The sequence below is a fragment of the Lottia gigantea genome (assembly GCF_000327385.1).
Source record: "Lottia gigantea unplaced genomic scaffold LOTGIsca_187, whole genome shotgun sequence".
NCBI classification, from domain to species: Eukaryota; Metazoa; Mollusca; class Gastropoda; family Lottiidae; genus Lottia; species Lottia gigantea.
Genome location: NW_008708344.1, coordinates 51,631 through 195,809, shown reverse-complemented (window position 1 = coordinate 195,809; position 144,179 = coordinate 51,631). Strand labels below are relative to the sequence as shown.

Here is a 144,179-nt window from a genome sequence, read left to right as displayed (position 1 = left end):
TGGTAAATAAGACAACAGACATTTAAAGTACTAAGAGTTATCTCCCATTTGATAATATTCAAAGGACATATTGAAAGTGAATCCACTCATTGAGAACATCTTATAAAAACATGAGTCAATTTAATTCTAGAAAGACTGTTGTACTATGTAAGAATCTTCATAATGTTAAGAACTGCAATAGACGCCTGTCTTGTATCACAGAATGCAGAAATCAGAATGCTTTGTATGCCAGCAAACATAGCCATACATTATGGCTTTTAGTTTACATAAATTCTGTCATGGGCTCTGATTGGCTGTATTTGCTAACTTACAACCCGATCAATTGCTGCATTTACCAACTTCTGGTTGTATGAGTATGAGATGAAGTTTGTAAGAGTTTGACATTGTGAAGATGAAGTCAGAAGTACTCAATGAAAATGTTAAGAATGTAAACAATTTATATTTGATATAAACTTTATTTCATTTGTTATATTACACCAGCTGTTTTTCAAATTACCTACATTTTAACAGAAAAGTTAATTTGTGCATTCATGATGTACAGTTTGACCCATCAGACCGGCTTTAAAGTTGTAAAAAAAAACCACAGACTTCCTAAGTTTATTGGCCAATATAAATCTATCTCAAACTACACAAAGATTGATCCAAAAATCATAATGTGTCAAAAATTAGCACAACACCTCCTGACCTTGACTCATAGTCAGTCTAGTCCTTGACAAGCTAGTCCTTAACAATAACACAGTCAGTCAAGGACTACACAGTCTGTCAGTCTAGTCCTTAACACGGTCAGTCAGTCTAGTCCTTAACACAGTCAGTCAGACTAATCCTTGGCGGTCAGTCAGACTAGTCCTTGACAAGTCAGATAGTATAGACCTTAACACAGTCAGTCCAATCCTTGAAAAGTTGTTGACGCAACAGACAGTTTATTTCTTCATACACTCAGTCTTCAGTCTTGTCCTTGACACTGTCAGTCAGTGTAGTCCTTCACACTGTCAGTGTAGTCCTTCACAATGTCAGTCTAGTCCTTGACACAACCAATTTAGTCTAATCCTTGAAAGACACAACAGTAAGTCTACTGTCATTCCATAAGGTTTACAAAATCTAAAATACCTGATAGTCTTAGACTGTCTTTGGGTTGAAGAAAATGCCTACCACAGATAATAATTTTATTTCTAAATATGATTTTAAGGAAGGGAACATTCATGTTTTGAATGAAATTTTCATATATGAAGAATTATTCAAGGCCAGATTATAACCAAAAAGTGTATGAAAAAGTAAAAATCTGGCCTAACCAAACTTTGACAAGTTAGTGTGAAACTCCAGTGGTAATGTAAACAACAACTTGTGAGGTCAAAAATATAATATGTTAATTATTGTGTAGTTGGAATTTTTTTATTGACAATCCTATTCTGCTCATATTACTTCATAGTCAATCATAATAGTTCTAAAATTTTGACAGAATTATAGCTGTAGTTGGCCCCAATAGCTACGTAACTACAACACACAACACAACACATAACTCATGTATCTAGATGAAATTTCAAATCTATTTCTAATTTTACATCATGAAAAAAAGGCAAACTTGATAACCATTATCCATTTTGATAACCGTTACCCATTTTGATATTTCCCATTTAATAAACATAACCTATTTCGATAAACATTACCCATAAACATTACTCATATTTTTTATATTACCCATATTTAGATAAACATTACCCATTTTGATATTTTAACCATTATCCATTTTGATAACCATTACCCATTTTGATATTTCCCATTTAATAAACATAACCTATTTCGATAAACATTACCCATAAACATTACCCATATTTTTTATTACTTACCATATTATTTATTATTTTTTAATATTTATTTTTTATTATTATAGCTGTAGTTGGCCCCAATAGCTAGTAACTACAACACAAAACACAACACATAACTCGTGTATCTAGATGAAATTTCAAATCTATTTCTAATTTTACATCATGAAAAAAAGGCAAACTTGATAACCATTATCCATTTTGATAACCGTTACCCATTTTGATATTTCCCATTTAATAAACATAACCTATTTCGATAAACATTACCCATAAACATTACTCATATTTTTTATATTACCCATATTTAGATAAACATTACCCATTTTGATATTTTAACCATTACCCATTTTGATAACCATTACCCATTTTGATATTTCCCATTTAATAAACATAACCTATTTCGATAAACATTACCCATAAACATTACCCATATTTTTTATATTACCCATATTTAGATAAACATTACCCATTTTGATATTTCCAATTAGATAACGATAACCTATTTCAATAAATATTACCTATTTTGATGAACATTACCCATATTTTGATAAACATTACCCATATTTTGATAAACATTACCCATTTTGATATTTCCCATTTAATAAACATAACCTATTTCGATAAACATTACCCTTATTTTTTATATTACCCATATTTAGATAAACATTACCCATTTTGATATTTCCAATTTGATAACCATAACCTATTTCAATACATATTACCCATATTTTGATAAACATTACCCATATTTTGATAAACATTACTCATTTTGATGAACATTACCCATATTTTTGATAAATATTACCCATATTTTGATAAACATTACCCATATTTTGATAAACATTACCCATTTTGATGAACATTACACATATTTTTGATAATACCTATATTTTGATAAACATTACCCATTTTGATATTTCCCATGTTATAAACATAACCTATTTCGATAAACATTACCCATATTGATGAATATTACCCATATTTTTGATGTTACCCATATTTTGATAAACATTACCCAGCATACTAAATGTTAATTAAGCAGTTTGGCTAAAATCCCTTTTACATTACAAAAATTATCTGTTCTCAGAACAGTTCCAATTTGAGACTACCAAGGCGAGGTGGTCTCAGAACAGTTCTCAAAATAAAACAGTTAAAGTTTGGTAGTGTAAACGGTAAAAATTTGGTAATTCATAGTGTTCCAATGTAAACAGGGCTCTAGTTTTGGTGTTATAATGACAATAGTATTTAAGGTGCATTTATACAGAACGCGAACGCGGTTTTTCGTCATGGAATGGTTTCATCATTTTATAGAGGGACCCTTCAAATAGAATGCGAACGCGAACGCCAACAAATATTTGTTCGCGCGGTCGACCGCCGAGATTGCCCCAAGAGCGAATTTTTCAGAAAGTCGCGGCGGATTTCTTGCTATCAACCAATCAGCTTGTACCACCTCCCTTGCATCATTTCCTAAAATAGAAACTTGTGCACATGGCTTTTCCAATTTGCTTGTAGGGTACAAACAATGGATAAAACGGAAGTTTTGATTTTAGAAGTTGAAAAGAATCCAGTTTTGTTTGACAAAGCTGAAAAAACTTACAAAGAGACAGTAAAAAAGAAAGATATTTGGAAGGGAATCGGAGAGATGATTCCAAAATGACCATATGACCAAATTTTAACAACAAAAGAGGCGATCCGCATTGAAAGCCGTTGACGGTTTTCCGCGTTCGTTTTCGCGCTCTATTTGAATGACTGAACTGATGAAAAGTCGCGTTCACGGTCGCATTTGCGCTCTGTATAAACCCACCTTTAGTTGTAAGTAAGAGACACATTTCTCTGTACAATTAGGCATTTATTTTGTTTAAATCTGTACAGCAGTTTCCTTTCACCTTCCATTTCCATGTATAGTTTTCATTAATTTGGTCAAAAAATTGTGCGGCCTACAAAACGAAATGACCCTTTAATCACACACCTACAAGATAAGCTAGTCATTAAATATTTTAATGAATTTCTTGCCACCCCATAGTTTAGTTCTCTTATTTCAATCAAAAATTTAAAAAGATATTGGACTATTGGCCACCATTAAGAGAAGAAAAGAATAATAAATGGTTTGTAATATTATAGGTTCCACTCCATTGGACGTAGTCAATAATCATTTCACAGTTTGTTTCTGAAGAATAAATTGTGTAAATAATGGACTCAGATTTGAGATAGGGTTCAATTTATCACACCAAATTTCAGGTTCGACTAATCAAGTTAAATTTTGATTCAGTAGCCATTGATCTTGCCAATAATGTTTTTTTCTTAATGTTATAGAAACTGCAGAAAGTTTCTTGCTTTGCCAGAATATTCTCATAAAAAATATATAATTTGATTTACAGATTGTTATTATAAATTCTAAATATGAATTTTTATCATAGATAATATTGTATCGCAAAAGTAGTTGTATTGACTCTCAAACCAATTTTTAAATCAGAAACTGAATATATCTGTTTACCTGGACTTAAGGTTATTCCAATTAAAGCCACACAAAATTGTCTGATTGCAGAAGGTTCTACTTCAAGCAGACTTTGGGAAGCACTGAAGGTGATGAAGAATTGTTTCAAATAATTTAATTTGGTCTTGCCCTCACCAACACTGGGTTGACTATCAGAAGCACTGACATTGGCATCTGAATTTTTCTTACCTTGGGAAGGATTTGAACCTAGGAGACAGAGCTAAAGAATTAATTAAAATAATTCTTGAGAAAAAGATAGAGTTTAGTCTCACCTTTCCTACACTGGGTCGACTTTGGAAGCATTGGACGTGGAATCCTAATCTGATCCCAAAGCAATTAGATGCCTAGCCCATGAAGAATTGTTTCAAAATTAAATTGAGTTTGGTCTTACCTTCCACAAATTAAACTAGCACTCTTCCCCATGTAATACTCAAACTCTTTTCAACAATCCTATATAACTGTCCTTTTATAGATCTTTAATTCATTTCCCTGCCCTGTCCAACATTAATTCACTATGTCCATTGATCTTCGAAACGATTCCATTCTTGTTTTATATAGTTTGAAGTTTTAACACCTCTATTTTTAAACTCTATTCAAACATTTAAAAGAATACTTTAACATAAACAATCACCTATGGCAATGTCTTTTAATTTTAATTCAAAAAGTTTGTTTTAAAAAATATGTAGTAAGACATCAGCTTTTGAATACTAATTCACCAAAAGGAACACTTTTCACATAATTCAATTTTCACTATTCAGTTTTTAATAGTATCTCTACAGAACTAGTATCCGAACCAAATTACACTTAATGATTATGAATATCAAAATTAAGGGTCATAAATTTGTTCCTTGGTTACAAGCAAAACAATTACAAGTAGTTAGAATTGAATTTTTCACAAAGGTTTACAATATTCCAATGACATCCAAAATCTCAAATTATACATGTAATATATCTCTTAGATACGAAAACAAAGAATGATGTGCTGCACAAAACACAGTCCTGTCATATTAGACAAAGCACAAGTTATCACAGAAAGTTGATAAAATAGGGGTGGGGTTATATCTACACAATGTATTGTCATGAGTTTTTATCACTTTCTTTCTTCAATGTAATTAGAGGTAGTGAAAATGTCTCAATGACATGAACTGATTTCACTGTAAAATGTAAAAGTTTGAGTGAAACTGGAGTTCAAGTTAATCCTCCCAACCACCTATATCAGACTTAAACTAACTAGATTAGAGTTAAATCATAGATTAATCTATTTTCTACTGGTAGGTAAATCAGGTTAGATCTTTAATCTCTATTTACCTATATCTATTATGCTTTATCAATATGTTTCACCTACCCATTACCCCTTTTCATATTAAATCTTAAGGAAGTATAATAAATTGTTGCTTTGGTTCTGTGCATTTCACAATCAAAGGGTATATTTCTTAACAAGATAAACCTACAGCAACCTCTTACTTAGCTGATGTATTGAAATGAATGTACTTGGCATCCTACTCTTCTGCACCTAATTGGGCTCTAAACATAGGTGGGCAATTCCATGCAGTGTTCAATGAGGGACATTTTGCCAGGACAGAGGTATTAGCCTACTTATTTTCAGTTTCCAACTGTTGAGGTATCTATAATGTGCACAGCTTCGCTTAATTGTCCCATACCTTATTGACCTGCATTGCTGACTTGGGGAAACATGCTGAAGAATCTGAAGGTATCATCTCGACCTAAGCTGGGATTGACCTTGAGGTTAGCGAGCATGCGTCTAACTCATTGAGCCACCGCGGCTCCCTTTTACTTAGCTGACAATAATTCAATTCTATTTTATTGACTGTGCTAGATTGGCTGTAATAAAAACAGAGTTTTTGGTGCCTGTTCGACTTGCCATGTGTCATAACTAAACAAAAGAATCTCTGTTTAATACCATAATTCCAGAAAAAAAAAGTAATTATCCATAAAACTAACACGTTTTTATCGGATTATAGTACATAGATTTTGCTGTATAGTTATGGCACTGAGTAAGTCCACACTTATTGACTAAGTTTGAGAATTTAAATTTTTTGATCATTCTAAGAGGTAGCATTCCTTTAAGATGTTGTTTTGGTGGCAGAAACTGTAAATTATTAAAAAAAAAACCTGGTTAGTTATAAAGTAATATCTCACTTGTTGTATAATTCTAGCAAACCAATTATCATATTGCCTCTTATTGTTAACCATAATTTATGATATAGGTTACTTATAAGCTTAATCTATATCATCTTCACAATATCAAACTATTACCAACTTCATCTTATAATTTCACTTCATTGGGCTTTTTTTCTTTGTATAATATATGCATACACTGTATGATCAAACTTTTGCGATACAAGAAAAGTAACTTGAAATCAAAGTATTAGATGCAGGGTGGGAAATTAAGAATACAATTACATTGGTCAAATAACTCTTGAGCCTTCTCTGTTCCAAACTTGTAATTTATCACATCAAATAGTATAATTTTACACAAGAAATTTCTTTAGACAGACTTAGCCACATAGATGTCTACTATTGGAACCTTTTGAATTACTACCAAGTTTTGTTTTGACCAAAACTAACATTTGGTGCGACTTGATGCAAATTTAAAATGATCAGCCAATGCTGACATTTTGGTGTGACAAGATACTGAATAAAAGTTTCAATGTAAATTGAACCCTGTATGGGTCTATGCTAAATATGTAAGAAGTCAAGCAGTATGTATTTATAAAGGTGTTTGATTTAAATAGTTGGTAGTTAGGCAGACTAATAACTAAATTAATCCAATACCAACTCAACCAGAAAATTAATCTCTCAATGAATTAAACTGTTACATATACAACAAAGCAATATGGGGCTCCAAGTGGATCCAAAACCTTTTGTAGTTGAGAATAGAGTTGTGACAGTTAAAGGGGTTAATTGTAGTTTAAATGAGTGTATATTGTAACTAGTTAATAAAGTATCTATAACTCTGAACCTTAGTATATTATCATTTTGATATCCGTATTTCTGTATTAACTCTAATAATTTAATCCTGCAAATTCATGTATATATTATATACTGGTGCCCAAAAAATGTTGTTCTTGCAATTCGACCAAAACCTCTTGTTTCATTTACAAGTATTTAAAGTTTCTGTATATAAACCTATAGCACAATAGCTTATCTTTATGTAAGTGGTTTTCAACTGTTTTTATATGTGTAACCAAAAATAATGTTCCAAGATATCGAAAGTGAAACTAAGATTGGATATCAGGCATATCTCAGGTAGTATGGAGTACAAAATGCTGCAAATAATTCTCTTAGTACTCAGTAACAATGTAAGCCAAGGCCGTATATTTCATATAAGATGTGGGTTTTTTTCATAGCTTGCGACACATCAAATGTTCCCACAAAAGGTGCAAATATTCCTGTGGTTGAAAACCTAAACTTTATGGTAACCCTTGCTTATTAAAGTAAATAAGGTAAAAAAAAAACTATGCTGAGATAAGTAAATCTATATTTTTAATAATGCTATTGACCTCTCTCTATTGTCTGAATCAAACACTGATAATAAAGACTGCACTAGAGACATTTAGTCCTCTATTGTAATTAGAATCAATAACTGTTCTATTACACTATGGAGAACTTAAAGTCAAGGGGTGCCAATTTAATCAGAGTCCAGTAGCATGTTAAAGGTGAACAGTCACAATTTTCAAGAGTTTATTTGGGTCTAAAATAGATGTAATTAGCCTTCAGAATCACTAGAACTGAACGAAATCAAATATACCTCTACCTAGAAATTACATGTTTTATTTCTATATATGTCTTATCTATATAAGGCAGTGTCTCAAGAAAAGACGAGTCATTTTAACTTAATCCAGATAATTCAGGATTTTAAGGCTCAAATGCAACTGTGGGATGTGAACACTATTACTTATTAGCTTAGCTCAAAAAATTATGTTTTTGAGACATAGGTATGGTGGTTGAAAGGATGACAAACTTGTCTCTTTAATAGAAATTACATATCAAATACCTTCTATTCAATAATACAAATAGTTCGGCAACTTTGTTCTCAAGCCAACAAGTTCAATCTAATATATCATAATAGCCAAGCAAAAAAAATGAACAAAATTTGACCTCCTCCCAACCAAACCAATACCTTGCCCTGTACAATTTTAAGCAATTACGAACTGTGTCTTATACCTTAACTGAAATAGCCACCTTTCTTGTATAATGTTTGTAAATGCAATTTATTCGTTGGATTGTACAACCAATCAGAGGGCTTGGAAGTCTATAAACAAAGAGCCAAAATATTCGCTCTCTTTCTGTCAAGGGTTTTGGTTGGCTGCATTGTCTATACTATAGGTTATCAAATAACTAATTATAACAGTATCTAATATAGGAAGTATTACATACTGTAATCAAATAACATCTATAATATATATATATATATATATATAATACCTTGGGTATCACATAGGAATAAATAAACACTATAAACTATATTATAATATATTATTAAAGGCATTTCTCTTAATAATCTTTATCAAGAGATGTTTTTGGTCTTGAATATATGTAAATAGTCTTCAGATCTACTAGACCTGCACATAATCCCTTGATATATACCTCGAACTACAAATTTCATTTTTGTTTTTTATATAATGTCTTTTCAATATAAAGTATCAAGTAAAGATGAGTTGTCATTTTAACTTTCAAACATGGATAATTCTTGGCACACATGGACTTGTAGGCTAAAATTTCGGCTGTAAGCTTTGAACAATGTTACTGGTTAGCTTAGCTACAAAAATTCATGTCTCTGAGACTAAGGTATTTTTTTTTTACAATAGATATGAAAGGACTGGGGAGCAGGATTTCGTCTATATAACCCCTCTCTTAAGAGACTAAGGTATGACTTGTCAAACGGATGGCCAACCTTAACAAATCACACTCACACGCTCAAATAGCATTACAATAACACAAAAACTCAAAAATCTTTGACATTTTAACACTCTCACAAATAGAAGAATTTACTCACTCATCTGATCTGGTAGTTTCAATCCAGGATGATCTTGTTTTATAATCTGGTGGTAAGGTAGCACGTATATGACTATTAACTCCTCCTCCTTCGTAACGATTAAATGGATGTGAATTGGCTGTGGTTGAAGTGAAAGTTTGTGATTTTGATAAATTACGATAACCATCATGAAAGTTTTTATCGTCCATAATGGCCTGTCTGGATACAGATCCTACTGTTCTACGGGCATAGCGTTTACTTGGTGATCTGAAAAAGAGCACAGGTTGATTTCATTGACTTGTAACTTGAACTTTGTGACAAAAACAAAAGCAAACCATCAATTCTAGAAAAAGGGATTTGATGCACGGTGCCTACTAAGTATGCAGAAAATAGATTGAAATTTTTTGAAAATCTGAAGTTTCTTTATCATTTCATATCTGATGTCCAGTTTGTCTACAATTTGATGAAAGTAATGATACAACAAATACGTAGATAGCTGTATCTGTTACAGTCACCAACATACTTCAAACTGCATAATATCAAAATGCATTGAAATTATCACAAACTGCTTGAATTCCACCAGTTATTTTAACACATACATACAAGTAGGCCTAGCAAGTTTTAGAAAAATAATATAGAAATTAATATAAGGATCACTGTGTGTCTGAATGCCAAAAAATAAAAAGCCCTTATTAGTGATGTAGATCTGATTCCTTTTAAAAGCTGTCCATTTTCAGGTGTTAGGTGGTCCAGTTTTATAACTAGTAATCCAACCGCATTTCTTTAAATTATGGTAAAAACAAACTTTAAGCAAATAAGCTCTTCAAGAAGCAATCCATCAGGATTAATAAAGGTTTAGCAACAAAAATAATATATGGTACTGTAAAAAAACAACAAAAGTGACTGTCCACAATTCATGTGGCTTCAATATATCATACATCCACATGTAATATTAGACAGATCCAGTATATGTCATGCTTATTATATTTGTATATATACACCTTTCCCATATTTCCCATTGTCCCAATCTAGCTTACTTTTACCTACCCTCCTATCAGATACTTTGATGGCTATCAGCTAGAGCAGGGATAGAAGAAATTAACTCATTTTTAGCTTTTTAAGCTTTTCATAACCCAACTTAAGACAGAAAGAACTATATTTTTCAAGGATAACAACTTTAGGTCCACAAGGATCCTTTTACCAGCTGGTCCTAGGCCAAACCTCTTAACTTGATCTCTCCCAGATTATCTGTACCCATTCACAGTTGGGTATCAGAATAATAAATGAAGATGACGTTACCAAGTATATTCTTCTTTATCAACAATTCATCAAACATAAAATATTATCTTAAAGCCATGAGGATCAGTTGAAAAGATTGAATATGGTTCTGGAAAACCCCCATAGTACCACAACTATTTTGGTTTTCTAAACCCTACACTAGCCGATATCTGTCAAAATACCTATCAGAGGATTGAGCTAGTTTTTAAGACTCACCACACCACTAAATATTATATAACATGTAACACAAATAAATATATTACTAGAAAAATGCAGTAAGCATTCCAGTGACAATCATAACTGAAGATTTTGTACATCAATGAGGTCAGCCAATTTTGGGATATTCTGGATAAAAATTAGATCAATTCAAAATTCTTTTTTATCACTGTAATCATTGCTTTAGACAGATATGATACATATTATATTGCTATAAAAGAGATTTTTTTTGACTGTATAAATTTAGATTTGAGTAAACTCTGAGTAACAACACGATTAGAGTTTTAATATTTCTAAATTGAGATCTACAATAACAAAACATTTTCACTGTTGAAAAGTGCTCAATACAATTGTAGAGACATAAAACCATAATATTACAAGTAAAATATTTTTGATAAATTTTTGATAATTTTTTGACAGCTAATTTTTTGTAATTTTAATGGTCCTGATAGCAAATTTAACTTTTACATTTGGATGATGCCAAATGATATGTGCATAAATTATGACTTCTATGCCTAGTATCATAACATATTGATACAAGGTCATGCGATATGTTAAAATTCTCTCACTGAAATTACAGTAATCTTATTATTCTGTTTACCTGATAGCAATTGCAAGTTCAGTATCTTCAAAAGAAGTTCCAATATTAACAAAAGAAATTTCTTAGAGTGAAAATCGAATCAAAACCTCAATAATGGACAAAATCTAGTTACTTCAAAGAACAATGTGGTGACAAATAAAGGGCAATAACTCCATATTTTTCAACTCAATACAAAATCCTACTGACAATTTACTACTATAACAGTAAAATACAAATACATTACATTCAATAATTCCATGTCAGTTCTATCTTTACCTTGAAAAAGTCCGATCAATTTTCATTCTCCGTTTACCTTCTTCAAGAGTTTGGTACTCAGTTCGACCGCTGTAAAAAATAGTCGTTGGTACTTGTGAAAAACAGATGTGAATAACAGATAACTATATTAGTTATTGATAAGATCAAAATCTTTCTAAAAAAAGATAAATATACAGACAAATTTCCTATTAAGTCACAATACTTCATGCCACATAGATGTATAAGCCTGTTTTCCATTTTGGACTTTTGGAAATCAACTTAAGTCAGTTTAAAAATGTTTAAAATTTGTCCAGAAATATTTGTTTTTCACTACCAATAAGCTGGTAGTGGGAAATTTATATAATTTTTCTAGTCTTTGAATAGAAACACTACATACATTATGCCATGCAAATGATAAGAAATTGAGATTCTATTAAGGTTTTGATATAGGATACATGCAGGTTCTGTTACAATCTTAATTCATTTTTAATGATTCATTGTATTTCATAAAAACATTTGGTATCCTTTGATTTTCAAAATGTCCAAAATGTATTCCTTCTTTTTCTTGCCATGAGAGGGTAAACATTTCTTACAAATATGAAGTCATCTTTTTACATAATGTAGTTTCAATGCTTTTTTTCTTTTATCTGGTCAATGTCATAGAAATACTTATATTGCCAAATTTTTTGTACTGATCTCTCCTAGATTTTTTGTACTGATCTTTGCCAGATTTTTTGTACAGATCTGCCCAAATTGCTTGTACTGATCTTTCCCAGATTTGTTGTGCCAAACTTTCTCAGATTGATTGTAATGATCTCTCCCAGGTAATTTGTACTGATCTTTCCCAGATTGTTAGTACTGATCTTTCTCAGATTGATTGTAATGATCTCTCCAAAATAACTTGTATGATCTTTTCCAGATTGTTGAAACCGATCTTTCTCAGATTGATTGTAATGATCTCTCCCAAATAATTTGTATGATCTTTCCCAGATTGTTAGTACTTTACTTTACAAAATTGTTGTTATCTTTCCCCAATGGTTTGTAATATTTTTCCCAGATTGTTTGTAGAGATCTTTCCAAGATTGTAATGATCTCTCCCAAATAATTTGTATGATCTTTCCCAGATTGTTAGTACTGATCTTTCCAAAATTGTAGTTATCTTTCCCCAATGGTTTGTAATAATTTTTCCCAGATTGTTTGTAGAGATCTTTCCATGACTGTAGTGATCTTTTCCCAATGGTTTGTAATATTTTTTCCCAGATTGTTTGTAGAGATCTTTCCAAGACTCTAGTGATCTTTCCGCAATGGTTTGTAATATTTTTTCCCAGATTGTTTGTAGAGATCTTTCCAAGATTGTAGTGATCTTTCCCCAATGGTTTGTAATATTTTTTCCCAGATTGTTTGTAGAGATCTTTCCAAGACTCTAGTGATCTTTCCCCAATGGTTTGTACTTATCTTTTCCAGATTGTATGTACTTATGTACAGTGTGGCGGCCCTGGCAGGGAACGAGTAATGAGAAATGATCACTATAATTTCACAGGCACAGGCACAGATTTGAACATAGAATGAAGCATGCAATAGCAGAAGGTATTTAAGCAGTCTGAATGGGGTGAGAATGTGTTTGTGCACAATGATGGGTATTGATAATAATATGGACTAACAAACATGCTGCAAGCGATGTACATCAATAAACTAGGGGTAGGCATAGAACTAAATTCAGGGACAGTTTATAAGATTATGGGTAGAACCAGGCCATGTCCCTTCTATTACATATTTTTCATCATGTCAGATTAGCATGTAAAATCACATATTGGGGATTCAGTATATGTGCGATACTCAAGAATATTATTACAGGTAACCCATTCCTAATCCAAAAGATCATTTTAATAGGTTAAAATTCAATGTCTCAAACAAAGCAATTTGGATAAAGTAAACCACAGTCTGATCTATTTATAGATAAGGGGATCTATTTATTGATAATGAAGCTTTATTTAAATGACAATGAACTCTTTTTTATTTTCTTAGTCTCTTTTTTGAACATCTTACTGCAAAATTTAAGTTGATATTTTTTTTCTGTTATGATTATTATATTCTGATTAATATTTAACTTCTTATATTACCTTTAATGATCTAGGGAGAAAATTTTAGCCCTCAAAACAAAACCTATTTGAGTTTTTTTTATGTGAAATCTAGCTAGTATTGAAGTATAAGAATTGGAATACTTGTCTCAAATTAGTACAGAAACTATTGGAAGAGCTTAATTATACCAAGGTTTCACGAATTCTAAATTCAAGTTATACAAAAAAAATTATTCAAATCATTTTTCTGTGATAAGATTTTAGTAATAATAATAATTAATATATATGTCCAGGATTATAAATATTTAGTTCCAATATAATTTGAATAACAATAAATAATTGAGGTAAAGTTAGTAAAATATAAATTTCAAAAACAAAAATCTGGAATCATTCTTGTCAAAAACTCTCTTTGAAACCTAAAATTTTATATTAAATACGAAAGTGACCACAAATAAACTAGATCAGATTTTTTCAATTCTGGGCCTTGTTTCCACATAATTGTATTCAAGTTTTAAAATATAACTTTTCAATCTAATGTAAATTTTCAATCTAAATGTTATTTTTTTAAGTACGAGCCATAAATGGGATCTGTTGGACCAAAGGAGTTGATGATCTAAGCAAAATATACTTTTGACAGGAATGATTTTCAGTTAATGCAACACAAACTGTCAAATGAAAAAGTTAGCCCCTTACCAAAACTAAAGAAAACACAACACAAACAGTAGTGAAACATACCTGTACCTAAATTTAGATCCAATAGAAAAGATTTTCTTTGTGGCAGGATTAGGGATATGTAGTCTGAAAAACGTGTGATGTTCCACACATGATTTCCCCAAATTTTTACAGGATCTATAGCTCACCATGTTGAAACCAATTAAATTTTCAACAGTATCATTCTATAATATATATACAATGAATCAATGAATGTTTGAATGAATGAATAAATGAATGTTTGAATGAATGAATAAATGAATGTTTGAATGAATGATGAATCAAGGAAGTATGACATGGACAAAGAACATTGAATAAATGAAAGAATGAATGAAGTATACCATGAACAACCAATGAATGAATAAAAGAATGCATTAATGAATGAATACCTGTGGTATAAGATAATATATGTAAGTCCAATTTTTACATTACAGGCTTATCATATAAACCTTATGTATTCTTTAAATAAATCTTACTAACCGCTTCTCTTCTTAACTGAATAAAAAACTGTTTTCTTTTGAAGGAAATTTTGACTATTTTGGCCCTGTGAAAATAAAAATAAAACAGTTTTTTCTAGAGCTAATGTCAGATCAGTTTATTGAATAAAAATTACCAACTGAAAGTGACATACATACATCTGTACAGGTCACTGACATATGCCTCAAAATAAAGAAATTATGTGCTATTTTTCATGACAACCATGTAACTAACAGCAGAAAACCTCTTTCCATACTAAACAAGCCATTATGTGCCTTATCTGAACTGCATCATTAACAGCAGAAAACTCAATTACAAATCATGTATAACTTACCAAGAAAAGGTATTCATTTTAACATTATTTTGAAAGACGACTAGTCCAGCAGAAGTTACACCAAGCTGAATCTCAATATTACTTTGATCCTGAAAATAAACAACAGAACAATAACACAAATATCACTTCAATGTCCAATATCAACATAAATTTAACTTAAAGGTTTTATTTTTGAAACTTTAACCTAGATTTAAGAAAAACAGTAATCTGATTGGATAGTTTAAATGATTTTGAAATTCAATTTCAGTAATTATTGTTCGCAATCAAAGCTCCAGGTTTATATCCAAATTTATATTTATTCTTCTCCAATTTTGTAATAAAAAAAATAACACAAAAAAAAAAAGACCACTTTTAAAATCTGGTCATAAAAGTTGTTTCACCTCCTTCAAAGTTAAATTTGTTAATATTCAAATCATGCAACTTGCTATTTAAAATATTAAAACAATTATTTATTAATTAAAATTAAAACAAAATAAATTATGCAAATATATGCAAAAATTATTATTATTATTTTATATTGATAAATCAGGCTGAATGCATTTTTTTTAAGCTAAATGCAAGTAAATGCCTGGAAAATAATTATTATTACTATATTTTTATTTTGAAAAAGCAGGCCAAATATTTAGTATAATACAGCAAACATGTTATTTAAGCCACACACCAACATATTTTAGCAAATGTATGATCTACAATCTGATAGGCTACAATGGATAAAGGCAGCACCAGCATAGGTACATTTGCTCCTAATAGACCCCCCCCTACCCCCCCCCCTTCGAAAATAGTTTGTACCCCCCTAAATCCCCATTTCAAAATTCAAAAATATCATTATTTATACATGTACTTCTTATTTTTGCCCCGAAATTTGCACAATCAATCATTTTTCACAAATTTTCTTTGGGGTAGAACTCTCTCAGACGCTCCATTGGAGGTCTGAGTCTTTCACAGAGCTGCTGAGTACTTAAGATTATCATCATCTAAAAATTTACTGACCCAAATATCAAACTTTAACCCTAATGTATCACTTTAACTTAATTATATAAACATATTACTGAATATATTATAAACAAATCTGACTCATTTCCTATCTTAAACATCCTAATAATTTAAAGGTATACTATCTCTTAGAATAAACATACAACTTAAAGTTGTTATTATACAGAGATTCAGTATAATTATGAAACCAGGTGTGTCCACTGATAAATATACACTCTTATTGACCAAGCTTAAAAATTCAAATTTTCTGGTCATCCTATGATGTCCTAGACCCACTTATTATCATTTACTAATATTTATAAACACAAGCAGAAATTGTTCCTGCCAAAATTATAATGAAAATTCTAAGATAAGGGAACCTAAATTCTACGATACCCTGATGTTAATTTGATTATGAAGGAAATAACAACTACCAAGTCTCCCAGTCAGTCTAGACCACCTCATCAATCTCAGAATGAAGTATTTGTTCCATTCTAGGTCTGAACCTTTAGTAGATAGACTCAAATTTAACTTCACCAAAATCTAAGAATTACTACTTAAAGCTGAAGCAGCTGGTGAACAAAATACATTTAAGTATTTAAGATAACCAGATTTGACAAAATGGCCAAAGATGCAAAATTTCACTTTGACATAATGTCTCAGAGAGATGGAGAGGGGTGTTAAAAAAACAAATAGAAAATATGGTTAATATAAATATAAATTGAAGACCAACTCCAGATACACCCATTTCACTGTTAACAAATCAATACACTTTACCAAATTTCATTACAATGAATAAAATCCATAAAAAGAAATAGAAATTGTTGAGGGCTTCAAAATTGATAGGTGCTCAAATTTCAACTCAAAATGTCCATTTCAGATTATTTCAAGAAATAGACTATTTACAACAGGAGTTCTTTCTTTCCAAACTTGAAAATGTATAAAACATTATTGTATTAAAATCATAAATATTAAATCACAAACAAACAAAATGTGTACAGATGGACGTGGATGGACGTAGACACTTCTAATGGTGTCAACAATAAATTGAAAGATGTGAGATTTTAAAACAAACTCCATCTTCACAGTGTCAAGCTATTACAAACTTCCTATTCATACAATGACTGCAATAGTCACTATCCTTGTATCACAGAATGTAGCGATTTTATTGGTATGTACTCCAGCAAATACAGCCAATCAGAGCCCTCAACCCAAAGGTTGTAAACTTTCTGTCAAGGCAATCAAATCACTTTATTTACAAACTTCCATGATACAAGAAAGGTGACTATTACAATCAAGGTTTAAATACCAAAGTAATAATAACTTGACATTGTGAAGATGAACAAACTGATGCTAAAATATTAGTGTTAATTTTACCACATCTAATTCAGCCTCTTCTATCACATCTCCTTCGATCATACTCTTATAGAAACAAAATAAATATACAAACTAAATATACAAAACTAACTACAAACACAATATATAAGTAAGTAATAAGTACAAATTTTAACCTTATGTGAAATTAACATCTAAAAATTGAACATCCAATTTCACAATGATATATAACATGAGAGAAACGCTACCGTTTAGGATGACCTTGGAAATATCAAGTTATTACAAACATAATCACCAAAGTTTGTAAATGCAGCAAATTGATTGGAAGGTAAGTTAGTGAATACAACCAATCAGAGTCCTCGACAGAAGGTCTTTAAAGAATAAGCCATAATAACACATAATTTTTAGGTGTAGAGGTAGCATTTCTTTCATGGTTTTTGACTTTTTGGTCCCATTCACCAAGAGATGGCAATTTAAATTATTTGCTGATTTTGCAATGTTCAAGGGTCTGAAGATTTAAATGAACCATTTATTATTTAGAGAATAAAATGTAACATCAGGATGTAAGTAAATCATTCGCCTTTGATCAGATTTGATTGCTTTGCTTTCACATACTAGGTCTAAGCATTTAAAAACCAATAGAAATAAATATTTAAAAGCCATTGCTATATTAACGTCATCTATACATTCCAATTTAGTAGCAAGAAGGCTTTTATAACACATTAAAACCAAACACCAACATTACTTAATGGAGACACTCGATTGGTGGGTCCATGAGTGCAGAAATAAAAGTAGGTGCAAACAGAATTCAAAATGGATAGAATAGAATAGAAGGGTAAATATTAAATGCTACATCTATGGTTCTGTAACGTTTAATTGAGGCACAATTTGAATAAAAGGAACCTGTTGAGAACTCACCAATTGAGTGTCACAAATAATCCAAGTTAAGACCCCCCCCACTTTCTACTTCATTCTGTGATACCAAGGGTGATTTCTGTCAACTTAATGACCTATCATGTAAATTTTGGTCAATCAAAATCTCAGAATATAAAAAAACTACCGTTCTAAAAATGTTGTTTTTAACCAATCAAAGAGTATTGTAATGAAACATGTGAAACTTGAAGATGCGGTCATATTGATCTACTCTAAGTTTCCTTATCCACAATCATTATTTTATCACATGACGGCTTCTACATGATACACTTTGATTTGTTAAAAATAACATCATTAGAATGGAACTACAGTAGAAAACAGAGAAAAGATTTTAAAAGATGTAAAATATTGGGTTTCAATCATCATGCCAATACCAATAAGATTCCTCAGAAAGTCATAAGCCATAATGTTAACACTCTTTTTGTGTTTAAGGCAATGATTGATGTACAATCCAATCAAATCACTGCAATCTGTGATACAAGGAAGGTGGCTATTGTAGTCATGACAAAAGTTTGTAATAGCTTAAATTGGACAATTTAAAAAATAATCAAAAGTTTGCCAAAGAAGAATACATGAAATTTCCCTTGGTATCTTGTACAATTTCACATTAACACAATATATAAATATACAAAAGCTAGGTAATGAACTATACTCTATTCCACACCTAGACAAAGCATGCTTACCCTTACCCGAGCATTATGTAAATCTACACCATACATCTCTAGACGTTTAGCCTTGTCCAGAAAATTATACTCAGCATCAGCAGGAGTCTGACCCCTGAAATGAAAAAATCATTTACATACACGTTTGGTCTTGCTGAACAAAATTTAACACAAATCTAGAGACAGCCCCTAACATAGGCCAAAGGTTATTGATACTAAGAAACGAGAGTGGCCTCTTAAGACCCTAACTAGAATGGATATATAAAAATAACAGCTAATAAAAAACAAAATGAAAGATGGGTCTAATTTAGATTACACTGCCTATACCACATACCTGTGTTGCTTGTGCTTCTCTGCCACCTGTCTTTCAAAATCTTCTGTTTGATTTGGTACAAAAACATATCCCATTAAATAACCTTCTTTATGTTCATCTGGATTATAGTCTCCCAATTCAGCTGCAGAAAAAAAACATCAAAATTAAAAGAGAAATTACCTCATTTTTGAACTTAAGGTGTCATAATTATTTAATAATTAATAAAAATTAAAAAATCTTGCGTTTACAAGCAAATGTTGACAGACCGACGGACCGACGGATGGACCGGGGTGCTGACAATATGCGTCCACATAGAGAGATGTGGGCATATAAAAATGGAATATACTAATTGCATAGTAAGCAGCTTAAACTAGGTTTGCTGTTAGGCCTCATAAAGACTCAATATTTTTAGTTAAAGCCATTTCAAAAAGTAAAACAAAATTAAAAGTTAATGTAAATCTTTTAAATAGTTTAAAATTAATGGCAGGATTTTTTAAGTTAAAACAGTTTTGCAGTTTTCAAAAATTTGAGCAAAGAAAATATCATAATGTCCCTTTAATTAAGTTGACAGATACACTTACATTGAACAGCATAACTTGATAAGAGGGCAGCTTGACTAGGAACACACACTAACTTCCCTGTTAAAATATCTTTCTTTACTTGCAAGAAAAAATGGTACCTTAAATACAAATTAATATTTTTAGTCAACTGGTATAACTGTCAAAGAAATAAATCTCAGAGACTAGCAATCTGAAAGTTAATCAAAGCAACTAAAATGTGACCTTCTAGGTCTGTCCCTAACAGTGAAGATATCACATGCATATATCCAAAGAACAGTAGAGCCATATTTGTCAGGCTAAATTTCCATCTGATACAGTGTCAAAAATATGTTACCTTGTATATTCTTCTGATAATTTACTTGGATCCGAAACATAAAATTTTACACGAAAATAGAAGACAAATGGAGGACCAACTAAAATAAGAAAAAAGAATTATGCTTAGAACATAAAATATAGTTTCGCAAAATTACCAATGAAAAATTTTCCAAAACACTTGTAATGCAAAGATCTGATTAAAATGTAAATGTGTGACAACAATCATCTTCACATTGGCAAGCTATCACAACTTTCTTACTTATACCTTGACTATCATGAAATGCAGTGATTTGATATGATTGTAAGAAAGCAAATACAGTCAATCAGAGTCCTTGACAGAAAGGCTGTAAACATTACTTTCTGTAGAGACAAATGATTGGCTGTATTTGCTAGGTTATAATCCAATGGAATCGCTTCATTTACAAACTGCCATACAAGAAAGGTATAAAAAGAAATATGTAATAGCTTGAAATCTGAAGATGGACAACAAAATACAGCCACATAGACTTCATATAGTTATCAAGATAATCCAGACAACATAATTTGCATAATTTATAGACTCAGATTTTTAGATTATTTACTTTTATTTACAGTTGTAGAGAATGTTCTTAATAAGTGGTTTTATTTTAATTATATGATCAGATTTGTACAATATTTTGGTTAAATTGTTTAAATGGACGGGTCTAGAAATTTTACAGCTGAGCTAATCAGTAATAGTGTTCATTTGCGTTCAAAATTACCTGTGTTAATAAAAGTTAAAATAACAACAGGTTTGACCTATATAAATAGAATACAGAAGTGAAATTTCTAGTTTGAAATATATTTGAAGGATTATGTGCTTTTTCTTGCAGTTCTAGTACTTCTGAAAACTATTTACATAATTTCAAGACTCAAATCAAAACCGATATTGACGAACCATGGCCTTTAAATCAAATCATCTAATATTTCAAGGAAATGAAACATATGTTAAAATACACTTACTTCTGCATTGTTTCTTAATGGTTTTTAAAGGATCTAGCCACCTCTACAATAATGTAAACACAACCACATTAAAATCATTACTGTATATATATATATTTATTCAAATTAAAGATAGCTCTCCAGGCAAAGATAACACACACACACCAAGCACTTAATAACTAATATTTTTTTGGGGGTCATAAACATCTTCAGAATGTCAAGCTATGTACAAACTTTGTCTTATACCTTGACTGCAATAGCCAGCAAATACAGCAAATCAGTGCTCTTGACAGAAAGACAGTTATTTTATTCTCTTGAATGCCCTGATTGGCTGTATTCACTACAGTACAATCCAATCAAGTCACAGCATTCTTTGATACAAGCAGCATAGCTATTGCAGTCAAGGTATAAGACGAAGTTCGTTATAGCTTGACAATGTTTTTCATTGTATAAAAAACAATAAGACAAGTCATGTAAGCACGAATAAAATTGCTTTAACTAAATTTACTGTAAAATAATTCTGTCAGAATTAACGCTGCAGTAAGTCTGTCCTTTCTGTCAGCTAGACTGATTCCAGGACTGATGCCAATAATATATACAATATATTTATGTCAGAGAGCATGTGTGTCTTTTTATTTGTAATCTAGCATTTAGTTTTCATATTATCAATATCTATTATTCTGTGACCTTGGCCAGTGCTTTCATTGACATTGACAAATACTCCTTAGGCAAGACTAGGCAACATTCATTGTCTGGTAGATTGCAGACGCATGTTGACAATGTTGGATCTCTGAAAATAATACTTTAACTTGTAGATAAATAGATACTTACTAAAACTTGTGGAATATCTACATATTGTAGGCCAAAATAATCCTTCTCTACCAATTCTAGATGTTCAAATACTTTATCTAATAATTGTTGAGCTTTACCTCTCTTCTAGAAATAATTCACCATAATTACATTTTGTTACAATCAAGGCTAGTTATCAAAATCAAATACTTTTGGTGTTTCCATGGTTCAAGTGAATTTATCACACAAAATTCCAGTTGTGGCTCATCAAGTTAATTTGGAATTATCAGTAATAGTTGTATAATGTATATTTAATACTATATACAAATTGATAGGATTTGTCATGATAAACTTTAATCACAGGAATTTCTGGATCTCAAAATGGAGTCATTTTGACTCACGAATTGCGATACAACTTAAATTGATCTCTAGGTTTATCAGAGCATTTTCATAATATATTCTGAAACAACCTGCAGCCCTGACACATGACTTATCTCAGGTGACATTAATTACCAGAGGAAAATATGAACTAGAATTCAGATTTATCTCTTGGCCAACTTCTAAGAGTTAGAATATATAAATAGAGACATTACGAAAAAAATAATATTTGTTTACAAGATTGTTTTTAGTCAAATGTTGTAATGATTTGTAACAGAAGAACAGTCATAACATAAATTTGCCTAAGAGATAAGGAAATTGCCCCATCTAAAGAAAACACAAGAAAAACGATTTCAATCTAATTCATGCACTTTAAATATAGCATTTGCCAAAAGATCTCAATAATAATTTATTGGTAGCCTAGGGATAAGGTTCTAGTGATATAAATATCTATCAATGGAAAGAAATAAAATATTTTTAAAAAGGTCAAAACTCATGCTTTTGCAAAACAAATACAAGATATTACTCACATCCACTTCAAAAACTTGCTCTGTATCATCAAGAAAGTGGACAACACAGGTTACAGTTTTCTGGGATCTATCTTGAATGTGTGCCATTTCTGATGCCCGTACATTGTAACTTCCACTAGACACTAGTCGCATGGACATAGTGTGGAGCTCTACAAATGGAAAATACTGTTTGTTAGGGCACAATGAGTCCAATGGATTCATTACTTACGAAGGGCAATATGTATCAAGAAAGTTGTAAATTCTTCAGGCTAAATCAGGCTATATTCTCAAACAAGAAAATGATTGCAGGAAAACCTAAGATAAAATCATGAAATAGTATAGAGAGAAAGGGGGTAATGCAATTGATCAATAATGAAAAGGGTAATAAAACTAAAATGGTTGAAAACCATGGGTCCAAGATGTTAAATATTCAAGTTGTACAGTTCTGCATCAAACAGTGTTAAAATCCAAATTAAAGACAAGCTACTAGTCTACATCAAAATATGCTCTGTGATTGTTAAACGCTTTTAAAAAGAACTCCAGGATGAGGGCTTAGGGCCAATATGTCTGGTGACTTCTCACAAAAGGAACAAAATTCTGAGTATGTTTATATTCTTGCCCATGGCTGATAGGATAACTAAGTAATATTTGCATCATTCAATTATTTTTTATTTGTTAATTTAATAGTAACAACGAAAACAGTATAACAACAGCTTTATTTAATTATGTTTGATTTTGCATGCGTACTAAATTGAAACATTATCAATCAAATGACATTCCAGTAGTAAACTTTCATCTTAAAGCTTCATAGTCAGAAGAGTCAGTCTAGTAGGCCTGAAATTCAGCTAAACACAATAGGCCTATAATAGGTCTAAATGAAATAATGATCGTGTAGCATGCTAAATGCTATTATTATTATTCTATTAGCCTAATAAACTCTAACTAAATTTTTAATCAATATTCTTCCAAACAACATATAAAGCATAGGATGAAATCAGACTGTGCAAAAGTTAGTAAGACGACATGAACAGAATACGTTAATTTTAATGGAAATGGGTCATCAGGTGAAAATTAAAATATTTTTACAAAGACGTCACACAAACTCAAAAAGGTTGGGCAGATGTCTTACGACACGTATCCAATACACACCTGGCGTGTCTCCAGCCTCGAGGTATTCTGTGGCCCCTTTTGAACCATTAATCCAATTAATTGGTGATTAACACATAAAACAAAGGGATCAATGAGTTTTTCACATAAAAACAGTATACTTCAACTCGCAGGAAGTGCCTTAAAATAAAAATGGCGGAGTGAAATAACAAAGTCACGTGACCAGCCGGTGCCCGATGTCTTGAACATCCAGACTGAACTTTCGTGGAAAAGCAAATAGTCTGGATAATGTTTCTTCATTTACCGTTAGATGGAGACACTAATGCCAATGGCTGGTGAGATGACTATCTTCTTCACTCAAATTATTTAACGCAGTAGAACTATTATGTTGATTAGAATTACGATATGATTACTGGTAATTTAGCCTTTTTCATATCTGTAGGCTTTGCATTGTTGAAAGCAGAAATAGCTGATCTTTTACGGACATGTGAAATTCTTAAATCAAATGACTGACTCCTCTTGTTGAAACTAAAACTGAGTGAAACTGAAAAGGGACGGAAAATAATGAAATATGAAAAAAATAGCTCTACCAGCCTAGTGCTGATGAGAGTGATGTAGGCTAGGCCTTTTTATATCAGGTAAAGGCAATGATGATAGAGTTATAATTTATTAATTCAATATTTGATTCATTTTAGATAAAAGTTGAAGCTATCAAATGTAAAAAGAAAATGGGTTCTGATCAAAGCTCAATGACAGCTGGGGCTGCTGGTAGCACACTCAAGTCACAAAGAGATGAAGAAATTCCTTATACTCAGTATTCCATTAGTAAACCCATAGACAGTTCTCCACGTCTCTCACCAAATTCTGGTAAAAAACTGAAATCGAGCCCCAAGCTTGACCGTGAATCAGCAGGGGGAACACCAAAGCATGATATTGTTGTGGTAGCAGAGGGAAATACATCAAAATCTGTTGATCCAGAAGTGGTGAAACTCGACTCAATTCCTGTATTCTTACCCATCATGAAAGGATCTTTGAATAACGCAAACAATCGCGAATCAGATTTACTGGATAAATTAGACTACAGACAATTATTGTTAATGTGTATGCGTTATCAAGAGCACTTAAAACAATTGTCTGAGGCTGTGGCATTTGATCAAAATGCTTTGTGTATTCGCATCAAGGAAATCGACCACACCGTTGCCATGTTACTTAATAAACTAAATGAGAGGCAAAGGAAATTTTCAAAATATGCCGAACAAACAAGAAGAATTAATGAGACTTTGGCCACACTTCAAAAGATTCAGAAAACAATGGATGGCATTATACCTAAGCTGGAAAACTTAAATAAACTTCTGCCGCCTGAAGACCAACTTGAATCATTCTCAATGCGACCTAAATCAATTGGTTCTTAAATATATACAACCTTCTAGAATGACGAAAACAAGATTAATTTTTAAATTGGCCAAAATGAGTCTTTGTTCATCAGTTGACTTACCTGTTGTCATAACTATACAACAAACTCTTAACAGAATCTCTTTTAATCCAATAAATCCCAAAACAAAAATTTTTCAATAATTAATTTGTTTAATGTCTTGTATAGATATTCGACTCTTTGATAATGTCACCTAGTAAGTCCAACTGATGAATATATACACTTAATGACCAAGTTTGAGTCTTTGGATTTGATGATCATTCTAAGAGGTAGTATTCCTTTAACTCTTATGAAATATGGATACAGCTTTATTTTGTTGTTATTTATGAATGACTTTATGTATACTTAATATATTTATTTGTTTTGCCTTAAGATAAAATTACCACCTTTGTTTTTATTTGCTCTCATGGAAATGTGAAATAAAATAGACAAAGAAACTGTTCAATGATGATACCTAAAACACATCACATGGTTCAACAATATATATATTCTGCATTAGAAAAATAAGTAGTCCCCAAGTCCATCATGTTTCAAGAGAGCATAGGCCTCCTTCAGGGACGCTCAGGAATTGTTTCCTTGACAGTTCCAAGTAACATTCATTGGGGCCATAAAAGAAATATAATGTGAACATCGGGATAAAAGGTCAAAGTTTGAAGTCCAAAATGCATCAGCTGGTAAATTTCTTCCCTGTTTTTTCCTTTTTATAGGACCACATTACAAGCAATTTGCTTGTGAATACAATAGAGACTACAGTTTTTAACTGATTTTAATGAAATTTAGTGTAATCATTTATATCAATGAGATCCTGGACATGTATGAATTGACGATCTGTTGATGAATGGTTTTTAAGTTACTGCTCTTGACGTACGAAAAACATGTTAAAGTTTGTTAGTGAACACAATAGACAGACTACACTTTTCATCTGATTTAAATGAAATTTGGTGTGATCATTTATATTAATGAGATCTTGGTCAAGTTTGAATTTGACAATTTTTCGATCAAAGGAATTTGAGTTATTGCCCTCGACATCCAAATTTGTTGGCATGTGAACGCTATAAAGAGAACAGTCTATGTCAGAATTTTATTAAAGTTTGTGTGTTTGATTAAAGTAACAATAACTGGCACAAATTAGATTTTTGGTATGATTTGACACAGATAGGTCACCGCCCTTGATATACTGAAAATGTATCAGTTTTAGTTTCCATTTAGTTCGCATCCTTCTCATTGGACCATGTAGGAGAATTGATTCATTTTTCATTCATGCTTGGCTCCACTTTAAAGAAATCACATGTCCATGAAACATACTTGTTTATTCATAGTTGAGAAACTTATAACTTTCGATAATAGACTTGAATATCATGCCCACAATAGCTGAATAATGTATACTTCATAGTAGAACACAAAGAAATAATAGTTCTAGATGGACTAAGAGTGGATTATAAAATAAGGATAAGGATTCTTCACTCCTACATGTCTTTTCTATATGGCAAAGTGTCAAGAAAATATATGTTGACATTTTAAACGGACAGGTTAGCCATTTCAGCTAAACTTATCAGTAATAGTGTTACTGTTCACCGTTGAAATTTTAGCAATGTGTGTCCAGAATTATCAGCGTTTGAATGTTAAAATGACGACTCTGCCATGTATAGAAAAACAAATTATGTAATTTTCTTACCTTTCTATTACTTTTAAAGACTATTTCAATATAGACCCAAATCAACCCCTGAAAATGGCACACCTGTCCCTGTAACTTTCAAACACACATCTACATTTAAGGCTCAAATTCCAACAGTGAGCTGTGAACACTATTAATTAAAAAGCTTGGCTAAATTATTCTTAGACTAAGGTCAAATGGATCACAGAATTTAAGTAAGATTTTAAAGTGTAACAGATAATTTGAAATAAAAAAAATTATTTTAGAAAGATTTTAGTTTTTCATCAGATCATGGTAGCTTTAAAATTACCGGAAATGGAGCGGTAGTGAGTCTGCGCATTTAATGTTTCACCATATTGGGCAACACGTTGGCCGGTTGATCTGCAGTTACACCAGATTTTGACAGGCCTTCTCTCAAATTGAAAGACAGTAAGGTAACACAGAACATTCGATTGTGACTTTCGTTCAATATTTTGTCCTATTATCATAAGGCTTTGATCTTATATCGAGTTCTCCTTAAAAAAAGCGATAGATCTCAAGATCTGAAGGGAAGGGTTTTGTTGTCAAGATTAAAACTAACTAAACCCAGGTTAACACTTTGTGACAGAACGTGTAACGGCTTACCTGATTTACCTGATCTTCGATCTGTATTAAGCACTAAGGGCTTATTAAACATGTAGAGTCTGATATTCCTATGACGTCTACAATCACCACCGATGGCACACTTTTTCTCTGCAGAGGAAGAAGCTTTAGATTGAAAGCCTACCGGTAGTGAAGGTACTAATCTTGTAAACATCACTATCACTGTATCAGTCCATCGAAAGCTAAATGATGTGAAGTTGATATTCTCCTAGTCCTGTGACAACCAATCAAAATCGGAGATGATCTTCGAGAAATTGGTGGAGGTATTTTCATAAACTCCCTATGATCATCTAATGTTTGTCTTAAATAAACATAACTAGGCCTACTGTCTAACTATCTGAACTAATTTTAACAATCATTTATTTATGAATTGCAAAATCAGCTACAAAATACTAGAGAGTCTTTGATTGTCTTGATGAAAATGTTAGCCACTGGAAAAGTTATTTTTTTGTAGGCCTAAACATAATTTTTGAAAGGGAAATGTTCAGTCCGAAAAGTAGGTAATTTTCAGATGAATTTTCTGGGTGAGAAGTGCGTCTATTTCAAATGTAATATTGTTAAACCACTGAACCTTATATTCACTTGTAGACAAAGTATTGACAGTAACAGAGTTTAAACTCAAAGTAGAGGGTTAATAGTATCATCTAAGTGTCAAAAGAAATGATCGTGTTTCTGAAGAACCAGAAATGTGATGAAATGAAAACACGTTCAAAGTGTGTGCAGAATTCAGAAATATAACGGTGAAAGTATGTCACCTGTTAATTTAAATAAATGTTTCAGAAAATATGCCACCTAAAAAGAAGGAAGTAGATAAGCCTCCTCCATTGATTGGTAGAGTTGGTACATCATTGAAAATTGGTATAGTCGGTTTACCTAATGTTGGGTAGGTTTCAAAAACAATTTCTTCCTTGAATCATCTTGTAAAGGGATTGTGAGTAGTCAGTAGAGGCTGGGTGTCAATTACCAAATTGAGATTGGTCATTGACGGCAATTAATAATCGAAATATTTCATGTGAGAAATCTTTTAAAGACTGAGTAAAAATCAAATTTTTATTTCCTTGGGATATTTTTGAGTCATAGAAGCAATTTATTGCTTTGATTGGTTGTTATAGTTTATTAACTGATGTGCTGTGCTGTTACTCACAAACATGTATTTATAGCATCACTACCATACTACAAATGCTGCTATTATTAATATTGAAGGGTCTTTGCTTAGTTTTATCATTGGCAATATCACAGCAAATTGTAATGGTCCAATGTAATACTTAAGATTACGAAAAGGTAAATGTACTGTACCAATTTGTAACCAAATTGTATTTTTTTAGGAAGTCAACATTTTTCAATGTTTTAACAAAGAGTCAAGCAACTGCAGAAAATTTTCCTTTTTGCACTATAGACCCTAATGAAAGTATGTAATTTGTTTTTAGTTTAGATTCTTATCTAGCCCAAAAGGGAAGCAATAAGGCATTTGTCCCTCTTCGACGGCAATGTAAATTGTGTTATTCAAACCATTATGTACTTTATTAAAGAAGTGTGATATACCATAATATATTTCAATGTGTTTTGTGTTCTATGTGCTCTCTGCTTGTAAATATCATTCAAATCTTATCCCTCGTGTACCAGTTTCTACATCTGTAATCCTAAAGAACACAAGCCGTGTTCAATTTAGGTAGGAAAAATTTGATAAGCTGTTGGTTCAACCATATTTCATTTTTGTCAATTTTTGATTCAAATTTTATAACACTGATATGAAATACAAAAATATGTTTCCTATATGTATCTGTACAATTTTCACTCCTATGTTTTGGCATCATTATGATTGTCTATTATTTTACAGGTAGAGTGCCAGTTCCTGATGCCAGATTTGACTTTTTATGTGAACATCATCAGCCTGCAAGGTGAGTAGATGTGTCCATATGATAAGCTGAAATGGTGTGGCAATAGAAAAAATCTGGTATACCTGAATACCTGTGCCTGTGCTTTTGTAACATTACTTAACGCTACCGCAATGTTACAACCTAAAATTTGTATATATCTGTATCAGTTTAGTACAACATTATATTTCACGAATTTAGGCTGCAGGTAAATATGACTGTTATCACTCAAAATTCTGGCTGTCTTACTAAAAATAACACCAAACTTTCAATCTGTTTTTAATAGCTTTCATTTTTATACACCCACACGTAAGATGGGCGTATATTGTAATCACCCCGTCGGTCCGTCCGTCTGTCCGTTCACATTTGGCTCGTGCTCACTCTACAGGCTACAGTTCTTTATGGATTCTTTTGATTGTTATTTTGTATGTCAATGTCATTATGAAGATGATCCCTATTGATTTTCGTGATGATCAGATAATTTTTCACTGAAATATCGTGTCTGACTTGACGTTTTACTCTATTAGCTATATTGTGCAACTCGTGCTCGCTCTACAGGCTACAATTCTTTACAGATTCTTTTGATTTTTATTTTGTATGTCTATGTCGTTATGAAGATGATCCCTATTGATTTTCATGATGATCTATCGATTTTCATGATGATCGGATGATTTTTCACCGAAATATAGTGTCTGACCTGACGTTTTACTGTATTAGCTATATTGTGCAACTCATGCTCACTCTACAGGCTACAATTCTTTACAGATTCTTTTGATTTTTATTTTGTGTCGTTTATGTCATTATGAAGATGATCCCTATCCATTTTCGCGATGATCAGATAATATTTAACCGAAATATCGTGTCTGACTTGACGTTTCACTCTATTAGCTATATTGTGCAACCCTGTAGTCACTAAAGACTGTTTAATCATTTCTGACAGCTGCCAGTGGGCGTATGTTACCTTGCCTGGCAAGCTATCTTTATTGTAGCCACTACTCCTCTATAGTAAAAATAAAAGCAAACAGAAAACAAAATGAAAATTTGGTCAAATTTTGATAATATTGGTACAAAGAAACATTATGATAGATTGGTCTTCTTTCATCAAGAAATTCTTCTTTTCATAAACTTAAATAGTAAATGAAATTTAAAATTCTTTTAGTAAAGTACCTGCGTTTTTACAAGTAGTTGATATTGCTGGTCTGGTAGAAGGAGCTCATGAAGGAAAAGGTCTAGGAAATGCCTTTTTATCCAATATTAAAGCATGTGATGCCATGTTCCATGTCACAAGTAAGTAGAAATCAATTAAATATCTTTTTGTTATCTGTGTCTGTAGACAAAAGAATTTTTTGGTTAGAATCCTTTCTACAACTGGTCCTTGGTCAAACCTTTTGACATTCATACTGGAATTATGAAGAAAAATGACTTATTCAAGGTCTGACAAAGATTAGAACGACTAATGAGAAAATGACTTCATATAAAGAACCAATGCTCTATATGACTGTGGCATAGAACCCCATCAAACTCCAAATATCAAATTTTGCTCTTTGATATTCAAATTATTTGATTGCGACAGGAGCGTTCGATGATGATGATATAATACATGTTGATGGTGAAGTTAATCCAGTACGAGATTTACAAACAATACATGATGAACTTAGATTAAAAGATTTAGATTATGTCATCAAACAGTTAGAACCACTCGAGAAAACAGTGGCCAGGGAAGGAAAATCAGCTGATAAGAAGAAAAAAATAGAATATGTAAGTTTTGTAATAATGAATAATTATGAATTGTTACAATAAACATAAAATTATAATATTCAATAAGATTATATAATATCTCTAGTGATAAATTCATAAGATAAACTAGAGGTGTTTGACTATTGAATTTCTTTTGTAGGATTGTTTAGTTCGTGTCAGAGATTGTTTACAAAGTAAAAAATGGGTACGAAATGAAACATGGAATGGGGCTGAGGTGAATATTTTCATTTTATTTTCAAAATTAACCATTAACTCTGCATGTCTTTAATGTAGTGAGTGTTCCACAGTGCTTAATTTTTTTATACCTGGTTTCCCCCGTCAGTGTTGCAGGTTAGAGAGATGTCCATGGAAATCGAACTTAGTTTAATGGGACAATAAAGCTTTTGGTATTTTCTAAGAATCTTGTAATAGTGACGTCAGTAATCATTAGTTATAGTGGAATTGTAAGAACCATAGATGACTGACTGAAAAACCAATGCTATCAGTGTCTCCAATACACATAAAAAATTAGAAAAACACTTAAACATCTACTCATTTCAATATTCTAACTAGTTGTTTATTTATTAACAATTATTTTTATTTTGTAGATTGAAGTTTTAAATATACATTTGTTTATAACATCTAAACCTGTTATATATTTAGTTAATTTATCTATTAAAGATTATGTTAGGAAGAAAAATAAATGGTAAGTAATGTAAATTTTATTATTTATAAGAAAGTACAGGGTACAATTGATATTAGACCTTTCATAATCTTTTGTTTTTTTAATCAACCGCTTCAGTTAAGATCTTACAACTACCTTCCAATTTCTCATATGATATGAATAAGCCTTGCCTGAACTTCTGCTTTAACCAATCGAATTACACTGGTTTAATTCAAAACAGCCAATCAAAAGGCATGTTTCAACAACATTTGGCTCAGTGTTCACTTGGTCTTATTATCCTTTACTAATTCATGATATGCTTGTAAAGAGGTTTAACTTATTCTAATGATGCAGTAAAAATTTGTAGGTTGGTGAAAATTAAAGAATGGATTGATGCCAATGACAAGGCAGCTTTATGTATACCATTTAGTGGAGCTCTAGAATTAGAGTTGTTTGATTTACAAACAGAAGAAGAAAGACAAGCCAAATTAAAAGAATTAGGTACCACTAGGTAAGACAATCTAGAGTGCATGACCTCTGGTCTGTGGTAGCTTTCTTTGATCCTTTTAAGTCCTATTTGATAACTGGGTGTAACACTATTAGAATTTGACATTATGTGCTTAGTTACATCAAACAAATCAATCCTTCATTGGGATGTTAGAAGCAGAAGTTATAGAGAAATAAAATAATTATTAGTAATAATTTATTACTTTCAACTTTTCAATGTGGTTCTCATACCGTCACCAAACATGTTGTTTGCATTGTTTCTAATCTTTGTTGGCATGTGAAAGTCTGGTGACCTAGTATAAGTTAGCCTAGGACCAACTGGTAAACAAGATCCTTGTTTTCTATATAAAATAAATGTGTTTCATTTATTTTCTTTCCTGTTGGTTTTTATTGACAGTGCTTTAGAAAAAATAATAGTTAATGGATATAAGGCTTTAAATTTGATATATTTCTTTACTGCTGGTAAAGATGAAGTTAAAGCTTGGACCATTCAGGTAAGACTTATGTGATATTGATTCAATGACATGATAGGTGTCCTTGAAGTGAATTGCAAGTTAACCAGATGATGGCTATTAATTCTGAAAAATGCTACAGATATCTAATTCTTATTGGCTGGTAAATCACTTTAACAAACTGTATTGATTGAAATGATAATAAATGGTAAACAATACACATTTTGTAGTTTTTTGCAGGATTCAAATTAAGTTGTATTGCATTGCAGTTTAAGATTCAAACAACCCTGTTGTGACCCGATAATTCCTTTGATTAGCTAAACTTAAAACTAAGTAAAATTTTCAGACTAGCTTGATGTCATAAAAAACTGAGTTTAAGATTGTTCTTTTTTACAGGTTGGAACCAAAGCGCCTGGAGCTGCAGGCAGGATTCACACAGATTTTGAGAAAGGTTTTATTATGGCTGAAATCTATTCTTATGATGACTTTAAAGAACTTGGTTCTGAGGCAGCTGTAAAGGTATATTACTATTGTTATTATTATCAACTTTATACCTCATCTTTGATTTAATGCCACTCCTAAAGACAAATCTTGGCAGGTGTTAATAATTAATTCTTAAAAAAAATACTTGTATCTCTTCGGAAAAAAATACTTTTCTCTTTAACAAATACTTGTCTCTTCAACAAAAACTTGTCTCTTCAACAAATACTTGTCTCTTCAACAAAAACTTGTCTCTTCAACAAATACTTGTATCTTCAACAAATACTTGTCTCTTTAACAAATACTTGTATCTTCAAGAAATGCTTGTATCTTCAACAAATATTTGTATCTTCAACTAACACTCGTTTCTTCAAGATATACTATTCACATTTTTTTTATATAAAAATAGTCCCAAGAGAACAAATTAGTCAAAGCTACATTAAGCAGAATTAAAGTTTTTCTCTTTGTAGTCTACAAAAAATTGATAAATAGTTACAATATTGGCAGAATTTATCTCATCATGCATTGAATCATCATCCTCAATAAATCCAAAAAATTAGACCTAAACTTTCAATATATTATTTTGTATTACAGAATGCTGGTAAATATAAACAGAAAGGAAAAGATTATGTTGTGGAAGATGGTGATATCATATTCTTTAAATTTAACGCAGGAGCAGGACTTACAGCTAAAAAGAAGTGAAATAATCCATCACTTGTATTATTTGTCAAATTTTTAATTGTAATATCCTCACATTTTGTGTTTTCATCCCTTAGATTGGAAGAAATTGAGATATAGAATATACTGTTAGGCAAAAAGACTTCACTACTGATAACAGACACTGGCAACTACTTGTTCTGCATTTTCAAAATGATGAAAGGTAATGAAAGGTATTGCGAACTGCGTCTTATACCTTTACTGCAATAGTCACCTTTCTTGTATCACAATGTAATTGGATTGTACGCCAGTGAATACAGTCAATCAAATAGTCTCAATAGAATAACTACACATTATGGCTTATTGTTTACAGATTTCATGTCATTGACTCTGATTGGCAGTTTTCTCTAACTTACAATCCAATCAAATCACTGCAAACAAGTACGAAGTTTAGAGCAGCTTGAAATTGTAAAGATGCATGTTTCTGTGGTCAATAACTCATTTAATTAAACCTTCAACTGCTTCTAGTTGTTGCCATAAACACTATTTTACACTGACTTTCTCTGATAGCTTTACTTTCATGTATAAACAATTAAAAATAAAGATATATTTCTTTTGATTTTCAGTATATATAGACTATCTAATAAATGAGATTACAATTTCGTTTTGTAATTATGTTCTTTTTGGTCTCCACGATTAGAATGATATAGACTAGTCTGGTTCTTATAGCTTCCAACCTTGCAGTCATTACTCCAAGTTCCAACTTATTCCAGATTTTTTTACAATCTGAACATTTATTAGGCTGGTGTGTTTATCATTTGATACATTCAGTTACTGGCCATAATATAAGAAGGTTGTTGAAGTAGCTTGTTTACTGCTTGTTGCAGGCAAACCATCTACACGCATTGTCAATAATAATACTCAAAAGTCTATACTAATATGTTGAAGTTTATTTTTGTTTGAGGAAAGGGACACCTAACGACACGTGTAATAATTCATGTAAATGAATTTATTAAAAATGATTTATATCTAAAAGCTTTTGTTCTAAATTGCATTTCCAATGCACCACTCCCAGAACACCCTCAGAAATAGCACCACACCAAATGCACCATTAGAAATAGCACTACTTCAAGTTCACCCTAAGATAGAAAACCGCTCCCGGTACACCTTAAGAAGCAATTAGTCAAACTAAATTTTGAATTTTTGATTCGCATTTCATAAAATTAGATAGCAATTCAAAATGTTCCGGATGTATTAGAGAGATTAATAATGGTGAGATAGGAAGAAGATACAGGAGGCGAAGAGAAGAATAAAGACGGTGTAATAGGAAAGAGAGGACACAATTGTGAGGTAGGAAGCATATGTGGGGTGTAGAGGAAAAGGAAAGAAGAGACAGGGGGAAAGGAAGGTATTACATCGACCTATGTCATGATTGAACCCTGGACCTTCAGGTTAGCGAGCAAACGTCTGATCCACCGCGGCAGACGGGGAGTGGTAAGGAAAAAGAAGAGACATGGGTGTAGAGAAGAAGGAAAGAGGAGACAGGGTGTAGAGGAGTAGGACGAAGAGAAGAAACAAAGGATGTAGAGAGGTAGGAAAAAAGGGCGGAGTGATTTTGGAAGAAGGAGTCATGAGGTGTAGAGATGAAGGAAAGAAGAGACAAGAGGTGAAGAAAGGTAAGAAGAAGATACAGGTGAAATTGAGAGGTAGGAAAGAAGAGACAAGGTCGTAGTGAGGTGAAAACCAAAAATGTTTATATCCAAATACATTTTTTTCTTGAAAAGTTACAAAGCTGAAATTTGCAGGGAATGTTCACATTGACCATCTACAGACTTAAAAAAAAAAACGAGAAGTCAAAAATCTACCATAGGCTGGAATTAAGTTAGGTATTAATGGTGATTTTCAGCTCTTTAGGTCATATAGACCGAAAATGACAAATACTCCGTAGAATCCCTTTAATAATTGGCTATTTGATTAAACAATAAGAAAATATATACTATGCGAAAACAATAATTTAAAACTAATTAATCTTTATCACCTTCATTACATTTTACATTACAAACTAAATTGAACATAATTATTATTTACATAGAATTAAAATATGTCATTAAACACTAATTTGATGAAAAATGACAACCATAAAGATGTATTCTAACAGTGGCAGGGAGTAATTGAAGGTTTATATTGAAATACAAGATAATAATAGTCCAAATACAGAGATAAAAATGAAAATTATGCGTTCCCTCTCAAATTTCTTATCATTGACTTCTTAATCTTGAAAACAAAATTCCATTTGGACAAAACTGTTATTTATCACTTAAGGCAGACCATTATTGAAAACCAAAAAGTTTGTAAGCAATGTTTGTTAAATATTTTATACTAGTGATTATTACTGTTGCCAAATGTTCATTTTTAAAAACTAAGCTGTCAATAAGCGTGTATTAACTTATCTGGTTAACTTTCTTGTCCAATGAGGTTAGAACATTGCCAAAACACCATATAAACATAGATACTAAATAATTACTGTAAGTAAATTTGCTACATGTTCATACGACAAAATTTGCTGACGGTTGCAGAAAATATACATTTACTCACAGACTGTAGCAGATTTTTAATTTTAAAATATGCTCATACAGACTGATTTGCTCACATAAGCAAATTTGCACCTGCGCAAAAAACATAGTATAAATGTCGCCGTATAAACAAGGCTATACTTCTGTGGTGCATATACCCTTGATCCGATTTATTTTGTTAAAAGTGACTGGCTGGCAACTAAAACCGACGGGCTAATCAGATATTTTAAGCTAGTTTCTGACTTGCTGAATTGGCTATTGTTAGAGCAAAGTAAAACTTTCTTTGAATTTTGTCCATTATTTTTATGAGAATTGAAAAAGCAGCCTCAAAATAGTACTGTTAGTCTTAGCATGTCTTCGCGTTGATAAGAAAAAATATAAACATGAGCACATACAATGTCTTCAAAATTTGATTTTACAGAGCAACCGGCGGCTAATAGCGACGGCTTAAGAGTCTAGTAGTGCAAAACGTACATTCATAGCTTCTGTGGTGCAAAACGTGGCGCAAAAACGACCATCATAGCTTCTATGGTGCAAAACGTGGTGCTTCTTGGTATACGAAGTACAGGTGAAATCATCGTCTCTCAAAGATTTATGTAAGACATTGCTGTCATGTATCATTAGATAGAAACTGGAGAATCATTATCAAATAAGGTTCTGATGTTTAGCAGGAATCAATAAAGCATGTTGTTGAGAAAAACAATAATCATCAGACGCACTGGAATCGCGGGGTTTAATAACTAGAAACTTGACTTATTAATGTAGTATGATTTTTGAGACCCGAATACTAACAAGACTAATATCATTAGAACAGACAGCGACGCATACATATCCGGAAACGTCAAAATGTCCGAAGCACAGTCCAATGTAACATTTGCCAACCCAATTTCGGTAATTGTGATGGGTGGAGTACAAGGAACTTCATGTATACTGTTAAATGGAATAAGTCTGTTGATGATTTTCAAGAATCAAGAAATACCAGGAAGAGTTAAAGCATGTTTTACTGGACAAGTTATAACAGATTTGGCTGTAGGAGTGTCAACTATAATGATGATTCTGGATAATTTTGAAGGAGTTTATTGTTATATATCTCTATATATGAACATGGTATTTGGAGCCATAACCAGTTTTATGGCATTGCTTCAAACAGTAGATAGATTTCTGGTACTGCGAATTACTTATGCATACACTGCATGGATGTCTAAAAAGAAAATGGCGGCAATAGTTGTCATACTATACGTAATCTGTTCTGCAGCAATACTTGGTACCTTGTACCAACCTGTGACTAAAGGTAAAAAATGCTTTCCTACTATATCTGGTGGCAGATATGGGTACGTTCTATTTATGACAATAACTTTCTTCTGTTCGTTCAGTATCATTTGCATGTATATCTACATCGGCATCAAGGTTAGACGTCTTCAGAAGTTTTCAGCAGCACAAGAGCGAATCCAATCTCGATTGCAGACCAACCGCCAACATTTACAAGTCAATGATTTTGTTGACACTGGAGACAAGATTCCGGCTGATACAAACATTGAACAAACCCAAGTCACACGGATTGAAGCAACTACACAAAAGGATGTCAATAAGAAAGTTAGCTCCGAAGGCTTGTTTAAGAATGCAATAGTTCCTGAAAATACCACAACTCCAAAACGCCACAATGAGCCTGTAGCAGAAATGAAGCCAAGAAATTCGTCTGAACTTGCGAATGATATGAAAGTTTTGATAACGATGATTTTAACAGCTTCATTATATGGAATATGTTACCTTCCCCTTTCTATAGTTTCAGTTTTCGTAGAGGTCAATTGGGAAACTCGGGAGGATTTTATCGCTGAACATAGTCAAATTTTGACAGCATGTGGCGTTTTGTTTACCTCAAATAGCCTTCTGAATCCTTTGGTTTATATTTGGCGATTGAAATCATTTCGTGTGAATTGTAGGAAGATGTGTTGTAAAACATAATCTATATTGAATAGCTAGAAATGATATTTATTTACTTCTTTTTCTTGTGTCCAGTTTTGTATGCTGGCATCTCAGCACTGTAAACCATAGGAAATGGGTACGAAACAAAATACCTTGGGCTGTATTTTACTTAATGTTTTTTTTTCTCACCATGGCAGTCGGCGCCGTTTAGTATGTGTTCATTATTGTTGTATGCTTATGCACTGTGAGGGTATTGTGTAGATTTTGCGGCTGTTATAGTCAATGAACATTCCGACATTTAATGCTGCATCTGCACGACAGAACGAAAAATTTAACCTACAGTCGCACTTTCCTTTCAGAACAGAGGTAGTATATAGCAAAAACTCTACGTAGCAACAATTAAATTTCCGAATAAGTTTGATATCGAATCCTGTTCATGACTCATTTTGGCACCAGTTAACCTAAATTTAATTTCATCCGCGAAAACAATTGGTTCAGGCGCTCTCTGACATGTCTTATAATAGGAATTACACGTTTAATGCCACGAAGTAATCTTTCTTATCGAAACAATGTGAGCAACAACAGAAATTTCTAATGATATACGAAAAACAGTATATTTTAAGTTACAGACTCTACAAATCTACAAAGTAAAACGTAGGCCTACAATAACTTCGAATTGCACTAGTTATATCACGCGCTTACAACGCTTTTATATAACGAAAAGGATCAAAAGCAATTTTCTATTATATCTATTAGGTGTTTTATGTACATTTAATATAAATTTAAAAGGGACATTTTGCGGCATTTCCAGGGGATTGATTTGGACCTTGAATGAATTAATATAGTCTTCAGAACTACTAAAACTGTACGAAAATAATTCCTTCAAAATGGCCTCAAACAAGAAATTTAATTGTTTATATTATTTTCTCTGAAATTTGGGGTATCCGAAAGTTAAACGTCCTGTTTCTGATACCAAGACATCTTCAGACGCAGCTGTGCGTAGACGAAGTGGGACAGAATGGGTCTATGACGTTATCAACGAATATCCAAAACGAAAATTTTCTTAAAATACACACTCGTGAATATATCTTTCAAACATAGATAATTATGGATACAGTTGGATTTGAAGGCTCAAATTTCGACGGTGAGCTTTGAACATTATTTACTGATTAGTTTAGCGAAACGATTTACGTTTCTTATTCCAAGGTATGATATCATACCGGTCATTTTAAGTTATATTTAAGGTCCATTACTATGTTATATGTACGTTGGTGTGCATTTGGTATTATAATAAGATTCATTAAATAAAGCATTCAGGAAAGAAAACACACATATATAAGAATCGTTATATCTTGGGAGAAAAGCCTGGAAACTACTGTCATTTTCCAAATGTCTTAATAATAATAGACGTATCGGACGTCAGACTGTCATTCTAAAAAGTAACTATATCAAAAAATAGTTAATATATTTAGTATTATTTTAAGGTTATATATAGGGTTCATGTATTCTATAGTATTCTATTTAGTATCATATTGCACAGACCACTGGCATCTATTTTTCATATAAATATATTTGTATATTTGGTGTATATACACATGTACTTTAAATAAATTGCACATTGAATTATTGTGTAAATTTTTCATTTTTATATCTCACCTATCGAGGTATGATATTGATTGTACCTGAATCGTTACATTGGAGATAAGGCCTGGAAACTACTGCCATTTTCCGGATGTCTTAATAATAATATCGGATGTTACATTGTCATTCTAAAAAGTAACCTGATTAGGTTATATTTAACTCCTTGGCTGCATCTGAAGTTTGACTTGCTTTCAAATTGTAAACTGTTGTTGACAAAGATGTGTCCACCAGGGAAATGTTGAAATATCAAGTTATATCTGCGACTGGTTTATACAACAGCAGTATCATCCCTCACAATGTCAAGCTATTATGAAGTGCGTCTTATACCTTGACTGCAATATCCACTTTTCCAGTATCATAGAATGCAGCGATTTGATTGGATTGGACGCCAGCGAATATATATAATATATATATCAGAGCTCTCAACATAATTACTGTAAACATTATGGCTTATAGACTTTCTGTTGAGGCCTCTGATATACTGTATTCGGTATTCCAATCAAATTGCTGCATTTTTAAACGAACGTGATACAAGAAAGGTGGCTAATACAGTCAAGGTATAAGACGAAGTTCGTAATAGCTTGATTGTGAAAATGGAACAATAGGCGTATAAGCTGATTAATCTATACTTAACCCAAAATCAAAAACTCGGTTGAAATATAATAATGATTTATTGGAATTTAATGAGCTTGGCTTTCATTCACTTGTAAACACAATGGAAACAATACATGTATGTATAAAGTCTACCTCAAGGCTTCGTGCTAACTAATTAAAATAATTCATTAAAGGTGATGAATTGTATGTCAAGATAAGATACAAGAACAACAATTACACATATCCGACTGGAACTGGAACTGGCTCGTTTTGATGATATATTGTCGTCACACATGTGCGTCCATAGTCACGTAAGGACCCAAGAAAGCACAATTCTGATTTTCCATCAGATAGGCCTATGAACGACTTTTCAAAATTGAAATTAATCGAAAAACATTTGATGTGATATTGGCCTTGTTCTTAAGTTGAGAAGACACAATTCTTGACGGAGGAAAATGTGTGTGTATATACAACCGTAACATTTGCTACCAAATGTTTGTGACATGCGAACCAAAATTTTTATTTTGAAAAGTAACGTTTAAATATGTTTTGCCACGGGCAATTTTTTTTGACCACTGGAGATACTTTGGATAGTATCAAATCGGTTAAAGAAATGGAATACGGCGACCCATGATAAGTCTTCGAAGTACTGTACGTTGTAATTCGAATCATTTAACATTACAGACACGATAAGTAACTCTCAAAATTAGAAAACTTCTTCCTCAGTATTTACCCTAATCCCCTCTATTCCCTCCCACTCGCTTATTTACTTCTACCTTCCTCCCTTACACCGTCTCCAAAACTTTCTTTTTCTGTACTCTGTCTTATTTCACTTCCCTCTGATTTCCTCTCTACTGACCCCCCAGTCTATCATTTTCCCCTTTCTCTCTAGAGCTTTGTTTTACACGCCCTTTCTATACTTCCCCTTGTCTCTTCTTCACTGTCTGTCTATTGTTCTACCATTGCTCTTGCCTTCCTCTCCACTTCCCTACCTTTCAACCTCGTTGTCCTTCCTTTGTCTCTTTCTGCGTACTTTTGCTTCCCTCCCACGTGTTCCCTTCTCTTTGCCCCGGCCTTTTTTTTTTTTTAAACAATATTTATTCAAGAATTACAAATATTACAATATACATATAGATAAGCATATGGTTTTGGAAACAAGCTTTAAAGCTTATATATATCCATTACCATTCAAAAATAGTTACAATACGATACAATACAAATTAGGGAAAAATTTACAAACTATTTACACTAAATGAGGTTCTCTCAACTGTATCAAGGTTGTAAGACAGCAGATATGGTTCAGTAAATTTAATAGTATGGATGAAATAAAATATGTTTGTTGGAGGTTTTGCTCATCGAGGTTTCGGTAATCGGCATGGCCCCACAGCGACCCCGGTCGATCGAGGCTAATATAGAGAACTCGTCGACCGAGAATTAACTAGTTCCATCTAACATTTTCTCTGTTCTGAGGAAATTGAGGTTCAAGTTTCAGAACTTCATAATTCTGTTAAAAATAAAGATTATCATTTGAGACTTTTTATGGTATTAATATGATTCAATACTGATTCCCATACCAAATTTCAAGTGCAGAATGTCACTGGAATATGAACAATTCATGAAGAGATTTTGCAGATACACCTTTGTGACTTTCAAATATGAATAATTTCAAAGCCATATTGGTGTATCTGTATGTTTAGATGGATATATTTGCATAATTGTTTAGGAAATGGGTAAAACGCTTGGAATTTATCTGCCCAAATTTATTCAAGAAATAGAATCAGACATATAGGGGTTATTATATAATAGAAATAACTCATTCTGACCAATAATTGACCGTTTAAGATCACGAGAAAATAACACAGATAGTCAAACACATAGACCCTGTAAAATTGAGACATCTCTCGACATCTTTGAGCATATTTGTCATATAAAAGCGCAATAGATAACACATTAGGCAAGTATTCCTTGTTAGTGGAAGCTCTGCAATAATGAGATTCTAAACGGGGAATAGAGTTAATATGTTCTCTAATTCCATTCTTCACATGGTCTGGAATAACATTATTGGCATTTTTACCCCATTTTAGTGGTGTTGGTGTTCCTGTTGTTACATGTTTTGAGTTATGGTAGGTAAAGACTCGCTTTTAGCTGATATTCAAAGTTGTTAAATAGAATTCTTTACATACTCTAATATTCCTTCCTTTATTTGTAAGAAAATACTCGAAACTGTTTTTTCTTCTACTACCACCAGACTTAGGTCGTTTTGTAGCCTGAATGCTTGTGGTTTTTGCATAAAAATGTAATTTTTCGTTGTCAGACAATGTCCAAAATTCAGAAAATATTGTTGCTCTATTTGCTTCACTAAAGTTTTGGCTGCATTTAAATTTACATTTAGAGCAATCTTTATTGGTTGTCGGTTTCCTTGCTGGTTGAAGTTTTCCCCTGCTATCTATATATTCGTCCCCACTTTGTCGTAACCTTTTTCTTAAATTACTTTTCCATGTGCTAGGTTCTCTTTTCCGTTTTCGCATAAGTGCTTTACCAGTTCGTGCGTGATAGTGATGTTCTGCATTCACATTTACATCTTGTTGTTGATTTACACATTGTTTTTGTTGATCTACACCTTGTTGTTGATTTACTTCTTCTTGTTGATCTACACCTTGTTTTTGTTGATCTACACCTTGTTCTTGTTGATCTACCCTATGTTGTTGTTGATTTACATCTTGTTGTTGATCTACACCTTGTTTTTGTTGATCTACACCTTGATGTTGATTTACATCTTGTTTTTGTTGTTCTACACCATGTTGTTGTTGATTTACACCTTGTTTTTGCTGATCTACACCATGTTGTTGTTGATTTACATCTTGTTTTTGTTGTTCTACACCATGTTGTTGTTGATTTACATCTTGTTTTTGTTGATTTACATCTTGTTTTTGCTGATCTACACCATGTTGTTGTTGATTTACATCTTGTTTTTGTTGATCTACACATTGTTGTTGTTGATTTACATCTTGTTTTTGTTGATCTACACCTTGTTGAAGTTGATTTACATCTTGTTGTTGTTGATCTACACCTTGTTGAAGTTGATTTACATCTTGTTTTTGTTGACCTTCACCTCGTTGAAGTTGATTTACACCTTGTTGTTGTTGCTTTGCACCTTGTAGTGGTTGTTGATCTACACCTTGATGTAGATCTATACCTTGTTGTTTTGGATCTACCCATTGTTGTTGTTGATCTACACCATGATGTGGTTGATCTACATCTGGTTGTATTTTATGTACACCTGGTTGTTGTTGATCTTCGCCTGGCTGTTGTTGATCTTCACCTGGTTGTAGTTGATCTACACCTTCTTGTTGTTGCTGGTTTACACCTCGCTTTTCGAGTGTAAGCTGTTGTTCAGATATTAATATACTTTTTCTCTTTCGAAGATGATTATTTGCTTGTTTGTTAAAACTAGATTTTTTATACGGGTTTGTTTTTCTGTCACTGTCACTCTCAGATTCGTCAGCTTTTGGATCGTAGTCTTTATCTTGGTCACTATCATCCCCATAACAACTAGATTCATCAGATGAATTCCTGAAAAGTGTATTTTAACATCTCTTAGGTATAGTGGGCAAGTTATAAATTGAAAATTTATTTGGCATAATAAAGATAATCATTGACCGAAATTTTTAGGATTAAGTAGGTGTATCTTCGTAAATGATTTTGTATTTAGTTGATTGTTGAATGCTTATACATCGTGGTTGCATCATAATTATAATCAAAGATACTGAGACACATAATCAAAATGACTTACCCCTGAAAAAGTAGTTTTATATCTTCAGTAGACAAAGGTTTCCCTCGTTTTCTTCTAGGCAAAGAGCCTTTGTCAGCCATGTTTGTTGTTATGATAACGTGACCATTAATGTGCAATCCGATTGGATTTTTCAGTTGCACCAAGTTAACTCTCAAAAAGGGGTCAAACTTCAAGATACATCTTTGTTATTTTCTGGATAACTTGAGAGAAACACTAGATATTAGTGATTATATGTACTTGAACCTACTTAATCCTAGTATATTTTAATACCAAAAAACTGATTTTGGTTATTTTGTCGTGGTGGAGGTAAGGGCTAGATCAACAGTTTGGCATGAGTAAGTGGTAGGACTCAATAGAACGAACCATAGGTAAGCTTCAATAGAGCTAGCACAAATTAGGTAAGTATCAATAGAACGAGCAATAAATCAGGTAAGCCTCAATCGAACGAACCATAGATCTATAGAGATCAGGTTTACCCCAGTAGAGCGAACCATATATCAGGTATGACTCAATAGTACGAGTAATTAATGGATCAGACAAATCAGGACTTTTAATAGACCATCAATAGGACGAACAATGAATCAAGTTAGCCTCAATAGAATCAACCGTAGATCAGGTAGGACTCAATGGAACGAGCAATAGATCCTGATAGCCTCAAGGGCTAACAGTAGATCTGGTAGGCACTCAATAGATTAAATGAGCCTCAATTTTGCGACCAATAGATCTCGATACAACTAGCAGTAGACCCGGTTTACCCCATGGGCAAACAAATAGACCAAGTAAGCCTTAATACAACGAGCGAAAGAGAACAGGTAAGTCTCTTTAGGACGAACATTGGATCAGGTAAGCCTCAATAGAATGAACAATAGAGACTAGGTAAGTAGGACGGACCATGGACCAGGTAAGACTCAATGGAACGAACAATGCATCAACTAAGCCTCAATTTAACGAACAATACATCAGATAAGCCTCAACATAACATCAATAGAACGAGTAATAAGTAGTTAAGCCTCAGAAGGACTAACAATAGAGCAGTTCAGTTTCAATAGATCAGATAAGTTTCAATAGATCATATAAGTCTCAATAAAACGAACAATAGAGAGCAGATGATAGGGTAGGTAGGCCTCAAACGGTCTAACTATAAATCAGGTAAGCCTCAATGCAACAAACAAAAGACCAAGTACATCAGAACAACCAACAATACATCAGGTAAGCTCAGTAGAGCGAACAACAGGTCAGGTAATCCCAGATAAAACGAACAATAGATCAAGTAATCCTGAATAGAACGAACCGTAGATCAGGTTATCCTGAATTAAACGAACAATACATCAAGTCATAAACCTGAATAAAACGAACAATACATCAGATATGTCTCAATAGCAAGAAAAAATAGATCAGGTGATCCCAAATAAAACGAACAATGGATCAGAACAGCATTCAGCAACTACTGTTAACTCGGATAGATCTGGTTATAATGAATATAATAAAGACCCAGAGACGCAATGAAGCAGGTGTGGTTAAAAACGATGCGTTAGTTTAATATATTCATGGACAATGCTAATGATAGTGATGTTCTCTTTAAGACTAAGGTCTGGGGATCCCTGTAGGAGTAACTTGGTGTCTAGAAAACGCATGGGGAGAGTATGAAGCGTCTTGGAACGTTGAGTATGGTAACGTGGACAGTAAAGAAAGAAGTGATCAGCATTTTCAAAGGAGTGGCCACATGGACATGATGGATCTTCAGTAAGGTGTCGAGCAAACATGTGGCAATGGAGTTCACTCATACGGTTTCTGATTCTACAATGAATTATTTCTAATGCTCTGTCTCCAAGGTAGAAGTAGCTGGGAATCTGAGTATCTTTAGCTTTCAACTGTTGTTTAAATGATTGAGTGGATGTAGCCGTTTTCATGTACTCAGGGAGATTATTCCAATCACGAATTGCTGATGGAAGAAAGAATTCCTGAAAAAGGGTACTCTGGCAGAATGTTGATCTTAGTTGATCCTGGTTGCGGGTGTTGTAGGTATGAATGTCGCCAGTGTGGCGGGGCACTAATATATTCAGATAAGGTGGTGCAAGGTGGTGTATCATCTTGTAGAAGAGAGTGAGCTTGTGCCGATAGCGCCTGGTTTTCAATGGTAAAAAGCCAGTTTCTTTATATGGTATCTTGTGGGATGTACCCCGTGTCAGACTTGAGATGGTTCGCAATGCAATGCAAGATTTTCGAGGCGTTCAGCATCCCATCCCGAAGTGAGCAATTGTCCCAAACGACATCATTAAAGTCAAATAGTGGTAGGATAAATGTCTTATATAGCTTTTCTAAGGATTTTCGATCTTCCGTCCTCTCTCGTTTTTTAATCATTCCTCACTACTTTCCCCTTACTCTCCCCTATTTTCACTGTATCTTCTTGTTTACTACCCCAACTTCACTTCTTTCTACACCCTGTATCTTCTTCTTATCCACATTCTCTCTATACCTCTTCAAAATATCCAAAGTTCTGCAGCAACTACTGCCCATATGCTGCTGTAGAATATAAAAAATAGCGATGCCGTCGTAATACGCCCACATTTGCAATCGCAGCTAATTTTTCCGGGATGTTGACAAGAGTTATCAGTAAATGAATGTTTCTGAGAGTGAAATTTTCTTATTTCATGGGTTTTGTTTACAGCTTTTTTTTTTATTCAAGTGGGATTTATTTAACATGTCAAGTTCCATTTAATCCATCAGACAGGCAGGGGCGACGGCTATATAGGGTTTATCCTTGGCTGATTACAAACACTCACACCAAGTTTCGTCAAAATCCATCAAGAAACCAGCTCTCTATCGTGTCCACAAACAATTCAAGAACAAGGGCAATAACTCATAGTAAATATTTTTCGATTCGTCTGATTTTCAATAGGGTTTATCCTTGGGTGATTGAAAACACTCCACCAAGTTTCGTCAAAATCCATCAAGAAACCAGCTCTCTATCGTGTCCACAAACAATTCAAGGATAAGGGCAATAGCTCAAAGTAAATATTTTTCGTTTCGTCTGATTTTCAATAGAGTTTATCCTTGGGTGATTGAAAACACTCACACCAAGTTTTGTCAAAATCTATCAAGAAACCAGCTCTCTACCGTGTCCACAAACAATTCAAGAACAAGGGCAATAACTCATAGTAAATATTTTTCGATTCGTCTGATTTTCAATAGAGTTCATCCTTGGGTGATTACAAACATTCACACCAAGTTTCGTCAAAATCCATCAAGAAACCAGCTCTCTATCATGTCCACAAACAATTGTGGATATTGTGGACGGACCGACCGACGGACGGACAGCTATATATAAAAATCTCCTAGAATGATTTATTAGGTTGATTATACATCTAAAGTTAGATATATTTCACATTTATATATGTTTGACAATAATGTAATATTAATTTATGATATTATTAATATTATTACTAACTGTATCCTATAGGTCACATCTTGAAGAGATGTTGGGCACTGGATATCGGCTAGCACATTGTTTAAATCATGTACCCAATAAAAATACATTTACATTAGATATATGAAGGCTTAGTTAAATATTTATAAACTTTTTAAAGAAATCGACTAATTTTTGGCGTAGTTATTTCAATGGTGGTCAACCAAGCTCGTATATCTGCTATTTAATGAGGCGTAATTTCGTATTGGTTATAGGCATCACAATGTCAAGATATTACTTTGTATTATACCTTGATTACAATAGCAACCTTTCGTGTATCATGCAATTATACGTTAGCAAATTCAATACAGCCAATGAAAGTCCTGACAGAAAGTCTGTAAACAATAAGCCATAATATATTGATCAATTACTAAATGTCTTGGAAAGATATAATAAGCCATAATGTTTATTATCTCTCGAAGGTTCTGATGGGCTGTATTCCCCAGCATGCAATCCAATCAAATCGCTGCATTCTGTGATACAAGAAAGGTGGCTGTTGCAGGCTGCATGCGTAGATTAGAATGAACTAATTCCAAAAAACGTATGTTCGTAATCATTCGCCTTGAAATATGATTTATAGAATAATCAATTATAATCCAACTGACAATAATGTATATTTAATTATCTTAAACATTAATCTTTCAATTTAAGAGGTCAAGCACGTCCCGTTTCTATATAAACGGACGTTCTTTGCATAATCTCTACAAGAAATTGATATAGTAGGAATCATGAAAGTCTTCTTAGTCTCAATGATGGTTGTGGCATTATATCTTGCCGAGGTGTATGGCGACGATTGCTTCGCTCCGTGTGTGAATAAAAAGCCTGGAAGACCATGTCCAACTTGTCCAGCAGGTAAATTTTAATCTATATTATACACATACCTTCAGTGAATACCTTTGAATATTACTGATGTTAACAATCTGTATTATCCGTTCGGTATTACTTTTGGTTACTTACTTGATTACAACTTGCTACGGTTGATCTCTTGGCCTACCTGTATTTATATCCTTTCGGTATTTTTCTTTTGTCTTCTGGGTACCGTATTTCTTCTGAGTTTAGCTTACTACGGTCCAGCTCTAGATAGGCCTTTGTCCTTGGTATTCTTTTGCCTCAATACTTTTGGTTACTTTTATCTCAGCTATAGCCACGTGTGGTGTTCTGGTCTTTCTTTTTGGTTGGTTCTTTCTTTGAATCCAACTTACCGCGATTCAGCTTTATATATATGCAGTCCTTTATCTGTGTCATGTCTTTTGGTTGTTTCTTTCTTTTAGATGCAGCTAACTACGGTTTCAGCATTACTCCGATTAATTCTTTCTTTCGATACATCTATCCTACTATACGTCTCACCTGTAGCTATATATCCGTTAATGTTTGATTACTTATGCCGTTTGAATACAGCTTATTACGAATCAGCAGTTGCTATATCCTTATGCTATTTATCTTTTGATTACTTCTTGCTTTTGAAACCATCTTACTACGATTCAGCTCTTTGGTAAATTTTCATTTCAGATTTTGACAAATTCGACTTTTTACCAAAACGTAATGTTAAACCTGTGACAACTTTTGCTAATTTATTACCAATAAAGCCTCACTTACACATTCGGTTGAGAATTCCTGTCAAAATACTCCACCTCTACAAGTGACTTAAAAATTTTGATTGGCATTAGGATATTGTTACTGATTCTGAAAGATACCTGCTACTGACTATTAAGATACTTTCAAAAGTCCATATCTCTGCCGCTGATCCTTTATTGTATTGTCAAGCATTATTTTGAAGAGCTAAATTCCATTCATGCATTCATTCATTTATTTGTCTTTTTGGTTTTGTAGGACCCAATTGTTTTGCCCATGATAGCACAATCCGTGCTGACCAAGGATGGGTTAAATTTAAAGATAATCAAGAATGTCGATGTGCGTTGGAAGGTGAAGATGGTTATCGAGTCCATGAAAGTATTTGTAGGGCAATCGGCAGTTAACCTGGAAAGATTGAAATAAAACTATAAATTCAATTACGATTTTTGTTTTGTTTTGTTTTTTGAATTCATGTTTTGTGTATGCCCATCACAAATTGAGAACAAGGATCTTGAATGAATATCAGTTGCCATTACTTTAATATAAGGTGATAAAAGTACCATGGTCTTCATTATTTCCATATTTCAGAATGTAGTCTGCATAAGATAAATAAGCTCTCAAAATTCAATTAAAGATTTTTAATCAATAAAAATATGGAGATGGTCGATTGGAATGTTAAAATTAACAATATATAAAAATATAAATATAGTTTTGGAATCATAATTGTTAAAGATGGGTTCCCTTATTTTCATTTATGAAAATAAAAATGCTAATATTTCTATAAATAGAAAGTAGAGGTGTTCTAATGACTCGGAAAAATACCAGTTTGTCTCACGTGTCTATAATGAATTCATAATTAGCTAAATTAGACGAGCAGAATTCCAATTAGTGACTGATCAAGAAAGGTCAAAAAGACCTTTTTGTTTATCCAGACTGTACATACATGGACATTTATGATTAGTTAAAAGTCTTAATTATATGCAATAAGAACATAATGACATGATTAAGAAAACGCGATAATTCATTAGAAACACCAATTAATCAAATAGTTTGCTGAATTTGACACTGAAAAATAAGGAAACCCATCTTTAAAAGGATAATCCATACAGAGTGAGTTATGGTCTTCCAAAGAAGTAAACTTTCGATACTTTAATAATCTCTTGATATAGTTTCAATAAAATAATTTTATTTTAGTTGCTACAATATGATCCAAAGTATCCAAAAATTATAATGCTATTAGGTTTTGAGACAAATAGTAAGCCACATTGTACGAGAGGTAATTGATAAGTTGTGAGCCTTCTCCTGTGTGGTGGCTTTGAAATTCTGCAACATCCACGTTGTTCGCCTGATTTGGCTCCGTCAGAATATTATTATTGGATGTTGCATAATTTCAAAGTCACTCATGGAATATGGGCATTGCTATCAGTGATGTGAGAACTGGAGCATTTTCGTCGTCTCGCATCAAACCACCCTTGCAATCAATAGCTAATACGTAATTAAGTAATGTGTCCAATACTTCAATCTTCCTGTATTATCACTGTACTTGGTAAGTCTATGACCATCACCAGAGGTAGGTTCACAACTTATCAATCACCCCTCGTACATTTTCTTTTTTAATTTTCTATAATCTATCAAGAATTATGTGTATCGGCAATAGTAGCTAGATGACAAAGTGACCATATAGGTGATCAAATTAAATTTCATTTCATTAGGGAATTAAATAGCATTTATTGAAATTGATTGCAATGTGATAAACATTAACATAAAGAAAAGCTTAAAAAAAATGAGAAATGATTAGAATTGTCAAATATAAATGATGAAATATTTACAAATCTTCAAATAATTATTCATATAATAATTGAAATAAGTACACCTATATATACATAAATATGTATTACAAAATACATTTCATTTACAATAGACAAAAAGAACATTTTTGTTAAAAATATAAAGTTTGGGAATGATTATAAAAATATTTCTAGAAAATAAATATAAAATAATACTAATAAAACATGGAAATCAAGTATAATTGGATGTCACTAATACAGTTCTTTCAGGAAATTTACATGGTCATATTGGTATTATTCCTTAAAAGTAGCTTCATCTTCAATATGTCAACCTGTTGCAAGCTTATACCTTTACTGCAATAGTCATCTTTTTTGTATTTGTTAGTGTACAAGACTGGATATTATAAGTTGACTCCATTCTACTCTAGTGACTTTATTAAAATTTTCAAATGTTTTTTTTAATATTAATAAATCTTTATAAATATAGTATATATATAACAAGTAAAATTTTGTTGGTAAGAGTAAGTCAGTATGATCTTAGTTAATTAGAAACTAACCTAGCTACCAGTTGACATGTCACCTGATTAATTTAATAGGAAAGTTAGTCAATGGTGATCAAATGAAATAGTGGATTAGAATCTAAAGATTGAAAGAACTTCAAGTGAATCTGATTTTCACTGAATAAGTGAGAGGGTATGAAGGTGATATTGAGAATATAATCAAAAAAGTTTAAATCACAAAAATAACAATCAATTGTTACTAATATATATATCTACAATCTAGTCTTTATTAGGGTTTAATGTTAGAAAGGCATTGAATACCCAATAAAGAAGTAATAATTATTATCATTATTTAAATAAGTAAATATATATTTACAATGAGCAAAGAATGGATTGAAATATACATTAAAGATACAATAATAAGATATTTTCACTGCTAAACTAGCGATAAATACAGCAAGATAAATATAAAGATCTATGATTATGTAGTGCATGAAATTTCAACCAAAAAGTAACAACATAAAAACTTTGTTATTGGCTGAATTTTAACTACATTTAGTTGAAAACTAAAAAAAAAGTTATAGTTCATGTATATCATTATCCTGTGACAAGGGAAGTAACCCTGTTCCTTATCAAAACAGGGGTCTTCGAACTTTATCTTCAATTTAAGATTATGTATATATATAGTTTCATATTATGATTCATTAATAACTGTAGTTTCTAGAGTGTTTACCAGTGTTGTCAACAATATACATCCACATAGACAGATGTTGGCATAAAAAATAATTGCACTTTATTGTGGAAATTAAATTATCTTTCTAAAGGAATATAATCATCTATTCCTGGCCAATTCCTGGTCAATTATAATGCTTACAATTCAAAAACTATATTAGATAAAACTCAACAAAGGTGCGTAGAGCTAAAATAATTACTTACTTATCTTAAAAGAACTTTAAGGCACAGTGAATTGCTTTTGAGGGAATTTCATAAACACGCTAGAATTGTCCCAAATGAATTTCTAATTTAAATTTCCGTCTCAATGGGCTCATCTCTGTGAACTTGACCTTTGCCGTTATTTAAATATAGCATATTATCATTAGATCTGTATCGTACCTCTGGACGATAAGAAGTCTGAGGTGTAGCTGACATATGACTGTTAAGAGACGGCACTGATAGTGTGCGTCCAGATTGGGGAGCAGGAGAAGATCTGAAATAAGTGTTTGGATTTCTAATTGTATCTGTATCGGGTTCTAACATGGGTGAAGGTGTGGCTGCCATTCTATCAACACCTGGTAAAACTTGTGGTTGATACTGCATTTCATAGTATGGTGGTTGAACTGGTTCAAAAGAATTATTTCCTGACTCACGGGAGACCTCATCATATGATGGTGGTCTATGTAATTCGTAGGTGGGTGGTGGGTGAGACGGGTGTGTCATCTTTATGGGTGGAAGCTGAAGGTATGGTTGCTGTGGGGGTTGATATGATGGTTGTTGATATGATGGTTGTTGGGATGGCATCTGAATAAAAGGCTGCTCTGATGGGTGTTGAAGATAAGGCTGGTCTGCTGGCATATAACTTACTGGTTGTGCTGGTAGATGTTTTTGTGGTAATCGATAAGTTGCTGGGAGATCATCCTGAAGATTTTCTCTTGAACTGTGAATGCTAGATTGAGATGGAAAACTATCGATACTATCTTGTGATTGATGATGACTTGGTTGTCTTGGTTGATAATCAAAACCATTTTGGGAATGATCAGGACTGTCCATATTTTGCCTGGAAGTGTCGAGATCATCTAGTCTATCTCTGGAAGAGTGTAAACTAGATGGTGGTTTCAGGGTTCTTGAAGGAACTCTTGGTTTAACAGTTCTTGGAGAAGGTTTAGGTGAAACTTTAGGGAAATCTCTTAAATGAAGTTGTGGTACTGAAGCATAAGGAGGTTTGATGGGTGAAGTTGTTAATCTTGGATCAGGGGGAGGAGGTGGTAATTCAGTTCTTGATGGTAGGAAGATGTTTTCTTTAATAGGAGTTCCAGCAGGGCTAGATGGTGGACTGAAACTTGACAAAGACTTGCTTCTGTTGTGAAGATCGTTGTTAAACATGCCATTGGCATAGACCATATCATTAGACTGAGATCTGTTCATGTTGTTCAACTCTGCTAAGACAGTGCTAGAACCTGCTCCTGTAATATTACTATAATGTCTTGGACTGGGTGGCTGTTTAGCTTCATTTTCATTATCATCATCAAATTCAGAATCAAAGGAATCTTCAGTTTCAATGAAAGATTCCTCAAGATAACCTTTATTATCAGCAGATCTTCCCAAACGTCCATTTCTTTTCTGATAATTATTTCTCTCTTCCTCTTCATCAGCTTCTCGCTGTTTTCTTTCTGTCTCTGTGGGATGCTGGTTCCTTTGCCTTCTGTGGCCTCGTAAGCTACCTAAGCTGGCCATACTACCATGTATAGTTGAACCATCTTGAGACATGGATGCTTTAGTACCATAAGAAGACTGAGAGTAACGGTCATCTCTATCTATGTGATGTCTTGACAGAGTTTCTGTTGTAAGAATGGTATTTAGAGACTTTGATCTCACTGAGCCTCTAATGGATGATCTCATTGATGCTGTTCGCTCAAATCTCTGAACCTTGCGTTGTCTGGATTTGATGATCATCAGGATACAGATGACTAGTAAGATGATGATGATGACACTACCAACTCCTGCACCAATACCAATAGCTACAGCATTTATAGTTGTTTCATCTGGTGGCTGTATATAAGGGTCTAGAAGAATATAAAATCATAAATATATTAAGTCATACACTGTCAAAGGTATTGCAAACCCAAGGCATCTTCACCTCATTAGAACACCTGATACCACTATGCAACTGGTTATGTCAACTAAGACTCCTAATAGCTTGTAATTAGGATTTTTTATGTCTCTATTACACTACAACTTGTTCTTCCGGAAATACCATCAAAAACCGCTTTAAGCAAGCATGAGCATCTTAGCATCATTAGAACACCTGATACCACTGTGCGACTGGTTATGTGAAGCTCCTAACCTGTCATTTTAGAATGGTAAAACATCTGGTTCATCCATAATTAGCAAGTAGGAACAGTTTAAAAAGCTATTTACATACCTTTCTCACATATAAATGGATACAGAAGTCTTGTGCAGTCTTCCTCTTCTACAACGTAATCATTCTCAAAAGCACTACACTTTCCCATGCCAACTTCACCATTTACCCAAACTCTCATGTTAGGATCGTCTATATTCCTCATCAATTGCAAAAGATATTCTAGGAAGCGTCCACGATTTCTAGCATCTGCTAAAAAACCTTCATTTTTCTGAAATGAATTAATAATAAGGATAATAAACCTGTTATTTTACATCGGACAAAATTAGGTCCAATACACATCAAGGTCTAACAAACAGCCCATGGAAATTTAGGTAAATGTTCACAATAATATAATATTGCAACTACATATTGAAAATCAACATTTACAAAAAACCTTTTTTATTACTGAAAAACAAATGTATAATAGTGAATATATTTAAATAAATTTTCATGCCATGTTACACATTAACAATACAAAGAAAGAAAGAAAGAAAATGACATATTTTACAAGGACAACTTGGTTTCATGAGGATCCTACACCAATTTCAACTAGGTTGAATGGAATAATGAGGAAATATTCTAACTCACAAACTGATTGTGCTACAGGCTACATTCAGAGAATGAAGGTGCTAGATTTAATGATATTCTTTAGTCAGGACTCACCTGACAGAATTCTCCAGCCTCTTGATAAGGTAAAGCTGCTCCCATGTATCTATAACATCTACCATTATCTAGTTTCCATCCCGGTAAACAATCTCCTAATAATCAAAATAATGTTAAGATATTATTGACAATTGGAGGTTGATTTCAGCGTTGAATATAATGTAAATAATCTTCAGAAGTACTAGAAATGAAAATTGTATAATTCTTTTATAAATACTCCAAACTAGGAATTTTTCTTTTCTATATATCACAAAGTATCTTAAATTGATGAGTCGTCATTTCAACATCCAAATGCAGATAATTTTAGACACACGTGGATTTGAAGGCTAAAATTTCGACAGGGAGTTGTGATCAATATTACTGAATGCTTACCTAGAAAAATTTTCGTTTCTGAGACTAAGGTAAGATTGGTAAAAAGGCGCATTGTCCCTTTACGCTATATCAGTGTATGAATAAGAGAAGCCATGCTGTAGAGGATTCTTTTTGCTATTATTCCTGCTTTATGTTTGAGACCCACTTGTTCATAGTTATGTTACCAATGCATTGAACAAATTTCCCTGACTTGATCTTTTGAGTTTATTTCATATCATGAGTTTCTATTCTTTCAATATGTTGTGGGGATAGACCACTAAGTCGCTGCCAAGGTGGAAGAGCAGCTAAATCTTTGACAGAAGTAGAATTTTGCGATTAATTTTAGTGCATGAAACTACTATTACACGCATCCTATTGTAGAAAATAAGGTCATCACTCGCTCCTAACAAACTTCATTACATATATATTCATGATAAATATCAACTTTTTATGTTAGATCTAGTTTCTAAGTTTCTTTTTCTTAAGAAATGTTATTTCTGTATTATATCAACCTTAATTTCATCTTATTAATTTATACCTAATAACATAAAACTACATGAAGCAGTCATAGTAAGCTGAAGTCAAAAGAAATCAGTGTTCAGCAGCTAAGCCGACTTTACTGCTGGAGTTTCGCCCAAGCTGGTCCAATATTTGTGGATTTAGCCCCAACAAAATTCAATGACTCGTTCAGTAATCATTTGATTCACTTACCCTCTACAACAGATCTGTTAGATAATTTAGGTGGTAAAACTTTCAGTTTAACTAATGTGTTATCATCACCTCCATCCCAAACTTTACCATTGATAAAGGCTGTTCTATCTGAACCCCACCAATTTTCTATAGCTTGTATTTCTGTTTCCTCAACTTTCACACTACAATTATATTTACAATTATAAACTCAGAATTGGGTCCAATACACCAAGGTGACATGGTCCTGTCTAAATTTTTACTTAATTTCATTAGGCTTAATAAAACCCAAAAATTGGAATGTTGACCTTGGTTGTCACATAAATCAAATAAATCTTGAAATTTTTCTTACAAACCAATACATATATTTGTTTCATATTAACACTCTTTTTGAAGTCAATAGATTCCTCTTTCAAAACTCAAAAAGTACTTACTCTAATTTAGGACACGCCTCCACTTCAAAGTCATTTTCATCATTGACCAAGTAGTTGTCTTTAATCAAAGGTTTGCCGACTCCAATTTTTATTGTACTTTCATACAAGGCCGTAGAATTGTTCTCATGGAAACCACTTCTGGTATAAAGTTGCTGTGCCTGAACCTCTTTGCTGTTATAGGCAGCAAGTATATAATGTCCAGTGTTCCTGTATACAGCATTGTATGTAAAATTGACCACCACATCTTTAAAGTGTAGTAAATCACGATAGTCCCCAGTGGTAAAATTGAAAAAATAATTTTGATATAACAACATCTTTTCATAATAATGTCCAGATATATTCAAGGCTTCACCATGTGTTCCAAAGGCAAACACATTATGGGTGATATTTGCTGATTCAAATGCTGTAGCAATTGTGTTGGTTGATGCCCACAGATACATGCCTCCTTTGTTATTGGATATGAAGTTATGATCAAACACAAATTGCTTGGTTCCATGTAAAGAGATATCAATGGTTGCTGGTGAAGTTAAGTTCAAAATGGCCACACCATTATCAGCCATCCAGCACTTGGTAACATAAAGAGATGGGTTGATTTCACCAATGTTTTTATATTGTAAGGCTCCATCTTCATTGTTTTTTATGATAGCATTATTTATAGTATGTTTCTTGTCTGGAATGAAATGTGAAGATCTAAACAATTTGCCATTAAGTGTTCTGTAGCACAGTCAGAGTGTTAAAAACTTTATATTGCATCATTTGCTCCTTTACATGGAACAAATGGTGGTCATGGGCACTTATCTTGATTGGCAGTCGACCCGGCAGTAAATGGGTATGGATAATCAAGCAGAGATCAATACATGGAATATCTTTACCTATCAACAGATGAGTTGATTTAAATAGGTCAAGCATAATTTAGGGTGAAAACCTGTGCATTATACATGCAAATGTATGGTTAGTATCATACTCTACTGTATCAGACAATAAGACATCAAAATGATAAAATTACTAATTACAAATCTGCAGTATGAAATAGAATATAGTTTAAAGGGATTGTAAATAATTTTTGTAAGCTTTTTATGTATATCGGGGACACGGATAGCATCAATTTGCACCATTCGTATTTTCAGTCAGACGTCTGTGGTTCCTGCAATTCCACTAACACTAAGTGACATTATCACACAAGGCCCTTTGCAATAGTGACGTCATAAAATACTTATTTTTAGTGGAATTTCAGGAACCACAGATATCTGACAAAAAATGGATTGAAGCTATTGGTGTCCCCAATAAAGTTTAGAAAACCTCTTTAATTCAATATTTTTTTCACATTCTATAAAACCAATTGATCTATCTACTAATAAACAACTTACTTTGGTTAGTCAATCCACCAAGAGGAACTGACAAGACTTCAGCAACAAAACCAAAAGTTTCATGAGAAACTGAAGCATGGATATGAATGGTAATGGTGTCCCCAGTACTTATAAATAACTGAGAAACATACTCATCACTTGTATTGGACTTTATTTCACCTATCAATGTATCAGGTGATACAGACGTACCATCGAAGATTTCAATCAGATTTCTGGAAAAGTAATCTTCAAATAGATTGAGTTGAAGAAATCTCACTCCCACTTGTTTCCAGGAACTGTCACTTCTGATGATTTTAACACAGTCCACATTCTGGTGAGAATATTTATAGTATAGAATTAGTCTGTTGGTCAAATCAATGGCTTTCTCCATTCGACAAATTTCAACCAAGCCATACACATGATAGGGTATAGTACTAATACCAAGAGGTCTGAAAGATGAGTCTCGTGTATTAGATTCACCATTTAGTACCAACACATTGATTCCGAATCCTAAATTATTTGTTATATTTTGTTGGTCGACAGACACAACATCCCTGGGAGCAATGATGTCATATCCGTTCTGAACACATTTAGTTATATTGATATGATTGAAGTAAGGAGTAATGTAAGTAGTCTGAATGGCTCCCACTTTTTCACCATGCAGCATTCCAGCTCCTTCTATATCCACATATTCCAGAACAGATCTTTCACGATTTTCAATGACTTCTTGTCTTTCCTCTTGGTATCCTGGTGTTGAAAAGCGAATATTTCCCCAGTATTCTGTTCCCTGTTCTAGATTCCTCTCTCCACAACGTATAAAAGTGTAATTGGCAGCATAAATACATGGAAATAGATTGTAGTTATATCGTTTCATACATTGCTGTAGGTTAATTTCATCACCTCGACAATAGTACCGATTAAACCAGAATTCCTTTCGGAAATACATTGGTTTACCAAATATGAAGAAATCGTATAATGGAGTGTAACGAACCCTTACATTGATGGTTTCCAAACCAAGTTCTCGGCAGACTACTTCTGCTGTTTTTTCATTAAACTGACTGTCACACATAATATTCCAGGATTTTGAAGAAGAGTTATAGAGTTCCAGGAATCCTTCATTTAGTGTCTGACCTCCTCTTAGTCGAATATTCTTAGATGTAGCTCTTTTTTCCCGTTCAGCTGGTTCAGATCTCTTTTTACGACCTATAAGTTCATTACTGGATCTAAGAGGTTTCATTTTGATTCTACTGTAGGGTAATCCTTCAGCTTTCAGAACACCAAGCACCAAGATTCCCACATTTGGTCTGAAATGCAGCTCAGTCCCAGGTTCAATGGTCAAACTGGCACCAGGCATAACTGTGAGGTCCGAGTAGACAATGTAAGGGTCAGGTTTTAGAGGTAGAATGAGCTTGGTGTTAATTCGTCCTCCAAGTCTACTGGGATCAAGAGGAATTTCAACTGGACTGCCAGTCACTAAATCAGAATTCACGTCTGCTCTGGCCAAATATGGGAAATAATCAGCAATGACATAATTATTCCAATCGTCAAAATCAAATATTCTGATTCGAATTAGATAAACATCAGTGGAACCCCACCAATTTTCTTTGAAATCAACAGGATTTCCAAGAGATAGGGCAGTTATTCCTGCTACTAGTTCAAAACCTAAATCTGGATTATCAAACAAATTCCGCTTGGCAATAAGATTCTGCAATCCACGTACAGCAAAAGCATATGTTTTAGGACTGTAAGCACTTCCAGGGGCAATCAATCCTGGAAAATAACGATTATTCCGCAGCTCATTAAGTTCCACTGTAGCGAGAATCGGCGCTGAATATTCTGAATGGCTGGTAACATCCATATCAATTACATATCTTCCTTCATTATTAGCAAATTTATTGTTGAAAAGTGTCAGATCTTTTTCCATTCCAGAAATGCTGAGCAACCCTTTCCGACAGACATTGTCCACAAAGTTATTATTTATGATGGAAACATTAGCATAGTATCCATTTACAGAGAAGGCAAAGTTTTGGTTGTTACTAGCAACTGACTCAGTAATTTGAACAGAGTGTTTTTTACGTTCTAACATATCGTTGACTCTTGGCAACTCAATCTCTAATCCTCCATCCAGCGTTCGCTTCATTTCAAACTCTGTGATCATCCAATGCCATACGTTGTTCGCGAAATCTACATGGTTATGTTCTGCCAGAATACCTTTCATATTGTCAAAGAATTTACAGAGTTTGATTCTGTAGTGAATGCTGGCAACACGTTGTGGTATTGTCAGCTCTTCAAAAGATGGGATATAATCGTCATTATATTTTGTCACACTCGGCATGTGCATGGCCTCAGCTTTACTGTTGTACACATAAACACGTTCAAAATGTAGAGTCTCCTCTTTGTGTCTGTGATATAGTTCCATTTTAACATTAGATGGATTGTTGTAATGTTTGGTCACTATTCCTTGATGGTTATCACTAAATGTACAATTAAAAAATTTGGTTAAGAGGTCTGGTGGAGTTGGTCTGAAACCATCTGAAATTGAAAATTTTGAAATCAATGACATTCTAGTTAATTTTAAAGGAGACTACATCTTATCTGGTGCCATAACTATTAATCTATAATCTGATAAATCCATTCAACTAATAACTTTTAGTTTTATAGTATATATGGCAAAAAAACAAAATCAAAGGGACTTCAATAACTAAAATTTCTTTTAGTGCTATCTTTAGCTAAAACTGGGCTTTTATCAGATGAATGCAATAACCATCGTTTACCCTTTAATTCTTCAAAATGAATATAACCTTACCAGAAATAAGAGCAAAAGCTAATCTTCCTGATCTGATGCCCTTAACATGTAGTTTGATGGTTAAAAATGTTGATGTTGAAACTACAGGAAAATCAATCAGATCTTTCTCAATCTCCCACTTCTTAGTCGACTGACCGATCTCATTTTCACTAGAATCATACACTGTTACTGTTTCCACATCAGTCTGTGGGGAATAGTCTAGAACTTGTAAGGTTATTCTATGGCTGGAACTCTCAGCTTCTATCTGCATAAAGTATTCCTTATCTTGACGGGCTGTTCCCGAATCACAGTATAGAAATACCATGGATCTATCACCAAGACGATATGTTGGAGTATTGATAATGTTAATCTTATTCAGATTATGAATAGAGTTCCGAACAAGCAGAGCGTCGTATTCGGTGAAGAATGAATCGTACAAGAATCCTGCCTTACCACTTCTTGTGAAGTTGGAATATTCCACATTGAGTCTAGGACTCTTTATAACCAATCCATTACCAGCATTGTTAACTAAATTAGCATATTCAATATGATTCTCGAAATATGGATGATTAAATTTGATATGTATACCATCTGATAAGGAGTCTCTGACCTCAATAAAGGATATTTTAAAATAGTTGTAATCTATACGTAGAGCTGGAGTATAAGACATGGAAGAATGGTCCAATAGACCAGCTTTCTGGATGGTAACATGACGTATTTGGGTTTGACAAGACTGTCCATCTTTTCTGGTAGCTGGAAGGGTTATTCCTGAAACGCATATATTATGTCAAAAATAAACTGACATCAGGATAAGTTATATTTTGTACATCAGAGCACAATTTTACTAATTTGCCCCTTTCCAAGTTTTTGTACTACAATTATGTCTGGGTATCTAATATCGACAACGGGCTACCTATCAATAATCGATTAATAATCAAAACATTTCAATGAAGAAACCCTGTAAATACTTCATCAATAACATGCCGTAATTCTTAATTTCATGGGCTATTTTTGTCATAGTTGTATATTCTTGTTTTGTACTACAACAATACATTATTGTAGAATAGTTGTTGCATCATTTTTGTACTACAATACATTATTGTAGAATAGTTTTAACATTATTTTTGTACTACAATACATTATTGTAGAATAGTTGTAACATCATTGTTGTACAACGATACGTTATTGAAGAACAATACAGTAATTGTACTCACCAGACCAAGTTGGTGGTTGACATCTTAAAAAGACATCTTGATTATGAGAACAGTCAGGTTGCTTTTCACGTATCGATTGACATTTAGCTAAATCTATATCTAACTCATCACATGTTACCCAGGACAAAAATATTTTCTGATCATTGGGTGCATCTAATTTCTGTTTAGCTGTTCCCATAGCAGGGTTATAGGTCAATCCTAGCTGTTGACACACCAACACTGAATTTTGTTCAATCCATCCCTGAAACAAGACAAATGTCAATGAAGAAATGAAATTAAGATTTTATGTTATATCACAATACATCTTAATATAGATGTTTATATTGGTTAACAAATGAAAACATGCTATAAACTACTTTTACTTTTAAACATGATTGACAAAGGTGACTTATTGAGGAGTGACTTTCTCGTTTTGCGCATCACATACTTTTAGTTTGGTTTATAAGTACCGGAGAGTGTTGTTTGTTACAGTTTTTAAGTGACAGAACCGACTATAGATTTGTCAAACAAAACAAAAAACCACAAAAATCCAATTTCCATAAGAAACTTTGCATGATATTATTCCATTTAAAACTAGTTATATCAAAACTAACCTCCTCTCACTAGTACATACAACAAAAAGAACAAACAAAATTCTGTATATCATGTAAAAAATACTTACTAAATCACAAACAGTTCCCCATTCACCATTGATCTCCACCTCCAAACGACCTTCGTACTCATCAGAACCATCAACCAGTCTAACACTAGCTGTTCTATTTTCTACAGCAGTCACATTGTCTTCTTCCCACAGATGAAACATAATGGTGTTTGCCCTCCTCTGTCCATCAGCTTGTAAACACCCATGAACTACCATACCAGTAGAACTATCAAACTCCAGAATCGCTCCAGGATTAATCTTTAAGGTAGCTCCAGGATTCACATAGATATCTCGATCAACATGGTATACTTCATTAGACTGTATTTCAAAGACCTCTGACTCCAAAATACCTCCGATCACATTACCTCGTTTAAAAACCCATCTATATTGGGCCACATCATCAGATAGAAAATTATCATATAATCGGTCTGTGTCTAAGACAGGGTAGTAGTCTATTTGAGCTAAATTATAACGATCATCCTGGTCAAAAATTTGTTTATGGATGGGTTCAAACTCATTTTTCTTGGTAACAGTAAATCCCCAATAATTTTCACTGCAATCAATCGCTACTGAAGGATCAATCAAATGTGTAGATATTTCACGTATTGCTTCAGGATTTTCCATCCAATTTCGCTTCACCTTGATATTTCCTGAGGATACTACCACTACTGCATTAGCACGGTTCCGTGGATTTAAATAAATGAAGCTGTCATTGATTTGATTATCACGTATTTCATTAAATTTGAAATACATATTTTGGAGGGGGGACCCTTGAGTCAATCTTAAACTTACAGCATAACGTCCATTGTTCTTAGTGAAAGTGTTTTCAAAGATGTTGTAAGTCACAGGAAAGTTTCGATACCAGCGACTGACAAGAAGATCATATCCATTGTCAATTCTAAGAGCTCCTAGTTTATGATCTTTAAAAGTGTTGTTAGAAATAATGCCCACTGTATTTAGAAGGGGGCTGATTATTATACCGTGTCGAGCATTGCCTTCAAAAGTATTCAAATCTACACTGAAATTGGTTGGTTTGGTAGTGGATATATTACAAGATAAATATTCTATAGCTTCATCCATATTGAAGGCAAAGTTACTTTGATTTACTAAAATATGACCACCTTTGCAATAATTGCCAACACGTAGCCCAATCCATTTGTTCATGATGAAATGAGAACGCACTACTTCTATTCGTAACTCTGATTCCTGTCGCGTTCGATTCACTAACAAATATTCTGTAATCACCCCATAACCGTCATTGTTAATAATTCTGGAATTGTTAATCAACTGAAATCCTCCGGCGTATGTTATATTCACTCCGCATTTATTGTTATTTTCTAGCAGGGTATTATTGATAGTGACTTCTCCAGCTCCCTGGTAAATTCTGATACCTGCACCATATTGATTACCAATTATCTCTGTTGTGTTGAAAAAGGCTTTGGATCTGATATCTTCAACATTGACACCATAACCAATATTGTTGGCAACTTGAGACATAACTAAAGCAAAGTCTTCTGCCGTATCTGCAAGTATATTAAAAGATCTTCAAGTTGAAGCCAGTAAAGATACTTCCAATGTTACAATAACAGTTCATCCAATAGCTTCTTTTATCGAAATGATTAATACAAAAAATGGCTTTTCTACTAGGGGCCAACAAGGAGGGCTCATGGTGCCAGGCTTCTTTAAAGCCTGCCACATAACAAGATGACATAATTAATTCAGTGTGTTACAACATTTTATTCCATTATCCTAAGCTATCATGTTGGCAAGGCTGGATATAGTGTGCCAGTCATGCATTTGCACCCCTTCAACTATTGAACTATTCCACATGTTCTTACTTCAAATCAATGTGAACAGAAGTTTAAGAAGAGATCTTTCGTTAAATTAGGGATGTTTTGTTCCCTGTCAAATTATTCCCAGCCTTGGACGTAGGATGGGTAAATTTTCTGATTAGCAAAAAAATAGGGACTACATGTATATATTGGCCCTGACAAATCTGGCCTAATCCATTACTCAGACATGATATATGGATATAATTTTGTGACGATTAGGGCCAGACTCAAAAGGTTTTTTTTGGATTGCCAGTTTTAGTGAATTTTCACCATTACAGAAGCCAATAAGTCATTTACCCTCTTTGTACAACTCTGTAGGCTAAGTTTTGTGATACTGATAGCTTCACAGGCAAACAACTTATCATAGAGAAATAAGAACATACCCTAGTACACCAACTGTTTAATGGTTTCTGTCCATTTGGTCCAATAACATCCTGATATTCATAAAAAGGGAAAGTTTGTGATCCAATATTAGGACTGTAACAGAAGGACAAGTCATGTGGATATTCTTTGGTGTATTCTGATATGGAGAGATTCCGTACTTGCATCTTGATACCATCTCCCCAGTTATTGGTAACATTGGTTGTATTAATTAGTACCTGACCTACTGCAGACTGGATAAATATACCATATCCTACAAATAATATAATAGAGTAGTTTTCCACCTGTTTTTATATGTGTCTCAAAATCATATCAGCATAAAAATGATGTCCTCAGATATCAAAAGTAAAACAAGGATAGGATACCAAGCACATTCTTGTGCAAACAGCCTCAGTGAAAGTTACAATATCGCTCTGCAACATATCACAGTAATGAATGGCCATTTTTTTTACTATGTCAATATTGTCACATGATCGTCTATGATATAATAGTATCATAAAATGTCAAAGGAGTCTTTACTGGCGTACAATACAACCATATAACTGCATTTACAAACTTCAATGATACAAGAAAGATGGCTATTGCAGTCATGGTACTAGACACAGTTTATAACAGCTTGACATTGTGCCAGAGCATCAATTTCCCATTAAAATTTTCATTGTCATCCAGACAATATCAAGCTTTTCAAGTTGCAAGAAAATTTTAAGGCAATGTTGATTATCATATGTTTACCTCTATTTCCATCCACAGTAGAATTGGCAATATGTATAGCTCCACGAATATCAGTTAAATTCATACCATCATAGGCACCATAGCGTATAGTGACGTTGTTCATTAATGGTACATAGGGGCTGGCACTGATAGCGGCCTGGGGGTAGTTGATATCAGTTCCCTTCCCACTGAACGTATTTAAACCAGGGTAGAGGATGTCTAAGTACTCCAAAAAAGAATAAGTATGATTCGTATAAATATTATCATCAGTAAATCTATCTTCCACTGTAGAATTATAGAATTCTAGACCTCTCCAATGATCTAAAGCTAATCCCGGTCTTAATCCTTCACATTCAAAACCAACTACTTGTTGTCCATCTATAAAATAAAACAATAGTTTTAAAAAAATTCCAAGTACCAAATAAACATAAGCATTTTTTTACAAGGATAAAAACTTCACAAGGATCCTTTCTTCCAGCTGGTGGCCAAAACTCTTGGTATTAATCTCTCCCAGATTTTCTGTACCCATTTACAGCTCGGATGGTCACCAGACTTTTCCCCCTAGACCAAGATTAAAACCACCAACAATTATCTGTTATTCAAAGTAACCAAACAAATTTTGTCATTCAAATGCTCCTACTGGTATGGTCCTTAAGCCCACCCCCTAAATAAACCATGGCATGTATCTTCACAATGCTTCTTATAAGTATGTCTGATTGACCCAGCTTAATCATTATTCTATCTTCATTTCTACTACTTGCAGCCTTTGTTAAAAGATTCCTTACCACAAATATGATGTCCAAGTTGAATACTTTGGGCACCAATACAATCAAATAAACTATTTTCCGAACCACTACAGTCAGGTTTTTCAAACAGCATGTATTCTGTTAGGTTTCGTGTAAATGAATGGTAAGTAAAGTTTCCTTTCAGAAATCCAAGATGTCGGCAGGTCACATTAGCATCAATTTCTGTGAAACTGAAATAATAAAATAATCAATTGAAATTCAAGAAATAAATCATTTAGTCTGAAACCATCAGTCATTAACATAAGCCTATTTAAGTTAGTGCTCTCATGGAATGATAACCAGAAAAAAGGCAATAATATTAGAGAAGTTGTTCTTGAAGGAATACTACCTCTTTGAATTAAATAAAATTTAGATTAGTTGGTTGGTAACTTATCAAAAGGTTGAGCAATTTGGAAAGATGTGACAAAATCAGAAGCAAAGTTCCATTTAAAGAAAATCCTGAAAAACTACATACTTCACATAATTGGTACAAATGCCCCTCCATAATCCTTTATACAGAAGTTCAAGACGACCATCCTGTGTGGTGTTACCATCGACTAAACGTGAATCTGAAGCCCATTCACCAGACGGCATTCCTGTATCAGCACCTTCATCTTTAGTCATAGTAATACGCTCTCCAGGTAATTCACTGCCCTGCAAAAAAAATGTGCACCATATTCTGAGTTTAGTCATATAATTTCATTCTTGCCTAAACTGAATGCTTAAAGGGATTGTAAAGTGGTTTTCTAAACTTTTTATGTGGGAGCTGCAGTGGCTCAGTGAGCTGAAGGTCCAGGGTTCAATCTGACATAGTTCGAGATAACATTTTCGGATTTTTCAACCTCCTGTCAGAGTAAACTTTGATGACTATTGATAGCATCATTTTGACATGAGTTTCAGTATGATGTTACTAAAGGATTGAAAATTAAAATTTGACAAAACATTAATGTCTTAATAATGGTTGTAATTGGTTTAAAGAGTGCAGTGAATAGCAATTTTTTCTTGAGTCTATTGTTCTTTCTAATAGGATTAGGAATCCCCATGATAATTATCTCTCTTTGATATATTGATTTAAGCCTTCAATAACAAAGAATTGTAAGCCTACAGTGAAATTTATATATATGAGATAAATATAGCATAATTTAAAATTTATTGCACAATAGATAAGAATTCATTTAAAGTGAGAGTATGCCCCTAGTAACTTTTTTATAAATTGATATTTAATTGGTCATTCAGAGATAGGTTATAGTCTTGATTCCAAAAAACATGCGAAATAGTACAGTTTTAAATTATACAGGCATAATAAAAAATCTCAAATTTTTTTCCAAAAATGTAGACTAAAATTGAGCAATTTTAATTTATCTTAGTCATAAATCAAGGAAGTAGGTATAGTATACCATCTTTATAATAAAATCTCCATTACTGCCTGGGTGATTATGAACTTGGTTTGGGGCAAAGTTGACTATACTTTCCAATTCAAGATTATACAGCTGATAATACAACTTACAGATATGAGAATGTTTCTTATGAATACAATTGTGTATATTTGTTACAACCACTTTCACCAAAGAAGTATGCATATTATATTTAGAGTATCCAATACTTACTCTAGCTATTAAAGTTCCATTGACAATGATGCCAAATCCGGGTCCAAATCTCAATTCACAACCTGGTTGAATATACAGGCAGCCCTCAGGGGTGATCTCCAAATTGCCAAATATTTTATGAGGGTTTTGATCTGTAATAAGGGCTCTTCTGTCTTTGATAATTCCACCAGATGGATACTGGGTGATTCTAGGTTCCTTACAATGGTCTGGTACATGGTTAAGGTAATATATAATTCCATTAGCAATTACAGGTCGATCCCCATTCGGAGGAGGTCTGGTCACAATGTCACAATAAATCTGACTCATCCATGAAAAATGAAGAAGTGTAAAAACTATAATTTTCCACATTTTGATTATTATTTATCACAATCCTTTAGTTTTCACTATTACATGTGTATCCAACTTTTTAAATACCGGTACTGTTCACAGACACAGGTAAAAATTACCTATATCCATATTCCATTTAGGTGCGTATTCAAGACATATTTTTTTAAAAATATTTACAGTTATAACTACTCCATTTTGAAAATTATTCAGACGACAATGATCGAGTTACCTGGAAAATCTCGTTTGAAATCTCGTGGAGAAAGTAGGTCATCTCAGGTAATTTGTATGACAAAAGGTATGTCACGTGACCAGCTGTCATCCTTGAAAGGTGTGCATATCAAGTTTTCTTTATTCAAAGATTCGTCATTTATGAATAAATGCAAAGATACTTCAAGTTTATTTATATATTTTATTTTAATAATTTAAGAGAGTAGGCCCTAAATAGGCCCATAGTCATTTGGGCGCAAATATATTAAGTATAAGACAGTTAGACAGTGAACTGAGGATTTCAGTTAACCGGGGTGAATTTTGAGCATTTAGACATTAAAGGATTAATTTTCACATCAACATAGGATCTTTCACAGGTCCAAAGGAGAGGATGGGGGCGGGGCGGATCCTTAAAAAGGAAACTGTTTAAGACAATGCGTGATTTCCTTATAAATAGTTCTAATTGAATGATTGAAATTACATTATTTGAATCAAACTGCTTCTGATCTGATATACCCTGTTGGCTGTTTTGTAAAACATTTTAGAACAGAACCTCTGTGTGGTTAATCAGTTTCATACCTTTCATACTGTACGATCTCCAGGCAACTGATTTATTACAGCCATTGTCCCCACTAAAGTAGATTCTATCTTCAGACAACATGACTTAAATACAAGTAAATAACTGTGTCCTACTCTAGTTTGACTAGTAGATATACCGGTATTCAGACAACTAATCTATTTCAGCTAGTCTCTACTAAAGTTTGACATGTAGCGATATTAAGACAACTAATCTATTTCAGTCAGTCTATACTAAAGTTTGACAATTAGCGATCTTAAGGCAACTGATCTATTTCAGCCAGTGTCCCTACTGAAATTTGACAATTTTAGATCTTCAGGCAACTGATCTTTTCAGCAAGCTCTACTAAAGTTTGACATGTACCGGTAGCGATATTAAGACAACTAATCTATTTCAGTCAGTCTATACTAAAGTTTGACAATTAGCGATCTTAAGGCAACTGATCTATTTCAGCCAGTGTCCCTACTGAAATTTCGACACATATTTGGGACAAAAACGTACGTATACAAATCATATTTTGAAATATCGTAGTTTAATTTCTGGTGTCGTTTGTTAAATTTTTATTCGGGCGGTAGCCTAATCAATATTTGGGGATGGGAGTATAGGCCCTATTTGCCCCCTATCAATTTGGTTTGTCTACCCCCACTTCATTTCGAACAATTTTGAAATATGCTATTCAACGTTTTCACCCAAATATGCACCTTATTAATTGTATTTTCACAAATTTTCTTGGCGGATCTAGCCTTATAATTAATGCTCACTCGAGATGCCCCATAATAGATCATGAATATCTTATGGAAGGTTTGCTGCCGCATTCTGAATCTCAACCTCGACTTTTGCCACCACTCTCCCATGTCCGTATTAAGCCAGTCTGCCCCCTATTTGTATCCCTAGTCTTGGGGGTTGCGCTGCCACTGGATATTTCATGGTTGAATTACTCTGTGTTGACAAATAACTCATTCATGAAATGGCCATTGACCTAAAGACATTGATAACTACTTGTGATTGGCTCAATTCTTTGACGTCAATGAGTGTCACGGGCCTACGGTAAAGCTTACATTAAATTTACTTTATCTTGCCATTTTAAACGATTATACGATATAAAGTTTAGTTTTATGATCAACTTGCATTTTCAGGTATTTGATAGTTTTGTTTTTATTGATTGTAATATCGAAGCTGACACTTGAATTCGAAGAAATGCCTAAACCACGTGGGAGAAAGGAGGGGGGAATGTAATGGACGAGTCTATTATTTTAATTTGTGAGATAAGGTTATACATTTTTTACAAGACATCATGCTGCATGAAGGTCATGGCATTTGAGAGTTTTTGCAAATATCAAACAATGTAATAACATATTTTAAATATTATGGCATACAAATGTATTTATTTATTGTACATGGTTTGTTACAGATAAAAGTTAACGCCCCCCGTAACTTCACATTGCAAGGTCCCCGAAATATTACTACGCGGGCCGGTGCTGTAGTTGGAAACATTTTAGTTACCCTCCTGCATATGAAATAGTACTAGAAACTTTTCCTGTTTACTGTCGCTGTTCTGGTGTGTATGAAGGTTCCATGCTCTTTACATGACATTTCTGTTTCAGTAGAATAATTAGCAATGTCCAAATTATACTTGGGTAACCTGTCAACTGAAGTGACTGAAGAAGGGCTGCGTGACTTGTTCGAAGAGAAAGGAATTGCGGTCAACAGCATTCTTCTAAAGAGTGGCTTTGCTTTTGCTGAAGTGCCTGATCAGACTAACGCTGACAAAGCTATTGATCTATTAAACGGTAAGAATTTGTTTAGTCTTCTCGTTTCTTGTGTGATGATGTTCAAAATTTATTGAGACTTTTAGATCCATATTGTTTCAACCGGTTTACTCCATAAAACATCCTCCTCCATGTAATTCCAAAATGGCTGGACAGTGACCGGCTCATCATTTCTTGTGCAGCTTGGGAAAATTTGGACCTGTTATTGTCCGCCCTAGTGGCCTGTTTAGTTTCCCCTATGCTTGATTTTGTATTGATTTTGCATTGCAAAATAAAATAGGGATATTGCAATCGTGCACATTTTTGTAATGTCACTGACTGACAAAAGAAAATGAAAAATCTGAATTGAATGACCAGAAAATAAAGAAAATATTATGAGAAAGGACATATTAGGGTGTCATCCTTGTTTTAGTCTTATCCTTATTATCTTAATTCAAGTGACCTTATTCTTAGTGCATGAATTAACATGTCATATAAGGGGATTGGTTGCATTCTTGGTTTTTAATTGTGGCTCAATCAATCTTATTTTCTGTGATTTCCCAATTTTCCGATCCTTGTGATCCTCTCATTGAATTTTGACATGATTTATTGAACATTCCAATTGCAATCTATTTACCTCCCATCTACCAAATACACAATCTTACTTTAGTCGTTTGAATATCACAGTAAGTTTTTTTTGATAAATTTCTTGTGGAAATATTTCAGGGTGAGACTAAAAAGTGATTTTAGATGTTGAGAATGTTACTGCCAACTGATGCAATGGAATAAAACACTACATTTATGCATAAAGGTTGTGTTTCCAATTTTACATGTCAGTGTCACTGAAGTTCTTGATCTCAATTCTGGTCACTAGGTCATGTGTGTACAGTTTTGTATTTCATGAGGCTATGGGTTGAGGAAAGTGGTGTGGTTTAAGCCATGTCTCATGTATGGTGGTCATCTTTGCCAGGTTGTCTATAATATGTACTTAATTTCAATGATATATAAGCTTATTCCCAATAACATTAGAATAATTGGTACCGTATTAAATTGTCAAAATAGTTTTGCAGTCCTCACGCGTTTAGGGGATTATTACCATTTGACTTTTCAACAGTCAGCATCAGATAATTTGCATTGATAATCTGTAATATACAACTGAAATTTATTATTTTCACACCTGTAATTCAGTCATATCTGTACTTGACACTGCTATTAATCAGTCTTTAAGGATACTGGATGTTTTTCAAAAAGATAATATACAGTTCTGTATTCTCTAAATTGAGATTGAAATCGGTTAAAGATTATGATCAATAATCGAATGTGCAGAAGATTGTCCATTTTCTTACAAAGAGGCATTGAAAGCCTGGTTGGTCAGTATTGATTGAGTCAAGTAATGATGGAGCAGTCTTAATGAATGATAGTCTCATTATAGATGCATGTTCTTATGATCTCTAGAAACTAGATCTGTATTGATTATTGTCTTTTGTAACTCTAGTTGACTTCCTGATCCAGTATATTGATTCAGGTCCGTCATGTGCTTATAGTGCTGGATATTGCAGATCATGTTATGATAGGATACATATCTCGTTATATAGGGGCTTCAATATGATTTGCATTTAGTACCTCTGAGAATGGACGTATATAATTAAAACTCTCAAATTTGAGTATATGTTCATCAGTTAGACTTACCAGGTGCCATGACTAAAGAATACAATATCTATATAAGATGATATATCCATTAAACTAACAAGGAATTCTGTTTGTGTAATGTGAACAGTCCAACTTTCAAAGATCCTTTCAAAAATTCTGGCCCCTCCAGGATGTGGTCTCGGAATGGTTCTGAAAATAAACTCAATCAATTTGTGTAATGTACTTCTCTGCATACCCCCACCCTCATCTTTTCCCACAGATCTTCGTCATTATTAAATGCCATTGTTGGATGACTTCCAGACTAAATTTCATTTCTGAAAGAATATTTTTACAGATAATCATGCTGTGAACATCTTAGATCCTTTAACATCTGGGTTGACTGGAATATTGAAAAGGACTCTGCCACAACCCGTAGGAAAATTTTATAAGCTATTGTCCATAATCATTATTTAATTTTGGTTTTATGACAATAATGGAAATACCTCTTTAGATGTTAAATAGCTGCTGCTATATTTTATATTATTTATCTTTCAGGCTACAACCTCCTTGGTTTTGTCATGCAAGTAGAACCCTCTGTCGCACGTCGAAGGTATTTTTTTTTTCTTACAAATTGTTTTGAGAAACAAGTACTGTGTTCTGTTTTATTATACGCCCACATCATGTGGACGTATATCGTCAGCACCCCTGTCCATCTGTCCGTCAACATTTGCTTGTAAATGCTCTAATAACTAGATTTTTTGATGGAATCAAATGAAATTCAGTATGTGTATACATATTCATAAAACGAAGATCTTGAATACACCCAAATCTTGAATATTTACCCTCCGCATGCCGTGGTGGGCGTATATGGCTGTGGTCCACTATCTTTCTACTTCGTATTGAAGACCAATATTTGATCGAAGGAAGCACCTCACAAACCATCCATCATAGCTGCAATTAAACCAAGTCGTGTTTCATGAAATGACAAGTCAAAATCGATTCATGATCTCATGACACAACACATATATCGCGATACATCAATTCACTATATCAATATAAATGGTACCAGAACAAAAAAATTGTGGAGAAACAAACAGTAGATCTTGGCAAATTATTGTATGCTGTTTCTTTGTTTCAGCAATCGACGATCTACAAAGATTCAAATCAAGAATTTACCACCTCAAGCTTCACGTGATGATATTGAGCAACTAGTCACCCGCAATGCTGGAAGCGCTCAAAAATTTGAAGAAGGTAAAGAGTATGATTTTTCGTCTTAGTTTCTATTGCAGATATGCACCTATAATTATTAAGGTGGTGTTGATATCATCTTGTTTTTGTCTTGCTAAATGAAGTTTACGTCCTACTCTTCTGCACCTAATTATAATTAGGCTCATGAAAAAGGCAACACCATGCACTGTACAGAGAGGGTAATTTTGCTAGCAGCATAAGACTCTTGTTTTGATTTCCAACTGTTGAGGGATCTTAAGGTGCTCATGGGACAATGGTTTACATGTGCAAGTAGACGCTTTTACCATGTGTATTGTTATTTTAAAGGGGTCGTTTTTTTTTGAAAACATTTTCTTTATCAAAAACACCTTAAATTATACCTGAAAATATTTCTTAAGTAGGCTATTTATATCTATGTATGCGCTTGATCAAACTAAATTTGTTTTAAAAGTGTTGATTAAAATCTGAGAGGACTTATTGTTAATTAAGCAGTTAGACCTAGTTTTGGTGATTGGCTTTATAATGGATCATTATATTTAGTTGAAATCTTAAAATGTAGCGAGATGTATTTCTCGCTTGCAAAAAGCATAACAAACTGTAAAAGGTGTTTTTCAGTTAAAACTTTCAGATATGTTATAAGTGGCATACATTTCAATAGAGTTTGGTCTATAGTTTTCACAAATATGAGCAAAAAATATTTTTCGACATACTAAATGAGCAGAATGTCTCTTTAAGAATGCATTACTTGTAGCTATCACATGAATCAGTCAATGAAAGTAAATGAAGATGGTTCAGTATGCAGTGTATATGGGTCAAAAGTTCATTGATGTAAAGGTTTTTCTGTTGTTGACACCATATAAAGAGTGTTTAATCAAAAATTGATGTATGGAATCTTTCATTGGTTTGTATTAAGTATACTGATAATGTTATTGGTGGTATATTTCAGGGCCTGAAGGAGCAGTATTTGTAACATTTGAAACTCCAGAACAAGCTCAAGAGTGAGTTACATTTTATCTACATTGATTCGTATAACATTGTGACTTAACTTCAACCAACATCAGGGCATCTTTTTGTTTTGTAATTTACAAACATCAGGATGGTCATCTTCATAATATCAAGCTGTTACAAATTGCTTCTTATACATTGACTGCAATAGCCACTTGGGCTGGATTACAAATTACAAATTTCTTAATTTCTTGAGTTATTATTGTATCATAGAAGTATAATTGTGGGACTTTACTTTTAGCAAAGTCCCAGTTTGTTATCGAATGTCCATTCTTTTTTTTTTTTTTTTTTTTCGAAATTTACACACCTTCCTGAGCTTAGCCTACAGTAGTTGCAGCAACCATTCAACTTCTCTAGACCTTCTGTAGTGGCGACGTGTTCCTTAAATATATATTGGGACATTTTTACAAAACCGAAGTGCCACAGAGAGGGCGTATTTTTGGATCGATTTTCTTCGGGTTTTCATTTTTACAATCAACCTGTAATTTCTGACCTGATAGCACTTGAAAAATTATGAAATTCAAAAATTCGTGGCTCACTTTTTTCGATCAAATTTTTCGATTTTTTTTGCAACTTTTTTGCTTTTGCATCGATTGATCTGAAATTTTAGATGCAAAGAGACTTCACTAATGTTAATAATATGATACAGTCAAATTTTGTACGTCATTTCCCATTTTAAACAGGAAAGCGACTGAACTTCAAATCTACTTCCGGTTGAATAACTTCCGGTGTAATTTATGTAGTTCAACAAAATTTAGCTGATATTTGGCAAATAAAATTTTGTGGCTGTTTTTAAAATAAAATCCAGACCGGAAGTGATACTTTATCCGCCATATTGAAAAAAAAAACTTTTGTAAAACTCAAAATGGGGCCTCAGGGTAAAGGTTGATATGCTCAAATTTGGTGTGAATGTAGTCCGCAATTGATTGCGCAAAAAATTTTGAATTTCGCTTTTGCTTATTTGCAACTTCCGGTTATTTTTTTTTCCAATTTGAAACACCCACACCATGTGACCTTGACCATTGATGACCTTGACCTTCACAGGGTCAAAGGCCATTGACCTTGGCTATCATTTGATACTTTGACCTCCGACATGTACTTCCGGTTTTATAGCTATCCTTAAAAAGCCAAATTTGCAACTTTGGACTGCTGTAGCAGGTGATCTAATTAACGTAGAGGGTTAATTTTTTTCGGTTTCCTAATGTGCTTCTCATGCCCTTTACATAGTTATATAACAATCGTTCTTTTAAAGCAAAATTGAAATTCATTTACCAATGGATTACATGAAAAAACTAGAACCGTTATAACGGTACCAAGCAGTGCGCATCCAACCTGATACATCGATAAAACGTTGCATTTTAAAGTCACAATGGGATTTCTTACCGGAAAGAAAAGCATGTAAACCTTCAATAGTAGAAAAAAATCGTTTAAACCGTTTACCGTTCGGTAGTGAAAAGACGCATGAATTTGATACCATTCGGTACTAAAAGGTGTTAACATTCGGTAGTAAAAAGTCGAATTTTCAAATAGCTGTAAAGTTAAAAGTTCAATTCGCACAACAAAAATGAAAATATTTTTGGAAAGGTACAATAATTTGTGTTTCGGCCAAGAGGTCAACAGAGGTAAAATAAAAGAGAATATAAGCCTTAAAAGTGTTGAAAATTGCTGTTTTGGGACGTTTGTAAAAGCGAAAATATATGTCGGACATCAAAGATAAAAGTATGAATGGACATCGTAGATCAATAACCTTTGACCTTCTAAATACCAAGATTATGCATGTAAATGGTCAAAATATCAAAATTTTATCAATTTTAAATCCTATTCCCTTTTTAAAGTAAAAGGCCTAAACAAAATGTAACTCTATCAGATATTGTCCCAAATAGTGCTTTAATTTTTTGTAAAATTTCGATGGTGAAAAATGCAAACTTTTCGAGTTTAACAATTTGAATTATTTATGGTAAAGGTAAAAGTAACCTGGATTTGCCACGCCCACTGCATAAATTTTGTGTTGTCTGTAATAATTGTGTACAATGTCAAATAATGTTCAAAATTTCAAGTGTTTATAATCATTAGATCATGAGATATTCGTAGTTAAAAGTTTTTTTAAGGCAACGGTGACTGTCGGTGGATTATAGAAACTGTTAAAATTACGCAAAGTTACTATAGAAGTCAATACAAAATTTTCAAATTCAAGGACAAAAGATAAATTTTCGCTTATGTAAATTAGGTCACGTGATAGACCTTTTTTTAAAGTTAAAAATCGCGATTTTCAATTGGCTGTAGAACCGAAAGTTAACGGAGCTCGACAAAAGTGAAAATATTACCGGATATATCTCGTAGTGGGACCTTTGTTCGGGTCAAAAGGTCAACAAAGGTTAAATAAAAGTAATAGCCTTTGAAATTTCGAAAATTGCTGTTTTCGGATGTCTGTAAAACCAAAAGTATATGTTGCACATCAAAAATCAAAGTAAGAATGGTCATCTTAGATCAATGACCTTTGACCATGCAAAGGTCATGGTCATTTACGTTAAAGTTCAAAAATAAAATTTTTTGAAATTTTTAAACCTGTTCCCTTTTTTAAAGTAAAGAACGCAAACAACTGTAATCTTATCACAAATTGTCCTAAGCAGTGATCCACTTTCATGCAAAATTTCTAGGATGACAATTACAAATTGCAAATATTTCAGGTAAAGGTAAATGCCCACTGGATGTGCCACGCCCACTTCAAAATTTTTAATTTGTCTGTGATGATGTCTACATTTTTAAATAATTTCAAGTCTTTACAATCATTAGATCATGAGATATTCGTAGTTAAAAGTTTTTTTTAGGGCAACGGTGACTGTCGGTAAATTATAGACACCGTGATTTTACGCACAGTTACTATAGAAGTCAGTACAAAATTTTCAATTTTTAAAACGCGCAATTTTGATCAAAATATCAAGTGTGATATATCGTGCACTCTAAAAATAACTAAGAAATTTTGTTATAGGTTAATTAGGTCACGTGACAGAGCTCTTCAAAGTTAAAAATCGCGATTTTCGAATTGCTGTAGAACCGGAAGTTAACGATACACAACAAAAGTGAAGATATTATCGGATATATCTCGTAAGGGGCAACAACTTTTGTTCAGGTCAAAAGGTCAGCAAATGTCAAATAAAAGTAATATGAGCCATTGAAGTTTCGAAAATTGCTGTTTTTAGACGTCTGCAAAACCGGAAGTATATATCGGACATCAAAGATCAAAGTAAGAACAGTCATCCTAAGTCAATGACCTTTGACCATGCAAAGGTCAAGGTCATTTATGTTAAAGATCAAAAATGAAAATTTTTTAAAATTGTTAAACCTATTCCCTTTTTTAAAGTAAAGAACGCAAACAACTGTAATCTTATCACAAATTGTCCTAAGCAGTGATCTACTTTCATGCAAAATTTCTAGGATGACAATTGCAAACTATGCGAGTTGTAACAAATGCAAATATTTCAGGTAACGGTAAATGCACACCGGATGTGCCACGCCTACTTCAAAAATTTCAATTTGTCTGTGATGATGTGTACATTGTTAAATAATGTTCAAAATTTCAAGTCTTTACAATCATTAGATCATGAGATATTCGTAGTTAAAAGTTTTTTTTAAAGCAACGGTGACTGTCGGTAGATTATAGACACCGTGAATTTACGCACAGTTACTATAGAAGTCAGTACAAAATTTTCAATTTTTAAAACGCGCAATTTTGATCAAAATATCAAGTGTGATATATCACCAAAAAGGAGATTTCATGCACTCAAAGAATATATAAGAATTTTTGTCGTATGTTAATTAGGTCACGTGACAGAGCTCTTCAAAGTTAAAAATCGCGATTTTTCAATGGCTGTAGAACCGGAAGTTAACGATATACAACAAAAGTGGAGATATAATCGGATAGATCTCGTAAGAGGCAACAACTTATGTTCAGGTCACAAGGTCACCAAAGGTCAAAGTCACTAGATATGAGCCTTAATAGTTTTGACAATTACTGAAAACATAAAACCGGAAATAAAAAAAATACAAAGCCTAAATTCAAAAATCGGCTTCCCATGTTTTGTTAGCAATCGATTGCAGTTTACTTAAACCTCAAATTTTCGAACATCCAATTTTACCCTGAGGCCCCATTTTGAGTTTTACAAAAATGAGTCATATCAAGATGGCGTCTTACACAATACTTCCGGGTGAAATTTTGTCATTCCAAAATCTTTACGGGGACAATTATAACTAATTACAAAAAGAATTTTTCAAATATCTACAAAATTCCGGAAGTTGAAATTTGAAGTTTGGAGGCGAATGACGTCAAAACCGGAAGTGATATCTAAATTTTGAAAGCATATTTTTGTTCGCAATCAAAATGTTTATCTACATGTAAATTTTCAGATCGATCGCAATAAAATTGAGGAAGTTTAAAAAATGCTTTAAATAAATTTTCCAAAAGTCAGCGACAAAAGTCAAAATTTGAAAATTCTTAAATTGCTATCTTTTAGACATTAGTTTAAAGTAATGAACAAAACAAAAATTATGTTCAAAATAGATTCAGAATAATAGCAGGTATTGGAAAGACGTAATGAACGGTTAAAGTCCTACGTCATTTCCGGTTGGGCGAAGATGCGTCATTTTACATTTAAACAATAGCGACACGTTAAGTATAAGAGATAATGATGTCAGATAATCTGTGGTATGTGCAGTTTTGGCTGGGGAGCGTGACCAGAAGTAGACAAAAAAAAAAAAAAAATAGTCATTTCGAAAACAAAGCAGAGATGCAATTATTTACAATCTTTCTGTTGGGAATTTATTTAGTTTATAACCAACCTTGTCCTAGGAGTAGGGCTGCAACAATTCTAGAAGTCAAATGAGATACATTAAATGATCTCATCCAACGATACGATTCTGTTTCTATTGAAATATTTGGATGAAAATTATACCGATATATAAAAATGAAATCATGACACAGTTTCTTATATTCATGAGGTTTTTTTAAGCACCCTGTTTAGTAAAAGGAAAACTTGTTTTGTATTTTAGTGCTGTAACTGCTTTAAATAGTTTAGATTATGATGGTTCTGTTATAAAGGTGAGATCATTTATCTATTGTATTTCTGTAGTAAACTGGAGATTTCTGTAGTAAACTGGAGATTGCAAAGAGGTTTTCTAAAAGGTTTTTGTGTATCCGAGACACTGATGGTATTGATTGAATTTTCAATCTGATGTTTGTGGTTCTTGCAATTCCACTAATACTGAGCATTTTATGATGTCACTATTGCAAAGGTTCTTTTATTTCAATAGATTTTGCAGATACTGAAGCCATGAAGCTTTACTTCTAGTGGAATTGCGAGAATCATAGAAAAAAGTAAATTTAGATAGCAAATTCCTAGTTATAAGTGTCCTATACACATAAAATGCATATAAAACCTCTTTACAATCCCTTTAGAATTAAAAATCTTTGATTACAACATGACTGTAGCAGATTTTGCTGATACCTTTTTATTATATGCCCACATGAAATGGGGGGGGGGGGGGGGGGCGTATATTGCCGTCACCCATGTCGGTCCGTCCATCCGCCCACAATTGCTCGTAAACACTCTAGAAGGCATAATTCTTGACGAATTTTGACAAAACCTGGTGTGAGTGTTCGTAATAACCCAAGGATGAACCCTATTCAAAATCAGAAGAATCGAAAAAAATTTAGTATGAGTTATTGCCCTTGTTCTTTGAAACGCGTTCAATTTCTAGGTCGTAATCTCTCTAGAAGGCACAATTCTCGATGGATTTTGTTAAAACCTGGTGTGAGTGTTTATAATCACCTAATGATAAAGCCTATTGAAAATCAGAAGAATCGAAAAATGTTTAGTATGAGTTATTGCCCATGTTCTTGAAAACGCTTTCAATTTTTAGCTCGTAAACACTCTAGAAGGCATAATTCTTGACGGATTTTGACGAAACTTGGTATTAGTGTTTGTTATAGCCCAAGGATAAATCCAAATAAAAATCAGAAAAATCAAAAAATATTTAGTATGAGTTATTGCCCATGATCTTGAAAACGCGTTTAATTTTTAGCTCGTAAACACTCCAGAAGGCACAGATCTTGACAGATGTTGACAAAACTTGGCATGAGTGATTCCATTGAAAATCAGAAGAATCGAAAAATATTTATAAGTTATTGCCCTTGTTCTTGAAATCGTGTTCAATTTTTAGCACATATACACTCCAGAAGGCACATTTCTTGACGGATTTTGATGAAACTTGGTAATATTATTCAGTATCACCTCAAAAAGTTCAAAAGAAGTGTATGACTGAAGGTTGAATATTTCATACTGGTGATTGTTACTGTACTGCCAAATGTTTTTATTTGAAATCAAAGCTGCCAGTGGCTTGCCTGGCAAGCTATCTTAAGATGTTCTATGAAACATAGATATTAAAGTGTCCATGGAACTTGCAAGTGTGAAAGGAAAAACTGTTTTTTTCAAATTTGAAATCCATTATGATTATTTCAAGCTTCTTGTTAACTGAAGCAGCATATAATTTGATTTAGAAGAAACAGTGTTAGAAGTTTTGACCCCTGGTAAACTAGCGCAGAGATCATTTTGAGAATATGCAGCCTGGACTTTCATTGTGAACACACTTTAAAGGGTTTGACATCCAAATGAAAAATAGAACTTGTATTTCAACCTTTTCATCTGTTTTCCTCTTATCTTTCCTTTCTTTCTTTTCTGTAGGACTTAGAATCTTAACCCTTTGTGATATTCATGTATTTAAGGCATTTTTTGTAAATAATGGAGCTCGAAGGCCAAGATCTAATAACGGTAACTCAGGGATGACCCGTCAGGATCTACCATTAAGGTTTGGAATTAAACTAATCATTAATTTTCTGAAAAAATTTAATAAATTCAAATAAACTTTTATCGTAGCAGTCTATTACGTTGAATTTCAGCAAATTTTTGGTTCTTATGTGCATCGAGGCCACGATAGCATCAATTTACAAAAATTCAAGTTTTAAGTTGTCCTACAATTCCACTCAAACTAAGAGTTTGTTGTCACTTTTGCAAAATTTAAGCTGCCACATGAAATATCTATCCAGTCAAAAATGGCTACATTTACAAGCTTCTTTAGTACAAGAATTCATTAAGAAATACTTAGAAATGTGGTCAATATATCAGCTGTCAGGTTATGTGTATTATATTTTTTATTTTAGAATAATAGTTGGTAGTGATTATGTGGGAGCTATTATAGGTAAACAAGGGCAGACAATTCGAAACATCACATCACAAAGTCGTGCTAGAGTTGATATACACAGACGGGATAACCATGCTCCAGAAACAGTAGGATCATTTTCTTCTTTACCTTTAACCCTTTCTAGACAATTGTTCAATTCCAACATAGGGCGAGATAATACCTCAACCCAGTTTCCCATTGTCAGAGATATTAGTTGGATTGGCTGACATGAAAAATGACATGGGGGGGTTGTGCTGACAAATTTACCTCTCTGCACACTACATGGTGTTGATCAACTTCATCAGGTCAAGTAGGTGCAGAAAAACAGGACGTAAAACATTCATTTCTGAATTTGATTTCTACCACTCACACAATTGTCTACGTCTACACCTTTGATTCTAACTGCATGTTAAATGAAAGATATTTTCTCCCTCTTTAGCTTGTAACTATAAAAGGAAATACTGAAAGTTGTTCAAAAGCATGTAAAGAAATTATGAAAGTCGTACAACAAGAAGCAGCAGCCCTCAATAAAGGGTAAGTTTGGATTATTTTCTTATTGTTGGGTGAAAAATGATGACATGAAAGGCCGAGGTATAGTGTGAGGCTCTCAGATTTCTGATTGTAATCAAACACAATGATCGGAAACCTTGAAGCCAATTTATTCTAGTCTGATTTCCACTTTATAGCAAATTTGCCTTTGTTTGCTGCATTAAGTTTTTGCTTGGCTATTTATCCTTGAATAAGAATGACTAGTGCTTGAACATGAAATACCAAGGTATAGTGTGTAAAAGGCTGAGTTTTTGTGTGTGATAAATAATGACATAAAAGGCTGAGGTATAGTGTGTGAAAAATGATGACATAAAAGGCTGAGGTATAGTGTGTGAAAAATGATGACATAAAAGGCTGAGGTATAGTGTGTGAAAAATGATGACATAAAAGGCTGAGGTATAGTGTGTGAAAAATGATGACATAAAAGGCTGAGGTATAGTGTGTGAAAAATGATGACATAAAAGGCTGAGGTATAGTGTGTGAAAAATGATGACATAAAAGGCTGAGGTATAGTGTGTGAAAAATGATGACATGAAAGGCCGAGGTATAGTGTGAGGCTCTCAGACTTCTGATTGTAGTCAAACACAATGATCGGAAACCTTGAAGCGATTTTATTCTAGTCTGATTTCCACATGAACAATTTGCTTATATATGCAACTTTTGAATTATATAAGATAACATAAATGTTGATGACAATTTTGTTTTCTTGGCCTTATGCTGAATATCAATATTTTGTTAAATGTATTCTTGAGTAATTTGATAGAAATTAAGCAGCTTTTAATAAATTGAAAGCATTAATTTTTTAGTGAAAACCCAATGAAAGTGCTATGTCCTAATCATATTTGTGGAAGAATTATTGGTAAAAAAGGCAATGTTATTAAACAGTTTATGGAAAAATCTGGAACACATATAGTTGTATCAAGGTTTGTGTGTTTACATTTTGTTATCACTTGGACCATATTCTCAAAATTAATATTTAGTTTGGCACACGTGTGAGTCAACAGCTCAGCCAATCGCCACATGTAACTAAAATCTAAAGAATTGAGAGATTGAATTGTGGTCAGACTTTCCGTATCCTGATATGTTCTAAATATTTAATAATTACTATGATCAATTCTCTAATCAAATTTGAAAACACACCCTGCTCTTCTTTTCACTGAATTTTTAAACAGGTAAAACAATACAAAGTGCTAGCAATCACGTGATTAGTTACATGACCTGTTCAGTTTAGTCTGTAGTGAAACCATATGGCTGAGACAATCAGCACGCGAGACAAATGGCTGAGCTGATGAATTTTGTGTGTCGGCCTTAATGTATATGGCAGTGTTTCTTATAATATTTTGTTATCAGCTTTTGCAATAGATATTTTATAAACTGCTTAGTAATAGTGGAATTACAAGAAATACAGATGACTAACTAAAAATCGGAATGGTGAAAATTGATGGTATCAGTACGAAGATACATAGGTGTTGAAAACTTTTTTCAATGGCTTTTATAATATATGTTAGAAATGTGGTCTTATTGATTATATTTGTTACAGTCTGTCAGATTATGATTATGGTATGTCTGATATGAATGCCTATTATGTTGACCGTGTCATCACTATATCTGGTGGAAGTTTGGACGCTGCATCAAAAGCTGAAGAAATGCTTAGTGAGAAAATGAGACAGTGTTATGAGCAAGATGCTCAAAATTATAATGTAAGTTCTCTCCTTTCCTAAATCTTTGATTAAGAGTATTCAGTTGGGACAATAAACCACAACCTTGTGTGCTACAGGTAGTGCTTATTTAAGATCATTTTGTCAAATTCACACCCCCATTTGATATACTTCCTCAAAGCTGTGGTAAATGAGAGAAATATTCATAGCTAAATATTGTAAAATTAGCCCTGGAATCTTTCTAGGAAAATCTCAGCTAGTCAAATCAAATCACTTGTTGATTTTCTAACAAAAGCAGTATGTTTGATTGATATAGGCAATACAGAATTGAGTAAAGAATTGAAGCTGACAGCACCAACCCCATTACATGACCAGCGACCATAATGGCAGTTATCTCCCTTATATTGTTGGTTTTTTTCTTAGTGTTCTATTATCATATATTATATCCATGGTTTATTTTTAGCAACAACCTCATATGATGTTTGGTATGCCACCACATATGCAGATGATGCAAGGCTATAACAGCTATCCAGGTGTGCAGACTCCTTATGCTTATGGTGGAGGCATGGTAAGATCCTAGTTTCTCAGACCTCTATAACTGTATACTGTAAATCTGTAGGACAATTTGTAAAAATGATAAGTTATGGACCCAGGCAATTAAATTAAATCAATTTTAAAATTAGATTAGAGTGGGCCTATGATTTCTTTATTTTTCGTCTGATATTGTCTATTGTAATCTTACAAGTTTTATACCATAGTCGCTCTCTAATGAATGTCATGATGATAATGGAATAAAGAAACCTTAAAAGGCGGTCATATTGCACTACTTAGGATTTGCTATCCAACAATTTGTCAGCATTATCAAGAAAAGGGTTCTGCATCATTGGTATTAGGACCAAGATAAATTTAGATATTCACATTCAGCATGGAACTTTTTTTCTTGAAAACTGTCATTTGTGTGTTCCAGTCATCTGATTGGTCAATAACTTATTTGAGTTTTATTATCCAATCAGAATACTGTATTTCTTGAAATCTTTCAGGGCTCCAGTAATATGCATGCTGGATTATTTAATGCACCAGTCCAACCACCAATGGAGTTACAAGTGACATATCTGTATATACCAGAACCTTCAGTTGGTGCCGTCATTGGCAGTAAAGGAACCAATATTAAACAAATCATGAGAATTTCTAATGCCAGAATAAAGGTGGGTTGGGTTAAGTATTTACATCTAACAAATGGTTGTCAGTCATTTTTCATTCGTATATATCAATACAGGATCCTGTTTGCAGTAAGATATTTAATGTAGTGCTTATGGTGGATATTTCTTTCTCCTTACTTGAAATTTTGAGAATTCTGGTTCCACATGGGCATAAGTCATACATTTAGATTTTTCAATGGTATAACTGAAAAAAGTCTGCAACTTAGCCTCAACAAGGTTATATTATATTTATTTGTGGCTGTAGATAATGCAGACCTCTCAAGGTGAAGAAGAAAGAAATGGAGATGCTAACAAAGATCGTCGAGAACAGATGGGAATAGCTGCACCCAGACCTGATGAACGTAAAGTTATTATTACTGGTAACCCTGAGGCTCAGTGGAAGGTATGTTGTGATTATTGATAAAGTTGTCAAGATATTGAGCAGACTGAGATCAGAATCCAAGTACAAGATACAAGATCAGTTTCCTTCTAAACAGTGGAATACACTCCCATAGAATATATCATTGTGTCTCTGTATTTTATAGGCTCAGTTTTACATCTTTGAAAAGATAAGAACTGAAGGATATTCTGGTAATGATGATGTACATTTACGTTCTGAAATAATGGTACCAAAATCTGCTGTTGGTAGAATTATTGGTAAAGGTGGCCAAAATGTAAGTTATTATTTTTCTTACATTTTGTATTGTATTGCAAGGGAGTTGGTATTTGATCCAACCTCTTTGTCAGAGGATATGGTCTTTGATCCAACTTAAATTCTGTAGTCATGGTCTTTGGTCCAACCTCTTTGCAGGAGAGATGATCTTTGGTCCAACCTGTCAGGGGAGATGATATTTAGTCTAACCTTTTGTCAGGGGTGGTGGTCTTGTACCTAACCTAAAGGTAGGGGAGTTAAATGCTGAGAGACCATACAAGATTCAACATGAGAGGATGTGCAATATGTATCACTTTATTCATTAGATTCGAGAATTAACAAGAGTTAGTGGTGCTATTGTAAAATTACCAGAAGATCAAGGTGAAGTGGAAGAGGTTGCTGTCACTATTCTGGGTCATTTCTACGCCAGTTTGATGGCTCAACGTCGCATTAGAGGACTAGTATCATCACAACAACAGCCTGGTGGACCACCCAGAAAGCCTCGACCACAACAAAATGGAAATTAAGACTTGACCACGAATTGGATCGATTTAATATCAAGGGCTGTAAATGCTGAATAGCCTTTGATATTCTGACCGTTTTGGTCTAAACCAAAGAAGAGAAAGAATGACCCCTTGGCCCACACTCCCTTTCTCATCTTTTTTTTTGTTTCAAACTTTGGTACTCTATCTTTATATGAGTTCAGTAAAATTTCTTTTTTTCTTCCCCAGCTTTGAGATTAAAATCTAGGGACAATTTTCCTTATTTTGAGTCTATTTTAATTTCCAAGTTCTTGTCTTCTTGCTCTTTTTTAAGTTTGTTTGTGGACGACTATCTCGGTGAGAAAACATCGGCAAAGTTCTTAACATCATTAATAGGGTCATGTTGAAGTCTGGATTGAAACAGTCTTGTTTTTAGGACAATATTTCAAACTAAATGTTAGTCATAACAGTCTTTAGGAGAAAGTCGATTTTCGGTAACAAGTTGAATTTGATAGAAATGAATGTTTAGTTTGAAATATTTTGTAACTAAAAGAAGGCTGTATTTTAAAATAAGAATTTTTAAAAACAGCCTCCTTTGCCTTTTTTGCTTATTTTTTATTATTTTTAAATCTGTTAAAATTCAGACTTCAAATTCTTAACTTCTTTTTAAACTAAGGTATTGTAATGTTAAAAAGAAGTTAAACGCTACGACTGTGGCCAGTATGTTGTAGAACTGTATTGGTTTATTTATACCTATGTTGAACAAATTTTTACGAGGTTTTGAGTCGTTGAAATAACGATCGTTCCAAGACCTCTGTGAAAATGATTTTTTCTTTATGTATGAGAGAGGACTAAGAAGTTTATTTTTGATAATTGTTAAAGAGGTTTTTGTTAGAATTTTTATGTCATTTTATGGACAGACTTTTTGTTCACTAAATGAGAAAAAAAGTAAAAAAAAATAATGGTGGCTAAAATACAAACGAATTCTATCGTTATTTATTACATCAATAAGCAAAAATCCTTTTCTCAAAATGACATTACACGATGAATCAAATCAAAAATCTCTTTATAATTAGAGCCTTTATATTGACATTGTCTAACGTGACGTGGGTGAATTAATTAGAACAAACCCCAGACAGAAAGCTCTTTACTCAGACTTGCTTAACTTGTCGTTTTGTTATGGCTGATGCCAAATTTGTATTCAGAAGGGTAGGAAGTTAAAATCAAATGGAAGCCTGGTTTTTGGAAAGCAATATCTATGATGTATGAAACAATAAATTATGGGATGGAATTGCTCGAGCTAGAAATTGGTATCAAATTCGTAATGCCCTGGTGTTATTAAGACAAGTTGTGTAATACTTGTGTTAATCTCCTAGTGTTATTAAGACAAGTTGTATAACACTGGTGTTAATGCCCTGGTGTCATTAAGACAAGTTGTATAATACTGGTGTTAATGCCCTGGTGTCATTAAGACAAGTTGTATAATACTGGTGTTAATGCCCTGGTGTTATTAAGACAAGTTGTATAATACTGGTCTTAATGTCCTAGTGTTATTAAGACAAGTTGTATAATACTGATGATAATGCCCTGGTGTTATTAAGACAAGTTGTATAATACTGGTGTTAATGCCCTGGTGTTATTAAGACAAGTTGTATAATACTGGTCTTAATGTCCTAGTGTTATTAAGACAAGTTGTATAAGCACTGGCGTTGTTGCTACATAAAGATAATGACCGTAATTAAATTATGATAACCAACTCTGTAACATTACACAACATACCGTTCACAAGATAGACCCCAGTTAGTTTAACACGACTGCCCATTTATTAACCTTCTAGCTTCAAACAACACCAGTCATACCATCTTCACAATGTCAAGTTATTACAAACTTTGTTTTAGACCTTATAATTTGTAAATGCAATGATTTGATTGGCTGAATATGCTAGCGTACAATCCAATTAGAAAGCCTCAACAAAAAAATCGGTAAACACAATAGCTTAGTGTTACAGTCTTTCTGTCGAGGGTTGACTGTATTTGCTAATGTACTGTCCAACCAAATTGCTGCAGTCCATGATACAAGAAAGGTGGTAATTGCAGACACAGTGTAAGCCAAAGTTTGTAATGGCTTGACATGAAGATACAGTCTTAGTTGAATTCACATTTCTTCAATATTCAAGAGTTTTAAGGACTCTGTTATTTCATGAGTTTTTGGTAGACTATTCTCATGGTGTCAATGTTTGTTAGTTAACTCATGTACATGATGAATCCTTAATTATCTTATATTTCAAAGACAAAATTTGGTTAAAATATGTTGACTAAAAATAATCAAAAAGCCCAATTATTCTGGGTGATCAAATTCCTTGAAACATTTTGAATTTCTAGTATAAATTCTTGCTTGTCAAAGAAAAATAAACTTTAACCTGTTGAATTTGCAACTCATTCAGGCATGTGATCGGTATTTTCTTGTGAAGCTCAAAAAAAAAATTGCCGGGTTTTACTCTAGCCTTCGACTGAAAGAGTTGCAATAGTATTTAATGTGAATTAGTTGTCATTCAATGTAATCAAGTTATGGGATACTATTGTTTAGAACAGTTTTGTTTGTATAATGCAGTCTTTTTTGTAATTTGACATACTTTGCTAAAAGGAATCACAAAGTTTGCATTATGCAAACAATAACCATGTTACATATTTAAACTATATTTTGTACAATAATGTACCTACTGTTTGACAGAGCCAAGTCTTAAAATTAACTTCGCAAAAAAAAAAATTAAAAAAGACACATTCATAAAAAAAATGCCAAAAAAAAAGAAAATATAAACCATATGATTTTTGTGTTGCTCTTAAAAAATTTTTGTGTTAAAAATATACCTTGTAAAATATGTTTTTTTTTGGAAGAAATTGTTCGAAGAAAAGGCCAGTAATTTAGTTATTTGAAACAGAGTGTGCTTGAATTTTAAGCTTTTTCGAAGAATTTACAGTTTTGATAGAAAGTTTCTCTATCTATTTATCAACCAATTGTTGGGTTTCAAAAACTAAATTTAGATTGTTTTTTTTGATGTGTTTTAGCTGGAGGTCAGTGTTTTAAAAGAAAAAAAGAAGGCTTGGCTCATGCCCCGTAATTTCAATATAAAATTTTCCTTCCCTACCCCCCCAGTTGTAGTATAGTTTTAACTGACATTCAAATGTTTTTTTCTTAGTTGCTTTTCTTGTTGAATCATATATTCCTAGGATGTATTGGACAGTTAGGAAAAGATGTTGCGGTCCATTTTTGATGACGAAACTAGCTGGATTTCATACAGAGTTTGAATTAAGCTTAAAATTTGAGTGTTCATGATAGATTTGCTTGGATGCCAGAAAAATCAAAATTGTTCCCTTCTTTTCAAGGAAGTGCTCTTTGGGCTTGCCTTTATTTAGGTAACTGCTGCCCAAAATGGTTGGTTAGTTTCAATTATTGCAGTTTTTGTCTTGTTTATTTTTTCCTTAACAGTTAATTGACACAGTATTTGCATGTAAAAAAAACAACTTGTAACAAACACTGTTATGTATTTACGAAAAACTGGTAGTTAAGGGGCGACAATTGCTCTCTTGATTTCAAGGGAGATAATTTGTCAACTCCATTTCATAACATAATGCAGCCATAGGACGCAGGTTAGCAGTTTCCCATCTGTAAGATAATTGGTTGACAATATATTACTGATTTATTGATTTGTCACCAGACTTGTTAACTTATCTCCTTTTCTACCACCAAAAATAAATTATTCTAGTAAAACAAGTCTTTTTATTATTCTCCCACATGGGGGGTGTATTTTGTCGTCTCCGATGTCTGTCCAGTTCGTTCGTCCACAATTGCTCGCAAACATCCTTGAAGGCACAATTCTTGTCGGATATTGACGAAACTTTGTTTAAGTGTTTTTGTTCAAACATTTGAAAATCAGAAAAATATTAAGTATGAGTTATTGCTCTTGTTCTTGTACGCTTAACTCATAAACACTAAAATCCAAGATCTTTGTTGGATTTTGACGGAACTATTTGTTTGATTCTAATCTCCCCAGGATGAAACATATCTCAAATAAAAAAAAGATCACAAATTATGTAATTTAAACCAGTTAAATCTTTAGGCTTGTAAACACTCTAGATTCTCAAAGGATTTTGACAAAACTTGGTAATATTGTTAAAGTTGTGTTTGATTCAAGGTTGAATATATTTTACACAGGTGATTGTAACTGTACTGCCAAATATTTTTATTCAAAATCAAAGCTGCCAGTGGGCGTATATTAATTACCTTGATGACATAGTATTTATTACTTCTCTTGGTTTACTGGCAGTATCTTGACATATCTTCACTATGTCAAGCTGTAAGGAATTGCGTCTTGTACCTTGACTGCTATAGCCACCATTCTTGTAGGCAGCTTGAGCAAAGGAAAAGAAGAGGTTTTTTTTAGCCTGAAAGGAGCTTACGAAAACCGTTACTGTAGGCCAACAGTAGGAACATTCAACAAGCCATAATGATCACAGTCTGTCGATGGAGCTGACTATATGTACTGAAGTACAGTCCAATCAAATCAAATCGCTGCCTACAAGAAGAGTAAGGTCTCCATCACACGTCAGTAAAACACGTCAGACACGTCAATACGTCGATTTATAACTGTTTGACATAGTGTCTATTAGTTTTTCAGCAAGTCTGTTTGACATAGTGTCTATAAATTTGTCAGTAAGACTGTTTGATGTAATGTCTATAAGTTTGTCAGTAAATCTGTTTGACATACTGTCTATAAATATGTCAGTAAAACTGTTTGACATAGTGCCTATAAATTTGTCAGTAAGACTGTTTGATGTAGTGTCTATAAGTTTGTCGTTTGTCAGTAAATCTGTTTGACATAGTGTCTATAAGTTTTTCAGCAAGTCTGTTTGACATAGTGTCTATAAATTTGTCAGTAAGACTGTTTGATGTAGTGTCTATAAGTTTGTTGTTTGTCAGTAAATCTGTTTGACATACTGTCTATAAATATGTCAGTAAAACTGTTTGACATAGTGTCTGTAAATTTGTCAGTAAGTCTGTTTGACATAGTGTCTATAAGTTTGTCAGTAAAATTGTTTGACATAGTGTCTATAAGTTTGTCAGTAAATCTGTTTGACATAGTGTCTATAAGTTTGTCAGTAAAACTGTTTGACATACTGTCTATAAATATGTCAGTAAAACTGTTTGACATAGTGTCTGTAAATTTGTCAGTAAGTCTGTTTGACATAGTGTCTATAAGTTTGTCAGTAAAATTGTTTGACATAGTGTCTATAAGTTTGTCAGTAAATCTGTTTCACATAGTGTCTATAAGTTTGTCAGTAAAACTGTTTGACATAGTGTCTATAAGTTTGTCAGTAAAACTGTTTGACATAGTGTCTATAAGTTTGACGTTTGTCAGTAAAACTGTTTTACATAGTGTCTATAAGTTTGTCAGTAAAACTGTTTGACATAGTGTCTATAAGTTTGTCGTTTGTCAGTAAATCTGTTTGACATAGTGTCTATAAGTTTGTCAGTAAATCTGTTACTAGTGTCTATAAGTTTGTCAGTAAAACTGTTTCACATAGTGTCTATAAGTTTGTCAGTAAAACTGTTTGACATAGTAATTATAAATTTATCAGTAAAACTGTCTGATATAGTGTCTATAAATTTGCCAGTAAAACTGTTTGACGTATCTATAAATTTGCCAGTAAAACTTTTTGACATGATGTCTTTTGGTTTGTCAATATAAATTTGTGAGTAAGACTGTTTGACATAGTGTCTTTAAGTTTGTCAGAATAACAGTTTGACAAAGTATCTACTGGTTTGTCAGTATATTACAGTTTAACAAAGTGTATTAGTTTGTAAGTAAAACTTTTTGATAGAGTGTCTATTGGTTTGTCAGTATATTACAGTTTGACATAGTTTCTATAAATTTGTCAGTAAAACTGTCTATAAATTTGCCAGTAAAATTGTTTGACATAGTGTCTATAGATTTGTCAGTAAACTGTTTGACATAGTGTCTTTTGATTTGTCAGTATATAACAGTTTGACAAAGTGTCTAAATTTAGTCAGAAAAACTGTTTGACATAATGTCTATTGGCTTGTTATACTGGTTTTCAGAATATTACAGTTTGACAAAGTGTCTACTGAATCGTCAGTATATTACAGTTTGACGTAGTGTCTACTGGTTTATCAGAACAACAGTTTGACGAAGTGTCTACTGAATTGTATCTTTTATTGAGATGTGCTCTAAGTGACATAAGCTGCGGTAATGTGCTCTATTATAGTTTTAAGAACACATTAGAGGTATTTTTAGTGAAAATAATTGTTCTAAACATATAATACTTATCAAAATATACTTTTTGTGAATGTTGATCAATGACAAAAACTCACAATCAATAAAATGTTGATGAACTGTTGAGGGCTGAGTGACTAGTTGAGAGTACAGTTTATTGAGTACTAGTTCTTAAATGTGTTTAATACAGTGGATTGTCAATACCTCGAACAATATTCTATTATAAGTGATTGTGGAAAATCTAGACATAGTTTAAATCTTTTGTAAAAGTCATCATGCCTAAGGACAAACCATCTAAACGTCTAAGAGAAAAATCAACTGAAACTGAAGATGATCTACAAATGGATGATGACAGAATTAGTGAAATTATGGCAAACCAAGAATATTTAAAGGAAAAGATGGCAGACGTGATAACGAAAGCAGACTTTAAAGACATCATTAGTGAGATAAGTAAAACACTACTTACTCAAGTTCAAACTATCATGCAATCTGCATTGTCAAATATTAAATCAGAATTACAATCTCAAATAAGTAAATTGGCTGAAGAAATTAAAAAATGATGTGTCTTGTCTATCAAGTGAATTAAATGCATGCAAAATAATGTCAACAGAATCAATGCGTATTGTCCCAGAAGATGATGAGAACTTAATTAAAACTTTTAGTGAACTTGTGTGGAAAATTTCTGATGAATCTGTACGACTATCCGAAAATGACATTATTGCAATACATAGGATCCCCATCAGAGACAAATCTAAACCAAAACCGGTAATAGTTAAACTGAAAAACAGTGAACTCAAAAACAAAATTATGCGGTGTAGAGGATCATTCTTTAAGAATAAATATCCAAAGACTAGGACCAGGTTTTTCTTTACCAACAGCCACACTTACATATACTGTGGAATGATCCGCAACTGATTTGGTAATAGACCAAATTCAATCTGTGCTCAAAGTCATGGACAAGATTCGTCAGAAAAGTTATGAATTTGAAAAATGAGTACGAAATGGAAATGTTGGATTATAAAATAGATTTAAGTGAAATTGATCAAGCTTTAAAAACGTTAAAAATTAATAAATCTCCTGGAAATGGCGGCTTAACCATTGAATTTTTCAGAAATTTTTGGTCTCAAATATATCCATTTGTTCTAAATTCTATCAATTAAAAGTTTTGAAAATCAATTGTTATCGACTGGTCAAAGTCAATCAGTTATCAAATTGATACCAAAGAGAGATAAAGACAGGACTAAATTAAATAACTGGAGGCCTACAACACTTATAAATGTGGATGTCAAAATTATCAGCAAAGTCCTCTCTAACCCTTTAAAACCAAATTCTACCAGCATGTAATTTTTCACTTTCACAACTACCAAAAAACCAATTTTATTCAAATTTATTTAAAAGATGGTATCAAATATATACTAAACATATAGACCTTTCTTGAACAGCCAAAAGAACAAATAATCTGGAATAATAGAAATATTTTGATAAATAAGAAAACAGTTTTTAACACAGAATTATCAAAAACCCTTTTATATGTAAAAAGATTTAAACACAGAAAAAATATCTCGCCTAAAACATTTATTTTGTTAAACGGTCTTAAAAAAAGCATCAAGGTCAAGAAGCTGACAAACATTAGAATAAAACCAATAGATTGAAAAACTTATTGAATCTATATAATGTAGGATTTGAAAAAATCACAGCCAAAATAATTTATACGAAATATATTGAAATGTTATACGTAAAACAAAGTGTATTGAAAAATAGGAACAAGAATTGGACCAAGAAATTGATAAGCTCTTTGAAAAAATATGTAATCGGATTTACGAAGTCTGTCAAAATATAAAAATACGTAATTTTGAATTTAAATACCTGCATAAAAAAGCTTACACAAATATTAAATTATTTAAAATGGGAATTAAAAATAACACTATGTGCGAGTTCTGTTTTTCTAACTTAGAAACTGTACAACATCTTTTCATTTCATGCACAGAATCTCAAATAATTTGGAACCATTTTAATAATATTCTGGAAAAGAACTCAATAAATATAGATTTAAAAACAATAACCAAACATCTAGGCTATTATGAAGAGGCCAAGATACCAATATCACTATGGTATTTCATAAACCATTGCATTATTTTGACAAAATATTATATTTTTAAGACAAAATTTTCTGAAAAATGTTTAGATCTTAATGATTATCAACTTTTTCTCCTCAAAAATGCCAATGTTTCAATTGGCAACAGTAAAATATAAATGTGAATTTGTTTGTGCACTATGCTAAATAGACTAGAAATAACGTCAGAAGAATAACTTAAATGTAACAATTATATATCTTGTACAAATGTACGTTATGTTATTAAGTTTAATAAAAAAAAAGAGAAAAAAACTGTTTGACATGGCATCTACTGGTTTGTCAGTATATTACAGTTTGATAGAGTGTCTAATGGTTTGTCAGTATATCATGACAGTTTGACAAGGGGTTTATAAATATTTCAGTAAAACTGTCTATAAATTTTTGACAAAGTATCTATAAATTTGTTAGTTAAACTGTTTTACATAGTGTCTATTGGTTTTCAGTATATTACAGTTTGACATAGAGTCTATAAGTTTGTCAGGATATTACAGTTCGACAAAAAGTGACTATTGGTTTGTCAGTATATTACAGTTTGACATAGTGTCAATTGGATTGTCAGTATGTTACTGTTTGACACAGTGTCGATTGGATTGTCAGTATATTACATTTTGACATAGTATCTATAAATTTGTCTGTAAAACTGTTTGGCATAGTGTCTATTGGTTTGTCAGTATATTACTGTTTGACATATTGTCTATTGGTTTGTCAGTATATTACAGTTTGACATGGTATCTGTATATTTGTCTGTAAAACTGTTTGACATATTGTCTATTGGTTTGTCAGTATATTACAGTTTGACATGTATCTGTATATTTGTCTGTAAAACTGTTTGACATAGTGTCTAATGGTTTGTCAGTATATTACAGTTTGACATAGTATCTATACATTTGTCTGTAAAACTGTTTGGCATAGTGTCTAATGGTTTGTCAGTATATTACAGTTTGACATACTACCTATACATTTGTATGTTAAATGTTTGACATAGTATCTATTGGTTTGTCAGTATATTACTGTTTGACATAGTGTCTAATGAATTGTGAGTATTACTCTTTGACATAGTATCTATAAGTTTGTCAGTAAAATAGAGTCTATTTTTCAAATGGTTTCAATTTTAACCAGCAAGTGCCTATTGGCTTGTCTTTGTCAGTATAATAAAGTTTGGCATACAAGGTTTGTAGGTAAATCTATTCAACAAAAAATGACCATTTGTTTATCAGTATAACTGTTTGACATTAATGTTCATTAGTTTGTCAGTAAAAGTAGGTTCCATATTTTTTAATTTAGTTATCCAATAATTTGCAAGGGCAGCACCAGCTTGTTATCTGTCTTAGAGTGAAGGTGTTTTCAAGGACTATAACTCAAATTAAATATTTATTTTTTTTTTTATATTCAGTAGGGTTCATCCTTGGGTGATGACAACCCTCACACCAATTTTGTTAAGATCCTTCAAGAATTGTGCTAGGTAGAGTGTTTACAAGCAGTTGTAGATGGACGGACAGTCTGACGGACGTACGACATGGGTGATGCCTATATACACCTTCCACATGTCATGTGGACATATAATAAAAGGACTACAAGAGCATATCATTATAATTTCTGTTGGATTGAAAATACAGTATTATGATACAAGCTTCCTTAATCATAATAATAATAATAATATCAAGATGATGTATCAATAGTAGCACCAAACTCTTTAACTGGGCCATAATTTACTCTCCAATAATCACATAATTATAACGACATATAAGAGAAATTCTTTCAGGTTCCTAGATTTCAACACATCCTTAATTGGCTTTCAAAAAAGCATTTTTGAGAAATTATTGGCTGCTTCGTAAGAAAATGACTTGTACACAACAGAATACTTAAATATTCACAAACGTTTCATTTTGTTATGAATGCAACATGTTTAAACTCTTCATACTTTTCATCTAACAGCTTCTTTTAGAAAGTTAACAGATGACATACAGACGGTCAGATTTAGTATACTCAAATTAATGGCCCTGACCTTAAGATTGAGGCCTTGACCTTAAGAATTAGTAATTGACCTCGATAGTGAAGTTCAAATTAAGTTAGCCTTAAAAAATTTGACTCAACTTTAAGAATAAAAAAGGGCCTTGACATATTTTCATAATATTACATCACAAGCAAATACATAATTATATATATCAGTAACATAACTATATCAATTTGGTTAAACATTGTTCAGAGTTGATTACATACAATATTTCTGACACAAATTTTGCTTTCAACACTTGTAAAATACAAATTACAGTAGTCTACTACTACCAAATACCAAATGAGCAAAAATTTCCTTTTTTTTAATGATTTTAACATTCTGACGAATTTAACGGTTCGTCCTAAATTTATATTCTTCTTAACCAATCATAAAACAAAGTCTTTGAATGGCATTTAGCAATTGTGAGTACAATATATAGACACAGCTTTATGGAGCAACAATCACTGGTTAAAGTTTTATGCAACGTTTCGACGTGTTTCCCCGTGTTTCCTCGTGTCTGAGGACGCGTTTCGACGTGTTTCCCCCGTCGTCCTCGTACCTGAGGACGACGGGGGGAAACACGTCGAAACGTTGCATAAAACTTTAACCAGTGACTGTTGCTCCATAAAGCTGTGTCTATACAATCATAAAACAGTTTTTTGAGAAATTTGAATTTGATTTTATCATGTTAAATCTGCAAAAAAAAAAAGAAAAAAATGCAAATATTTGAATTCAACAGTATCATATGAATATTCAGTATTAAGAATACTTGTTAAAATATTCAGAATTCATAAGATAAGAATAAAATAAATATATATACATTAAAGCAAACAAAAAATAGTTCTAAAACTTAAAATGTATTTCTTTCTAAAACAATTTTCCAGTGTTTTTAAAGGATTTCAATGTTTTTAATAAAAAATATCCTTTAAAAAAAAGAAAAATTAAAAGATGTGTTGTACAAAAAATGAATGATCTAATTATAAGAATATTATGACATTATGAAATTAAAAATACGTGCTAAATATAAAATCTTTTCTTACGCAAGTAAGAAGCTTCTTTAGTATACATTCCAAAGCCTTTTTTGTTTATATAAGTTTCCACAAAGCCTCTTGGCTTGTACAAAGCCTTTTCTTGTTCTACAAGCTCATAAAAATACCTTCTCGTACATATAAGTTAGTAAAGAATACATAAAATATAAGCTTATATAAAAAAATTTCTATATAAAAAAATTTCTATTGTACATAAAAGCTTATATAACAAAAACTTCTAATGTACATACAAATTCTGAAAACTCTAAAAAATGAAGCAGTCTCTTATAATGATAACACAGTCCATAGAAGTTAATATAAACCTATATAAAGAGTATTTTTCCTCCTTCATAATATAGTGACAATATCCAACTAAATGACGACTGTAGTTTGGTGCAGAAGTCTCAAAAGCAAAATAATAGGACTTGCTTGCCAAATTTTAATCAGGGTATATGAGAAGATATCATTTAGTAGGATAGCGTCATACTGTACTTTAAGACTATAGTATATAATATATCTAATATAGTAATATTATCGATTGTAGACATTTAATAAAGGAATTTAAGGTACTGTACATGTTAAAATAAGAAACTTAAAGTACCAAACAGTTCATAGGGAACTCTTAGTATTCAAATCTGCTTACTTCAGTTTCCATAAATTTAGCAGAAGTCAACAAAACGTTCATAACTGTTCACACATTCTGTTCCAAAATCTTTTTCCTAACTTTCAAAACCTATATTTATGAACAAACTTTGTAAACAGAAAAGCAAAAAAGAATAAGCAATCGTTAAAAAATCCTCTATAAATTTGATAATGTACAAATATTTGGTTTCTTTCATTAATATGGTTCTTGCTCACCCAAATATGACAAAGGTAACAGAAGTCTTCTTTTCATTAATAATATGCTCAACAATTGAATTACAATACAAATATTTTATTTCGTGTTTTCCTACATGTGACTCACTAGCCATCTATAATCTGACAAAATTACTATGCATTATATGTTCTAAGTCATACAGGACTTAATCCACCAATATTCTGTTAAATAAAAGATTTCCTTACAATGTGTTAGGAATTCCTATTGTCTGTCCACTTTGATAGTTCGAAATTTTTGTAGACAACTTTTGATGCATTTGAGCAAAATTTGACTGAACATAATTAAAAGAAAATTTCGTCAGATCATGATTGACAAGAGTAGAAATCTGCAGAAAAAAGAGATATTTAACGACATGTATATCAGTCGAATTGAGTGCACAAATTCACAGAAGAACAATTTTCAAGCAATATATTTCCATTAAATCTGATCAAAAAGTAAACAAAACCTATTGAAAAACAAACTTTATAGAACAAGGGTTAAATTCAAGAACTAATGATACCTTTGAAATCAAAATGGTTCCATGATTTCCATTTAACATAGCTTCCAACAGTTTCATAATTTTCATATGTTCTGTTCTCTGTGCTTCCCTTTTTCCTCCGCATCACAAAATGTTAATTGCACTTTGTAGTGAAAAATTTACAAACGAAATGCCCCATTAGGCACAATATTTGCATATATCATTTACGAAAATATATCTAGCAAACACCAGTGCAAACAAAATCGGATCTACATAAAAACGAAAAAACATCAACAAAACAAATCGTTAACTAAACAAGTTCCACAAAGACAAAGAACAGTTACACAAGCAAGAAACACATCATCGGCAAGATACTATAGTCAGATACAAAACACATCAAATTCAAACGCTCTGGTCTTCTGTTGCCATGGTTACACTTCTTCCAAGCAGACAAAAACACTTTGGTAAATAAGTAAAAGCTAATTCTGCTGTTTCTGGAAACATATCATCACAATGGCAGCATAATTGAGATTTCCAGTTGAACTCTGACCTCATACTCAAGAGTGGCTATATGATGCACACAAGTAGATGAGGTCAATATTATGATGAAAATAGAATTTCCTACAATATAACTGTATTATCGTAGGTTGCGTTGAGATGTATTTTCAACACACAGAACTATAAATGCATTATTACAGGAATACTGTTCACTGTCTAATAACATATTTTTCATTAAAGAACTACCAAGTCCCATTTTGTTCCGACTCATTGAATGCCACTTATTACAATATTCATCTTTCATTAGTTGTCCATTTCTATTGGAACCATGCCAAATTATTTTTTGGGGCCTGAAAGAGAATTGAAATGATAATTAATATACAAGAATTTAGAAAAACTACTCATGCTCTCGTATATCTAAAGATCAAACATATTTTTCCAATATTTTGATATTTTATTAAGTTTTATCCAGAACTTGAAGACAGATAATGTAGAATGTAATGAAGGAAATTTTGCCAGGATAGCAACATAAGCATATCTTTTCCAATTTCTAACTTTTAAGGGGCATAGTCTGCAGCCCAGTGATCTGTCTTTTAATTTTTTCTTTCCCCTCTGAATGACCCTCTGAATGCCTGGTAGAGTTTTTCATGTCAGCATGATTGACAGGGTAAACAGAGTTGAAGAATCAGTACCCATGTCTGAACCCTTATCCTTATAAAGCTTATTCAGTCATCCTAGCATCTGACAAATTTAGATACTTACTTCATCAAAACTTTAGACTTTATTGTATGAACAGGAATTTGCTTTTACTACGAAACAACCTCATTTGTATTCTCAATATACATTTAAAGCAAAACAAACAAGAAGAATGCTTACCAAGCTGGATCATGCATAATATCTTTACCATCAAATGAATAAATTGTAGATTTATTATTAAAATAACCACCAGCACCATTGACTAAATCATCCCACGAATTAAAGATCATTTCATCCTTAAATATACAAAACAGTTGCTTCATTATGTTCTTACAATTATCATTATCCTATACCATGATCAATTGTGGCGCCAGTCTGGGTTGAGGGCAGAAGGGCATTGGCATTTGCCCCATCACAAAGATAGCTTGCCAGGCAAGGTAATATACGCCGACTGGCAGCTTTAATTTTGAATAAAAATATTTAGCAGTACAATATGAAATATTCAACCTTCATTCATACATTTCTTCTGAACTCTTTAAGGCGATACTGAATAATATTATTCTTATGTGTGGCCGTATAAAAATGGTTTGTTCCCCTACTTCATTTCTAAGTACTCCCACTTCGCCATGTAGGCCGAATAGGTTCATAGTGAAACTTTCATCAACTGTACTGATGTAGTACATAATTACACACGTAATACCATTTTCAAAACCAATGGCATATTTCGCAACTATTTTTGAGAACAAAGTGAAATACAATGTAAAATAAATATGAGTGTAAGAGTGAGTAGAATAAACTACATACCTTGCTGTTAACTATTGGTATTTTTCTATCAAGTTTATATATAATGGAATCAACATCTTGAGTTTGTGTAGACAAGAAAGCTCTGTAAGTTCCACGGAATCCTGCTTTACGAGCCTGTCTGTGGCACTCGTAATCAGCTCCTCTTATACCATGCATATCACCACGCTTTGGCTGATTCAATGCTATTAAGTGTAACTGAAATAAAAGTATTATTCTGTGATAAACTATTGAAAAAGTTTGTTATGATTTTAAGAAGCTGTTTGAAAACTACTGTACGGATGTAAGTAAAATAAACCTCTAATTGTAGAGAAATATGTCTCTGACTTATTTTTTATCTTTATGTCATAAGACTCAATATTTTTAGTTTAAGGCCTAACACCATAACTAGGTTAAGCTGCTTACTATGCAATTAGTATATTCCATTTCTAATTAACCCTTTTAAAACTAATTCATTTTGATCAAGTAGATACATAGAGGTAAATAGCATACTCTAGATAGTGAAAATTTTGCATACTGTAAAGTACTATCTTTAATTAAGAAGGGATAGAGGTCTCTTTTTAAATCTGCAGATGGATTGCTATCAACATACCTTACTTCCTGTAGTGTAATTTGGTGGTGGTAAAATTGGTATTCTTGGTGCTTCTGTAGTACTCTAAAAATACAAATTATCACAAATATTATCAATATAATAACAACAACAATAAACAACAATTAATTAAAAGTAATGTTAATTAAGATCTATCATCCCATGATTAAAAATATTAAAATACATTTAGTTATATTATTATTAAATTAGAAAAAAAGTCAGTAAAAATGCCTTAATTACTTTTTAGATTTTATGCACATATTTCATCTACTCTTACAAATGTTATAACATTAATTTTAATTCTTATATTAACTCTTCTTTTGACAATATATTTTTGAATCCATAACTATAAGTGAAATATAACTTTGAAAGCATTAATATCTATAAATAATGCTTAACTTTCAAAGCTAACTTCTTCAAGCATTTTAAATAAAAGCAGTAAAGCATCATTATTTCAATCAAGCACTTTCATCAAAAGAAATAAAATTTCAGTCAAGCATCTCCATCAAAGCAACTCAATGATATCTGGGAAAAGCATCTCCATCTCAATGAAGTATGAAGCAATGAAATTTCAGTAAAGCATATTCATTACAAGCAATGATATCTATAGCAGCCTAATTTTCAAGTCTTAGATATTTTATGCCTATAGTGCAAAGCCAACTCCTATTTTGAACTATGGTCAAATGATTTTGAAATTTGGTAACTAAATTTTCTGTTCCTTAGTCATTAGTCATGAAAGTAACGAAGAAATTAAAAAAAATTGCATGTTGTCTGAAAATATACACCCACACATCAGTTCATTTTGTACAAAAAATTAACATAAAAAGGGATAAAATTGTCTTAATGTGAACTTTTACTAACATCTGAGAGCTAAAGCTATATGTAACACTTTTCATAATTGAAATCAGACATCTGATTCTCCTGCACTTCAAGAAACAGACAAGCAAAACAATTTATATCCACTAAATAATGTGGGCATATACATGCATTATGTAAGGTATCAATCAGGAATGTCATGAGGACCAAACCCTGAAATCTAGAAGTTTGAGGAATTCCTGTGTATTGTAATAGAGAGCTTTTTCTTACATACAGTTAAGCATTTTAAGCATATTATACGGTCTCATGCATGATATTGTTAATAACCTTTCAAAAATAAACACACAACAAAGACAAAGAGTGACCTTCTTTAAAATCAAATTTAAATTTTCTCATGGAATTTTATGCACCAAAAGCATGTTATGCATAAAAGTTGCATAAATAAGGTTATTTAAAAGTATGGAAAACTACCATCCTTCTCTTTAGAGATTTAATCTTAAAAATTTCTAATAAATCTATTTATATCAATATATACATGAATAACTTTTGAAAAGCTGACTGAATGTAGAATAAGCTCAATAGTTTTACTCATTATATGGTTAGTGAACAATCTAAAACAACAAAATAAAAAAATAACATGCATGTTATTACAACAATAAGGAAAGGAAAATGAATTTCAATTTTTCAAATCAAGTTGTCAGAGGACCAGACTAATATTAAACTAAATAAAGCTTATACTGAAGCTATGAGTTGCATGTATTTTTAATCAGGCCATACAAAGCAACAGAAAAAATTGAAAAAAATGAACACCAACTCCTAAATTATGAGGAAAGTTTCAAAATTTGTTGCCTCATGGAAGGAATATTCTATCACAAATGATTCCTGTTCCGAAATCAAGGAATGCCATTAAACTACTAGTCTTGAATGTGTTTTCCATAGCTTACCTTGGCCTATATACAGTTGGAATTTTTGGAATCATGAGGAAATTAAGTATATGATGTCATTAAATTCAAACGATCTGATACACTTTGATAAGTTTTTGACAACTTTGTAAAAAGGCAAACACATTTTGTTTAACCATGAGACAACAAATAAAATTAGTTTTGAAAAGACCAATGTGGTGCATAACAACAAAATATGAATAGATTTTAAAAATGACAACAAAATTGAGGAAGCATTTTGAAGTGTTGAATTACCAATGGAACAAATTGCGGCTTGTCTGTATCTATAGGTCGTTGTGTAGGGATGGGTCGCCTAGTGGGACGGGCTCGGGAATCCTAAATATAGGGAAATTACAAGTATTCAACTAATCAAAAAAATATAACCACAAATTGAAACAATAAAATAATCAAATTAATAAAAAAAGAAATCACCATTGAGGCCAAAAAATTAAATTAAATAAAGAAAATCCTTGCATAAGAAATAAAATTAAATGGTTATTGTTCTTAAACAACACATCAACAACTAGATCAAGTTTTTTCATTTGAAATATGCCATTATTTCATTAGCAACAAAATCCTCTAAAAATAATTCAAATTATTAGCAATCAATGAAAATTCATAATATAGCAAGATACCCATGCTGTATTTGTAAATTATTTTCGGGCATATCAGTTCTGGACTGTATATAACAAAGACTTAAGATGCAGAAAGAAATAAGATATTTAGATAATGATAAATTATGAGTACTTACTGGAGTTGTAGGTTTGGGAAGAGGAATAGCTTGTCCAAGCTGTAAGAATAAATTAGTTTTCTTTGATACTGAACGCATAACAAAATTTGTCTGAATGAACTACAGCATAAAACTGAATCATAACTTGATGGGACGTCAAAAAAGGGCAATATGTAAATCTGCAAGCTTTTGTCCCATTTGAACTTGCTTAGCTCTTGCTGAAACAAAAGACTGTCAAGATGGAGTATCATCATCAAATATATCTCCTTTTCAAAAATGAATTTCAATTGAGGTTGCTGTGGTTACATGGTTTACATGATGATAGAAAAAAAATATTACCATTACATATCTCCATCCACTTTCAACTCTCAGATAAACAAACTCTTGATCCATAACATAGGCCATGGTACCAACTGGCATACTGTGTGATACAGCCAACAAACTATCCATGTTTCTAAACACCACTGGACCAGCCTAAAATAAAATAATTTTTAATTTAATTTAAATTATTTTCTTTCCTTTGAAAACTCATTGGTCTGATAAACAAAATAAGCTAAACCATGTCTATTGAAGACATAGTGTCAGAATCAAAGAGGATGAATTCTTGTTCAAAGTTATGCATAACAAAAAAAAAAAGACAAAAGCAACCATATCAAGTACTTACTGTGTTTACAGAACCAGTATCACCACCTTGTCCATAGCCTCCTCCCTGTCCACCTTGTCCATAACCATAGCCTCCTCCCTGTCCACCTTGTCCATATCCAGGTTTAGGACAGTCACATCTGCCAGCAGGTCCAGGAGGGCCTGGTGGACCTTGATATCTTCTGCGGTCATCAAATCCTCTAATGTTGAAGTTTCCCCCACTAGCTCGTGGACCAGGTGGTCCTCGAGCTCCCGGAATACCAATTCCTGGTGGTCCAGGAGGACCTGGTGGGCCAAGAGGACCTTCTCTACCCCTGGGACCTTCAATTCCAATTCCTTGTAAGCCACGCAATCCCTGCAACACAAAAAATAAGGAATAAAATGTGTTCAGAATCTGAAATGAATTGAAATAAAATGAATGGAGTTTTACGTCTTACTTTTCGGCATCATGTGGGCTAATTAAGATGGACAACGCCATAAGCCTCCTCTTTTTCAATTTTCAATGGTCGAGGTATCTTTGACGTTACGACTAGACGCTTTATCGATGTCAGAACCTCTTACCTGCATCACTGACAAGGGGAAACCAGGTATCATCTCAACCTATGCGTCTAACTTCCTGAGCCAATGCGACTCCTGTACAGAATATGAGATAATCAGGAGTCAGGATTAATCAAGAAGCAACTTCAGTTCCAGTTTACACATTGTTGAATTAAATAATGAGGAAATGTGACTTATTCAAAGTCACCAGACTTTGACACACTAAGATAAGTAACTATGCAAATGACTTAAACATTCTAGGGCCTCAGAGCACAAAGAAAGATCTATTAGCTTACCCTTTCTCCAGGTGGACCAACAGGTCCAGGTGGACCAGGGGGACCTCTAATATAAAGACCATCAGAACTTCCTTCAATACCACCCCCTCCAATTCCACCACCAGGAGGTAAGCCAGGAGGACCAGGTGGACCAGGTAAACCTCTTAATCCACTAGATCCTTCAGGACCAATTGGACCCTGCAAGAAATATATCAGTGTTTTATTCAGATATTTTGTTGAAATTAAAATGGATTATAATTTTAGGCATAGAACAAAAGAAGATTCTGGAGTTTCTTTTTAATCTAAGGGACAAATGTAGAATGATATTTACATGTATAGAAGCACATAGCATTTAAAATCAAATATGGTTCTGAATATACTAAGCCAATAACTTACTGGTCGACCATCTCTACCAGGTTGTCCATCTCTTCCAGGCCTTCCTGGTAATCCAGCTTCACCCTTCTGTCCTTTTTCAGCTGTAATACATGTACATATTAAAGATTATCGGATTGTTACAAATGTCCCTGAACCTCTTATGGGTGACTCAGTCAAAGAAAGAGTCATCATAATTTTATCCTGAAAACCAAGATTAATGTCACGTTGCTCTCCTAAGCGGTGATTACAATGACACAGTATCATTGGTTTATGTGTCTTAGTATTTGTGACAAATAACATTTGGGATTTGAAAAACCAGATTGAATTACCTAATACAATTCCACTACCTGCTTCACCATTTAGATTCAAACTACCAGTACCTGGTGGACCAGGTGGCCCAGGAGGACCACTGGGACCTCTACGTCCATCTTGTCCCTAAAATAAGATTAATTAATAAACCAATCAAAGCATTCTTCTGGGGAACAAAACAAAAACATGTACAACATGTAATTAATGTGACAGAATAATTCTGACCAATCACACGCATTTTTTGGAGGCTTTTTCTCCTACAAAAACATTTCCACCCCATCTGTACAACTGAGGACTTTTAAATCCAAAGCATGTCTCCAACAACATTAGCAATTCTTAATCATAAACTTACAAAAAAGATAACTTGCCCACTGGCAGCTGTCAGAAATGATAAAACAGTCGTTAGTGATTAAAGTATGAAATTTCTCATATTAAAGAAATTCTAATAGTTTGAATTCATCATTGATATATATATTTACTGCGAAATCAATATCAATAATCCAAATACATCAAATTATCGCATCAATATAGATGATCACACCATGTGTCATTAAAATCAATTGAAAACTGTAGTCTCTTATGTGTTCACAAACAAATTTGGATGCGTTTTTTCTAAGTCAAGGGCAATAACTCAAAGACCATTCATTGAAATATCAAATTCGAACTTGTTCAAGATCTCATCAAAATAAATGATCAGATCACACCAAATTTCATTAAAATCTGTAGAAAACTCTAGTCTCTATTGTGTTCACAAACAAATTTTGACACGTTTTTCTTAACTCAAAAACCGTTCATCTAAAGATAGTCAAATTCGAACTTGACCAAGATCTCATCAATGTAAATAATCACACCAAATTTCATTAAAATCAGTTGAACACTGTAGTCTCTATTGTGTTCATAAGAAATGTCGACGGATCGACGGAAACATATGTCCACATTTCTATGTGGTCATTCCAAAAAGAAAAACAGGCAGCAATAACCAATCACAAAAGACTTTTTGATGGGATCACCAATACCACTAGTAGTATAGTGATTCATTTGATGTATACTGAACTTGGTGTAATAAATAATAAAACTTGACATCAAATACCATATGTAAGCAAAAGCAAATTAGACAGTGCAGAAACTCTGTGGATTCATAGACTTGACTCTGTATGGCCGTATGGATTGAATGAACCCCCCTTCCCCTCCCCCTTTTTCCCTTTCTGTTTAGATTTTTTGGCAAATCCTGAAGTCATCATTACATACTTGTTATGTTGTATCTAAGATTTTGATGTCATAAATCTTCTGAGGTCATATCATCAAGAATCAAATTGCCTCCCACCATTTTGTGATTTGACCCTTCTCTTGTTATGTGGTTTCTAAGATTGTGACATCATAAAACTTGAGGTCATATTGTAATTTTAATCTTAACTGCCTTCCACCATTTGTAGTTTGTTTCTTCCCCTGATGAAGTCAAAACTTATTTTGACGAAACGTTGGGTATTAAAGGATGGTATTTGATGTCAAGTTTTATTATTTATTACACATTTCAATGTGGGCGTATAAAAACGAAAGTCTACATAGAAATTGTCTAAAAGGTACTTACAGAATCTCCTTTGGGTCCAGGTATAAAAACTCCACTTCCCTGAGGGAGCCCAATACCAGGGGGTCCACGATCACCCTTATCTCCTTTCTGTCCATTATAACCAATACCAGCTTCACCTTTACGACCTCGTAAACCTGTACGACCCTAAAACACATAGAAATTATACTAAAATGTACAGTTTGAAGAACATTTGAAGTCTCTATTATCTCAAAACCAATCATCAATATTCATACATCTCTATCCTAAGACAGAAAGATATTAACTTAACCACACAGTATCTTCACATTATAATCTTCATAACATCAAACTTCCAATTTTAAGGAACCAAATTTCTGTACTGAAAGTTCTGTGGATAGGTAGATAGATTATTATGGTAAAACAAACATTCAAATGATAGTATTCTAGTAACTTTGATTCACTGCAAAAGATCTTTAGTTATTGGTCAATTATAAAAGAATTTTCTATACTTACTCTAAAACCAGGCATACCCATTTCTCCCATTCTACCAGGGAACCCTCTAGGTCCAATAGGTCCTATTTCACCCTATATATATAAAATAGACAAAGATTGAATCAGAAGTTCATGCTCTACTTTACTGCATCTTATTAACCTAAATGAATGCAAGTACCATCATGGAGGGAGGGAAATTTTGCTATGACATAAGAGATAGCATTATATACCATTAAATAAATGATTCTCCTGTTCAGTAAGGTTACTTGTTGTGCTTATACTTCAAGACCCATGACATGTTTTACCCCATTTTCAAATCAGCTGTCGTGGAGAGGATTTTTTCATCCAAAACATGAACCAACAGCACCATATGTTCTCTTGTTGTCTTATACAGATGTTAATGGTAATCTGTACCTTTTCTCCTTTAACAACTCTGTATGGACCAATAGCTGTAGATCCTGTGTCAGGCCCAATTCCAGGAACAGTCTGACCAGGGGGTCCTGGAGGACCAATAGGTCCAACTGAACCAACATCTCCTTTGTCTCCCTTCAAACCCTACAAAATAATTCGAAAAATTCCACATTCAGCCACAGTTTGATTTGAGGTTACATTTTAATTTCTGTTTCAAAAATTGACAAGAAAACTTAACACCACAGTAAGCTTAAAATGTTGACAAAACAATTCAGTGACAACACTCAAATTAAATAGTATTTGGAACAGTGATAGCCTAACCTTAATCAAAGACGAAATTGGAATGTTGCAAATGGAGGCTTGAGGTGTTCTTATTGCGTATTCATGGCCATAAATCATTCTTAAAACTATCATTGTCTTGTTAGCCATAGAATAAAATATATCTCTTTCTCAAAATAGCATCAACTCTTTGTCCTGGTCCGAGGTTACTATAAAAATAAAAGGTAGAAGAAATTTACATACTGGAAGTCCAGCTAGACCAGGTTCTCCAGGTGCACCAGGAATACCAGGAGATCCTGAAATACCATCAATTCCATCAATACCAGGAGTTCCATCCATTCCCCTCTCACCCTTAAATAAAAGAAAAAAAATTAAAACAGAACCTAAAATCTTTTGTTACTCAGTGTTTCTAAAATATTGAGAAAACTATCTTGTCTGTGTCACTATTGAAGTTTGACGTTAATACTTAGTTAAATGCAGTTTATTCTTCTTTTGTTGTAAAGATCCTAAAAATACAATATTGTATTTCACAAATTTTTTTAGAACCCTATAATAACTCTACTTACCTTTTGTCCAGGAGTAGAAATAACAGAACCAACTTCATCACCTGAGCCTCCTGAACCACCTGTAGTTATCACTGTACCGGGAATACCTGGAGGTCCTGGGGGACCAGGTTTTCCTGGTCGACCATCTACTCCTGCCAGTCCTATACCTGGCTCACCAGGCAATCCCTGAAATACACCATACATATTATAAACAGGAAGGAAAATGGACTTTTGGAGTTAATGGAAATACGAATAATTATTTAAACTATTAATAATTTTTGACTGAGGTGCAATTAGTAAAACACCTACTCCAACAGTCAACTTTATCAGGCTGTCTAAGCATCTACAAAAGGAATAAATAAGAAAATTCAAAACTAATATTGGTCTATTAAGTAAGGCATACTGCAAGAAAATAAAGGAAGAATGGGAAGAAAGTATATCTTACAGGTACTCCTCTAGGGCCTGTTAATCCAGGTTCTCCCTCAGGACCTTGTGAACCTGGAGTACCAGGTAACCCTGTTTCACCATGTGGACCAATAGGACCTCGTTCACCTTCAAATCCCTGGAAGGTAAGAATAGAATACTATAAGATTATTTGATCTCATGGAACCCAATTTAAATGAACTTTGCCAATGAATGATATTTGTGCATACTGTTTTCATATTTTTCAGGAAAATGGAAAAAAATGAGTTTTATTTTGGACTGAGACAAAAATATTAAGAAGAAAGATTTCAGTCCAGCTTTAGATCAAATTAACATGTGGACTGTCTGAAAGGCTTTTTTGGTATTTTTAGGTGTTTGTTTGGATTAAAACATACTTACCCTTTCTCCTTTAGGACCAACTGGTCCAGGTAAACCTCTTTCACCTCTAGCTCCATCTACACCATCTCTACCAGGAATTCCTTGAGGACCTTCAGGACCTATTGGACCCTGAGGACCTGGTAGTCCCACGCCGCCAATCTATAAATAGAGTACTTTTTATAGATCATAAAGACATCAAATAACACAGGACCAATATTCTTACTCTTTTCTAGGACATTTGGACTAAGTATGGATCCAAGACTCATACAATTCTGATTTTTATCCCTTTGTAGAGATCCCAGCCTAGAGTACTAATGCATTTAGTAGACAAGAAAACCCCACATGTAGAATAATAATGAATGGGTAGACAATTTGTATAATAACAATAAATGTCACAGTATAACTCTTCACTGTATAACATCAATGTTCTATTATCATCTATAGACATGAAACAGCTTTATGGAGTGAAAAACATGTTGATAATTTTGGACTTCCTTGATTCAGACTTTTTATTGAAAATACTGACCTCACTGTCATCACCACTAAAAACAAATCCTTCTCCAGTTCCACCTCTACCTGGAGGTCCTGGTGGACCAGGTAGACCTTGTATACCTCTAGCACCATCTCTACCATCACGACCTTCTAATCCTCTATCACCCTTCATACCTGGTTCGCCTGGTTCACCTGGTAAACCATCTCTTCCCTAAGGATTTATCAAGAATCACATTAATAGCTATTAGCTTGCTTAACACCTGGACAACTGAGTACCAGTTAAGTGGCTGGTAGAATAAGGTTAAAATTTATATGCTGTATTGACTCAAAAAGTAAAATAGTCATGGATCTTCAGATGTAGTGGTTTAAACTCAGCAAACATTAGCTGCTGGGGCAACAATCATTGGAAGGGCACTAGTTTAATAATTCTTCACAATTTCATTATACCTCAAAGGGCAAAAACAAAAACATTTCAGAACTTACAGGCTCTCCTTCAGTACCTTGAGGACCTTGTGGACCAGGTTCACCTTGTAGGCCAGGTGCTCCCTGAAAAAAATATCACAACTTTAGAATTTCAAGTTTGTGGGTTGCTTCCCTTTAAACACTAGTATTGTAAATATAGAAATATTTTAGAAGTAACATCATTAGGAATATTTAATCAATATTTTGTTTAATATATTAATACTGATGTGGCATCAAGTATTCTGGAAAAACAAAGTGGTTTTCTAAAAATTTGTATGTGTATCTGGAACACTGCTAGCATGGATTTGCATCATTAAAATTTTCAGTCAAAAGTGTATTTATGATACAGCTATTCCATAGGTGCTTAGATTCTACTAGCAGTCTTTACCATAGCAACATCATCAGCCTCCTTAAAGGCATTTTATAATGCTCTTAAGTTAAGTATGGATTGAAGTTGGTTGTAGTAATAACTAAATGTAGATGTCCATCAACAATTAGACTTATTGTTTGGTAAGAAAAATCACATCAAAATAAAAGATAGACCACAAACACACAAATAAATATAAATAATTATAAACTGAGAACACAGGAACATCAACAAGTTTAAAACTGTTTACCTGAATCCTATGGTTAGCAAACAACGGATAAAAATCATTATTTTACACTTAATAAATATAGTTTGGACTAAGATCAATGTGCACTAAGGAGATATTCCTACAGAATTTCCTGAATTAAGTTTCACAATAGTTTTAACATTGGAGAGAATTACCCAAAATCAAAGCATTACAGAAAAAAATCCATTCACTTAAAGGTTGTCTACCTCTTTGAATAAACATGAAATTTAAATTTTTCATTGTTTGGGTAATAAATAAGTAATTTGTTAGAAAATTCAGTTTTTGTGACTCATTACTTAATTTAATGTTTTCGGGTTCATTTTCAGAGGCAGAAAACCTTTATTAGCACAGTGGTATCAGGTGCTCTGATAGGATCAATATGCTATATGTCACTGTCCACCCTCTTGCAACAAGAGGCAAAAATACTTACAGGAATACCAGCAGGACCTACAGGACCTGGTAAACCATCAGTACCAGCTAGTTCAATAAGTTCAGTAATATTAGCCATATCAAACACACCAGGCTTACCTACAAATAAAAATCTTTATTAAACAGTGGAACATACTTTAAAACTGAGCTTACAAATTACCTTGCCTCTGTTTACTGTATTAAACACTTCTCTTAGTTCAAGTCTGAGGATTTAAAATACTCAACTGAAACAAACATACTTGTAAAGATGTGATGTCATAAGTGAGCGATATGTTTCATTTGCCTGAATTAGACAAGACTTGCAGTTACTATTTTGACATAAGACATTTACAAAATTTTTTTCTGCTATCCTGTCTTTCAACAAATATCCTGTAACTCAATTAGGCACTACAACTTACCAGGAACACCAGGTAGACCAGAAAGACCAATTTCTCCCTTAGGACCCATAGGACCAATAGGGCCTATAGGACCAGGAGGACCTTCAGGACCTGGTAGACCCTGTTCTCCTCCTCCAATACCATCAATATCACCAGATCCCTCAACATTCACTATACCACCAATACCTGGAGGGCCAGGAGGACCTGGTGGACCAATTGGACCCCGTGGACCGGTTGGTCCTACCACAAATTCACCCTAAAAGAACAAAAAAAATCTTTCTCTTTTTGTATGCTGATTTATTCGCTTCTGTTCACATCTCATATCTCAGTTTTACCATTTTTTGGATGAAAGATCTTTCTACAAGATTGTCATTTGAACTTAAGGTTCATGGATAATCTATACAAAATCTAATCTAATTTAAATATAAATAGATAGGTGCAGGCCTTGTGAAAATGCTGTAAAATAAGTACCTTAGGTCCCATAGGTCCTTCTCTACCATCTAAGCCTCCTGGACCAGGTTGTCCTGGTAAACCAGTTAAACCTTGGTCACCCTTCTCTCCTTTGATAGGTTCAGGGAATATGTCTGGTCCCCCAGAACCAGGAATACCAGGTGGACCAGGAGGGCCTGGTGGTCCCTGGATAGCAATACCTGGTTGACCCTGAAATATAACCCATACCAGTTTTATTTGTCAAGTTGTGCTCATTTCAAGCTTGCATTGATTACTATTTCAAACAAAGCCACTGAAAAGAAGTATTTGTTGATAGCATACATGTCTGACAAATACTTATATAATAAAGATTAATAGGATAATTCCAATCAATGAGATTATTTGTAAAAAAAAGACCTTAATCATAAAATTCCAGAGAGTCTCTTGGTATTCTTTACCTGTCTTCCTTCTTCTCCTTCATCACCCTTCTGTCCAGCTTCCCCAGCTGGTCCTCTCAGACCAGGTTCACCAGGAGTACCCACATCACCTTTCTGTCCCTTCTGACCTGGGAACCCTGGATTACCTGGTTCACCAGGCACTCCGATATCACCTTTCAGTCCTAATATAGACAGGAAACCAAAGTAGTTTTCAAAAACTGTTAAAACTGAAGATTTATTGAAGGACCTCAAGCAAATATTATACAGGTTCTTCAACTTATTGTGTTGAAAATCACACGGAACAGCGGTTATCCACAATTAATGGAATAAAAATATTCAGAAGTCAAAAATAAATCATAGACACTCATTTTTTGGGTTTCTAAAAATAGTAATATAGCAAAATGAAAGTCCTTTAGTTATTAATTGAGCAATATTCATATTTTCCATTATGTTTTTTAAAACATATATCAATATTTATAAAAGCTTACCTCTGCCTAGTAGACCCTCTATATCTGGAGGGGGAGGTGTAATAAGAGGGGGTCGCCCTGGTGGACCAATATCACCTTTGTCACCCTTGTCACCTTTAGTTCCTTGTACGGTAACACGTTCAATTTCTGTTTGAGGGCTTGTACCACGGGCAATGGGTGTTTTCTAAATACATCAAAAGAATTCAATCATTCAAACTCTTTAAGTCGCTAAACATATAAATATACAAAATTCATGAAAAATATATGAAATATTATTTAAATGGTAAACAATGTTTTATTTTGACAATAAGTCATAACTGTCGTTATTGAGACTGTTTGGATCAGGGACCTGTCTGGTCAAAGACCAACTTGTAGAATTGATTCTGGAACGGCTGCAAATTGAAAGTAAGCTAATCTGTAAACAAATGACCCTTTTCAGGATTCAATGTCTTTATGTATGAGGCAAAAATTCTAATTTTTGTTTGATGGGTCTGGTGGCCACCTTAGGTAACCACTTTTATTTTCACATATTTTAAACAAAATTCCTTTTTTTTAATTCTGTCAAATTTTCCATGATGTATTTGCGTATATGTGGTTTCAGTTCTGATGAGTTTTGACAATATAGTCTACTTACAGTAGTAAAAGTAAAAGGTGTTGTTGGTTCAATTTCTACATCTGGACCAGATCCTGAACCACTGAAATCCTGAAATAATAATATTGAGGATTAAAAATTTGCTTCAATACCTTAATTAATTTAATACATGAATTAATTAATCATTAATCAAAGTTTTCTAAAATATTAATAAAATGGAGAAATCACACAGTTACTTCACTTAATAATATTTTCACAATTACCTGATGAAAATACAGCAAATATCTTGATGTACTCTATCGTACCCTTATTCCTTTAATTTACATTATTTAGACTTAAGGCAAATCTTGACTTTGAAACAATGATCTCCAAGTTGAGTGGTGAAACAAGCAGAAAATCAGTGGATAAAAACCAGTCATACAGTAATCTGATTGGTTTATGAAACTTAAAATCAATTTAAGGGATTGACCAATCAGAACACTAAACAAAATTATCTTGAGTAAAGTTTTAAGGAAATTGGCTTAAAACAGCTTGTTTTACAGAAATATTATGTGATGCATTACCAGTAAGTATATAAATATATACTTACAAAATTACAATCATCACTTTCAGCTTCTGCTGGATTTCCATAAATTTTTAACTCTTCAATAGCTCCCTGAAAAAAAAAAACAGTTTTAGGCATTAAAGTGATCAAATACATTGACAATTGATGATTAATCAGCCAGTCTACAAGTTAAATTTCCTAGGAAATATACAAATCAATAAAAATCATGTCTGCAAATGATTCTCAAAAATGTTAAGATGAAAAATGAAATAAACAGAAAAAGATAAAACAATTTTTTTTTAAGTCACAATTAAGTGAAAGAAGATGCCCTTTCTGAAGACAGTTTAGGGTGCAAGATTAATCATGATGGATAAGAATGAAACAGAAATGCAGTAATAATAAGTGTATATTTTGAATTTCAATATGGTGACCTTAACTCTCTCCAGTAAATGTCAAAGCAGTCAGTACATCTTCAGTTATTTTCACTCAAGTCTCTTGATATTTCATGTCAAGTACTTGAAGAAATTTAAATATTTCTTGAAAAGAAGGAATACATTTGAGAAATAGATTGTTTATATTCTCATTTTTCTTCTCAGAATCAGACTTTGGGGTCAAATTCTTAAAGCCATACTCCCTCTCAGAATGAACAAAAATTTATATTCTCAAACTTGGCCAATAAGCGTATATTCATCAGTGGACTTACCTGATGTCTTACAACAGAATCAATAATTACTTGTTTTTTAGGTAATTGCTTGTAGTTTGATAGACAATTACTTCCAGTTTTATAGATAATTACTTCTAGTTTGATAAATAATTACTTGTAGTTTTATAGATAATTACTTTTACTTTTATAGATAATTACTTTTACTTTTATAGATAATTACTTTTACTTTTATAGATAATTACTTTTACTTTTATAGATAATTACTTTTACTTTTTATAGATAATTACTTGCAGTTTAATAGATAATTACATGTAGTGTAATAGATAAATATTTGTACTTCTATTGATAATTACTAGTACTTTTACGGATAATTACTTTGTTTTATGGATTCTGTTGTGTGATTATGAAAGATAGCACTAGAGGTTGGGGATTCAATCCTGGCATAAGTCAATTTGATGTCACTAGGGTTTTTTTCCAACACTTTTCCCTTAATATTAATGCAGCTAAACAAAAACTTCAGGATCCTAACAAGACTCAGTTAGGTAAGGTAATGGTTTTGTATCCTTTATATGTGTATCAGGGACACTTGTAGCTGAATATAGTTCATCATTACAGTCAGTCCAGCTGTGAATGGGTACTGATAATCTAAGAATAACAAATGCCATGTATCCACAGAATCTTATACCATCCTTAAAAAATAATGGAGCTAGCTATCTGTCTATCTCTCTAGCAGGTCGATAAGATGCACTTTTTGCACTCTTCACCATGTTAGAGCAATCAGATTAAAAATAACTTGTAGATGAGGTGTTACATTGCATTTCATGTAAAAACTATTACATGTGTAAAATATACAAAATCAATTACATGTAACAGTGTTTTTAGTAGCAAAAACTGGTCTCAAATGTGGCCACCATATTTCCTGTCTGCAAGTTGGGGTTGGTATTTGTGACTAATGGCAGAATTTGAGAAAAATGTTTCATCAAATCAGAGACAGATAATAGTTCGTCTAATAAATTTAAGCAGAAATGTCAAAGGTAAATGATAAAACAAGAAAACTTTGATAAAATAATTTGTACCAGAATGAAGGGAAGTCATGGTGAGAGAATGAGAAGTATTTAGTGAAGTTAGGCTTCAGGCATTTAGTCAAGTAGTATCTTCATTTTCTACAGATTGTATTACTACATCAATGCTGCCACCAGTGAAGATAAAGGGGGGAGCAAAGTGACTCAGTGAGTTGGATGCTAGCAAAGTGACTCAGTGAGTTGGATGCTAGCAAAGTGACTCAGTGAGTTGGATGCTAGCAAAGTGACTCAGTGAGTTGGATGCTAACATGTAGCCTGTACATCTTGTGGAACAAGGAAGATGTTCAGGGGCTGTAGTAGCTCTGTAAGTTAAAAGCTTGCTCACTGAACTCTAGATCCAGGGTTCAGTCCATGCATGGATTGGGATAATGCCTTCAGATTATTCAACCCAGTTTCCTCATTGTTAGTGACCCTAAAGAGACTGATATGCAAAAAGTGTTTGATGTTTTGAGGCAATATACTGCGACCCTGTATGTTACGAACTGCAGCACATATCTCTCGACAATTAGTTAGATATTCCTCATTACATGATGCATGGTGTTGCATGTTTTCATTAGCCCAAGTTTGCTAAACTGCTAACTCATTAATGCAAAGGTCCTAAATCCTTCATAATCTGTCCTTCAAGTCTGGAAAACAAGAAGTTTTGTATCTTTCATTTTTTCCCTTCAAAAATATGACCCATTAACCCATTAAAACTGCCAGTTACTTTCAAATTTTTCATAACTGCTTTTACAGCAAAATCATATAACCGTCAACATAGCTTTTTGTGATGCATTAATTCAGCATATAAATGAATCATTTTGTGAAATACATGTGATTAATCAAAGAATTTGTCAGTATAAAATGTTATTTGACAGTTGTAACTTGTTTTTATATCTCACCCACACTTTTCTCTAGACTACAACCAGCTAGATAATTGACCAATATCTATTTAAGTTAAATGAAAAGAAAGGGTTTTGCATCCTCCATAAGATAAGCAAAAAGAGTCATTTGTAAGGAGAGTGGCATTACCATACTTCCTTAAAGAGCACCTGTTTATCATCTCATCCAAACTAGATACTTTTTGTAGTTGTAAAACCTAAAGTTTTGACGCTCATATTAATAAAATAAGTTGAATATCTCCCTCAACCACAAAGATTCATTAAGAAGAATAAATAAACAAACATTCTTACCTCAAAATTTCTATAATTAGCAAAGTTGGGTCCTGCTTTTCCAATAAAGAGTGTTGATCCAGGTTCAAAATCTAATTGTTCCACACGTCTACGATATTCCAAAGACTGATATTCCTTGCAATTCACAAATAGCGTAATTTCATCACCTTCCACACGGACACCTAACTTTGTCCATTTTCCAGCAATGGAGTCTATGGTAAATTCAGCTATCACTAATGGCACTTCTTGAAATTTAGTATTTGGTGTGTAATATAATTTGACCGTTTGGCGCTGACTGTCACTATGTGATGTCACACTTAATCCAAAAGTGATGATAGTCTGAAACGGATTCACCACAGCGAATAGGAAGCCTCCACTACGTTGATCGAATCTCACTGTAGTTCGGATGGCAAAGTCCTTAAATAATGGGCGTTTAAAAAATGTCTGTGCTGTGCGCCTTATATCAGCCCCAGCTTTAAGTTCAAAGGATGGGTAGCCCTGGGTACCTGTAGCATACTGTATATTTGGGTTATTTTTATTGGGTATTCCTATAGCTGGTAATAGATCTATACTTTGTGAATCATCAGAATCTGAAATATAAAAATAGAATAACATTATTTTCTATATTATTATTGGAACTAGATGAATCTAATTTGTACATCCTGCTTTTCTACCCAACTCAGGTTCAATTCCGGTCTATGTAGCTTAATGTTTATCGGTTTAACAATGAACCTCCTGGACAATCAGCACCAGCACAATCTGGTGAGAAATTAACACTATCATACGAATAATCAAAAGGGATGCAAAGTTGTATGAAAGTTGATGCAATGTGTTTTAATTTGTAAATAGTGCCCATTATGTAATTGTATTCAAAACTTTTTTGGAGATCAATTACAATAGTACGTATATTTCCATCACTTTATTCACAAAATAGGTGTTGTTTCTTTCTTACCAGTCAAATTGCTTCTACCATGTCATCTGCATGTGTATTTTTAAGATATATTCATGAATTTTTGGAATTATCTAAAATTTTATCTAAAAATTCTTCTGATATAATGCATGAAAACATAGCCTACTAATATTCAATAGTGATTTATTTAGTAAAGTTATATAATATATCAATCATTTTCTACTGAACAATTTTAAGTTCTTAAGCACATCAAATTCAAATTATTTTTAATGTGTCCTTAAACTTAAATTTGATTGTCCTAATGTTAATATATAGTTCTTTAACAATAAAAAAAACATGAGTCATAGACCTAGACTGCCATGAGAAGTTTTTTAGCAATTTCTGGCATTTTTGTCGGAAGAACAGGAAAACTCCAACATAAGTTTTAGTTTAAGATTCAACCTTTAACCTCAATTTATATATGAGTAAATATTATTGGCTAAATTTGACAGAGGTGAACATTATTTTAACACCATATTAACACTGTTTTGTGTATATTATAATAATATATAATCATATGGTCTGTATTATTTCTATCCAGTCCCTCTACTTCCGTATATCTGGCATTCATATTTTTTCTGACTGTTATTTTTGTATGACCTACATAAAAACTCTATAAAAATGCTAAATTTGAACATTTTTATCATTATGTTTCTTGCCACACACATTCCAGAAATGAAATGAGAGTTCAACCCAAGAAATACCTGCCGTTTTGCTATTAAGACAAGCAACACCATGCAGTGTGCAATTAGAAAAAGTTATCCAAAAGTCTGTGATGGTTTCACGAATAAATTCTTCTCTTATATTATTGCATCAGTTTATGTGCTGACACCTTTAGTTAGTCAGACTTGACTGGCATTATTATCAAAATCAAGTACAGCATAAGAATTCTAGTGGTCAAAAATGTACTCCTTGTATGAAATATATTTTTCTATACTTTAAGGTCTGATAAATCACCAGACAGTGTTTTTAAACATTATTGTTTTATTACAGCTTTTAAGATATTATACTTTACATCAAATTCAAAGACTTGAGATTTATCAAAAGAATATATCCACTTTCATGTAAAGTAAAGCAACTAACAATGTGGGTTTCATTAAATTTAAAATGACGTCAAACACGACATTAAATGCATGTTTCTTTTCGAAAAGGTCAAATTAAAAATAGCCTTTTTTTCACTTAATCTCTTACGTACTATAGAACATATCTGATACATACTGAGAGTTCAACAAACTCCAAATTATAACAAAATACTAATTTTATGTGTCTGATTGCAATCATGAAGTCAGAGTTCAGCAGTTTATCAGATTTAACTGCTGGAGTTTCAGTCAAGCTGGCCACAGTAATCACAAAAACTTGCTTACAGGTCTAATTGTTGTTTTTAAAGGAGCAGAAGCCTAAGGTATAAATGACAGGAAAACAGTGTTCAACAAGAACAACAAATATTTATTAAATGAACAAACACTTCTAATCAAACACTCATTGTCTGATCTTTATATAAAACCCTTAATAAACATCTTTTTTTTATAACATTATTGAGTTAAGGTTGACCAAACTTTATAATGACAATATGTCAAGTCTCACTTTAATTTTTGTAACATTTATTAACCTACATACTCTGAACAACTTGGAATATGTTGTCACAATTTTGTTCAAAGTTGACCAGGGACACAATCAGACAGCAATAGACTGCTAGGGATGTGATGATGTCACTCATACAAGGTGTTGCTTACTCAACCTTTTGGAGCACCTAATCTATCTCACAAACTTCCATTTCATGCCTGTGTTCACATTTACGAAGAAATTGTAAGTAGATATGTGTCCATTGGCTGGTTAGTAAATCACATGACATCAATGTCTATTACCCCAGTCCATGTTTTGAAATGTACCTACTAAAGTGAAACACAGTAGATGTTATAGATTTGGACGGGTTGAAAGCTTCAAATATTAAATTAAGGACACAATGAACAACCATTTTGAATCTGCAATTTGTATGTTTGTTTACTGAATTCACATCATGCAATAAGTTACACCTGACATTACACGCCATATAAAAACCTCAGTTTGTCCTTGTCATTCAACGTATTAATTAAATAACTTTCAGAATTTCAATGTTCTTCACTGACATTTTCCCTCATTTCATTTGTTTATTCAGTCATTTTTTTTTTTCAAACATAACACCATTGTGCCACCATATAAAAATGAAGTTTCTTTAAAACAGTTGTTAACCTTTTCTTAGTGCATTTTTTCTCTAGCTGATTTCTTTGGTAATCTTGAAGAAGCTTTGATTCTCCAAAGCAAAAGAGTGAGATGCATCACATGTCATGTCAATATGAACTAAGTCTTAAATCTTGTAGAATGTATAAAGATAATGAAACCAAATATAAATCAAACTAAGAGGATTATCCTGGCTAGAATATATGATTTCTGTTTGCATCATTCCTATTTATGCTATAACTAGGCTAATTATAGAAATACATAACCATTTATCACTATCTCAAAAACTGTTTATAATATCCAAGGGCCTTTACGATAACTACATCAAAAACCTTTTAATGGAATTGCAGAAACAACAGATGACTGAATAAAAATTGGAATGGCGCAATGAAATGAATGAAAACCTCTTTACTATCCCTTTAAGTATTGGCAATCAACTATAAATACATACACTGGAGCACTCATTCCATTTTTTTTTTTACTATTATCTCTTGAAATAAAGGCGGGAATCAGGTTTGAATTACCTCCCTTTCTAATACTCAACAGGAAGTAAGAGGCATTAAACTATCTAAACTTTCAATAAAATAAACCTGTTGAACTCTAATCATATACATAATGGAGGTTTAACTATTACAATATGCTGTAGTGTAATATATATTAGTAATTTCAGTCCTTCAAATGATGCAGACATGAAAATGTAATTGATGCCCATTATAGTAAAAAAAAGACAAAGTAATCTTTCTTGTCACAGCTGAATGACAGATCCCTGAAAACTGCTTGTCTGGTTGATAAGCTTTATAATAAGAGGTGTAGCCCTACAGAAAAGTGACAATCCAGTCCTTAACCATACTACAGTATGGTAGAGTCTTGAAAAAGGCAAATTTTCAAAATGGATAATTATGGATACACCAGGCAAAGAAGGTTAAAATTTATACAACAGAATATGATGAACATGGCCTTTAAAGGATTAATATAAGATTTATGACTATGTATAAAACTATATATTAGGTTTTCCATCTGGTGAAGGATGGAGCTGATTACAAACTAACAAACCATGAAATTACCTTTATCAACACAAATATCTTTATAATTTATAACTTTTCATTAATACTAGTATATCTTTATCAAGATTTACATGTTGGTATAGATATTATCTAATCTACAAGTTGAAATTAGTTATGGTATTTGATGCAGGCAAGAGATTTGATAAAATATGATTGGTCAATGACTAAAAGAAATTTTAACATTATATTGTATTAACCAAGCAGATGTCTTTTTTGTAAGGAAGAAAAAGAGAAAAGCAACAGACATATTTTTACAGGTATAACATCTGAGGTAGGTCCTCATGAAGTCAAAATGAACTGTTCTTATTTATGTTTGAATCAGACTCAGTTGTATGTAAACATCTTAGTCCAATCATAACACTTGAACATAGTCAGGATATGACATTGAGAAGTATCTGATTGCAAAGTTTAAATCAATTCAAATCATTGCAAAATATCCTACAATGTAAAGTGGTTAATTCCTTCTCCTATTAGTTTGTCTCAAGGTCAAACATTGTCTCTAATGACAACCATATTTGGTGACAATTCACTGAGAAGTTATAACTCCATAAATATATATATAGCCTGTTCATATAAAGCATGTTTATATATAGCCTGGTCATATAAAGCATGTTCATATAAAGCATGTTCATATAAAGCATGTTAATGTATATATAGCCATACATAGCCAATTCATATAAAGCAGCATATATAATGTCCAGTTATATCATAGTCCATATTCCACTTATTTTGTAATTTACTGCCCATGTGGCTTATTCTTTACCATCTAATTCTTAAATACATTTTGAACACACAAAATCTCATCAAAATAAATCTCCTAACTTTACTCAAGTAGCATCAAATTTTAATCCATCTCAAGTAGATTTTAATCTTAATTCCTACTTAACTCAATTAATCCCTACTTAAAATGATCATCTTTACTGTATAATAAATATGATAGATTGATAGACAAACAGATAACTTTGTGATGAATTGTTAAAGATGGTAGGAGAGAAAGAGAAAGAGGTAAAATCTGAAAAAATTCATTTCTTAAAGAAATATAAAATATACCATTGGTTTACCTAGAACTTCCTTCCTAGAAACAAAAAATATTCTAGTAAAGTGCAGTCAGTAAAGGATAAAAAAAGGACAATATTACTTCGGAGAGCTTTAATCACAGATAAATTTAACCCTAAGATTTAAAATAGCAACATTTCTACTTCAATCTGTATTTTATTTGATCATTGTAAGACCTTTAGAGTTAAATTTAAAACAAGAATAGCAACTGTATTAGTAATAATAGTAGAATTTGAAAGGTGACTCAATAATTGAATATATTGTATGCCAAATATCTCTCATGAAATTATACACACATGTTGGTGAATATCTAATGGCTAATATCAAATGATATGCATGTTACATTTAGACCTAATTAAAGGCAGGGTAGAGGTCATCTTAAGATAATATATTTAAATGTCAATTCCAAATCTGTTGAATGTTAAAATCATAAATTCATTTTTCTAGATTCACAACTTGTTTCAGAATAAATATTACAAAATATCATCATGAAACCATTATCAAAATAAAAGAAAGTTTCCAAAAGTCCAAAAGTGAAAATGACATAGTTTTGTATTTTACATTTCTGCACATACATGCTATTGAGCTGAGCAATTCTCATTGTGCTCAAGCAGGATATTGGTATACTGTCCCAATCTGATAAGATAAAAATACCATTCTAACCTACATCACTGATAAAGGAAACTGAAAGTTTTGTTGTACATTGATGATCTTCAAATTTATAGTTTAGGAACCATGGCATGCAACTAGTATAGCTAATCTGACAATATACAGAAAAAAGAATAAGGCAAAATCAAGGTGCAAAATTTAGACTGGCCTTCTTCAGTGACATTTCTATAAATCATTAGATCAAAGAATTGTCATTAGGGGCTCACAGACTCAGTGGAGTGATAGTTAACACTCAGTGAGTTGAAGGTCAGTGGAGTGTAAGTTAACACTCAGTGAGGTAAAAGTTGTCACTCAGTGGAGTGTATGTTAACACTCAGTGAGGTAAAAGTTGTCACTCAGTGGAGTGAAAGTTAACACTCAGTGAGGTAAAAGTTGTCACTCAGTGGAGTGTAAGTAAGTATACTACATAAAAGTGGGTATACAGTGTAAAAATTGAACTACAAAGGAAAAAGTTATTAGACAAAATATAGAGTAGATGTAAATGCATTCTATTCATAAGTAACATATGTAAAAATATGTATACATTTATATTGTGAATTCATTAGTAGTTTTATCTACCTATGATCACATAGCTTTGATGTCTTTTTGATGACTTTCTATAAAATCAGTGTTTATCTAGATGTACCAAATACTCTACTCTCTAACCGACTTTATGTAGCCATTCTTTTCAATTTGATGAGATAACTGATAACAATGCTGGAAATTGTTGAAATCTGTAAGATGTGTATATCTAGGCTGTAGGCTTCATCTATAACAGGAGTGTTATAAATTCATGTATCACCCTTTTGCCTTACAAAATTCATGAAATCAATCATATACAAATAATAACAATATTAGCATTTTGACTCAAAAAAGATTTTGTGGTTGGCAAACCGGTTGTAGAGCGGTATCAGGTGTTCTAGATAGATAGATAGAAATGCTCAATGTAAATAAATGTAAAACAAAATAATTTATCACTAAGCCTAAAGCTTAGCCGAAGAGTGAAATGAAGCCACATGTATTCTAATTTGCATGACAAATTAATGTTATTAGTACAGTAAATACTGGTGTATATAATAAAAGTTTTCATTCGCATAAAAACTATATAACACCAATAGCTTTTAAGAACCTTATACCTTTGCAACTATGTGCACTAAAATGTCATAAGAACAGAAAGTAATATTCAAGACATTTTTGAAACAATCGACATTTGTGAAACACTTAGAATAAGTCTTGAGGTTTTTTTTAATCAGTGTATATTTTAACCACATGTTGAACAACATTTAATCTGATTATAAAAACACTTCACTTCTGCTACACAATTTTCAAAATATTTGGACTTGTTTAGATTTTTGTTCTAGCACGCAATTAAGTAGTAATTGAATTCCAAAAGTGTGTATGACTAAAGTGTTGATTGCAATTTAAAAAATGTTCAGGATTTTGTTTCAACCAATGTATTTCTCTCATGCATTATTTTTTGTCTGTAGCAACCACAAAATACATGGAATGGAAAGTAAACACAACCGACACAAAGAAAGTTACCCTTTCTTCAACATTCCAGTGTACCAGGTTTTACAATAGATGTGGGTAAATGGTTCAAAAGAACTCTTGTTGCCATGTGTAAGTGTAATAACAATATTTGGGAATATCAAGTATCAAGTATATCAAGATGGACAAAATAATTGTAGAGAACATGAACAGTGCTTTAAATTTTGGATTTAGTAACACAAGTAACACCTACCAGTTATAAACCTTTTAAAATACATTTTTCAACAGAAAGAAAACTTAGTTAAACTATTTAAATTTGAGAATAGACTTTATTTGAAGATTAACAAGGATAAGACAAAAATGTGAAAATTGTCCAACCACTAACCCAGCGTAAATCTAAATTACTCTCAGTCTAAAAATAAAGAGTGAATTTCAAGTTAAATTTCCGTCAGTGGGTTAAAAAACCTCACCCATGTCTATTGACTTTGGGGCATCGAAAAGCGATTCACACAAAATTGCCAAGTACGATTAGGATTCAAACCCTTAGTAACCAAGTGTGAAATGGCAGACTTGTTTAGTTGTTTCACCTCCTCGCCAGTCTGTTTAGATAACATGTTGGTTGTAAGACAGACTATTAAGGAGTTAGTATCCCTATATCCTGCACACCTGTTTGACCCCTAAGACTCCACAAAATTGACCCAGAGACGCAGAGAAATTACTTGGAGACGAAATCACTTTGGAAAGAAATGACTGTTTTCAGAGAATTATTTTGATAAAACTTATCTAAATATTATTTTTTAAAACAAGTCTGGACTATTTCAATGACGCATTAAAATATCTTTGACGTGAGTAGTGGGTCTTTGTGATCTCCGTTAATAAACAATTAGGATTAATGAGGAATTATTTGGGTCTGTTTAATCCTTACAAAAGATAAAGAAAGAATTTTTTTGATGAACAGACTTCCATTTTTTGTATGGTAAATGTCATTTATGAGCAGGGTGTGCTCTTCTCTGTTGAACAAATTTAGCATTTATTTTGTAAAATACAAGAAACTATCAATGTTATTTTGGAAATTTCATAAGGGGGGGGGGGGTGTCTGAAAAGTTATACATTAAATTTCAACCTTACCGCTTATAGCATTGTTTCTTTTAAGATCAACTGCTGTGGAATAACTCCTTCCAAGTCAGCTTATGAACTTTTCAAATTCGCCCCCCACCCTCCTCTTATACCAAATTTGATGTTTTCCGATTGCATTTTTTCTTTTTAAATCCATATCCACAAGTCATACAGTTAATTGTCATCAGATATTGCCATCATGTATATGTACAATTTGTTTCCCAGACTTCATCAATACATTCAAATTTTTGTGTGGTTTTGTGCTTTTGATCTTGAATATTTGAACTTTGACATTTTACAACAAGTCCAGATTCTCATTTGTCAATCACCAGGAGTGGAGGAAAACAATAGATGTATGAAAGCATTATACAAATTTTGAAAGAAAAGAAGATTTGGAAGGTATGGTGAATGACAGCATGTGACCTTCTGGCCTTTAGGTGTGAATCTGAGACACTTAAGATAGAAAAGAAAGAAACAACTACCTTTTTACTATGATACCCACATAGATTCTATCAACTGGTCCCTTGCTAAACCTCTCAGCATCCATATTTCTAGTGGTGTATTTATTGAAGGGCCATGTGGCCAATGCCCCCAACCCCCCTTGGGCCATAGCATTGGATGTACACTCTTTCTTCCTAGAAAAGATAATTTTCCTGGCCCCACACCAAGCTAGTGCCCTTTTAATTGCGAAAAGCGAAGCCGGTACGCTCTTGGCAATCTTAATTGAAAGGTTGAAATAGGAGCTGAAAGTTTGTTAAAGTTAAATCTAAATCTCACAAACATGGCTCCCATTGAGATGACTGACAACCAACCATGTTCACATTTTTAAATGACTTCGCTAAGCTTCTTGATCAAAGTGCACATATCCATCATTTGACTCTTATTGACAGTGAGCTCCATAGGAACTCAGTCAAACATCTTTAAATTGCAATGAATTTCAACTTTATCAGATTTACCTGACCCCTTAATTAACCTTTGACATTTGACCACATGACATCAAATAAGGCAGACAACCATTTCTTTGACAAGTTAGTTGTGTTTTGTTGTCATGTGATAGATGACCTATTGTACACATAAAGGTGTTCAGGGTGTTAAAGGCGTTCAAGTGTTATTTTACATACATGTAAAGTATTCTGTTATCATTTTATACTACCCAACTACTGAATGTATTTTGTTTTTTTATCTCTGCACTAAAAAAACAAAAAAACAATTTAGTTTGATAAGGCAATGATTCTAAGTTTATCTTCAGTTGGCTATTTCTTGCATCTCCTTTAGTTACTACAATATAACTTTGGAACATTGACAATTAATGCAGAAATGGCATGAAAGAAACATGTTGATTTTACAATGTCCTGGGATAGAAATAAATAGAAGTATATGTTATTAAAGAGCATCATATTTCACTGATTATTAAAAGATCAAAATGTGTTTTATGTGTCTTATGTGTTCATTTGTGATGAAATGTAATGTATAAAAACTTTTTTTTATAACTATACAAATTCTAAACTTTGGTTTTTTTAAGTACAGATGACTTCATAGTAGACGGATATGATCATTTGTTATCAATGTGGATTCTATTTAAAATATATAAGTTGAATGTAGTAGTAAGATACGCTCTATTATACTAGGTGTTATACTATTAACTTTCTCCATTCATAACAAACCTGTTCAATACTTCATTCAAATACATTTACCAAAATCCAGGGGTCATATGAGGTCACCAATACATCCACCTGTTGAGTGAAGGTTCATGTTACTGTTATGATCATCAATACTTGAATACATTTTAATGATCTAAATACACAGATGTGTACATTGGTTTTTAACAAATCTTACAAAGATACTAGTTACAGTTTTTATATGGATAAAAACCCCTAATACTAACGATTGAAACAGTGAAAGGAAACCCCAAATCCAAAAAAAACATCATGGCAATATATAATTGCTAATAAGCTAATGAACTTATCACATAAGGAACGATATCATGCAGTGATTTGATTGAATTGTACGCCAGTGAATCAAAACCCTAGACAGAAAGTCTGTTAACATTATGGATAATCATTATGGCATATTATTTACAGACATTCTCTGGAGGACTCTATTTGACTGTATTTGATAAAGTACAATCCAACCAAATTTCTAGATTTTAAAACTTTGGTAATACATGAAAGGTGGCTATTGCAGTCAAGGTATCAGACACAGTTCATAATAGCTTGAAATTATGGAGATATCAAAGAAATGGAAATTAAGACAGACAATGGGTAAAAAGTAGGTAAAAAATGTAAAGGGTTTTGTATAATTTGGTAATGTTAATATATAACATGGCGGTGGTAGAATTGACAAGAACAGTCAAATTAGCTTGATATATTTAATGTGTCAATTTGGTCACTTAGTTTTATGGTGTTTGGACAATAGAAATGGACACAAGCTGACTGACCTTTTAGAATTCTTAAATAAATCAGATCAGATGTACTGAATCTTTTAAAAGTTACTGTGGTAATTGTCTAGCCACTGTGTTGCAATCTGTACACCGTCTGAATGCTGTGGTTACTGTCTGAGGTGTAACAGTCCAACCAATGTGGTTACAGTCTGACCAATTGTTAGTCTAACCTATGTGATTACTGCTGTTCTGACTGTTACAGTGTTGCATTCTGTACACTGTGGTTACTTTCTGACTATTGTGATTACTAATTCTTTATGAATATTAATGAGACTTGAGGAGACAATAATATTAATAAATCTGAAATATTTTTTGTCTCATATAATTGTTTGGTAAATTAAGATGATTGCAATGATAATATGACGAGTCATCAAATTTATCTAAAAAACCACACCGATTTGACATTTACTTAAAAATACAGTCAACTTAGATAGTCTGATAACATTCTAGGATAAAAAAAACCTCTAAATGGTGGTTTCCTGTGATTAAAAGGTGGAGTGGGGTGGGTGTGACATCACATTGACTTTGATGTATACAATCTGTTGATAATAATCATGTAATAAAGAGGTCTATTCTTTCTTTTTTTTTTTTTGCCCACCCCATTGATTATGATACATAAACCCCACACTGACAAGAAAAATTATTATTTTTCCAAATATTTGTTGAGTTTTCTTTTTCTTTCAGAAGTTTTTTGGTATTTTGGATATGAACAGTCTCATGGAATTTGTATGATTTTGCAATGGCAAATGAATGACCTTTGATCCAAATTCTTACAGATCTGCCACAATGCATTATAGAAATTTCAAATACACTTAAAAGTACATCTTGCTCTTCATCGACAAATCAGTAAAGATGCAAATGGCCTCCACAGGCAATGACCTAAGAATACTGTAAAATATGACATTTTTTTATGGGGAAACTAAACAAAGTGTAAATAGTTGAAGTGGTGAAGCCACACCTTATAAAATGTTTGATATATGTTTGACTGCAGTTAGAGATTTACTCTGTCAACATAGACTTGTATTTACAGGTATTACACTGGGGAAATGCAGACGGCAATATACATCGCACATTAATTCAATGTTTATTTGTGTGCATAATGCAGTTGTGAAAAGATTTCCAGCTCATCAGGTGATGTAGTCTATATAAAATATATTGTAAACCTAGAACATTTCAGGTGATTTGACTGTTGACAATTTTGAAATTTCTTTCAGGCAACATGACTCATTCCTGATACATGTTCAGACTTAGATTCACAAAGAGATTTTAAAGGAGAATTTACTGTTGTCAAGGGCTAAGGTGCCATGCCTTCATTAAAATAATAGAAAAAAGAGACTGGGAAAGAAGATCAGTAATCAACAGACCATGCAGAAACACATGTTTACAAACATTGATGTCATCAAGCTAAGCCTTACAAATCTAGCATTGCCAGTTCCTCAAACCAGATTTTGTTGTAATTTCCTTGCAGACAGGGCCAGTCACTTCTTATGGGAGCTGGGACCGATCTAAGACATTACCAGATATTCTGCGATTCTCCTGTATATATACAGTCAATGGATCAAACTCAACTTCCAAGCTGATTTAGTATATCTGAGAAATTGACAGGGTCAGATTTGTAAAGCTACATTAAACTTTGATTAATTTGGTACTCAACAGCCAATTCTAGAATAAGACACTTTCAATTGGTCTCCACATTCAAACATTTGATTCTATCAAACTAGTTGGACCACATTGTTTAACAAACAGACTCAAGTATCTAAATATAGAATCTAACGTGTGCCTTGACACCCACGCTGTGTTCATTATCTGTCTGCTGACATGAACAAATTCTAACCTCAACCATGTGCCCAAAATGGTGAAATTTTTAACAATAATCCGGGGTGTTTTGCTGGAATTTGATTATATACATGTCAGTTAGATACATCCATACATTAACATGAATTAATTTCAGAACTCTTTAGAACCTTAGGCTAGGGTGGATAAAAACATTCTTGAAATTGATTACATTCAGCTCCAAGACTGCAGCAGGGTTGCTTCAGAGACCTGGTGCCTTTAATGTTAAATTTAACAGGTTCTTGTAGTACATGGTACTATAACTGCATACCTTACAGATCAATTAAAAGCAATATAGGCTTGCAATCAAAAGTGGAATCATTACGTCTTCAAAAAAGGACAGCTCTCTGTGACCACAATGATCTGAGAAATGAACTTCTGCCAAATATTGTATATATGTCGTCTATGAAACTAAAGATGAGGTGAGTTTATCAAATTTCTTCTGTTAGAAGAGGAAGAAGTAGAAAACCTTCTGTAAGAAACCAACAGATAAAACGATATGTTTTGCATCAATTAACAATAAAATGAAGAAATTTATGTGCAAGCTTGATATCAAAATATTTTTCCTTTTGTGTTTGTTACTTTCTTGTTAGGTAAGTAGAGAGGACGGGCTGACTAGCAGACGACTGTCTGGGTTAGGTTTGGCAGGATGCCAGGTCAAGGTGTATACAGTAGCAATATAAGTAATACCTATTTAAACAACATTCTGAATGAATACTTAGTTGATGTGCACATAGCCTTTTATTTTCACCTCTTTCAGTTCTGGAAGCAGACATTAACATGTCATCGACTGACCAGACTATTTCAAACTTTTTTTTAATCTTGTATAAAATAATCATAGGACATTTGGCATCAGTTAAACAGTAACCTTGAATTGGGCATTGGGATTTTACAAATTAGGTTAGGTTCTAAAGTTCAAATCTCCTCCAACATAAAAAAACATTTCACAGTCACACAGTCAGTGCCTTCTAGAGTCTGAAACTAGATTCTATTCTGCTTATTCAGCTTATTGATGAACTTTGCTCTAAGAGAAAATATTGAAAAACTCTATGAGGCAGGTAAAATCTATGATGCCAGGGCAAGTAATTGCTACGCCGTGGTCAGTGTTTTCGTGGGTACTTCTGGTGTCAATTCCAACTAATTTCTAAGCTTATACTCTCTTCATCCATTCCCTGTTACCAAAGTAAGCTAATATATTAATACTAATATTATAATTTCCATTTTTCAGAAAAGTTCAATGATTTTATTTGATAATTTTTAAAATAGTGTTTTGTATAGAAGTGGTTTATCTATGTCAAACATTTAAACTGTATCTATGGAAAGCATGTGGCTGGCCTTTCCTTAAAACTACAGTTACATATAAATATTTACCTTCACAAGATAATTGAACATAAATATTGAAACATGCTATATAGCATCTTCACAATGTCAAGGTATTACGAACTATACTATATTACTATACCTTGACTCCAATAGCCACCTTTGTTGTATATTTCTTGTATTTTTCTGACTGAAAATTGGATTGATGTTATAGAAGCTATAAATGGTCTGATAACAAACAGTTTAGAAACATAGAATATCACTAATGTTACACACTTAATGGACAAATTCTATTGTACACTTTAACATACATACTTCTCTCTTCAATATTTCAGAAACAGTTTTGACTTGAAGCCAAAAAATGATCATTGTGAACATACATTTAATTAAAAAAATTTAACATTAACAGAATTCAAAATTCTAATGACATTGCATAATTGGGTGAGTAAGAAGACAAACGATATTGATGTTGGCAAACAAATTTCTAATTACCTCCCTTTTGTAAAAAATTCTCCAATTAGAAGGTGTTTTTTGTGTAGTCTTGTTGATGATGCAAACAGTAAGTAATGAGCTAATCTAATGGAAAGCAAGTCATTATAAATGAATTATATCACACCACAGTTGGGTAAATACTATAATTACATGCCTAATGAATGAATATATTACAATGTTTTAACACCGTGAAATTAAGAGTTGAAACCATTATATTAGAAAGAAAACTTATCTAGATGGCTACTGTTGCAAAAAATAAACTATAAATAATATAAATTATCTTGCAACATATAATCACATAGTTGAACATAGGCTTGCGGCAAGTCTCGCAAGCGTATACGCTCACCAGCAGCTTGATAAAGAGCTAAATGTGAACTGTAAACCAAACTATATATCGTAGCCTGTAGGGTTAGCATGAAAAGTGACAAAACACGATATCAGAGTTTTATGCGATATCTCTAAAGAAAATCATCGGATCCTCACCAAATTCAATAGTGCACATCTTCATAATGATATTAACACACATACAAAAGATCAAAAGAATCTATAGAGAATTGTAGCTTGTAGAGTGAGCACAAGGTAAATGTGAACCGACGGACGGACAGAAGGACAGACTTACGTGTGGGCGTATAAAAATATAAACATTGGAACATATTATAACTTTGAAATTTACATTAACAAAAATTGGTGCATTTAATGTAAAGTTACAAAAATTTCTATTTGTATCAATTCAAAGTCATTTTAAGATTAACAGTACTGGTCTTATAGCTGATATTCAAATTCACTGTTCAAATAGATGAAGACAGTAGGTTTTCAAGTATTCTTTGCAAAAACTTTTGGCATTAATTTTTCCAAGAGAAGTAACCTTAAAGTTAATGTACTTTTCATTTCATTGACAACGAAGAGCTACATAATACAAACCAATGTTTTACAAGTCTATTTGAAACTGAAAAAGTCTTGAATTATATTCTATTCTGTTGGCACCACTATTTTTAACCTGCATAACAAGTAAAGAACGTTAATAATGGGTGCCATTATCCAAGAAGCTTTTCAGTGTTAAGAAACTTAATGTTAATTGTCTGGAGATCTCTTTCCTCTAATTTACAACGCAAACAGCTGAACATACAAACGTTGCAACAAAAAACAATGGCAGCTACTTTTGGTTTCATCTTGTGCCAAGACATATACACAATACAACATTTGGCTTTACCAGGTAACCAAGTACAAAAATATCACTGGGTGTGGTTAGAAATTGTCTTCCAGCAAGGTTAAGCTATAAATCTGTATGACTTTACAACTGGCATGGTTCACTTTAAGTCTTGAACAAACACTCCCCAAATTACCAAAAAGCAGAAACCATGTATAATTAATGGATTTTTGACAATCAAATTAATTATACTTCAGATTTGTTCATTCAATTGGTGTGTGTTTTGTTATCTTGACAATATTTGTAAAATAGAGCTTTACGTCCTACTTTTCTGCATCTGTGAAGATAAGAACAAAATGCTTGTCAAATACCTTATGCAATGGGGAAAATTGGCAAGGACAGCTGCATTTGACTACCAGTACACCTTTTTTCCAACTGTCGAAAGATCTTTTAAGTGCACAGGCTGTAGCATACAGACCTTGCTTTATTATCCCTACAACATATAGACACTTGTTTATCTATTGTCTTTGTTTTATGTAAGTTGTGAATCTTTGTACTGTGGAATATTTGCAAAGTTGATTAAGCTTACTTTTCTCAATTTAGTCCACATAAAGTTAACTCCATTTAACAAAATTTACTGTCATGAAAATGATTGTGTATCAAAAACATGTCTAGGCAGCATAAAATCAGTCTAATTCATTTGCTTTACATCTAGCACGTGTTTCTGTATTCCAAGTGCACATGACTTGCATCCTTCACTTGAAAAATGTTCAAATTCAAACCAAGGTATGTGGAGTACTTGTAACCACTAAGGAAATTGTTAACATGTACAGTTAATTACCTACAAACACTTCAAACAAATTGGTTTCATATATCATAAATAAAATATTATTTAATTAGAAATAATTAGTAAACTTAGTTTAGCATTTCCATGTTACAAGGAAATAGTTTCATTTTCAAATAAAATATCATATTAAATTATTTAAGTTAACAAAAAAAAAAGTTTGCTCTAAGATCAGGTTTAGTATAGTTCAACTAATATTATACAGTCAAGTCTAGTAACATTTTAAAAGCTAAACATTTAAATAGATTGTTAAGAGGTTTTCTAAACTTTTAGACACTGTCAGCATCAATTTGCATCATTCCAAATTCCGTAAGATGTCTGTGGTTCCTGCAATCCCACTAAAGCTAAATGTTTGATGACATCACTATCGCAACAATTGGAATGGTACAAACTGATGCTATTATTTTGAAATACATCTATATGAAAAGCAGATAAATAATGATACATTATTCAATGTTACACCATCAGCTGTGTTGTAGAGATATAACAGTAAGAATGATACATTATTCAATGTTACACCATCAGCTGTGTTGTAGATATATAACAGTAAGAATGATACATTATTCAATGTTACACCATCAGCTGTGTTGTAGAGATATAACAGTAAGAATGATACATTATTCAATGTTACACCATCAGCTGTGTTGTAGAGATATAACAGTAAGAATGATACATTATTCAATGTTACACCATCAGCTGTGTTGTAGAGATGTAAGAGTAAGAATGATACATTATTCAATGTTACACCATCAGCTGTGTTGTAGAGATATAACAGTTAGAATGATACATTATTCAATGTTACACCATCAGCTGTGTTGTAGAGATATAACAGTAAGAATGATAAATTATTCAATGTTACACCACCAGCTGTGTTGTAGAGATGTAAGAGTAAGAATGATACATTATTGTTGTAGAGAAATATTTATTTCCCCAGTGGAAACAAACTTCACTTGAGGGTGAGGGCAATTCACATGAAATAGAGGTTTGTTATCATTGAAAAGTTATTCTGATCCAACCTTGACCAAATTGGAATTTGTAATTGGATAATTTCAACCTTAAAGATGAAAAATGTGAACACACCCTTTAATGCACTTAAAGGATGCAATTAATAACCGCCTATAAATCCTGAAATTTCCCTGCTGAAAATATCTGGCAGATAACCCATTGGCACCGTTTGTACATGCAATAACAGACATTCATTGAATGCAATGATAAGATTTTAAGAATGAAAGTACAGATTCCATGTATTCCTGGAATCAGTGAGATAAATTAAGTCTAATCTGGTTTTAGTTAAAGGTAATGATGATAAGATTAAGAAATTCTTACAAAAACCAGTTAGACTTCAATATCACATTCAATTACCTTAGGTACTCTTGATGTTTAAAGGTAAACTTTATTGTAACTTGCATACTTGCAATTTACAGGGCGCTGCAGAAGTTCAATGAGATAGACTCTTGAAGGTCCAGGGTTCAATCCCGGCACAGGTTTAAATCATATCAGTGTGTGTTATAGGCTGTGCATTTTAAGATTCCCAAACAGTAGAATATCAAAAAAAGAGTAGGATAATGTCCCTGCCCTGGCAAATCAGGTGCAGTGGATATGACAAAAAAATACTTTTCATTCCATTTCATTTGATTTTTACATGATCAATTTTCCAATACCAATCCTTACTTCAATGGTCCTGATTGCTATAAATGCCAAAAGATTTGTCTAAAGATTAGTTTGCGATATCAGCATCCACTGCAAGCGAATGTTAACTTGTCATCTACCTACCTCTAAAGATCGGTTGGTAGAAAGGATCCTCATGAACCTAAGTTATTAGGAAACTAATTTTGATCACAGTTCTATAAATACTTTACAGTAATGTTTTCCTTTAAAAGTTTTTACTTGATACTGATCATAGTAATTATAATAAATAGTAGGTATTACTAATTTCTTACAGTTCCATTGAGTACTAGCTAATAAGATACTATCTTCTACCTTTTCATCAATAAACTAACAAGGTATACTTCAGATAACTTGCTTCCTTACTTATTCATTCACTGACCCAGAGAAATCTGATCACTGGGTTTTTGTTTATTGTCCAGTCTTAAAGACTAGAAGCTTTTCCAAAGTCACCCCTCTGACTTAAGTAACTGACATTGAAAAATGTACCATTGGTATAATGACCATGTACCAATGCAGTGTGCAATGAGGGTGGAAGTCAAGGTTCTAATTCTCCAATTCTCACGAGAATTCCAACTGTCTATGGACCTTAAAATGCAATAACAAAATTGTTTATAACTTTTAGCTGATTATGTATATTACATTCTGCTGCATGATAAAATATTTTATAGAATCACTTATCCCTTCGTGCATTGGTCCCATGTTTTTGAAAAATTTTAAATTCTGCCCATGAACATTCTTGCCACACCCTTATGAATCACCATATATCTGACTTTCAGCCTAAATTTCTAGAGAAAACACACTAGAGATAAAATAACAAGAGCTGGTTACTTGAGATAGGACTGGAATGTTCATATGAATTATAGTTTTTAATCACCAAATTTTCAAGTGGTAATTCACATATGGTCATAAGTGTAACTGGATGCTAAGATTTTAAATGCATACTCTGCATTTATTTTTTATTCATATTTAGAATGTTGCATTCTAATGTTAATATACAAAAAAAAAACTTGTCTGTAAATTTACATCAAGGCATGATTTTAATTTATTTTTTTTCTAATGTGCTGTAGATGTACATACACATTGTCAGAACCTCCATTATCAAAATTACCAGGATCGCATGATTCTATTCACTTTTTAAATTTGATATTTTTTAAAGTTGTGTTTTCATCTAACATTACATCAAGCCAATTCAAATAAAATTTCCCTCACTGCATACTGCAAGATTCAGTTTTGATTCATATATCTGTTCTTATATTGCATTACTATAAACCTAGTTTAATTTGGTTTCCCTCATTGAAATCACCTGATATTACTTATTATTTACATTACAATTAAATTTCCTTATATCTGAACAGGACTTTGGTAGATAAATTGTTGGATTACAATGGAGACTAAACATATCAGAAAACCAAGAGACAAAGCTGTAATATAGTTTAAATTATCAATCTGTTGGTAGAAAGGTAACAAGATGTGTTATGTAAAGATTAGAACAGTAGAGTAATGAACTATTTGTCGTCTGCTATCTTGATGAGATTTTTCTGTCATATGCTGGAATGTAAACAAATGTAGTAATGATATGTTCTTAATGTTTTTTACACATTTTTTTCAAGTTTTCAGACTAAAATAGCTTTGCCATAGAATGTGTCTTCACTGTAAAGAGTTTCAACTTAGGTTTTTAAGAAACCCAGGTGACCTAAAGACGTTCAGCAACGAGCATTTTTAACTCATGATTAAATAGCCTGATGTTTCATGCATCATATTTTGTTGTTTTAAAACTATATATTACGATCTGCAACTTTAAAGTTAGAAATTCAGGTCTGTAACTTATATTTTGAATTTCAGACATGATAAATTACATTCTTGAATTCATATTATTTCTAAGAACTCATTGTGAATGCAAGAACAGCAGCCTGTGCCTACTCTTTTTCTAGATTTTTAACATGAACTGTCTGTAGCACAGAAGGCCTAGGTTGATTGTCTACAACCCTCATGTCCCTGCAAACATAATATATTATTCTACTGTACTTTAGTGGTCATTACAATTTACTCTATTTCTGTATCTGAGCCAGAGAATAAATTTCCACCATAATAAAAGATAATCTTAATAGTGTCCAATGTCAAATAGCTCTTCAGTATATGATAGTAATCTGAGCCACTATGGCCCTTGTCCTTATAATAACACCCATATTTTAGTAGATTTTTGTTACCTATTATAGTCATTGTTACTATTCACTCCTAGCTTATACAATATCAAGAACTCTTCAATGAATGTGACAAAAATGTCACCTAAAATAACACTTATGAAATATTTTGGGTAAGAAAATCTAGTATGTCTGTAACATTTATATAAATTCTTGGTTAGGTCAGGTCTCTTCTTAAAGATCATTTGGTTCGTCTTACTAGACAAGAAAACTTGCTCATAGATAGACACATATGGCTAACGTTCAAATATTTTCTCCTGCCACGCACAATAAACATGTTTTCCAAATTTCAATCAACTGATGAATTAAAAATATTAAGTTCTATGGTTTAGCACATTATTGACCCAAAATGGATGCATCCAAAATTTGAAATATATGACCACAATTTGTGCATGAGACATTTAGGAACGTTGTCTTGTAGACCATCTGAAGGGAAGTATTTTCTATGTTTCTTCCTACTTTCAATTTGTTTCTAACTCTCAATTCAGTACAAGTGCAATGATATTCAATGGGATAAATTTTAGACATGACCTTGTCACTTTGGTGTGCTGGACCTAATTCTGATCCACATAAAATAAAGACTTTATTATTACCATTAATACAAGATATTTCAATTTTGGGTGTCAGAAATTCAGTAGACTGAAAAAAGGAAAAAATCAAATTTCTTGCTTCACTGCACATTTCTAGGCTAATGAAGAACAGTAAAAAGATATATAAATAAGCAGAACAGGATTGGCATTAATTTGCAGGAATCCTACTGGAGGCAAGAACTAGGATGGGTCTTCAAGTCCAAACCCCTAGTATATCATCTTTGTAACTAATTGATGTATAGAATGTACAGCATGTGTAAGGGTACTGTTATCTGAAGTATTAGATCTTATTACAGCCTATCTGGTACCAATAAACTTAATGAGGATAACTGACCTTTCATCAAACTGGACATCTGACCACCATGGGGTGCAGTTTATAAGTGTTCAGTTTATTGGTCAGGGTGTTAGCGTTGATATCTGACAGTGTTAATAGTGTTAAAGTATCTATAAGAATTGATAAGGGTTTTAATTAGACTGATAATTGATATAGCATATCATATACTTATAAAGGTGTAACTAGTCTTCTTAATTTACAATAAATCTCTAGTGGTTCATGTACAACTTTCTGTATAACAAATGGGCTTTAATACTGGATTTAATGCAAATTAGGAAATGACAAGTTTTCTACTTTATTGCTCTTTATTTGACTGATGAAGACACTGTCCAAGTACTGGCCATGGCATCAGATGTTTACGAATATTAGATGGCAAGCACCGGTCATGGCATCAGAAGTTTACGAATATTTGCTAACATAATAGCCTAATAGACATCAATAAAACTTGCAACTGAGCCTTTCAGTTTTCACCTGTTGAATGATCTTCAACAAGCACAGCCTAAAAGTCCCATTCTATCTCAAAGATAACTTAGATGGTTAGCCATTTTCTCAAAGATTACATTGCATTAAAACTAAAAGACTAAGGAGAGGCTATGGAGATTCTATATCTTGTGCATTTTAAATTTCAACAATTGTAAAACCAAGGAGGGGCTGCTATAAAAAATGGCTTACAGAAGAGAAGTTTCTTATGCATCAATCATAAACATGACCTGAAATGGCATTTATCCCTGCATGACTTTTCTCTGCTGAAATCCCAGTCAAGAGGGGTTGAGCTTCAGCATACCTCAATGAACAACACTGCCTTCTCCCTTTCAATTTGCGTTCACAATAGCTGAACATATTGTGTGTTTAAACAGGTATAAACATGGACAATACACTGACATCAGTGAATTAACTGGACAATAACTAACCAACAATAGACCCACAATGTATAATATACATATATAAATAACTGAACATTTTATAGAGGTCAACTGACAAGTGACCTTAATTCACTCAACATGATGATTTTTTCACATAACATGAACCAAATGGCCTAAAGACAAAGGGATATGAATAAAAAAAATAGAAATTCAACTCAAATTGAAATTAAATTAGTATAAAGCTCTCCTGATGAGGGCTGTGTGACTGAAATGTCTTTGCAGCTTGAAATTAGCTCCAGTTAATTAACTAATTGTCTTAGTTTTATAAAATGTTTATTATGCCGTCAGTGTTTGACTCGGCTGGTGGACAAGATCTATTGGAGATTCTAAGTTAGCTTAAAGATCTCAAATTCTCCAAGTTCAAATGCTTAGTTAATTTCAAGTCACTCTGTTACTGCGTTTGTCAACTTGACAGGGCTTGATATGCCCTATATACAAACAAAGACTGGTATCAGCATTTCATTCACTCAACTTGTCATTTTGCTAGATTCAATGACATTGACTGAATGTGAATATAAAATCCCAGCAAATCACCTACTAAACCAAAAACAATTGATGAACACTTTTTAAAAATAATTTAGTTATTTTCCTTCCTTCTTTATTTGGAAGTCAATGTCTTCCTTGAAACAAACACCCACCCACCTTAAAATAGATTTCTTTAAAAACTTCCAATTTTAACTTCCTGAACAATTAAAAAATACCAAATATACTATTTCCTTATTTTCTTTCTTTAATTACCATAAAAACATAGTTTTTTCAGTCCAAATCCTATTTTTACATCTTCAGATATATTTTAGTATCAAATATTAAAAATACACAATCATATTCTATATTAATGTCCTTTTTCTAATTTTACATCTTCAGATTGCTATGTTTGGACTGATGTGACCAGACAAACAACTTTATTTTACAAGGATAACAATTAAGTTCATGTGTCTATCATATGGTCCATGGCCAATCCTCTTGGCATTGATATTTCCCAGATTATCTGTAAGCCTTCACATTTACAGCTGGGTTGACTGGAATAGTGATGAAAGATGACGTATTCAAGGTTTCACACACCAACCGAGATAAAAACCTACTACCACCATTTTCTTTACATAACTAATCAAATGGTGTCATGCATAGATTGGATTCTGTAACTGGCTGTACCACATCCGGGCCTCGAAAATAAAGTGGACTACCTCTAACTTTCAACCATACCCAAATGTGCACTTATATCTTTTCTCAACAATACCAATCCCTTTAATACTAAGTGTTTATCAGGAGCGTGTTTATTCAGCATAAAATCTAGCCAGTATATTATTTATTACAATCCTTATAAAAAGTTAAATAACCCAGTCTTTACAACCTGTATTTTATCTAGTATTATTCAATATCAGTTGAATTATATTATTGTCTAGATTAGCAGCTTGGGCTTGACTTGAGTAATATTGCAAAGATAAAAATGAACTCGAGACAATATTATAAAAATGTCTCCTTTAATCAAGTAATCATAACTTTAATCAAGTAATTAAAGTAGCTAATCAGAACTTTAATTAAGTTACTAATCAGAACTTTAATTAGGTTACTCATCAGAACTTTTTATCAAATAACTAGTCTGCACTTTAATCAAGTACTAAATCTGAACTTAATTGAATGACCAATTCTGAACTTTAATCAAATCCGAACTTAATTAAATGACCAATTCTGAACTTTTATTAACAACTTAATGTGAGATATTTTCAAGTATTTAATCTATTCTTTATTTAAACACTAACTCTGAACTTTAATCAATCCCATTCTTTAATTCTTTAATCAACCAAATTTGTACTTCAATCAAGTACCGATTCTGAACTTTTATCAAGTGCTAAATCTGAACTTCGAACAATCAATAAATTTATTCTATAATAACCAAGTCTGAACTTACATAATCGCTAAATCTGTACTTCAATCATATACAATCAAATCCAAATCTGATATACAATCAAGTACCAAATCCAAATCTGATATACAATCAAGTATTAAATCTGATTTACAATCAAGTATTAAATCTGATATACAATCAAGTACCAAATCTGATATACAATCATGTATTAAATCTGATATACAATCAAGTACCAAATATGATATAAAAACAATTACCAAATCTGAACATAAATCAAGTATAAGACTTATATACAATCAAGTATAAAACTTATATACAATCAAGTATCAAAACTATATAACTTATATACAATCAAGTATAAAACTTATATACAATCAAGTATAAAACTTATATACAATCAAGTATCAAAATTATATAACTTATATACAATCAAGTATCAAAATCATATACAATCAAGTATCAAAATTATACACAATCAAGTATCAAATCTGAACTTAAATCAAGACCAGTTATTGTATGATTGGAATCTTGTTTTAATTAGAGGTTTATTTATCTACCTCTAGTATCAAACAACATAGCAGTCCCGTCTGCTATTCAGGCAATGTGAAGGTCATTAAAAAATTGACATCTATAATGTTTGTAATTTTCTGTGATTAAATAGCTATGGTTTAATTGTTTGGGATTGACCCATTGTTTACTGCCATGTTTGATTCGAATGTAGACAGATGTTGTCCAGCTAGATACAAGAAAACTATCTAGTTGTAAGTGAGTGCAGAACTTGATTCTTTCCTAGGTACGGTCACTTATCTGCTTTTATACAACAGTGTTCAAAAAGCCTTTTGTTTTGCCTTGAAATTATTTCTAGAACAAAGCAACTCTTTGGTTTTACAAACAATATGAATTTAATACACTAAAGAGCTGGGATGAAAATTAAATTGCAAAAGAAGTCACAAATTTTGAAGAAGAAATCTCTGTTCATATGTATCAATTCATACACCATTCAACTGAAGTTTCAAGTTTTGTAAATATTCATCAGATAGAATGGTACAAAAACTGGTTTTTGGTAATTTGATGTTACTATAAATAGAAACAGATGAATATAAAT

The 144,179-nt window shown here is 32.7% G+C and overlaps 6 protein-coding genes across 6 annotated transcripts; 2 read left to right on the top strand and 4 right to left on the bottom strand.

Annotated features, from left to right (window-relative positions):
• Positions 1-11,659: 11,659 nt before the first annotated feature.
• LOTGIDRAFT_142880 (hypothetical protein) lies at positions 11,660-22,228 on the bottom strand (the record flags this gene model as incomplete). The annotated part of the gene is made up of 10 exons (XM_009052560.1): positions 11,660-11,732; positions 14,456-14,616; positions 14,912-14,975; positions 15,243-15,331; positions 19,172-19,259; positions 19,479-19,599; positions 20,039-20,136; positions 20,352-20,430; positions 21,314-21,356; positions 22,130-22,228. Coding segments are annotated over 10 exons (915 nt in total), but the record flags the coding sequence as incomplete, so codon positions are not given.
• A 2,776-nt stretch (positions 22,229-25,004) lies between these two features.
• On the top strand, positions 25,005-25,472 carry LOTGIDRAFT_87302 (hypothetical protein; the record flags this gene model as incomplete). The annotated part of the gene is made up of 1 exon (XM_009052553.1): positions 25,005-25,472. A coding segment is annotated over one exon (468 nt), but the record flags the coding sequence as incomplete, so codon positions are not given.
• Positions 25,473-27,523: 2,051 nt separating this feature from the next.
• LOTGIDRAFT_151663 (hypothetical protein) lies at positions 27,524-98,209 on the top strand. The gene is made up of 15 exons (XM_009052559.1): positions 27,524-27,595; positions 28,584-28,686; positions 29,129-29,211; positions 29,641-29,701; positions 30,837-30,964; positions 31,251-31,435; positions 31,575-31,649; positions 32,023-32,120; positions 32,446-32,589; positions 32,983-33,079; positions 33,434-33,556; positions 34,112-35,208; positions 35,323-35,326; positions 80,041-80,058; positions 98,193-98,209. The coding sequence occupies exons 2-12, from the start codon at positions 28,589-28,591 to the stop codon at positions 34,217-34,219; spliced, it is 1,200 nt and encodes a 399-aa protein (XP_009050807.1). The 5' UTR covers positions 27,524-27,595; positions 28,584-28,588; the 3' UTR covers positions 34,220-35,208; positions 35,323-35,326; positions 80,041-80,058; positions 98,193-98,209.
• A 2,282-nt stretch (positions 98,210-100,491) lies between these two features.
• Positions 100,492-102,047, bottom strand: LOTGIDRAFT_142841 (hypothetical protein; the record flags this gene model as incomplete). Its single annotated transcript, XM_009052558.1, has 3 exons — positions 100,492-100,702; positions 101,229-101,344; positions 101,853-102,047. Coding segments are annotated over 3 exons (522 nt in total), but the record flags the coding sequence as incomplete, so codon positions are not given.
• A 6,589-nt stretch (positions 102,048-108,636) lies between these two features.
• Positions 108,637-114,533, bottom strand: LOTGIDRAFT_142884 (hypothetical protein; the record flags this gene model as incomplete). The annotated part of the gene is made up of 8 exons (XM_009052557.1): positions 108,637-108,761; positions 109,593-109,656; positions 110,788-110,879; positions 111,176-111,274; positions 113,560-113,643; positions 113,698-113,751; positions 114,063-114,147; positions 114,399-114,533. Coding segments are annotated over 8 exons (738 nt in total), but the record flags the coding sequence as incomplete, so codon positions are not given.
• A 4,392-nt stretch (positions 114,534-118,925) lies between these two features.
• Positions 118,926-119,444, bottom strand: LOTGIDRAFT_97644 (hypothetical protein; the record flags this gene model as incomplete). Its single annotated transcript, XM_009052554.1, has 1 exon — positions 118,926-119,444. A coding segment is annotated over one exon (519 nt), but the record flags the coding sequence as incomplete, so codon positions are not given.
• Between the last annotated feature and the right edge of the window lie 24,735 nt (positions 119,445-144,179).

Coding starts and splice junctions, on each gene's coding strand:
- LOTGIDRAFT_151663 (XM_009052559.1), top strand. CDS start 28,589: ATGCCACCTAAAAAGAAGGAAGTAGATAAGCCTCCTCCATTGATTGGT. Junction 29,212..29,640: donor CACTATAGACCCTAATGAAA/GTATGTAATTTG, acceptor ATTATTTTACAG/GTAGAGTGCCAGTTCCTGAT. Junction 32,121..32,445: donor GTTAGGAAGAAAAATAAATG/GTAAGTAATGTA, acceptor AAAAATTTGTAG/GTTGGTGAAAATTAAAGAAT.